At 32.7% G+C, this 118,301-nt stretch overlaps 3 protein-coding genes and 1 pseudogene across 4 annotated transcripts; 2 read left to right on the forward strand and 2 right to left on the reverse strand.

The window, feature by feature from the left end:
• Nucleotides 1-2,590: 2,590 nt before the first annotated feature.
• Nucleotides 2,591-11,855, forward strand: LOC132755482 (mannosyl-oligosaccharide glucosidase-like). The gene is given in 5 exon segments (XM_060746363.1): nt 2,591-2,873; nt 4,836-5,067; nt 6,302-6,469; nt 8,615-9,056; nt 9,059-11,855. Coding segments are annotated over 5 exon segments (2,562 nt in total). The 5' UTR covers nt 2,591-2,619; the 3' UTR covers nt 10,525-11,855.
• Nucleotides 11,856-24,640: 12,785 nt separating this feature from the next.
• Nucleotides 24,641-69,723, reverse strand: LOC132755483 (trichohyalin-like; annotated as a pseudogene).
• Nucleotides 69,724-73,872: 4,149 nt separating this feature from the next.
• On the reverse strand, nt 73,873-89,689 carry LOC132755486 (protein PBDC1-like). 2 transcript variants are annotated; one of them, XM_060746366.1, is made up of 6 exons: nt 89,600-89,689; nt 86,527-86,614; nt 85,601-85,660; nt 81,622-81,762; nt 76,680-76,791; nt 73,873-75,383 (listed from the first exon to the last, which is right to left on the reverse strand). In XM_060746366.1, the coding sequence occupies exons 2-6, from the start codon at nt 86,611-86,613 to the stop codon at nt 75,292-75,294; spliced, it is 492 nt and encodes a 163-aa protein (XP_060602349.1). In that variant the 5' UTR covers nt 86,614; nt 89,600-89,689; the 3' UTR covers nt 73,873-75,291. The 2 variants fall into 2 exon arrangements, with proteins under 2 accessions (XP_060602349.1, XP_060602348.1); XM_060746365.1 differs by having other exon boundaries at nt 89,542-89,662.
• Nucleotides 89,635-94,276, forward strand: LOC132755485 (succinate dehydrogenase [ubiquinone] cytochrome b small subunit A, mitochondrial-like). The gene is made up of 4 exons (XM_060746364.1): nt 89,635-89,773; nt 92,383-92,577; nt 92,763-92,922; nt 93,938-94,276. The coding sequence occupies exons 1-4, from the start codon at nt 89,737-89,739 to the stop codon at nt 94,095-94,097; spliced, it is 552 nt and encodes a 183-aa protein (XP_060602347.1). The 5' UTR covers nt 89,635-89,736; the 3' UTR covers nt 94,098-94,276.
• Nucleotides 94,277-118,301: the final 24,025 nt, after the last annotated feature.

The raw sequence follows: 118,301 nt of genomic DNA on the forward strand, positions 1-118,301 counted from the left end.
ATGTTGAATGTAAAATATTTCCAGTACACATGAACATCAAGAAGGTTTATACAAACTAATGAAATAGAGTATGAAAGACAAAATTTAGCAGCTAACTGGACAAACTATAATGATAAACATTTTTATTATTCACAGCAAGTCAAGTTTAAACAGTAACAAAAAAATCAACAATTTAAAAAAAAATATTAATAAAATCTTTTTGAATAAATTTTCAGAAAATACAACAAAACCACAAAGCATAAGTTAAAATAAGAGTTAGTTGGAGTTTAAGTTACTAGTAAACAGTAAAGCCATATTCAGGAGGGATGACGCTTGAAACATTTTGTTTTTATTTTACGACGTCATAAAATTGTGCTGTTAGCGTGCGCCGGGTCGCGTACCCCTTGTCATTTGAAATTTTCACAGGCTCGTTATTTTTAAAAATATTTTATTGACTTTTTCACTGTATATAGAGGATATGTTCCAATATTATTATCTTGTAAAATTGTTCACGTAAATTAAAAATGTGAACAGTAGAACTGCAGTCCTATTACTTTTTTAACAACCCTCGTAGCATTGCCTTTTAAGACCTCCACAAAGTTACATTAATCATGCACATGTGACCAAAAAGTGGTCCTGCCTTGGTGCTCACTTAGTATACATTTATATATTAACTAACAGAGTAAAGATATCGTAAAATCTCTTCAGAATTTATAAAGTCAGGAGCATTGATATTTGGCACAAAGCATCAAGTATTTCACAACTTAAAGTTAAATAAAATCACACCAGGTGCCAAAATATTTTCTGCCCAGGCTCACAAGCTATATACGAGAACATGTAAATTTATTTGTAAGAAAACACCTGAAACTTACAATGCACTGAGATTACCTATTTTGTATGTAGTATTGTCCAGTGAATCTTTATAGATGTTCTTAGTTATCCTATGGTGACAAAATTGGCCTGTCCTGGTATTACATTTCTTATATTGACTTAAAAAATTAAAACAGACTTAAAAAAAAATGGATATCAGATGAACAATCTTGGGCCATCCTAGGTCTCTTGTTGGAAAAGAAATCACAAAAGGCACATTCTATACTTCAGAAATAAATACAATTTTACTTCTTAAGAAAGGGCAACCATAAATTTTATATGTTTAAATAATGGTTTTAGAGAAATTTAGATGCTTGTTTAAACCGGAAAAGATTAGCAATACATGTTAAATACTTTGTTATAAATGTAGCAAAATGAAACAAACTAGTATTTTGACTTCCATACAAAATACTTATTCACTCATAATAACTGTACTTCAATTGTACAACTTCAACATCTTGAGAAATGGTGTAAAATCAATAATAATGGCCTTAAATCCAGAAAAATCAAAATGTATGGTGATAGAATTAAGACCAAAAGTAAAAATGATGAAAAAAATGTATTTTAAGATAAATGAAATAGTTCTTGAAAATGAAACTGATTAAAAAGAATTGGGTATTAATGGTATTTGCAAAGATAACACCTTAAAATGGCACTTGCAAATGGACCATGTTTGTAAAAAACTCAAAATATTTTTCACTATTTTTGCACTTTGATATGAAATTGCCCATTTACAGGAAAGAAATCTACATATAAGTCTTTGACTTCCTTTTCAATCCTGTTTTATATAATGTTGTTGTTTCATAATTGTATATGTTTGTATGATATGAAATAAATACTGTTAAAACCAAATTGCCCATTATGGACTACATGTATTGTTGTATTATATGGGGTAAAGAAAATACAAACTACATAAATAATGTTTGTAAATTACAAAAACAAATTGCTCTATAAAATCATTTTACAGCCCCAAAAGATCTCCGTCAGTGGAGCTATTTGAAGCTCTTAACTGGTTGCCATTCCTAATGACAGATGTAAATATCACGCGGCGGTACTTGTTTTTAAAATTTTAAAATTAACATCGCACTAAGTTATATGACAGAATTAATAACTTTATCAGACAACAAAATCTGACAATTTAAGATCTAGCTCACGAAAAGATATTGTATTAAAACAAATGATTTTAAAGACACATTTTCTTATCATAGCATGAACATTTTAAACAGTATACCTTGAAATATCCACGATGCTGATCAAAAATTTTACCTATATGCATGTTCTGTTGTTGCTTTTATATTTCAGAAGGCCATAATGTGTTACCTTCCCTAAATAAAGATAATAATTAATATAACTATTATTGAGCAACAGATGAAAAATATGGTTCGGGAATTTGACGAATGCGTAACCTTAGGATACTATGAAAGTACACCAAAATTTAAAGCCTTTTGAAAATAAAATATAAAAGCATGTCTAAGGTATAATGGGCCTTTAAGAAAATTCTCAGGAATTTCCAATTTGGATTTCTTGCACTCTCATTTTAGGCGGATGAGAATGCAGCTCTATTGATATCTTGATAAAATGATTGAATCTCAATATCTGACGTGAGAATGGATATTACAAGTAAGTATGATTTCAGCCAGATATTAATTTAGTACTTTACTTCCCAGCCTCCCAGGTACGGAAAATAAAATACGGTCGAAACGGAGTTTAGATTAAAAAAAGCCGGTAAAGGGAGATAACCAGGTTGTGTCAGGGTCATCCCCCTTTTTTATGAGATCCCCGTTTGACACGACACGCAAGTTTTGTAGAATTTCTTGGAAAATCAAACGGTTTTGTTGTTTATGCATAAGTAAATTAGCAATCATGACGAAGGAGGTTCGTCGCAGAAATGTCAAAGTCAATAAACATGCCCCAGTTATAGATGGATATAAAGCTGAGAAGAGAACCACGAAATCTGGTAACTCAAAATTCATCCTCACTGCTGCAATATGTGCTATCGTGTTAACAGCAGGAGTGTATTTCAGGTAATAATAGTTAAAACTTTTTGTAGGTTTTATATTGTAGGTATTCGAAAGATAAAATTTGGTAGCCAATCCCATTGTTTGTTATTTAATTATTGCATATTTGGTAGGAAGTGGCTAGCCGTACGGGCCCGTACGGCTAGCCAAAAGTTCTAGCCGTACGTGAGTCACGTACGACTAGCCAGGACACACTGTATTGGCTAGCCGTACAGCATTTTTCAAAATTATATGGAAGTCGAAAATGCATATGTCATTTTGTGTCTTTAAACGAGGATTTTAATCAAGTCTCCGCATTTATCCTAGTGTGTTCACTTTAATAAAGATGCTCCGCCATTTTTGTAAAAAAATGAATACGAACAAGCGTTGTATAATATATTTTGATAAAAGTGTCAAACTTGTATGTTATAATTTAAGTTAAAACGTCCTTGATTTTCATGCTTATGATTTGTTGTTTTATTTGTATGAAAGATGAATTGTTAAATCATTTTTGTTAATTAAGCACATGGATCGAATAAATAATGATCGGAGGGGAATAAATAATTAAATAAAAAATAAGTAAATAAAAAGAATATTGAAAAAAAACGGTGAAAAGCAAAAATAATTTAATAATTTTCATAAAACATAAAAGCACAATCAATTAATAAGCCTTAATTAAGGCAAACTTTCCTTAATGATGGACAAACTTCTATATCGTCAGTAATTGACGCAATTGTCAGAGCCCAACAACAATTATTTTCGGCGTTTTTTATTTTTATTTTTTTTTATTTATTTATTTATTTTTTTTATTTTTTTTTATTTGAACATTTAACTAAATGAAACAAAAAATATCAAAGTTTTGTTAACTATTTCAATTGATGTTATTTAACTGCAACCAAACACTTATTTTTCTCGACGTCTTGAGATTACAAAGTGTACGGCTAGCCACTTCCTATTTGGTATCATAAATGGCGTATAGTCTCAGTGTTTCAACTGCAACACAGACCGATTTTATAATCTGATATTTCATAGATGTCTGTCTTTACGTCTCAACCAGTTACGATCAAAACTGTGTCGGAAATTGAGCTGATCAAAATTTCAATTAATACACACATCCTGGGCGTTGATACTGTCATTTTGCAATGGCTATCTATATGTATATTATATTAAAACTGTCAAGAATGTATACATATTTCTTAGAAAATTTGTTAGTTATTTGTTAAATCTGCGTCACTTTGTAAAAAATACCAACATAATGAATGGGGCTAATCAATTCTGTATTACCAGAAAAAAAGACAAAAAGAACAACATTAACAACGAAACAAGCCTAAAAATATAAGATCTCTGGCAAAGATACACGTTTTCCTTTTATCATTTTTATTATCATCATTATTATTATTATTGATACGAAGATTTCAAACCACAGTGGAAACTTGATAAATAACTATATATCCATATTACAAGGATTTTTCGGTTGAATTTTTTTTTACCGGAGATATGACTCTTCAATAAAGTTTTTTTTTTGTGTGTTGCCAGCTGCACAGAATCTTGTCGAAACTTCTTCTTAGAAAAACTATCTGTGCAATTTCATCCAAACATTATAGGAATAATCAGTACAAGTCTAGTTGTGCATATCATCAGCTTTTTTTGGTTCAATGATTTTTGTCTGAGTTATGGCCCTTTAATTATTTTTTTTCAAAGTTTGTCTGGACTTCTCATACAATTGCATTGAAACTTTACTACAGGATTGATAAGTAGCTCAAGTACTTGCGCATATAACACAGGTTTCCAACTTGAATGAGTTATGGCCCTTCAATAAAATTTCTTTTTTTGTGTTGCCAGCTTCTTGTCTCCTGCTACACAGTAGCTGCAACATGCGATTGGCTATAATGAGGCAACACATATCATCACTGATGGCCCTTGTTTAATGTATGTTTTAGAAGTGACTAACAGAATTTTCTATTATTTAATTATTTTCTATATTTTAAGGTATCGGATGTATCTAATGGAGAAGGTTAAGACACCATTGTATTCACCAAGAATGCTGACAAAGGATAGTACATCTTCTAGCAAGGAGCCAAACAGGTTCTGGGGATCATACCGGCCAAACACATACTTTGGTATGAGGACAAGAAGCCCACAATCTCCGGTTATGGGTCTGATGTGGCTGAACCAGCTTACAGGGCAGATGCCACCTCCAATCAGACATTGGTGTGATCAGGTATCTATATTAGATCACTTATTTTATAGACTCAGTCCAATCTCTTTATTATATCTACGGTTTAATTGAATTTTCAGTTCAAATAGTATTATTATTACAATTCCTTTCAACTTTACACCACATGTAGAACATGTATATCTTCAAACTTGGAAGTTAGAGCCGAGAGGAAATCTAAACAAATCTTATTTATTAACCCTTTACCTTTATTTGTTACCTTGAATTTGGTAATTTATGTGAGTTTTAAGTATCATTTCGAAATGTGTAAACAAATTTCTTTACAATATTTAACTTTTGAAACTTTTTAAAAAATTTCCATGAAAATTAGCATGAATCTGAAGGCATGCTGCTTTAAGGTTTAAAACACCTTTAGGTTCATGTTTAAATGCTAGCAAATATGATGATGTTCCCCTATTCATGTACATATCATTTATGTAGGTAATATATAAGTTATTATAACATATAGTTGAAGCATATCATCATCTTAGTACAGTAATGGGTTAACATCAATTAAATTATATAACAAGTTAACCCATTACTGCACTAAGGTTTGATTTGTTGTGTATATTAAAGCATTTCATGTTTTATTTCTTGGAGGATGATTACGTTGAGTTTAAATTGATAATTGCATTTGATTATTTATCTTAATGACAGTAATAAAACAACTGCTCATAATAGTTATATATTTAAATCTATACTTGATTTGTTCACAATCAGTTCTCACTAGTGATGTTCCGATTGTCGCAAGTCGCTGATTATCAGTTACTGTTATGTACAGCGACAATAATCGATTCACAAAAATTTGTTCCGCGACGTCGTGAAAGGATCAAAGGGAATTAATTCTGACGGTAATTTTCTTTTAGGAACACCTCGCCGATCGCAAAAAATCATCTCAGAGACAATTTGGAGTTGAACAGGATCAATAAAAGATGTAAACAATACTAATATAATGTGATGTGAATGTTATTATTTGACATCCATTGAAAAATAAAATCTATTTCGTAAAATTATGACTATATAAGGTTAAAACTGTGTTGAAAAGTGCTAAATGAAGTTCGTGTTACTCAGAATATAATCAAGTGCCTTGGGAAGAATTGTTATTTCCCTATTTCTTTTTAACGCGACATTATTCGAAAAGTTATCGATTATGTCCCATCCGACTGAACCGATGATCGATTTGGACAAATTTCGTCCGATTTCAATCACTAGTTCTCACTAAGACTTTATTTTCTAACAGGGTGACAAGTTACCTAAGTATGGCTGGTTAAAGCATGATGGTGTTAATTTTGGAGTACAGGAGATTCATGATTCAGACTTTAGTTTAACTACGGAGTTTGTGAAGAGGCATGGTGGTGATCATGGTGGAGAATGGACAGCAAGAATCTCAGCTAAACCTAACAACATGGTAATAGTCTTAATATACATGTCAAGTCAAATAGTCACATTTTTTCAGCGTATGTAAACTATCACAGGTTTCAAAATAAGGATTCTCTTTATATAATATAAGTATTGGGTAAAGGAAAGTGGCTATGAACTTTTTTTTTTTTGGAGAGTTTGTGAAAATTTTTGGGCATATCTTTTTTGAACAATGTAATAAAATATGTTTGTAAGGCATTACAACATATAAGAGAAGTGATATTGTCAATGTTTTATTGAAAGTATGTACAAAGCAATTGTTTTATTTCTTTGATTTTCAACCATTTGTCTACATTACTATGGATATATTATTGTAGAGGCTATTGACTGATTCACTGTAAGACGTGTCTTTATGAATAATAATGTCCATTTTTAGCTCACCTGACCACGAAGTGGTCAAGGTGAGGTTTAGTGATGGGGCTATGTCCGGCGTCTGTCGTTGTGTGTCGTGCGTCGTCAACAATTGGGTTGTTAATAGTCTAGCAGTCACAGTTTTGATTGGATCATCATCAAACTTTGTCAGAATGTTTGTCTCAATGAAATACAGACCGAGTTCGAAGATGGGTTATCTCGGGTCAAAAACTAGGTCACAGGAGCTAAAAAATAGAAAAAGCTTGTTAACACTCTAGTGGCTGCAGTTTTCATCCAAATATTCTGGAAATTTGTCAGGAAGATTGTTTTGATGATTTTTAGGTCAAGTTTGAAGATGGGTCATCTCCGGTCAAAAACTAGGTCACAGGAGCTAAAAATAGAAAAAAGCTTGTTAACACTCTTAATGGTTGCAGTTTTCATCCAAACATTCTGGAAATTTGTCAGGAAGGTTGTTTTGATGATTTCTAGGTCCCGTTCGAAGATGGGTCATCTCAGGTCAAAAACTAGGTCACAGGAGCTAAAAATAGAAAAAGCTTGTTAACACTCTAGTGGCTGCAGTTTTCATCTAAATATTCTGGAAATTTGTCAAGAAGGTTGTTTTGATGATATCTAAATCAAGTTTGAAGATGGGTCATGTCCGGTCAAAAACTAGGTCACAGGAGCTAAAAATAGAAAAAGCTTGTTAACACTCTAGTGGCTGCAGTTTTGATTCAAATATTCTGGAAATTTGTCAGGAAGGTTGTTTTGATGATTTCTAGGTCAAGTTCGAAGATGGGTCATCTCCGGTCAAAAACTAGGTCACAGGAGCTAAAAATAGAAAAAGCTTGTTAACACTCTAGTGGCTGCAGTTTTCATCTAAATATTCTGGAAATTTGTCAAGAAGGTTGTTTTGATGATATCTAAGTCAAGTTTGAAGATGGGTCATGTCCGGTCAAAAACTAGGTCACAGGAGCTAAAAATAGAAAAAGCTTGTTAACACTCTAGTGGCTGCAGTTTTGATTCAAATATTCTGGAAATTTGTCAGGAAGGTTGTTTTGATGATTTCTAGGTCAAGTTCGAAGATGGGTCATCTCCGGTCAAAAACTAGGTCACAGGAGCTAAAAATAGAAAAAGCTTGTTAACACTCTAGTGGCTGCAGTTTTGATTCAAATATTCTGGAAATTTGTCAGGAAGGTTGTTTTGATGATTTCTAGGTCAAGTTCGAAGATGGGTCATCTCCGGTCAAAAACTAGGCCACAGGAGCTAAAAATAGAAAAAGCTTGTAAACACTCTAGTGGCTGCAGTTTTGAACCAAATATTCTGGAAATTTGTCAGGAAGGTTGTTTTGATGATTTCTGGGTCAAGTGCGAAGATTGGTCATCTCCGGTCAAAAACTAGGTCACAGGAGCTAAAAATAGAAAAGTCTTTTTTACACTCTTGTGGCTGCAGTTTTGATCCAAATTACCTGGAAATTTGTCAGGAAGGTTGTTTTGATGATTTCTTGGTCAAGTTTGAATATGGGTCGTGTCCGGTCAAAAATTAGGTCACATTGCCCAAATATGGAAAAACCATTTTAACAAACTAGAGGTCACATGTTTGACTCAGTTGTCATCAAACTTGGCCATGATGCTTGTCTAAGACATTGCTTGGATGCGGTTGTGTCAGGTGAGCAATCCAGGGCCATCATGGCCCTCTTGTTTCAATGAAAACATGCTTTAAACACTGTAGAGTCAGAATAATAATTAACTATTTGTTAGCTTGTGATTATTTATGTCTCTTACAGGACCCTGGACGACCAAGGCTTGTATCTCTGATGTTTTATACAGCACTAGATGGTCAAGGTCAAATTGAACCAGTTCTTTCAAAAAATGGTCAGAGACTTAATGCTATCAATGGGTATTCTGAAGAACTTGGATATTTTAAACTCAGCTTTCCAAAATCAAAATCTGAGACAACATATCGCCATAACTATCTCTTGACTTATGCTCCAGGTCTGGACAAGTTAAAAGAGTCTATAATGAATGGTATTGGAGTGGAGGCATGGGATAAAGCTAGAAAAGTGCCGTACTTTGTTCTAGGAGGAAGACAGGTTCCACGTGATACAGAGGGTGGGGCAAATTTCCTTGTTCATCAGGTGACAACAGAATTACCATTTGAAATGGAAGTTATTTTTGAATCCAATAGCTTTGTGAAAAGACCTGAAAAACTAAGTGGTAGTTTATTTAAACTTCCTTAGCCAAGCATGTCTCAGAATTTGATGAAAAATTTGAGCAAATATTCAATTTGAAATCCAAAGGTTTCTCAGGAAGTGAAATAATTTTTGCTAAAGCAGCATTAAGTAATATGGTAGGCAGTATAGGATATTTTTATGGAGCATCTCTTGTGCAGTCAGTTTATAATGATGAACCTGTCCGTTACTGGAATGCAGCGTTATATACAGGTGTTCCTTCTCGCTCCTTCTTCCCGAGGGGTTTTCTATGGGATGAAGGCTTCCACAATTTACTGATAAGCAAATGGGATCCAGAAATATCAAAAGACATTTTATCGCACTGGTTAGATTTGCTCAATTCTGAAGGTTGGATTCCCCGAGAACAAATTCTTGGAGTTGAGGCGAGGGCACGGGTACCAGACGAGTTTGTTGTTCAGCGAAACGTGAATGCAAATCCTCCTACTCTTATACTACCACTTCAAAGACTTATTAAAAGCATGTTGAATAGTGACAAAGAAAAAGATAAAGTTTTCTTAAAGGCTGTTTTTCCTAGGTTGAAGGCATGGTTTCAGTGGTATAATACCACACAAGTTGGTCCAAAACCGTTTACATATCGATGGCGGGGCAGAGATGCTAAAACAAATAAGGAGCTTAACCCCAAAACATTAACATCTGGTTTAGATGATTATCCAAGAGCTTCTCATCCAACTGATGAAGAATATCACGTAGATCTAAGGTGTTGGATGGCCCTTGCTTCTGGGTTGATAGCTGATATTGCCAACTCACTTGGTGAAGATGGTCAAGAATATATGGCCACACATAAAATGTTAACAAACAACGGAATTCTTGATCAGTTGCATTGGTCCGATACAAAACAGCAGTACAGTGACTATGGCCTGCATACAGATAAAGTTCGACTAGAGCGACCAAAGCCACCACAGAATCTCGAACCAGGACAGAGACCGCCACAAATGAATGTGGATAAGATCCGTGTCGTCCTTGCTGACCCAAAACTCGGTTTCGTCAATGCTTTTGGATATGTCAGTTTATTTCCCTTCTTGCTCAAAATAGTTGAACCTAGTTCACCAAAACTGATGAGAACTATGAGTGATATGAAGAGTGACCGTTTGTTGTGGACGAATTTTGGATTACGTTCACTCGGACAATCGACCACAATGTATAACAGATACAATAGTGAACATGACCCTCCCTACTGGAGAGGTGCTATTTGGATTAATTTGAATTACCTGGCTTTAAGTGCTCTAGATCATTATAGAACAGCAAGTGGTCCATATCAAAAACAGGCTGCTGAAATATACACAGAGTTACGTGATAACGTGATAAAGAATATATATAAACAATACGAGCAGACTGGTTATATTTGGGAGAATTATAACGATAAGACAGGTGAAGGGAAGGGTTGCCACCCATTCACAGGCTGGTCGGCACTGGTTACTCTTATAATGGCAGAAATCTATGACTGAGCAAATTTTTCATTGATATTTAACTTGTATGGTTTGTGTTTTATACTAAATTGGCATTGGTTTTTATAATCATTGTGGTGGATTTTAGTAATATGTTTTATTTTAATTTTCTAAACATATTTGAGAACTGTTTTATGATATAATTTAAGATATTTAAGAGGACTTCCATAAATTTTTAAACATACATGTATACTAAATGCTACATGTTGATAATTATTTTGAAATCAAAAGATTTTGAAATGTTTTGATACAAAATTAATCATTGTGAATTTAGAAACAGTAGGTTTATATCACAATTTATTGTTCTGCAAATAGTATAGTTACCAACAAAGAGTGTCAGCATACCTTGCAAGCTTACAAATGATCTATGGCTCTACCTAAATATATGTGCGCTTATTGCCATAAGGAAGCCCCTTTGTTTGGTGTATTATATTTTTAAGAGGTAATAGCAGAATTGTGAGATCAATACTTTATAATGAAATATAAAATGTTTTTGAGTTTAAATATTTTAAAAATCTGATCATGAAATCCATTGTTTTGTATTGATTCTAGTTTAATTTTAACAAGTGTCATTAAACTTTTGTGGTGATGGTAAATTTACTGGGGTTAGGAGCTAGAAATACATTTAAATTTTCGCATTTTTTATGTTTTAAATCAAAATATGTTTCATGCTAGTCTTGCTAGACCTTACCAACCATTATCTTACTAGAACCAAAAGAGATTAACCTTTGCTACCAGTATAAAGCATGACCAACCTGCTTAGATTGCATCGATATGCAGGTTCAATAGCCTAATATAGTTGGTAGCTGAATTTTAGTGTTTTGTTATTGAAATCCTTTAACTTAGAATGGACTGTTCCAAATTCAAACTGGGGCAAATCCATTACATAAATTCAGAATATTAAGGGTTAGATCATAATATATTTCATGCTTGACTATGCTAAGCATTGCGAAGAGCTTTTGGATTTTGCTTCCTGTCACATCAAAATCGTCTTTAATATTATTTATGGTAAAAGTTTATTTAGTGTAAGTACTAAAAATGCATAGACTTGATTTTCAAACTTAACACATTCATATGCATTGAAAACCATTGATAGAAATAAGTTTCACTACTTTAGCCAGCAGATACTTACGACATAAGTATCTTGTATGTAAGAATTTTATTGACATTTAAAGCACATTCAGAGTTTTATTTACAAAACTACTGGTGGCATTTACTTTAAACTTAACACATGTCTTTATAGTAATGACAATACCTCAATGATGCATGGAGTTTTTTTATGAATTAATATGAGCCGCGTCACGACAAAACCAACATAGTGGGTTTGCAACCAGCATGGATCCAGACCAGCCTGCGCATCCACGCAGGCTGATCAGGATCCATGCTGTTCGCTATCAGTTTCCTTATTTGTAATAGGGTCTGTAAGCGAACATCATGGATCCTGATCAGACTGCGTTGATGCGCAGTCTGGTCTGGATCCATGCTGGTCGCAAACCCATTATGTTGGTTTTGTCATGACGCGGCTCAATTATAATTTGAATCTTAAAAACTCTTGCATAGCTCGTTTACAATCAAGTTATATATGAGATATGATGATTGGGCTGACCGTTTTAAAAGTATTATGCCATATGTTAAGTTTGAAATTTGTGAAGGTATTAATTGTTTATAGACTATATATTTAAGATGCGGATCACATAATTATATAATCATTGCATCATCATTATTTATGTAATCATTTTATGACTAGAATTGAAAAAAAATATGATTTTATGTTTTTTTTTGTACACTTGCAAACTTTTGAAAGTTCCCAAAGGAAAATACAAATTGTTGATCATGTTAAGATATGTTTTTTGTACTGACTGCAAACTTTTCTGTTGAAAAGTTGCCATATTACAAATTACATGGAGTGACATATCATCCCTCTGTTGATAATTCATGATGTATGTTAATGTAGAACACCTCCAAGTAATATAAAATAAGTAATGCATGTATATTAATTGAAAGTTAATACACTTGTTACAATATATAGTAACAAAATTGCCTATGATTTCAACTGATTATGAGTGTCACGTGACCTATTATGAGTTTGCGGCCCGGGGCCGAGAACCAGTTATCAGCCCGCAGAACATGTGCACGTGCACAAAACTGAAACAATGACGTCATATTTTACGTCATCAAACAGTTAACTGTAAAAGTCAGCATGAATCGCTTTATTTTTATAATGAGAGCTTAAGCGTATTTAGTACAAACACATTTTTGTTACTATTGAAATTTGAAGAAATAATACGACAAATTCGTTCCGAAAAAAATGAAAATAAAACTTGCTTCTAGATTCTACTGCTTTGAACACACAAACAGTAAACATCTCTGTACAGATCAGTAGAAGAGTAGACAAGAATTTCAACGAAAGAACTTTTTAAAAAATGCCACTATTAGATCTACCAAGTGTATTAAAGACATTAATACACGTCAGAGTAGGGCCAGAAGGTGATAATCGGCCCTGAATGAATAATGGCCCTCGGGCTAAAGCCCTTGGGTCCATTATTCATTTTGCGGGCCGATTATCACCTTCCGGCCCTCTCCTGCCGTGTATTAACCTCTTAATAATGATTATTTTTATAGGGAATTCAGTAAGGACAGTGTCAGTCAGTAGGGATTATCTGCAATTATAGTTGTTGCTGACAGTTTGTATCACCTGAGGTTAGCCAAAATCATCGTTCCTGTTTTTGCACCATGTGACGTAAATTGTGTTGGTATGTCGTAAAACCAAAAAAAAAACAACAAACAATAACTTGTTGATGATATTAATTTCATTTGTCCTCCAATAATCTTTAAAATGATAATTTTAGTAATAGACTGTATGTACTGTTACAACATCTCAGATTGTAGTTTAGCTCTGGTATTTACATGTAAGTGAAATACTGACTGCTACCTAAATATAACATAAATTGGACCAAACATGTTTCATGATTTGCCTACTTAATTCATTAGGGAGAACATCAGATTTGTAATCTAGGAGTACTAGGTCTAATCCTCCGGTGAGACACAATTTCTTGACATTTTATCTCTGACCTCCAGTCTAATGCTTATTGATCTGACATCACTATTTCTGAAATTATGTGGGATTAAAAGTAGTTCTCTTGTTGCAAGTTAACCAAGAAAGCCAGGTAGGTGATATTACCAAAAATACTCTTAGGAACCATATCTATAAATAAACCTGTTGGTGTTAAATTGGCCCTGAAATCAAGAAAACGAGAGTGAATATTTTAGTACATTTTTCAGTTTTTACTAAATTACTGAATAATGCACTCCATTTATTATTTTTGACAGCATGACATATATATTATCTTATTGAGAAGGTTTTACATGTGTTTTATGGACTAAATTACAAATCGTATTAAGGTTTCATTGAAATATGTAAAAATAGTAAATTTTGAAGTATTTTCATAAACTGAGTGAATTTAAAAAAACGACAACCTGGAGGTGTACTGCTTTAAAACTTAATAATAGTTATAAACAATACTTTAGGCAGCTAAATTGGGAGTAATGGGACCAAAATGATTTTTATGTTTTTTTGTAAAATTATTTGCATTCTTTACATTTTTTTCAAAAAAATTTTTTTCCATTTTTTTCAATACCAGCCTTGTCTAAAATTAATTGCAAAGTATTACTTTTCTTTATTTTGAACTTTATTTATAATCCCTTTTATATATGATCTATCTATTTTATAGCATTATGGTTATTAGTGTAGAATGTAAAGCTTTTTTACAGCAAATTGTATAAGAATAATGATTTATTTTTAAATTCAAATACGTTGTATTTTTACTTCTAGTCATCATGAGAAATACACATGGATGACTCAATCTCTTATGTGTTTGATATATGAGCCGCGCCACGACAAAACCAACATAATGGGTTTGCGACCAGCATGGATTCTGATCAGACTGTGCGGATGCGCAGGCTGATCAGGATCCATGCTGTTCGCTTATAAACCCTATGACAAGTAGAGAAACTGATAGCGAACAGCATTGATCCTGATCAGACTGCGCGGATGCACAGGCAGGTCTGGATCCATGCTGGTCGCAAACGCACTATGTTGGTTTTGTCGTGACACGGCTCATTTATTGTTTTAGAAGAATAGTTAATGATATTTAGATTCTATATATTCTAGAAATTGTCTGTAAGTGCATTTGTGTGCAAAGGTGTGGTTACCCAATAAGCAAGGCATTCGGTTTCATCCAAAAAACTATTGTAAATGGATAAGTGGTTTTAGAGTAGAGAGTGATACTTCTATGGAATGCTTGATTTGCAGTTAAACATTGTAACCAATAAATGTTATCTGAATTTGGCAAATAAAGGTTTTTACAAGCTTAGCAATTCTTGGATCAAACTTTTACTGTTGTAGCTTCATTGTGCAATACTGTTCACAATAGATTAGTCAACTTGTTTTGCTTATTTTCCAAGTTGTAACTGGTTTGTTTGCTTGCTTGCATCCCCAATTAGCTTGGGATATTGAAAATATTTAAAATTCTGGGACCATACAAACATTAAAGAATGGGTCGGATTTTATAATTGACTTGTGTTACTTTATGATATGCCTGTATTACTATATATAGACTTTTCTGTTGGTGCATGCATACATGTTGAATATGTTCAGATATAATCATTATAATGGTTGTGTAAATTTGTCATGTAGAATTGATGGACATTGTCTTTTTTCATTAATGTTTGAAATGTACTTTGTATATTAAGAGGATATTTTTTCGTTTGAGTGAAATATGGAATATATTTTCACGAAACATAATAAAATGCCACATATTTTCACCAGCCGGGACGGCGAGTGAAAATATGTGGCACTTTATCATGTTTCGTGAAAATATATAGTTACCATATTTCACGAAAAACGAAAAAATAACCTATTTATTTAATTTCATTATCAAAGAAAAATGGTTACAAACCCTATTGCTTGCTACGCAACTGCATTTGTACAGCGCGCAGTAATATATCATTGCGTCTTGTTTTGCACGCGATATTTGGCGCTACATTGTGACGTCACGTAAACAACTGTTAAACGTCTGTACAGGGTTAATGACTGAATTAAAGATATTGGTGTTCGATTTATTTTCTTCGTTAGTCCATTTTCTATCATTCTAGATAGTTTTCAAAGCAAAATTCAACAAAAGTTGTTTTGTATTTGTCAGATTTTTCAAACAAAATGGCGAAAGAAGTCCCTTTAAATAAATATAAGTTTTAACTCCGCCCACTTTCATATTTATATTTCATATTTATTAAAAAAAAAATATAAAATATATTTGACTGATATAGAAAATTAAATAATATAATGTATAAAGCTACATCTAATGAAATATTTTTATAAAAAAGTAAAAATATTTTGTTTTTAAAAACTTATTGTCGGTTCTTGAAAGAATTGTAAAAAAAAAGAGTTTCTGTTATTTAACACACATAAAAACTGAGTGAATAAAATGTTTTGGAAAAAATATTGCTATTTTAAGTAAGTCTTCTTTTAAAAAAAACTATTTATCAATGATTTTGCCATGTGCATTAGCTCTAAAGGAAAAATACCAACATATTTCTTTCATACAATCTCTGGAATTATTCTTTTTCAAAATTCAAGCAAAAGATGTTATTTACTGCAGGCAGCAAAGATATAGCTTTATACACTTTAACCATACTTTTGATTGAAAGCTGGTATTTTCAGTGCTATTAAAATTTAATATTGAATGATTATAGATTTTTATTTTTTGTGTGTAAGCATTATCTATACAACGATGTACTCTAGTTTTGTTAAATTTTCTTGTAACAGGAATGATAATGATGTAAGATATAATTCTAGTCAGGAGCCCTGACCTCAGAAAAGATGTAAAGTTATGCAAAATAAAATGTTGAAATTAGGGTATTTCAGATATTTTTTTCCCACTTCTTCCTCATTTATACTGTATGTCATTGGTTTTGGAGGGATGTAATTTGGTCACAATTTCTTGAAGGGTCCCCTAAGGCTTGTCCAGAGCATAACTCAGTCACTATAAGTCTGATTGACTCCAAACTTGGTATGCATGCTCCTTTGAAAAACCTGAAGTGCAAAGCACAAGAATTGTTACTCTGCACTTCTTAATTTTTGAGTTATTGCCCTTTGTTAATTTTCATACTTTAATTTTGTCCAGGCCATTTCTCCTATAAACAATAAAAGCTTTTGACTTGAAACTTCATAAGATAATAGATCTCATTAAGAAGAAGTGCAGTCCACAAGAACGGGTCTCTGCACTTCTTATTTTTTGAGTAATTGCCCTTTGTGAATTTTTATACTTTATTTCTGTCTGGGCCATTTCTCATAAACTATAAAAGCTATGCACTTGAAACTTCATGGGATGATAGATCTCATTGAGATAAAGTGCATTGTTCAAAAACCGGTACTCTGTACTTGATGATTTTTGAGTTATTGCCCTTTGTTAATTTTCTTTCTTTAATTTTGTCTGGGCCATTTCTCCTAAACTGTAAAAACTATGGACTTGAAACTTCATAGGATGATAGATCTTATTGTAAAGAAGTGCAATGCACAAAAACTGGTACTCTGTACTTCTTTTTTTTAAGTTATTACCCTTTGTTAATTTTTCATATTTTTGTCTGGGCCATTTCTCCTAAAATATAAAAGCTTTGGACATGAAAACTTTATAGGATGGTAGATCTCATTGAGACAAAGTGCAGTGCACAAAAACTGGTATTTCATGATTTTTGAGTTATTGCCCTTTGTTTATTTTGTTACATTAATTTTATCTCGGCCATTTCACCTAAACTATAAAAGCTATTGACTTGAATCTTCATAGGATGATAGATCTCATTTAGAAGAAGTATAATAATAATAAAGGCTTTATTTAAGGAGGCTACATATTCGCCAAAATTATCTTCCATAATTATGTACCTCAACAGTTTTTACAACATATTTACATCAAATAATTGTACAAAAGACAATGTTATATTATTATCCCCCGCCGATGGAATCGGGAGGGGGATATAGTTTTGGCGTTGTCCGTCCGTCCGTCCATCCGTCCGTCCGAATTTCGTTTCCGGAGTAGTTCTCTGCAACTAATGGCTGGAATTCAACGAAACTTTATGGGAATGTTGATCAGCATGTGAAGTTGTGCACCTGGGTATTTTCGTCTGGATATTTTTAGTATTTTTAGAGTTATTGCCCTTGACTTAGTAAAACGTCCGAATTTCGTTTCCGGAGTAGTTCTCTGCAACTAATGGCTGGAATTCAACGAAACTTTATGGGAATGTTCATCAGCATGTGAAGTTGTGCACCTGGGTATTTTCTTCTGGATATTTTTAGTATTTTTAGAGTTATTGCCCTTGACTTAGTAAAATTTTGTAATTTTCAACTTGTGTCGCATGTAACTCAAAAAGTATTTGACCTAGAGTCATGAAACTTTACAGGAATGTTGATCAGTATGTGTAGTTGTGTACCTGGGTATTTTCATCTGGATATTTTTAGCATTTTTAGAGTTATTGCCCTTGACTTAGTAAAATTTTGTAATTTTCAACTTGTGTCGCATGTAACTCAAAAAGTGTTTGACCTAGAGTCATGAAACTTTACAGGAATGTTGATCAGTATGTGTAGTTGTGCACCTGGGTATTTTCGTCCGGATATTTTTACTATTTTTAGAGTTATTGCCCTTGACTTAGTAAAATTTTGCAATTTTCAACTTGTGTCACATGTAACTCAAAAAGTATTTGACCTAAAGTCATGATACTTTACAGGAATGTTGATCAGCATGTGTAGTTGTGCACCTGGGTATTTTCGTCTGGATTTATTTAGTATTTTTAGAGTTATTGCCCTTGACTTAGAAAATGTTTGCAATTTTCAACATGTGTCGCATGTAACTCAAAAAGGATTTGACATAGAGTCATTTAACCTTATTGGAAAGTTGCTCAGCATATTTAGTTTGTTCCTGGGGTTTCGCTTGTGGATTTATCCAGTATTTGTAGAGTTATTTCCCTTGACTTAGTAAAAACTGTTTCATTATGTTGTTATTTGATCCTTGAGTGCTTGAGTTAGAATCAACCAACTTTACAGGAATAATGATCAACATCACTAAATTACGAATAATGAAGTCTGGAGATTAAGACGTTTTTACATCTAGGTGAGCTATTGTGATCCCCCACCGTCCGTCGTCATGCGTCGTCAGCAATTTCTTTAAACAACATCTCCTCAGAAACAAATGACTGCACAGCAACCAAACTTTACAGGAATGATCCTAGGGTGGTCCCCTGCCAAAGTTGATCAAATGGTTCTGGTCTGTTGCATAGCCTTATGTCTTCAGTTGTTGTGTTAATAATAACCAGTACTCGGCGGGGGATATAAATTCAACGAATTTGCTTGTAAAACATAGTATTAACTAGTTATAAATGCAATGACAAACTAAACATAAATGTTAACAATGAAAACTTCAGTAAACATAATACTATGGTACTGGTTTAACCAGAGTACTTCCACTTTATGTGAGCTTTTTAGCTCACCTGAGCTTGCTCAGGGTGAGCTATTAGGATCGGTGAATGTCCGTCGTCCGTCGACAATTGCTTGTGAACACACTAGTGGTCACACTTATGACTCAATCATCATCAAACTTTGTCAGGATGCTTGTTTAGTCAATTGCTCGGATGAGTTCGAAACTGGGTCATTTCGGATGGAAAACTAGGTCAAAGGAGCTAAAAATAGGAAAACCTTGTGAACACTCTAGTGGTCACATTTTTGACCCAATCATCATCAACCTTTGTCAGAATGCTTGTTTAGATTATTGCTTGGATGAGTTCGTACATGGGTCATCTCCGATGAAAATCTAGGTCACAGGAGCTATAAATAGAAAAACCTTGTGAACACTCTAGTGGTCACATTTTTGAACCAATCATCATCAAACTTGGTCAGAATGCTTGTCTAGTCAATTGCTTGGATGAGTTCGAACATGGGTCATCTCTGATGAAAAACTAGGTCACAGGAGCTAAAAATAGAAAAACCTTGTGAACACTCTAGTGGTCACATTTTTGACCCAATCATCATCAAACTTAGTGTGGATGCTTGTCTAGTCAATTGCTCAGATGAGTTTGAATATGGGTCATCTCTGATGAAAAACTAGGTCACAGGAGCTAAAAATAGAAAAACCTTTTGAATACTCTAGTGGTCACATTTTTTACCTAATCATGATCAAACTTGTTTAGATAATTGCTTTGATGAGTTTGCACATGGTTTATCTCCGATGAAAAACTAGGTCACAGGAGCTATAAATAGAAAAACCTTGTGAACACTCTAGTGGTCACATTTTTGACCCAATTATTAAGAAACCTTGTCAGGATGCTTGTTTAGTCAATTGTTTGGATGAGTTCGAACATGGGTCATCTCGGGTGGAAAACTAGGTCACAGGAGCTGAAAATAGAAAAACCTTGCGAACAGTCTAGTGGTCACATTTTTGACCCAATCATCATCAAACTTTGTCAGAATGCTTGTCTAGTCGATGCTTGGATAAGTTTGAACATGATTTATCTCGGATGGAAAACTAGGTCACAGGAGCTAAAAATAGAAAAACCTTGTAAACACTCTAGTGTATCATTTTTGACTCAATTATCATCAAACTTGGTCAGGATGCTTGTCTAGGTAATTGCTCGAATGTCAAGCTCGAATATGGGTCACCTGGGGTCAAAAACTAGGTCACACTGCTCAAATATGGATAATCCTTGTTAACACTAGTGGTCACATTTTTGACACACCTGTCATGAAACTTGGTCAGAACGCTTGTCTAGGTAATTGTTCGGATGAGTTTGACGGGTCAGGTGAGCGATCTAGGGCCATCTTGGCCCTCTTGTTTGAATTTTTCAGTACTTTCATACTGCTGTACATAGAGTAGTATATTATTCCAGATTTTAGTTCCAGAATAATAAGTGATTTTTGGTAAAACTCAAGATAAGGTGACAGCTATACTGTTCACAAGGCGACACATCTGACTCGTGGTTAATCAGATGAATGTGTGAAATGTGTTTTATCGCTATCATAAAATGTGCATAACATATCTGTTCAAGTTTTTGTATAAATGATCAAATCTAGGTGGCACAGTCAAATCGGGAAATTTTAGTATAAAATAGGGTAAACTGAAAACATGTAAATGCAATATTACACAACAGTTACAGAATATGATAACTCCCTGGCAAGTGAGTTGGTAATTGATAATTAACTCCGTCCTCTTCATATTTTTGGTAAACTGTATACTTAATTTGAATAGAGCTCTTCTTTGTTCCACGAGTAGATAACTATGTCATATAAAGATAAGCCTTTGTAAACATAACAAGAGCTGTCGGTAGGACAGCAATGCTCGACTATTCTTAGTGCTTGATAGTAAAAGAGCCTTGATAATGTAAAATTTTCTCAGTTAACAAAAGGGCAAATTTTTTCTTTAAATCCATGTTGCAGTTATAGGCCTTGGAGAGAGTCCTATAATGCTCTCAAAGAAGTGTATAAAATTTCAATTTGTTTCAAAGCCAGATGTCAATACGACTCAATAGAATATGAACATATCTGAGGTGGTATGCAGACTTAAATATAAATTCTATGTTGAAAAAGGGGCATTATTCTGCCAAATGCTTCATAGAGTTAACTCCTCCTGTCTACAGGTTGGGGTCATGATGGTGAACAAGTGTAAACAGTTTCAAAGCCATAATTATGTCGAGGTATATTTAAGGTATTACAAAAACTTTAACATAAGTGGTTATGCCGATGCCGACGCTAGGGTGACAACAGTAGCTCTACTTATTCTTATCGACCATTTCAACTATTGGAGCTCCTAATCCTTTAGTTGCTGAACTTTTAAAGAATGACTAAATTTCCAGTTTGAAACAGTCCATCATCTATCTAAGGGATATCATATTAATATTTGGAAGTTGATTGGCCAACAGAATAGTGGCTAGTCAGAGGATTGTATTAATCCAGGGGCCACTTAGCAGCTTTGAAACTTGCAGGAAAAATTGGTAACTGTATTGGTAATTTATCCAAGAAAGCAAGTTTGGTGGATCAACCACCAAGATATGACCAAAACCTGTTAAAATGTGTGTTAAATCCAGAAAAACAAGCTCAGATTTGCAAGTTTAATTGACTTCTCACTGGTGGTAAATGGTTTGCAGTTTGGGTGCAGACATCATAATATAATATTTGAAAGACATAGAAAATGTTTCCACCCATCGTCGTAGTTTACCGTTTGCTAACTTAGTGAAGGTAATTCATAATGCTCGCATATTAAAGTTAGATGCTGAAAGTAAGACACTGTTACCAGTTTTTCAATGACTGTTGTGGCAAACATTGTAATCAAGCACACTTGTCAGAAGTTCTCTCCGTTCTAATTGGTAGACATAAAAATGCTTCATTCTAAAAACAACATTCATTTTTAGCTCGACTATACGAAGTATATGGAGAGCTGTCCTACTCGCCCCAGCGTCGGCGTCCGCGTCCAGATTTTAGATTAAAGTTTTGGTGCAGTAAAATATTTTTCACTATAACTTTGTCATTTCTTAAGGTATCAACTTCAAACTTCAAATATATGTTCCTTATCATCAACCACATCTTATGTGACAAGGTTCATAATTCTAGCACCAATATTTTCAGATTTATCTCCCCTTGAACTTAGAATTTTCCTTAAAAAAATACTATTTTTTACTGTTACTTCTTTATTTTTTAAGGGATCAACCTCATACTTCAAATATATGTACCTTATCATCATCCCCATCTTATGTGACAAGGTTCATAACTCTAGCACCAATATTTTCAGATTTATCTCCCCTTGAACTTAGAATTTTCCTCAAAAAATGCTATTTCTTACTGTTTCTTCTTTATTTCTTAAGGGATCAACCTCATACTTCAAATATATTTACGTTATCATCATCTCCATCTTATGTGACAAGGTTCATAACTCTAGCACCAATATTTTCAGATTTATCTCCTTTTGAACTTAGAATTTTCCATAAAAAATATTATTTTTTACTGTTACTTATTTATTTCTAAAGGGATCAACTTCATACTTCAAATATATTTACTTTATCATCATCCACATCTTATGTGACAAGGTTCATAACTCTAGCACCAATATTGCAAGAATTATCTCCCCATAAACTTAGATTATTTTACTAGAAAAATGTTATTTTTTATTTTAACTTTTTTATTTTTAAAGGTATCTACCTCAAACTTCAAATACTTATTCCTTATCATCAATTACATTTTATGTGACAATGTTCATAACTCTTGAAGCAATACTTACAGATTTTTCTCTCTTTGAACTTAGGATTTTCTTTAAGAAATATAATAACTTCTTTACTTTTTAAGGTATCTACTTCAAACTTCAAATATATATTTCTTATCATTACACAAATGTTGTGTGACAAGGTCCATAACTCTAGCATGACTATTTCAAGAATTATTCCCCTTGATCTTGGAATTTATGTTAACAAATGTTATTTTTTTACTATAACTTAATACATAATTATACATAATTGATTTTTCTTTCGTATTTTGTCCTCCTTACTGCGTCCAGTATTTTATTAGTCGAGCTTCGCTGTCTCCTGTGACAGCTCTTGTTTTATTACGACTGGATTCAAATCCAAAATGTTTCCACCCATCGTCGTAGTTTACCGTTTGCTAACTTAGTGAAGGTAATTCATAATGCTCGCATAAGTTAGATGCTGAAAGTAAGACACTGTTACCAGTTTTTCAATGACTGTTGTGGCAAACATTGTAATCAAGCACACTTGTCAGAAGTTCTCTCCGTTCTAATTGGTAGACATAACAAGAACTGTCGGAGGACAGTAACGCTCGACTATTCGAAAATTTGTCACAAGGGTGTTTCATTGAGTATAATAATGCTTACCTATATGAATACATAAAATTGTCCGAAAAGGTACAAACTCTTCAAGTTTCAATACATTCCCTTCAGTAGTTATGGAGATACAAGCTTACATGCAAAAACTTAACCAAGAATTCATGAGTCGAAAAAGGGGCATAATTATGCAAAGAAGGAAATCAGAGTTATGGGACTTGTACCAATCATCTTAGATAATCACAGAGACCAAGTGTGTGAAGTTTCAATCCATTCCCTTCAGTAGTTATGGAGATACCAGCTTACACGCAAAAAACTTAACCAAGAATTTCTAAGTCGAAAAAGGGGCATAATTATGTAAAAAAGCAAATCAGAGTTATGGGACTTGTGCTAGTTATCTTAGATAATCAAAGAGAACAAGTGTGTGCAGTTTCAATCCATTCCCTTCAGTAGTTATGGAGATACCAGCTTACATGCAAAAACTTAACCAAGAATTTCTAAGTCGAAAAAGGGGCATAATAATGTAAAAAAGCAAATCAGAGTTATGGGACTTGTGCCAATTATCTTAGATAATCACAGAGAACAAGTGTGTGAAGTTTCAATCCATTCCCTTCAGTAGTTATGGAGATACCAGCTTACACGCAAAAACTTAACCAAGAATTTCTAAGTCAAAAAAGGGGCATAAATATGTAAAAAAGCAAATCAGAGTTATGGGACTTGTGCCAATCATCTTAGATAATCACAGAGAACAAGTGTGTGAAGTTTCAATCCATTCCCTTCAGTAGTTATGGAGATACCAGCTTACATACAAAAACTTAACCACAGGGACGCCGACGCCGACAAATGGGTGACTGCATTAGCTCGATTATTCTGCGAATAGTCGAGCTAAAAATGCTTCATTCTAAAAACAACATTCATTTTTTTATTACGACTGGATTCAAATCTGGCTAGGAACTAAATTTGAAGTCTTTCATGTGAGGAAGCTATCCAGCTAGCTTATGGAATGTTGGTGGTTCAACACAGCTACATGCTCTTGTTTGAAATATTACAGAACTGGGGGCCTGAGGTCTTCTTTCTTCAGAAAAGCTGGAAAAAACCGATGATCCTGCTGATCTTGGCCTGCACTGGCTGCATGGGTATATTAAGTAATATTGCTGCGGGCAGACTAAGGGTTAATATTGCACCCCTTTCTTTAGGAAATCTCCATAATCATTGATGTTTGGTACATTTTGTACAATATAAAACAATCAATATTTGTTTTCTAGAAAATTTTATTACAGAAAAGACTTTATTGTGTAGAGATGATGAAAAAAATCAAAATGATAAACAAAAGTGAACTATCAATATAACATGTGTACAAAAAAAATCAACAAAGAAAATAAATAAATAAATCTACATAAAAAAGCCCATAACTTTCTTATTTTTTATACCTTTAGTGTAATGAGAAAAAAATCATATCAGTAATCTGTAGTGAATCTTTTATCATACTGTACTCTATTAAATAAAACATGTTTGCCTATACCTTTTCGTTGATCAAACTTTAGCTTTTTATCAAAAGAAATTTATTTGAATTAAATTGCAATCTGTTTAGTTTACCATAGCTATCTATAGAAAAGACTTGTGTGTAAAATACATGGAAAGTAACACAAATATATCTATTGTTTCTATTCCAACAAAAAAATACTTAAAAATAAAATAAGGAGTTTGTTGAAGTAGTTTTAACCAAAATTCTGCTGGTACATGTAAAAATCAGGAGATGGTCCCATTCTGATAATGTAAAATTTCTATATCAACATTCTAATACTTTCAATTTTACTAGTTTTATTATACCATAATTTACTGTAATTATTTTGTTTACTTTTATGTATGTGTATGAGTAATTAATAGCAGATTGTTTTAAAATTTAGTTAAGTTACACAAATCTAGTTATGTTGGAAAAGTTTTGCACCAAGTAGTGGGAATGGCCAGAAATTTTGCAATTTCTGGTTAATTATCCAAGAACGCTGGTTAGATAGACTACTCATTGAGATATGACCATATATGCATTAATATTGGTGTAAAGCCATAACAACAAACAAATGCACCAAACATTACTTACACTTGTATGTAACATAATATAAGTCAATTATGGGGTTCTCCTTTTGACACTAAAAATAGACTGCCATTTTACTATATCACATTATATCACTATCACAATATATCAATATGTACAACTAAAAATCAAAGATTCAAAATTTAAATAAATGTAACGAACAAGAGCTGTCACGCAAGTGACAAATGCCCCCCAAAAAGGTTTTTATAAGTATGCAGATATTATGAAAAGAAAAGAGAATGAAAGTAACTAATTGCTAAATATTGTTCTTATAAAATGAAGAACTATTTATAGCAAACTTAACACCTTAGGCCAAGGGTCTTGGATGCGACACATCATCTTGATGTGGTAGACATTTATGCCAAGTTATTTTAAAATCCTACAATGCATGACAATGTTACAGTTTGGAAATTAATTTGTACCTTCAAACTCTTCTTATGAGCATAAGTACCTTCAAACTATTAGAGTGACCTTGACCTTGGAGGTAGGAGCATGGGTCTTACAACAAACACATCATCTTGATGTGGTAGACATTTGTGCCAAGTTATTTTAAAACTCTTCAATGCATGACAAAGTTATAGTCCTGACACGGATGTGTGTACCTATAATCTCTAATTGTGATGGCGTAAACCTTCAAAATATAAGTGTGACTTGAACCTTTGAAGAAGGGATGTAGTTTCTGGACACGACACAACATTGTCATGTGATAGACAAAGTTAATTCAAAATCCCTCAATGCATGACAAAGTTACAGTCTCAACAAGATTGTTGTGGATACACATACGGACAGATGAATATGAGCCTTAGTCACAACACATTGTCTTGATGAGGTAGACATTTGTGCAAAGTTATTTTAGAATCCTTCCATGCATGACAAAGTAACAGTCTGGACACGAATGTTTATCTTTAAACTCTTCTCTTGATGTGGTAGACATTTGTGCCAAGCTATGTCAAAATCTCTCAATGTATGACAAAGTAACAGTCCAGACACAAATGAAAAGGGGATGCAAAGATGAATGGACAGACAGACAGATGGACGGTGCAATTTTAATATAGAAAGAACTGATACAAAATACCTGTTTATGGTTAATTTTGAATATTCACTTCACTTGATAAAAGATGCCATGATAACATAGAACACAATTAATGGAGCTGAACAATTATTGTTCACTTTTATGAATTCTTTTCACCTGCCCTTTTGGATATTTGCTTTATAATCTCAAAAAAATCGGGTAATACATTTGAAACCTGAAGCAGCCATGGTCCACAATTATGAGAAAAATCAACCAAACTACATTATACATAAACAGTGAATATTTCAGTATCATATATGTAAACCTTATCAAATATAGTTAAATATATATATCAAAGTTGGCTCATTATTTTCATTTGTAACATAAAATAATAAATATCATCTAAAATCACAATAAAAAAGAGATAAAATGTAATAAAATTACTATCACAGATCAGATTGGTACATAGAAAGAATAAATATTTTCAAAAAAGTTACATTTCATTTGTATCCTATTTCATAATAATCAGTAACATTAAGTCAACAAATTGAATTCAGTACAGACTGTTTAAATCAACATTAATGATTATATCTCACAAAAACATATTAAAACATAAGGCTAATTACATTTTTCACACAAACTTTAAGGTGTTTTTCTTCTTTTTTAGCGAGTGCTTGTTCTTCCAAGTACATGTAATGTTATAGCACATCTACGTCATAGATATACATAGACAGTGTTACATGTACAACACTTTAAAATAAATATATGAATCATATTGCAGGAGAATGAGAAGATTTGTGTCAAGAAAATGTTGAAATTTAATTACCATGAATGGTTTTGTATGTTTCATCAATATGTGTAATGGTCAGCAACATTCCATGCTTCAACATATTTTGTATACTTAACATATACTTCACAAATTATTCATGTAATATTATGATGGTTACAAGGATTCCACAGCTTTTTGTCTTAAAACACAGTTTCATAATTTCAGAGGTAAATTTTGTAAGGAATAGATTTTGGTTTGAAAATTACAGGAAAAATACTAAATAGTAAAATAACACAATATACAACAATAAATTCGTACCTGAATTATCACGTTTGAGCAATCAATCACAGTTCAGGTTACACTCACAGTAGACATCCTAGTATTTTTAGGCAACATATAAATGTTCAATTTAAATGAAAAGTACAGTTAAAAAAATATAGTTGAATTAAGAGAGTTTTTATAATTTCTTTCCTTTTTTTTATATTTCATAAGATTTGAAAAAAAATATTCCAAGACAAATACAATGTTTGAACTATTAAACTCTACAATGAGGAAAATGTCAGATTAAAGTAATAAAAGAAATAATTTAATTGACAATCTAAACTAAGGATATATTATTTTATATGAATGCCCAATACAACTAATTAACCTATAACTGTTCTCTATCTACAAGATGCCAGTTGTATTTTCTAAATGTCATAAATATTGTTAAAAGTCATCATCATTTTCAGGTCTAGGGGAATGAGCCATTTTTTTCAAAAACTTCTTTTTCTTCTTTTTCCCAGCTTTAATGGGAGGTAACTGTGCTGGTGGAGGTTGGCGATATTTTTGATCTTCTGTCAAATATTGAGCTTGTATAACGTCATCCTCTTCCATGATGGGGTTGGCGTAAGCCTGTCCATTTTGGCGTATACTTCCGTAACTAGGTTCCAAAGGATTGAGGCTGGTCTTCGAAGGATTGACGGCTGTTTGGACGGAATGGTTGAGTATCATCTAGAGAACGGCGACTGGAAGACGAACGGCGGGATTGCTGAAAATCATCATATTGCTGTCGACCTGATTGGCCAAAACGTGGAACATCTTCAAATTGGCGACTGGCGGGACGGAAACGTGAATTATCTTCGAAATGATCTTCATCATAGTATTCTTGTTGCTCCTGATGCGCGGAAAATGTGTCTTTTTTCTTTTTGCTTGATTGACGAAGGGAACTGTAAGATAAAGAGTAAAAATAATTGAAAAGCTTTTTTTTTATTATTTATCAGAATAAGGTATCTCACTACTATCTTTTGTTCTCGAATATTAAAGAAAAGCAAAAAAATTCCTCATTAGCAGGGAATATATTTCATTCATGTTTAGAAACAAAATCAGATTATTTAGCAACAAAGACCGCTGAACATGCCTTTGTTATAATTTATTTTCTTAATATTTTTTTCATTATCATAACACTGGAAACATTCCTTTTTTGACAATGATGAAAATCTTTTCAGTAAAATCATACTCTGCTTTATAGAGAACTTAAAATTGGAAAAGTACTTAAAATGCTAGTATGATATTTAAAGAAATTTATACTTTGTAAATGAAAATCTTTATAGATTTAAAGGTCTATAAGAAAGAGGAAAACTTGAGCTGAACAAAAAATGTTAAGTATGAAAGTCATATACTGGGAACAAAGTGCAAAATAAAATGTAAAGTGCCACAAAAAACATGTAATATTCCTTAGAGTATCACTTCTTAATAAAACAGTAAAAGAACTGACATGGAATTTTGATGTGAGTATTAAATAATAGTGACATAATTATATATGAAATACACCAGAAATATCACACATGTTTCTATATTATTGAATACTAAAAATTAAACAATTATGACTCTGGCCATCATTATAGCTCTAATTCCATTATAATAATATTAACTTAAACTTGAGTAATATAATGATTTATTTTATGCTGTTGAGTGGATTTCATCTTACACAAAAAGTAATAAATATCCTGTTTATAGGTAGTTACTATCATTTATTAACTATGTTTATGACAGGAGAACAATTTGTTTATATCATTCAAAACATTTTCTATTTGTTAAAATCTCCGAAATTTTGTTATTACATGCTCCAATTAATTTTAATGGAACCCTTAACAGAATTGACAGTGTTTGAGCGGAAGTTTGGAAAATAAGACCTTTACATTTGACAAGTATCTAACATCGCATGTTTGAAGAAAAATAATAAAAAATGTCTTTATTGAATTTGTATAATTTTTAATCAGCAAAATAATAAGGTAGATAACAATATACAGAAAGCAATACTATTATTAATGGCATGCTCCCTAGATTATTACACTTTTTTATTTGTTTCCAATTTACCATGCCTATTATAAATTATCAAACAATTAGAACCTTACTCTAATTGTTATAATCAATTTAAGTTCCATTATAATAAATATAAAATTAACTAGAACTATCACTAAATGTGATTAATACCCCCACAAGACTGCTTCGGAAATGAGGATGTTACTAGTAACAGAATACCTTGTAAAAGAATTGAAATATAGAGTTATGGTTGTGGGCTATTAAAGATAGTTGTGGTTCTTGTATGTTGCATTTCCTTTCAATGTGGTTGGCCATTGATGAAGTTTAATTGAATTACCCTGTAATAAGTCCAGAAAGACAAAGAAAATGAACAAAGGGCAATAACTCTATAAATACTGAAGATAGAGTTATAGTTCTTGTGCACTGCACTTCCTCTTATTGTGCTTGACCATTGTATGAAGTTGTTTTGAATTCCAACAAGTACATTTTAAGTTATGCTCCTGACAAGGAAAAGTATCAAAGGGCAGTAACTCTGTATTTTGTCAAAATGGAGTTATGGCTCTTGTGCACTGCACTTCCTTTAAATGTCCTTGACAACTGTATGAAGTTGTATTGAATTCCAAAAGTAGTTTTTAAGTTATGCTCTGGACAAGGAAAAGTAACAAAGGGCAATAACACTGTAATTAGTCAAGATGGAGTTATGGTTCTTGTGCACTGCACTTCCTCTCAATGTGCTTGACCATTGTATGAAGTTATATTGAATTCCAACCATTAGTCTTCAAGTTATGGTCCGGACAAAAAAAGCAATGGAAAAGTAACAAAGGGCAATAACTCTGTAATTACTTTAGATAGAGTTATGGTTCTTGTGCACTGCACTTCCCCTTATTGTGTTTGACAATTGTATGAAGTTGTTTTGAATTCCAACCAGTAGTTTTCAAGTTATGCCCTGGACAAGGAAAAGTAACAAAGGGCAATAACTCTGTAATTAGTCAAGATAGAGTTATGGTTCTTATGCACTGCACTTCCTCTCAATGTGCTTGACCATTGTATGTAGTTATATTGAATTCCAACCATTAGTCTTCAAGTTATGGTCCGGACAAAAAAAATCAATGGAAAAGTAACAAAGGGCAATAACTCTTTAATTACTTTAGATAGAGTTATGGTTCTTATGCACTGCACTTCCTCTTATTGTGTTTGACAATTGTATGAAGTTGTTTTGAATTCCAACCAGTTGTTTTCAAGTTCTGCCCCGGACAAGGAAAAGTTACAAAGGGCAATAACTCTGTAATTAGTCAAGATAGAGTTATGGTTCTTATGCACTGCACTTCCTCTCAATGTGCTTGACCATTGTATGTAGTTAAATTTAATTCCAACCATTAGTCTTCATGTTATGGTCCGGACAAAAAACAGCAATGGAAAAGCAACAAAGGGCAATAACTCTGTAATTACTTTAGATAGAGTTATGGTTCTTGTGCACTGCACTTCCCCTTATTGTGCCTGACAATTGTATGAAGTTGTTTTGATTTCTAACCAGTAGTCTTCAAGTTATGCCCCGGACAAGGAAAAGAAACAAAGGGCAATAACTCTGTAATTAGTCAAGATAGAGTTATGGTTCTAGTGCACTGCACTTCCTCTCAATGTGCTTGACCATTGTATGTAGTTATATTGAATTCCAACCATTAGTCTTCAAGTTATGCTCCGGACAAGGAAAATGCAACGGACGTCTGGACCGACCGACCGCCCGACCACCGGGTGACTCCTATATACCCCCCCAAACTTCGTTTTTGGGGGTATAAATATAACTTATTATATCATTGTTTCTAAAAGTTGTCTCCCTTTTGCAAAAGTTTTGTAAAATTGAGTAAAAGTTATTCCCCTTAGTTAATCAACACCATTTGTACCTGATGATTGCTCAAAGCATGAAACTGTACAGTAGTGTAATAAAAACATATAAACCTTGATTCCTTAATTGTTTATTTATTATTACTAATAGATTGTTTGGGGTTCATCACAACTAACACACCTCAGGTTCCAATGCTGCTAACAAAACAGACATGTAAGTCATAATGTTACTTTGTGAATAATGCTTATTAAGGACAATTTTTATTTACTAGACATCACTTACTCATCTAGAACAATATCTCTAGCAGTTCTAGCAGTTACACTGAAAACATACACATATAACTTACTTGTAACACAATTTTCTAGGCTTAGAACCTTCAGTATCATTCTCTAGGAATTAAATGCATCAAATAATTATGCTACCCGAGGCAACCTTTGCAATGTTAAAAACAGTGAATAATATTAACTACCTGTATATAGAACAAAAGAAGAGTCAATTTGTATATTCAGAAACCTTAACAGATGGCTTAAAACCCTTACAAATGTACTCCAAAGAATGTATGGATAAATTAATCAAGGCAAATCAAAAATCTATTTAAAGCCTCAATGACCTTGACTTCATTGACCTTTAACTCACAAATAAAGGTATTTTAAATGCAAAAAAAAATCATTTAATTTTGTGAAGTTGCCATGAGCAATTAATGCTGTGATACAAGAACATACAGAAAGACAAACCAAAAACTTAATTCATTTAAACATTGTAGTTTATAAACCAAAATCTTAATTCATTAAAACATTGTAGTTTAAACCAAAAACTTAATTCATTTAAACATTGTAGTTTAAACCAAAAACTTAATTCATTAAATCATTGTAGTTTAAACCAAAAACTTAATTCATTAAATCATTGTAGTTTAAACCAAAAACTTAATTCATTAAATCATTGTAGTTTAAACCAAAAACTTAATTCATTTAAAGATTATAGGTTAAACCAAAAACTTAATTCATTTAAACATTGTAGTTTAAACCAAAAACTTAATTCATTTAAAGATTGTAGTTTAAACCAAAAACTTAATTCATTTAAACATTGTAGTTTAAACCAAAAACTTAATTCATTAAATCATTGTAGTTATTTCTTTTCATTTTAACAAACACAGTTTCAGAAGTTAATGAAGAGGTTGACTGAATCTAAGTAACTTATTTAAAAGATGAAATTTTGTTTGTATACATAATGATTTAAATAATCAACATATATAATTTTGAAGTCTTTAAAGTGACATATTCAGAAATATCAATAAAGTAAAACATTTACTCTGTAACAGACAAATGTTTGAAATTGCATTGAGGCACTTTAATAGTTTTAAGTGGTGTACACTATTTGATCTTTGAATTTAACCAGCTTTCAGCACATAAATGTACATCACTGGTTCTATAACTTTGTCCAGCCGAGTGCACTTCAAATATTAAAAAAATCTACTGGCTCTTGAGCTATGATGATTCTAATTTTATTTGTAAAGTTCAAATATGAATGTTGGCAGAGACTTTATCAAGAACCTTGCAGTAGTTAAAGTGATTTACCTTTGCCATAAGTATAGAGCCAGGCTGAGACTACAATGTTGACTGACCGACTTCACAAAGTTATCAATATCCTTAACTTTGATTATATGGACAGTTCCAAAAACAGAACCTGGACAAGTCCATTTAGGAAATTTAGTAGGTTCAGGTTAAACTTAGAGCATTTCAGAATCAAAGTGAAGAATGTCATGCTAATTAAGTTGTGTTGCATCGTGCTGATACAAAATACAACATCCATGCACTAAAGACAACATCTGACAGGTATATAAGACAACAGTTTGTTAATTAAATTTTCAATCAATTATGTACATATTTTGCTCAGGAATCACGCCCAATACGTGTTTATTACTCTTGTTATAACACTTTTTATAAAAGTCAGGTGTGAATGGGTCAGCTTACTTTTATCATTTTCTTACCTTAGTCTTTTAAACTAATGTATTATTAATAAACAAAACAACAAGAATAAAACAAGACTGAAATTCCTTTCCTAATCTTTACCTACAAAATAACTCTCTGTTTACATCCCTATATAATTTCTATAACTATAGTTTTATATGCAATCATGGTATTTAATCTTATAATTTGCCTAAGATTAACTCAACCATGCATTACATTATATCTTTATATCTACATCTATTATACATGTACAATGTAAAGTCCCATTATCGAATCAATTGCTGCTTTCATAGACTAAGTTTAAAATACCAAGTAAATAATAGTGCTCCAGTAAATTCTAATGTAAAGAAACTGCAATAAAGTTAACAGATTCAATATTTTATTAAAAAATAATAATAATAATTATAATTAGATAAAGTTTCATGATAATGATTGGAAATAATAAGCTTAACGCACATTCGAGAAGAATAGGAAAAAAAATCTTAAAGTGACTTTTTTGTTCAATAATACTAAAAAGCTAAAATAAGATTTAAACTATCTATTATAAAACAGGGTTAGTTATTACATATATTAAAAATAGAATACAGCAGTTGCCTGACACAGTCACACTCACAGTTTTTTTTTCTTATTATAAAACTGTAAGTGTGACTGTGTCATTCAACTGCAAAAAGTAGCTAAAAATAAATCACCGCTATGGTAAGAAAAATGAAGACGTCACAATAAAGTTTAAAATGACTTAAATATATAAGGTCAATTAGCACGAAGAAAACACAATGGCTGGTGTGGTGAAGCAGTTAGCATACTGGACTGGCAATCCAGAGACACATGGTTCAAGTCCCGGCTGCAGTGTGCCGATTTTTCGTTTGGTTTTTCTGTGTATAATTTACACAATATTTAACATTTCAATTCTATTCCCTTCCTTAACCCTTTAATTATGTGTAAGCTAATTTAGAACACACATATATTTAGCTACACTAAAGGCTAAAGCAGTTAGACATAAAAAGAAAACATTCACTTATAAGCCAACATGACATATAGAAAAAGGCAACATAAAATCATATTTAAACTCAACTACATACTGTGGTACTTTTATATATACTAGCGAGATAAAAAAACAAAAGCAGTGTAATAAAAAAATATATGAATTAAGAAATAGGAAAGACTGTGCAAGAAATATTTCTACTCTACTAAAGGGAAGATTTGAAAACTTCTGAGCTATGATACAAAAAAGGTTTAAAAAAATACATAAATAAAAAAAAGAAGCTGGTAAAGTACCTTGCACGACTGGAAAATGAGCCACTTAGACTGATGTTAGAGGTACGTCTCATGAACGGTGGCGGGTGAGCCTGGGCACTCCGTACTCTACTCACCAAATGACTACTGCAGATAGGCAAAACAAGAAGAAAAAACAGACAATGTGTTAGCTGAATGCAGTACTTTGAGTAATGGCTTTCACATTTTAACCAAAACCTGATGGTTCATGTTTATTGAAATGAATATATATATTCGTATTTGGGATAATTGAAAAGTTCAAGAAATATTGCTGAATAGGCTTTTTGGAAAATTGAATATTCAATTATATACTATTATTTGATGGAATATTCTAAACTGTGAAAAAATAGTTTTCATGAAACAATCTTGAACATGTATTTATCTAAGACAGGCAGACATTTTTTTGTTAGAACTGAGTACCCTCAAATGCTACATGAAAAGAATATTCCCTGTAACAATGACTGAATTTATCTATTTTCTAAACAATATTATCAACAGAATTTTTAATGTAATTTTTTTTTTAACTATTTTTAAAGTGCAAAAAAGAAAATCTTGAACATTTCAGCCCTTTATACTGATTGGTTACACTGAAACAACAATTATAATCTTGAAACTTCAAAACAAATAATACAACTTAAAACCTGCCGACTTAACAAAAAGCATGTTATAAACACAGACAAACAAATGCAATACATTAAGCATTTAGTAATATTGGTAAGTATTTATGTATGATTGATATGATATTGGAATTTAAAAGTTATGCCAGTAACTAAAATACTACCCTCTTTATGAAACAGAAACAAAGATAAAGTTTTATATATAAAGAAAATTACAAACTTAGACTGGAGCACTATATGACGTGCTATCACTAGTTTGATATTAAAATTTCTACTAATGTTTCAAATTTAATAATAATAAGTTTTTGTTTTTTGTTGTTGTTTTTTTTGTTCTGTAGCCATTTCACTTATTCAGCTGTGGGTTGTTCAATTATCTTTAACTTGACTTTCTCAAAGTTTTCTTTCCCCATATTTGCCATATATTTTATTCCATTACAAAGCATTGATAATAATACTGCATTAAAAGACTAAAAATTACAAAATGAAATGCCTTGCAATGATTAAATCATGTTTACTACACCCATGTTTACTGCATTAAAAGAACACTCAGTAATGCCCTTATATGATTAAATCATGTCTACTAAGGCCATGTTTTATAACATTCCTGCAAAGGAGGAACACTAAGAAATGCCCTGCAATGATTAAATCATGTTTACTACGGCCATGTTTTATGCCATTACTGCATTAAAAGAACACTCATAAATGCCCTGCAATGATTAAATCATGTTTACTATGGCCATGTTTTATGCCATTACTGCATTAAAAGAACACTCAGAAATGCCCTTCAATTACTTAATCATGTTTACTACGGCCATGTTTTAAACTATTACTGCATTAAAAGAACACTAATAAATGCCCTGCAATGATTAAATCATGTTTACTATGGCCATGTTTTGCAACATTACTGTGTTTAAAGACCACTCATAAATGCCCTGCAATGATTAAATCATGTTTACTAAGGCAATGTTTTATACCATTACTGCATTAAAAGAATACTCAGAAATAACCCCTCAATGATTTAATCATGTTTCCTATGGCCATGTTTTGCAACATTACTGCGTTTAAAGAACACTCAAAAATGCCCTACAATGATTAAATCATGTTTTCTATGGCACTTATTTTAACATTACTGCATTAAAAGATCAGTAAAAATGCGCTGCAATTATTAAATCATGTTATTCATATTTTTCAAGTTTCTGTTTTAATATTAAATCATGTTATTCATATCTTCCAAGTTTCTGTTTCATATTTCAGGGCTAACAAAGGCAGTGATAGAAGTAAAGTCAAAGAAATCACTCAAATAAAACACACATCATGCCAAAAATAGAAGAAAAAAAAAGAACTAAAATAATCTTTAACTTTTATGTGCACCCAATTACCTTCACACCACATATAACTTTATACCAACAATATAGACAATATAGAAGAGAATAAGTAGAGAGATCTTTTGAAGAGAACACCTTAAATTTTCGAAAAACTTTATTTTAGCCATTCTACTCTATTCCTGAAAAAGTGTTGTTTTTTTTCCATTTTATATTCAAATTCCATTTTTTTTGTACTATTAAAAATTTGCTTATCACTGATATAAATATTTTAAAGTAGAAAATAGCATTAGCCTTGTTTTTTTTAGAAATATTTGTAAAAATATGCATGAACTGTTCTAATTCACTAATTTACTACATCATCTTCTGTTAGACTTTATACATGTACATACAATTTATAAAATAAGATATCTGGCTTGTACGTTATCTTAATTAAATAATGATTTCATTATTTTTCAGAGATTTTATTATTATTCCAGTAATCAAAATCATATTAAAATCATAAAATCTGGCTAGATGCCATTCAGAGAGATTTTCTTAACTTTTCTTGTACAAATCCCCATGATTCTGGAAAAAATAAAGGTTATCGAAAGATAAGTGTTCCATATGAAATATATTGTGTGTAAACTTACATGTCCTCTTTACTCATCGCCTGTCTCTGTGCAGGCTGGGTTTTAGGATCGTAAATCTTATCAAATATTTCCTTAAACTCCGCTTCTGATTTACCCGGGTACAACATACGGAGGACGGACTCAAGCTCTTCTGTTCAGGGATTGAATTCACCAACTTCTAACAACAATGGGCCAGCTCATGGAATGTCCACTTATTCCTGTGATTTGAGATTAAATATACTTCTCATCTTAATATTTCATGTCATTCTCTCATGTATTATGAAAACAGGATAATTATTGTTTGAAGCTTATTTGAAGCTGCATGCCTCCAGATGAGGTAAAATATTACGAGAAAATTCTTGAGAAAAGTAAAAGATTTAAATGTCAAGTAATAATTTACATGGTATGTGTGATTAAGGACTGATTTTGCGGTATTTATCACCATATTTACACTTTTTTCTATTTTAGTTTTAAATACATTTTTAAAATTTTCATGAAAATTAGCATGAATCTAGAGGCTTTGACATATGAAATAAAAAAGTGTTATTTTACTGAGTGACATTGTTATAAGTCTTTACACAATAATAAAGATTACTACTTTTTTGTTTAATGGTAACTTTACAGTCATTTGATAAAAAGATTTCATTGTAATTTGATATAAAATTATATCAATTGTCCATAAATTTATTTACTATCCAAAAATATTTGAGTAAGTTTCCCATATGCTCGCTCTTCACATTTTCTTGAAATTTAGTAAAGTTTTACATAACATGCATGTATGACAACTTATAGAAGATACTACAAATACATATAAACTGTAGTGAGATCTATCAACGGTAATAAATTTAATGACATTTCATTGAAGTCTGATTCCTAAATTAACCAGTAATGATATTGTACAATGAAATATGATTTTAACCCAAATAAGGCTTGTTCCCACTATCCCTGCATTGACACACCACTCCCTCTTGTAAAATTTCAACCTGTTGGACGTACCTGATCTTGTACAGCTTTTCTCTTACATACTTCATACTCATAACGAACTTGCTCCAATGTCTGACTTATTTCCCGTTCAAGCTGGTTTCTAGGTAAAAAATATCTTTGTATTTCAACCACATGTGTTTTTTTATTTACTAACAAAAAAAATGAAAGTTTGCAGAAATTAATACACAAGTACTAATAACCAAACACATGTCTTATCAAGATCAGTTAAAAAAGAAGCAAAATAACAGCCAAAAAATCTAGCTTTTTACAATTTCAATTATTTTGAAATACTTCACCAATGAAGTTTTATATTACATTTTTTTGTCATTGCATTATGAAATAATTTGCTTTGTAAAAAATTAAATAAAATATTGCGGAAACTTAATTCCAGCAACAGAACTTTGCACATATGTGGGTTGTCCCAATATTCTGTGACAAGACTGTTATAAAGCTATATAAAATAGGTACAAATTTGATATTTTAAGATGTTAAAAACCCATACAATTGAAACATCTTCACAAATTTAGATAAAAAGATATCAACAAACAACAAAAATATGCCGTTAATACCATGGCAACTATCTGAATCACAGCGCACATCAAATCTCAAAGATGGTGTTTGATCTATATAAGGCACCCTTTTCAAATACTTTCAATAACTATTCAACGCAAAAATGGTGCAGCTTTACCCATAAATCATCAATTACAGACTTAAATCATGTGGTTGTTAATGTCTGTTGAACGTTTGGATGGCATAAATTAATCTTTGCTATACGCAAACTTCCGGTCTCGTTGCACCTGCTTTTAGCTGTAGGAAATAGGTCCCGGATATCCGTCTTCCTATTAGTGTTTCCCTTATTTTTTTTTTTTTTGTAGTGCAGAACTCTGGTTCCATTCATGCCTTTAGTAAACAAATGCTCAGGATATCTTGAAATAGTCAAGAGACCTGAGTGACCAGTTCACTGCGCCGCAAATTTTTCGAACGTTGCCATTCTAACTTTCCCATTTTCCATGAGATATTTTCATTTAGCCGTAGCTTGTTTCTTTCTTAAGTTATTTAACTAAAATTTTCTGAGATGATGTAATCATAGCAGCAGAGGAAGTCAACGTGACATTGTGCAGACACATCATCAGATATTAGAAATATACGTAATATACATAATTAATTTTAGCCTATTCATAACAAAATGCCAATTTTTTGATGTGCGCCGCCAACTCAAGCCAATGTTGTTCATACTGGAAATTTCTAAGTAACTAGAGTTAATTATTAATATTTAGTAAATGATTTGTTTTTATGTTAAATAATAAACTTTAACAGTTATATGTGAGAATAATTATCTATTGGCATTAAAAACTGTCTATAAAATTTGTCACAAACTTTTGGGACAACCCTCGTATTCTTCACAGGGTGTATTAACATTTGAATATTGTCAAACAAACCTTGTTTTGTTGAACTTTAATGCTTTGTAAATGAGTAGTTTTAAACTAAATCCTAATAATTTATGACAAATAAAAAGTTTACCTCATTTTTTCCATGGCAACCATATGATTATGTATAAGCAACATTTTCTTTATTTTGGCTGCAGTTTTGTTAGGTGCCATAAGATTTTTAAGTTCCTCGTCTTGTTGTTGAACCATTGACTTCTCCCTCTGTTCTAATCTCAATTGTAACTTCTGCTTTAACATCTACAGTGAAATAATAACAGGTGTAATGGTTTAATGAAAATTAAAATTGATCAGTGGAAACATTCTTTGTTCTACTTACTAATCATATAAATCAAATGTATTTTATAAGTAAAGAAGGTACTTAGCTTTTAACTAGAGATGTCATGGATAAAAAAAAATGATGTATTGTTAATATTTTTCTGTTGATCATGTCAAAATACTGATAATTTTGACTTAATTATTAAATGTCTAGAAAATTATAAATAATGAGAATTCACCTAAAATATATATCAATGTACCATTGATATTTGTCATCAGATATCTATATATCGTTGATATGCTTTGCATTAAATCAATAACAGCTCTACTTTAGATTGATATTATAAACACTTTAATCTGCTAAACTTGTATTATATATCTATCTGTCTACCACCAAATTTGGGACTGTTAGAATATCAAAACAATTGAGCAGCCAACATAGTTTGGTGACATAGCAGAGAAGAATACAGGCTAGTTTAGATATATCCTTGTAGATTAGTCATCACTGCCAGAACTTCATAAATGCAATACTTCATTTACAGCATTAAAAACCAACCAATGGAAGCACATAATCAAAACAAAAATTAAATCATTTTGAGATGCAGTTTTCTGGGGGAGAGGACAGCGGATACACTTCCTTTGTTAGATAACTAGCATTAAAATTAAAACACTAAAGTCATACCTTTTCTTGTTGCTGTCTTTGTAAATCCAGTCTCTCATTTAGCTGCTCTTGTTCCTTCAAACAGAAAAACAGAATGAGTACCATATATCAATTAAAGGATTTTATCCTACCATGTAATATTGGTCACAAAGCAACTACTACAGATAATTCAGTATAAACCTATATAAAAATTTCCAGAAAAAGTAAAACTTCCTCATGTCAAAAGTCAAAACAAGCTAGACAAATACTACATGACTGAACATTGTCCTGTTGTATAATGAACCTACATTTGTTTTAATTTAGATCTTTAACATTATCACACATGTGCGATAGATAAAAATGATATAATCAAAAAAGCTAACACGCTTGTCAAGACTGTACAGATGTACAGGCTGGCCTGGCATTATGCACAGGTGACATGGACAAATCATTATTGTAATTGACACCCAGATTGTCACACACAATCAATACTTATTTTAATTATATAAAAACTTATATAAAATCTGTAACATACTTCTTGATGTCTCTTGATGACAGCTTGTGTTTCAGGATCAGACAACACACCTCTAGCATTCAGGTCATCTATCAGGTTTGTCTTCAGGTTATGTATAGCCCTCTGCTGCTCCTCTATTTTAGCCAGCTGTAAACAACAACAACATTAGCCAACGGTAAACAACAACAACAACAACAACACATGGTTATTTTTTAAGTAGGCAAGCATATTAATACAATTTTTTTTATTTCAATTTTATTTTTATGTTACATATTTATCATTATGCAAAGTTTTAAATATTTCTACTCATCAGACAATGTTCTTTACTTTAATGACTACACATACTGCAATTTTCTTTAAAATAGGGGCAAGACTGAAAAAAAAATTTAAGAAACTGTAAAACAAAATCTGACAAAGAATTTCAGTAAACTTTGCACAATGACAGAGGGTGAAGTAATACATGCAAATTTGAAATCAACAGGGGTGTTGCTCGCTGTGATTATGAGTTATCTGCTCCTGAAAGTGATCTAAACAAGTGAAACACTTTCAGGGGCAGATAACTCAAATAACAAAAATGTGACCCTTATTATTTTATTTCATAAATTTGTTTCAATTACAAATCTCTTTAATTATGCAAAATTTCAATAAAGTTCTCTGCTTTAGTTTAAATACTCCTTAGCCTTTGTGAAATATGTTGCATCTTTACGTTTTAGATTAAGCACCAAACAGAAGTACATGTGTTTTAAGTTTCTTTCCAGCCACACATTATTAAATTTTTAATGGCAATCATTTGTTATATAGTCCAGTTGTGTACCTCACATGACAATTAACATTGGTTCAAATCAATCTGTCATATCAGGCAATTAATTGCCTGAGTCAGATAATCATGACATACCTCTTTAGCTTTAGACAGCTGAAGTTCTGCTACCAGGGCACCAAGTCTCTCTTCCTGCTCCTTTAATGCTATTGATCTCTCTTTTAACATCTCAACACGAATCTATAACATTAAAAATCTTGATGATTAAACAAAATTGTGTAGATCAATTCAAAATTTACCCTGCTTAATAAGTATCCTCTAAAAATAAATGCCAGCTACTAGTACTTTAATGTCCTCCAAAACAGTTCTGTAGTAAGAATTAATTGCATCCTTTACTTTGAAAATATTTTCATAAAGCAATGAAAAAAACAGTGATTTGTAATTGTCAAATAATCTTCAAGCATTTCATACAAGCTTTTGAAATCATCTTACATACAACTTTACTAATTAATTCTATTGATCTAATTTTTATTCTAGTACATGTGACTGGTAAACTTAATAATTTAAGGTCCAAATAAAAACCAGTCTAAATTTTTTACTTTACTTACAGACTCTAGTTCAGTATCCCAGTCCATCTTTTTACCCTGTAGTACGGCCATTTTCTGTTCTACGTGTTCTTTCATCAACTCCAGTCTCTTTCTCTGACTACCTTCATCATCGGAATCTTCAGCGTTGTTCTCCATCTGTCGCTTCTGATTCTAAAACAAGAGGGCCATGATGGCCCTGAGGTCGCTCACCTGTATATAGCCCCCCCCCCCCCAACGTTGCAGGGCCAATTTAACCCAAGGGCTTTTATTTGCACAAACTTGGTAGACACCCATAAGATGTTTCATGCTAAACATCTAGGCTCTAGCTCATTGGCCTTTTTAAAAGAAGATTTTTTTCAAGTTTTTACTATACACATATAGTTAAAAACAATGACACCCCTGGGGCCGGGCCAGTTTTGATCCCCGGGGCTTTTATTTGAACAAACTTTGTAGACACTTACAAGAAGATGTTTCATGCTTAATATCTAAACTCTAGCTATTTGGGTTTTTTCAAAGAAGATTTTAAGATTTTGCTATACACATATAAAGAAAATCAATGACCCCCAGGGCGGGGCCAATTTTGACCCCAGGGCTTTTATTTGAACAAACTTTGTAGACACTCACTAAAAGATGTTTCATGCTTAATATCTTAACTCTAGCTATTTGGGTTTTTTCAAAGAAGATTTTTTAAGTTTTTGCTATACACATATAAGGAAAATCAATGACCCCCGGGGCGGTGCCAATTTTGACCACAGGGCTTTTATTTGAACAAACTTGGTAGACACCTATTAGAACATGTTTGATGCTAAATATCTTAGCCATAGCTCTTTGAGTTCTTTAATAGAAGATTTTTTAAGTTTTTACTATATGCATATTGGGAAAATCAATGACCCCCTGGGGCGGGGCCAATTTTGACCCCAGGGCTTTTATTTGAACAAACTTAGTAGACACCTATTAGAACATGTTTGATGCTCAATATCTTAGCCATAGCTCTTTGAGTTCTTTAAAAGAAGATTTTTTAAGTTTTTACTATATGCATATAGGGAAAATCAATGACCCCCCGGGGCGGGGCCAATTTTGACCCCAGGGCTTTTATTTGAACAAACTTGGTAGACACCCATTAGAAAATGTTTCATGCTAAATATCTTAGCTCTAGCTCTTTGGGTTCTTTAAAAGAAGATTTTTTAAGTTTTACTATATGCATATAGGGAAAATCAATGACCCCCCCCCCCCGGGGCGGGGCCAATTTTGACCCCAGGGCTTTTATTTGAACAAACTTGGTAGACACCCATAAGAACATGTTTCATGCTTAATATCTTAGCTATAGCTCTTTGGGTTATTTAAAAGAAGCTTTTTTAAGTTTTTACTATATGCATATAGGGAAAATCAATGACCCCCTGGGGCGGGGCCAATTTTGACCCCAGGGCTTTTATTTGAACAAATTTGGTAGACACTCACTAGAAGATGTTTCATGCCAAATATCTAAGCTCTAGCTCTTATGGTTTTTTAAAAGAAGATATTTAAAGTTTTTTCTTTCGGTTGCCATGGCAACCAGAGTTCTGCATGGAATTAAATTCTTTGAACAAATTTTAAAGGTGACCACCAAAGGATCATTCCTGTGAAGTTTGGATGAAATTGGCTCAGTGGTTTATGAGGAGATGTCATTTAAAGTAAAAGTTTACGGACGGACGACGGACGACGGACGGACGGACGGACGCCGGACGAAAAGCGATCACAAAAGCTCACCCTGTCACTTTGTGACAGGTGAGCTAAAAAGTAACAAATTCTTATTATATTGTATATTTATTATCTTTAATTCTAACACAACCCACATTTTCCCCTAATAAACATGAAGAACCGAAAGTGTGTTATTATGCAATATAATCACTATTTGACATTCAATATTTAGACATGTGACATAATCATTATTCACTTGACGTAACCACTAAAAATGCAGTGTGCTGAAAATAAGTACGGAAACAAATCAGGTGCAATTTAGCTTACTATCAAGTATGTCAGCATTTATTTGTTGATGTTGTGTTAGAATTGAAATAATATATCCAAACGGTGATTTTATCGCTTGATAAAATCACTGTTTGTCGTTTGGATGCGCATCATTATATCACTCGGGCTACACCCTCATGATATAATTCCTCACATCCAAACTCCAAACAGTGATGTTATTGAGCAATAAAATCACTGTTTGGGATATATTATTTCTTAAACAGGGATGGGGCCAATAACTTGATAAAATAAATCATCAAAGGGACTTCACTGTGGTTATGTGATGTAATGGTACTGGAAATAATTTGATTCTCTAAGCAAATAACTTGTATGCAAAATATTAGAACATTCCCTTACTACATTTTTTAAGAATAAATATTTAGTTAAACTGAAGGCAGAGGAGGACTTAAACTAGAAATGTGTCCATAGGACACGGATGCCCCCACACGCCACTGTTCTGTCAATCTTATGACTCTATGTCAAATATTTTTTGGACTACATGTGCCACAAGTTGAAAACTTAAAATCAACAAAGGGCCATAATTCTGTTAAATTTGGTCACAGCAAAAGTTTGTTCATCCCTGGAAGTTTAAGCAAATTCTGCCATCCGGTTTTAGAGGTTGTTCAACCCTGGAAGTTTAAGCAAAATCTGCCATCCAGTTTAAGAGGAGCTGCGTTCACAAAATTTCTACATAGTATATAGTGAAAAAATAAACAAAGGGCCATAATTCTGTTAAATTTGGTCCCAGCAAAAATTCCTTCCTTTACTACCATCTACACATTAAGGTTGTTCATCCCTGGAAGTTTAAGCAAAATCTGCCATCCGGTTTAAGAGGAGTTGCCTTCACAAGATTTCGGGACATACTGACAGACGGAAGGACGGACGGATTGACATACAGACACTCGGACTGACAAGTGCAACGCTTTATGCTTCCACTCTGTGGGGGCATAAAAAACAAAACACACATCACCACGTAATAGGTTGAAATTATTTATTAAAGTTTACTAGTTTCCATCATTACATTAATCTTAATCAGGAATAAATTATTTTAGTTGTGAAAAATGACCCAAAATCAAAAAGAGTTTCAATACTTCTCTAAATTTCAGTAAAATTGAGCTAAGAATAGCAAAAAAATATGACTTTCTGAGTATATTGCTCTTAATTATCTTTGCAATTGAAAATATTTCAAATTAAAAAAAGCTTTTATTTTCCTTTTAATTATTGTGACTATTGTTTAACATATATAAATAAGTTTACCTCTTTTTCTTTATGTTGTTTGAGCTGAAGTTTTTCCATCTGTTGAGCACGTCTCAATGCAATCTTTTCTTCAACCATACGTTTTTGGCGCAGTTTGTTTAATGTCAAACTAAGAATTATCAAAAATAATAAAAATAATTAATTTTAGTGAGCTGTCCATTATTATATATTTTGTATGTATTTGTATAAGGCAAAACTGTTGTTTTGTTATTAGATACATGTATATATTATTTTCTTTTGGGGGGGAGGGGGGTGGTGGGTGCAGGGAGGGAGTAGGTGGAATGGTTGGGTCGTAATGATTCTGTAAATGAGAAAAAATGTCATTTGACAACTTTTGGACTTAACTGGTACAGGAGGACTCCCATGTGTTACTTCAGGCATGTGTGGGTACCTTACAACAAACACTGACCTTCCTCACAAGACAGACTCAAAATTTTATGGATTCATTCTGTAATTTTTATTTAAATATTACAGGCTGTAATAATATTTATTTAATCAGAACAAATTTAAAACAAATATTTCATTAAAGTTTTTACACAGTAAAATAAGTTTTCAAAAATACAATATAGACTGACCTGTTCTCTAACTTGACCATTTGTTTCTCGTGCTCTTTCAGGATTCGTGCCCTCTCATCATCAGACATAGATACCTGACTGTTCACCAGCTTACTGTAATATAAGGTGATACAGTAAACTTACATTATGCAGGGAAAATCTAAACAGAACAGAATAATAAGGTATGTATTCATTTTAGAAGATATTTAAAATCTGCTGAGAGAACATAGGATTCTCTTTAATGAAAGCTAATAACATCATATACAACACATTTTAGATACATTTACTATTTACTATAAAATGCCTTTCATGTGTTTTTAGGTTCATTTATTAATAATTCAAAGAAATATCTTTATAAATTCATGTTTATGAAACCGTTAAGAAGTATTTTTTTATGGTTTTCAGGAATAATTTAGTTCTTTTAAGGCCAAAGTATCATATCATTCTATTTTTTAATATAAACATCAGTTAAAATACACCAAAACAACACATATTTTTAATACAAACATAAAATACAAAATAAATAATTATCTTATGACAAAAGTCTTATGTACAACATAGGTCTACAAATCAATTCTGTACTTAATAGTTTTAGTTTCTCAGAACCTTACGGCACATGTATAAAACAGAACGTACTTGACAACATCATCTTCGTACTGTCGTAACTGTTCTTGCTCCATCTTCTCTGCTTCTTTACGTTGACTCCATTGTTCACGATTCTCTTCTAGACGATCTTGTAATTTACGCATCTGTTTATCACGATTACGCTGTTGCGTGGCACGGAGAGCCTCAGTCTCTTTCTGGTGTTCACGCATCAACCTCTCTAACATTGCCTCGGCGTCACCTTCAAGGAAAACAAAATATTTTAATTATCAAAAATTCATTTGAATAAATTATGTTTTTCAACTGTAATTTAAATGAATTATTCATTTGACAATAAGCAAGGTTTTCAAATGCAATAAATCGTTATTGAAAACAAGAGCGATCAGTAATCACATGTGTCGCCTCATGATGGCCAATTTCATGTTGGGACAAATTTTGTGACAGACGGACAGACAGACGGACAGTGCACTACTAGACTTGGTACTGATCATTCCTGTAAAGTTTGGATAAAATTGCACCAGGAATTTATGAGGAGTAGTCCGGACAAGCTTTTGCGTATCTGGCAACACACAGAAAAAACACCTTTTTATCAAAGGGCCATAACTCGGCCAAAAATCATTCACCCGGAAAACCCGTGCAATATGCGCAAGGACTTGAGCTACAGATCAATCCTGTAAAGTTTCATTGAAATTGCATTAGTGGTATAAGAGAAGTAGTCCGGACAAACTTTAAAAATAAAAATTATTAAAGGGCCATTTACTCTGACAAAAATCATTGAACCAGAAAATGCTGACAATATGCACAACTAGACTTGGTACTGATCATTCCTGTAAAGTTTGGATGAAATTGCACAAGTAGTTTATGAGGAGTAGTCCGGACAAGCTTTTGTGTATCTGGCAACACACAGAAAAAAACACCTTTTTATCAAAGGGCCATAACTCGGCCAAAAATCATTCAACTGAAAAACCCGTGCAATATGCGCAAGGACTTGAGCTACAGATCAATCCTGTAAAGTTTTCATTGAAATTGCATTAGTGGTATAAGAGAAGTAGTCCGGACAAACTTTAAAATTAAAAATTATTAAAGGGCCATAACTCTGACAAAAATCATTGAACCGGAAAATGCTGACAATATGCACAACTAGACTTGGTACTGATCATTCCTGTAAAGTTTGGATGAAATTGCACCAGTAGTTTATGAGGAGTAGTTCGGACAAGTTTTGTGACGGACAAACGGACAGACAGACAGACAGACGGACAGACAGACGGACAGACAGACGACGGAGAAGTGATCCCTATATGTCGCCACTACTCCGTAGAGGCGACACAAAAATATTAATAAATTTTCACAGATTTATTCTGAAGGGTTGTGATTGCCACATTCTCAGTAAATCAAAGACATAAGATTATCATCTATGAGAAAGACTTCAATATGCATTAGGTTGCTTCCAATCTAATCCTTTTTGATGTTGTGTGTACATATATAAATATGTCGTTGTACATGACAAACAGATCATACTCAAACCAAAAGCAAACCATTGTTATCTTTTTACAATCACAGTCTGTATCACATAGTTGAAAATTCTCTTCCAACACAAATTTTCTTAATAAAAATCAGGACTATTTAAAAATATTTTAATGTTTTTTTTACCATCTTGATTGATTCTTGTCTTCAAGTTTTCAGCAACACCTCGTAACTCTCCCTCAGTCTGGATCGCAATCTCTGATCTCAGTTTCGTTAATTCCCCAGTATTCTCTGTATCAATCTCATTCTCGAGATTAGCTCTCTCTACACGTTGCTGTGACAACAACTTTAACCTTCCATCTGCATACGTTATCGGGTCTGGAAATATTTTTAATCAAAATGTTTAAGTATGAATTAAGTGGTAACTCCAATTTTACTTTGGTCCCTCCCTGAATCAAAATTATCAAAAGGAATTAATTCTGACGGTAATTTGCTTAAATTAGGAACACCTTGCCAATTGCAAAAAATCATCTCAGAGACAATTTGAATTTGAACAGGATCAATAAGTGATGTAAACAATAGTAATATAATGTGATGTAAATGTTATTATTTGACATCCATTGCAAAATAAATCTATTTCGTAAAATTATGACTAGATCTATGTAAAGTTAAAACTGTGTTGAAAAGTGCTAAATGAAGTTCATGTTACTGAATATAATAAAGTGCATCGGGAAAAATTGTAACTTCCCTATTTCTTTTTAATTAATGCGACTTTGTTCGAAAAGTTATCGATTATGTCCCATCTAACTGAACCGATGATCGATTGGGACAAATTCCACCCGATTTCCATCACTTATTATCGTATTCTGCTGAAGTGTTGTTTTTTTTATTATATATGCATAAACATGTCGAGTTTCAGTTCAGTCAGTAATCAACAATCAGGCTTAAATACCATAAGAAATTCTTGCCTGTAGTTCTATAAATATGTGTTATATTCTTACCGATTGGTCCATCTGTTTGCATCTCCTTACATCTTCTATCATATTCCTTTTGTTCCAGCTCGTGTTCCTTGGCAAGGTCATTGAGTCGTTTCTTCTTCAGGTTGCTCAGCTTTTTATGAAGTTCGTTCTCCTGTAGACTCCTCTGTTTTTCCATCTTATCTTTGATAGCAAGCATGTCCCTTTTGGCTTCTTCAACCAGTATGTTGGCATCTGCTGCAGATATATGCTTACCCCTGTTGCAATAGATGGCAGAAATCATTTAAATGCTGATAATTAAATCAGATTTTGGCCATTTTTTATGAATAGTGTAGAAAAGAGACCAATAGATATAAATAAATAAACTTATTCTTTGAGCCCATGTCTATACTATTGTGTTACAATAAACATATCTAAACCTTCATATATATAACTCGACTAAATATTCAGTTATAAAATTTAACTAAACAGCCAGTTACATGTATATTCTTTGTTTGTTTGTTTCATTTTATGCCTTTTCCCAACAGTATTTCAGTCATATAGGGGGATTATATTCTTTAACCAGCTTCTAAAATGTTCAAAATACACACTTCTTTTAAAACACTATGTTGTTGATCATGTAATCAAACATTCTAGTATTAACTAAAACATAGCAATTATTACTAATCTTACAATAAATGCCATGAAAAGTTTCCAGTAAGTATATCCTGTATGTTTACTTTACCTATAGTGAAAAATACCCATTATCTGAGCCTTAAGAACAAAATTCTCTGTCTTGAAACATATAATAATTTACTTACTTTTTCATTTTCTCTATAGCAATAACTTGTTGTCCGGCAATTGTGTTGAGTAAATCATCATTATCATCCTCTTCTGTTTCCTGCATATGATATAACCATTATATATCAAATTTATTTTTCAAACAAAAATTGATTCTTGATTATTTCAAGAAAAGTTTTTTTGTTCTTTCATTTAAAGTTTAATTGACATATTATAGGTCATTGATACATCATAGGTCATAGAGCCAGCATTCTAGCATTTTGTTGTGTACTCCAGCTATCATGTTGTAGAAAGACGTTTGGGCTTTTCAATCATTTTTTTAAATAATCTATGAATCGTTGAGCTAATAAAAATGGAAAATTAAACAACAAACAATGCAGGTGAACTCACAGCAGCCTGAGCCAATGCTTTCCTTTTGGCCAACTTCTCCTCCAGGTTCATTCTCTGACGTGATATCTCCTCATCATACATACTCTCCAACGCTTTCTGGTTCTTCTGATGTTCAGCAAGTAACCATTTCATCTGAGGGTCGGTCAGTTTACCTTGATCCTTCACGTCATTAAGAGCTTGAAGTTGTAACTCTTTGATTCCCATACGACTTCTGATCGCAAATTCCTATATTGACAAATATGACAATACATTAACATTACTTATAAGTGTCGCTAAAGTTATAAAGCACTTTAACTTTCATTTCATTTCAACCCCCCTCCCCTACCCACATTCATGTGACACCTCTTTTCAGGAATCCCTACATACGCTTTTATTCACACAAGATCACTGCCCCCTGGGTGTCATAACCAGCACTTGAACAAGTTTGGAATGTGGAGTTCAAGGAAAAATATCACTACTGATGGGATTCAAACCAACAACCTGATGGTTCACCCAAACACCACCACCTCTTTCTCCATATAATAGGTAAAATAATATCTTCTGATTTGAAATTGTTTTGAAAAGAATTTGTGTGAATTATTTTTCCACATAACTGTTAAAATAAGAATCCACTAATATGAAGAAAAAAATTGTCTAATGCAATAATGTATTTTTTTTTCAATCAATAGACTGCAGTATTTAGACTGCAAATCTCATTTCTCTAAGGGTTTTCATAGTGACATGGTATCTGCGTAAATTCCTCCTTAACATGTTATTACATACCCTGTACCTTTAGGTAATGTTCTTTAACCTTTTACCCCATGAGCGTATTGCGAAAACTGGCCGTTTTCATTGAAAAGCCTCCTGCAACAAGTTCAAACTGCTATGAAACTATGAAAAATGCTTCAAGACCATAGCCTCTGTAACAGCATGCTCAATCATAAATTTCCTGTAACCATGGCAATGGGGGACGTCTCAATATTGCCAAAATTCACTATTTTGCATGTTTTTTCCATCAAAACTGATTTCAAAGTGCTGCAACTTCTCGAGTAAAAGGCTTTTCAGTGACGGTTACTAGTTAGTACCCTTACTTTTGCAGTAATTATTATCATTCTTGCAGGACTTATTTCCGTGTTCTTTCGTGGATAGGTCAATCCACAAATTTAAGGCTCAATGAAATTTCATTTCTGTAAGATTTTTTGGCATCACATTATTTACATTTTACCTTTTGGAAAAATAAACAGTCCACAAATTTAAGTACACATGAACATATTCTTTGTGACAAAGCCACGAAAATTTCATGCCCACAAAGTTAAGTAAATTCAGTGTATTAGCTAATACATTATAGCAAACAAAAAATGATATGTTACCTTCCTGAGTTTTTCAGTTTCCTCATCTTGTTCTAGTTTCAGTTTGTATGTTTCAGCATTTTGTTCTGACAGGTGTTGCTCATTCATCAAGTTAATCAACTCATTTCTTTCCTGTAAATGTTATTATACAAGTGTCATGTGGTTTCAAAACACTTCTTAAAAGTTCAATAATGTATTTAAAGCAAACAACTGTTGAAAAAATAAAACAATAAGTGATTACTCTGTGCAATCTCTTTGTACCTCTGCAGAACAGACCTATATGTCTCTGTGTTATTTAACACAATTGAATATTGTATGTAAAAAAATGTTCAGGTATAAAATATTATACATTTACTGTTGTTTTAGGTAGGGTTTCAAGCATGTGCCATTTTCTCTAAAGAAAATATATTTCTTTCAAACAGTATTTTGGAATTTGTTTGTTTGTTTGTTTGTTTCATTTTACGCCTTTTGCAACAGTATTTCAGTCATATAGGCGGGTAGTTTCCTAACCATTGTTCCTGGAGAGTTTCACCAGTACTAGACTACCTTCCTCCGCTCTAAACTACCAAAGCATCTCCCGGGGATCGAACCCATGCCAGAGAGGTAACTGGATTAGAAGTCATCGACTCTAACCCCTCGACCACGGAGGCGGTTTCAGTATTTTGGAAGTATTTTGGAAGTATTGTTTAAGGAAGCAGATATAAAACTACAGTTTGCAAATCGAAACTTCAATGTTTGCTGTCCAACTTTAAAAAAAAAACAACACTTAAACTAACAGTATATGATTATTTTCATTTTCAAAAACTTGGCATAATAAAGTATATAAAATGTAACTTTACCTTTGCAGGGAGGTCCTGGGTATTACTCACTAGTTCTTTCTTCTCATTTCTTTGTTTCTGCATCATGGTGTTCATCATGGCCTGAAAAAAAATACACAAGAAATATATTAAATACTCAACATTCTGATTCATCTAATAGAAATATTCAGTTTTTCAACATTTAAAAATTAATCCATTCCGTCATAAAGGTCCCTTAACATTCTTAATTCTGTGTGTATGCAACCAGTGAAGACCACATTCATACCATCTAATCATGGTCTGCATCATTTATTTTTCAATCAGTACATATTTTTAAATGATCCCTATTATTGATGAATGGTTTTGTCTAGATAGAAAGATGGACAAGTTTATTTAAGATATATATCATGGTAAAGATTTTTCTCAGATCTGTTTCTCCTTTTACCGATTAATCTTTCAATACATCTTGATTATTAAAGTCTTGAGTGTTTCACAAATTCTTACCCTATTTTTTGCACTGATTTTCTTATAAAGTTTCTTCATTTCCCGCTTGTATTCCTCGTCTTGCTGTCTATCCATGTGTACACGACGAGTACGTAGGTTTCCTAGAGCTGTATCGAGGGTTCCTTTATCAATATCATTATTACTGTGAAGTCCTGAAAATATAAAATATAAATTTATTAAGGTTATCGTAGATCTCATGCAAAACTATTGAATTACATTAATATCATTTGTGAAATAATATAAGGTCACTAATTTAACTAATCAAAAATTTTAATAATAACTTATAAATCAATTAACATTAAGACAACATTTCCAAGCTTATATATTTATTAACTGTCAGCTCCACATGACTGCCTGTAGTACTGTTGAAATATGTGGAAAAAAGATCATTATGGTAGGGGGGACTATAACATAAAAAAATTAAAATGTTCAAAAATGTATATTAAAGAAATATATAACAAATGACAAGAAAATGATAAATTGATCAATCAGAATAAATTTGAGCAGCGTCACGAAAAAACCAACATAGTGCTTTTGCGACCAGCATGGATCCAGACCAGCCTGTGCATTCTGATCAGGATCCATGCTGTTCGCTATCAGTTTCTCTACTTGTAATAGGGTTGGTAAGCAAACAGCATGGATCCTGATCAGACTGCCCCGATGCCCAGGCTGGTCTGGATCCATGCTGGTCGCAAACACACTATTTTGGTTTGGTCTTGACGAGGCTCATTTATGTATACCTGTGAGAAGAAGTTCTGTGGTTGCCATGGAAGCATCGTTCCTTTCTTTCTCAAGGTTAGTGTCGACATTAACAGTGTTTACAATATCTAGACTGTCAAGCTCCCGATGCATCTGCATTTTATCCTTCATTCCAAACACTCCAACGATCGAGTCACCCTCACCAACCACACTACAACAAGTTCATTACAATAACATGAAACAAATAAATTAAAATTACACGCAATGATTTGTTATGTTCTTGTTACCAGTTTAACTCTTTACCAACAAGCAGCAATCAGGTTCTTACCATACAACCAGTGCCAAATAAGAACTAGAACTGCCACTGTCATGGCGTGAATACCCCCGCATACCTCTTTGTCAGAACCAACAGTGGCCATTTAGTGCTAAATAAGAATAAGTCATCATGGCATGTACAGTTTCTATTTTGTCCATATTGAAAGATAGACAAGTCTATTTAAGATATTTAGAATGGTAAGAGTTAATATAGAATTTAACATTTTTTCATGTTAGCATACCAACTAGCTATACATTAATTACATATTTCTTTAGTTTATGATGATAATTACCTATAATCATTTATAGTGTGTCCCCCTTTCCTTACAGCCTCATTCTCATCCATCATAATTGTCTTCCCTCTTTCCATCATCATCTTTTCCCTCTACAACAATCAACATTATAACTGTAGCAATCATAATTCCAAACATTTAAAATGATTAGTACATTATGCGGTCAAAAATCGTTACTAAATGAAATCAGAAATGTGCATCAAAAAAGCTTTATAAGTTTTATGAACACAAGATGCTGTTGTGTTTCTAGGTTTGACAATACTATAACATCTGTATTCTCTTAATTTTGACTATACTGGTAACACAATGAGTGGTAAACATTAAAATTGCAAGTTACATAGGTTCACATTATTGTGTCATATGTATTTCTAGTATAAAGGGGTTGACATATAAATGCATTTTAATACACTTGTTTCTATATATAGTAACAACACTACCCATGATTTCAACTGATTATGAGTGTTACATGACCGATTGGGAGTTTTTGGCCAAAGATAACAGAAACTCAAACCAAACTTTAGGTGGAAAATATAAACATACATTGGCTTTAGTTGGTGAAACTGTTTTCTTCCTTCTGATCATGAAATAGATAAAGAATCCAAGGCAGACTAGCAGCATTCCTAGGATGAAAGCCATGAAGAATGACAAAGCTGTAAAACCATGTTGATACAAGACCTGCAAATACAGAAATCTACATATAGTACCATTATATCAATAAAAGAGCTTAGCATGTGCTGCCATCACTCGTTTGTTAAAGGCAATTACTCAAAAAATAATACAAGTTTGTTATAGTATTATGGCTGCCATGCACTTCACTTCCCGAAATGACAAATAATTCTGCGAGTGTGAATTTGCAAGATATAGAGAATATTTGTTTAGTTCAGTGTAAGATTGGAATATATTTCACCGAGTGAGCACCAAAAGGTATATTTCACAAGTGGCGCAGCCACCACGAGTGTAATATAAACTTAGGTGTTCACAAGATGAAATATATTTCGATCTTACACTGAACTAACCAAATTTTTTTTTATTATATGCAAAGAAACGTTTAAAAAGCCGTTTTAACCTAATGCTAAATGTAAAGGGCGCCAAATAATAATACAATGTTACGTCATTAACAACGTCATGTCAGTATGCTGGTTTCCAGTACTGTGCACACTGGCATTTCACTGAAATAACGTAACAGGCTTAAATTCAAAACAGTGAAAATTATCAAATTGATAATTTCACTGTTTCAAACAATGAATTATCAGTTCTTTATTTCACTGATATTTTCTATATACTACCAAAAAGCATGTAATAAATCAGTTTTAATTTATACAATTAAAAGTTTTATTATTTCCCATGTCAAAAAGGGGCATAACTATAGTCTAAATATTGGATCACTTAATTAAATGCCTTGTCCTAAATCTGTTCCTTCTCCCAATAATCATGTACAGGTATGCCTAAAATGAGTACAATCTCTTTGATATTTTCAGTAACCAACTGTAACCATTATTCAAAGATAAACCAAAAAGTGCTGCTTGCAGGATAATGTTGTTGTTTATTTACATCATTTACATGCTATATAAAATTTTAAAAAACTACAAAAAAAAAGTAATTTGGGAATTAAAAAAAAAAGTGTAAAATAATGTTCCAATAAAAATAAGAAATTACACTTACACTCTGTTCTTCTATGGCCACTTTTTCTATACAGACTTCAGCAACCATTGGACCAAACTCTTGACTAGTCTATAATATAAAGTTATCAGAATTCAGGAAATATTGACTGGCAAACCATTAACGGTACATTATGGCTCAGAAACATAAAAATAAATAAATTTTCACTTCTTTAAAAAGGCAAAAATTGATCTTATAACATTTTAATTATGGTTTTAGATCATTTTTAGATGTTCGTTACCTGAAGAATGCAGACACTAGCGCTAAATGTGAAATAACTTGTTATAAAAGTAACAAAATGTAAATAAAATGATTTTTTGACTTCCATGCAAATTACTATAACTGTACTAATTTCCAAATTATAAAGCGTCAGTAGAAAAGATGGTTCAGGTTACATTAGCTAATGAGTAACATATTGAAAACTATTTATATACTCAAAAAAAAAAAAAAGCTTTTGAGAAATAAAAATAAAAGCATTTCTGGGGCAATACTTATACAAATGTAAAACAGTACTATTCAATTTTCTATTCTTTCCATATACTTTTTCATTCTTTGAAAAAACATTACCCTTACTAAAGACAGCTGAGAAATTTATCTATAATGTAGTAGTGATTTTAGAAAATTTTCAGCAGTGCCAGATTTTAGAAAATTTTCAGCAGTGCCAACTACAATCAAGTTTTATTCATTGCTTTTAAGTATAAAGATGCCAAAAGCTAAACTTATTTAAAAAGGTATGAAAATGAATTACAGATAGTTATTTGTAATTATCAATGTATTGTAAATTGTCATGCAATATGGAAATATCGCAAATATACTTTGCACTGAATCAATGACACCTCTACAAAATGAAAAATAATAGTCCTTTTGAGTTTATGTATAAATTCTGCAAGTCTAAAATACTCTTATATTTTCACAAATCCCTTGAATGATAAATGTTTTCTCAACATGATGGATGAAAGGTCTATTAATGGAATTGCTGATGTGTCATTTATACAAACATTAAAAATATCTTATGCTCAAATTTGATATTTGAAAATACTGTAATTTAATCGCTATATTGTCTCTTTGTAAATATAAAATCCACATGTTTCCACTTCACTAGAACTCCGTGAGTCGGATGTGTCCCCTTGTGAACAATATAGTTTAGGAGAAACAGCCAGGACAAAAATGAAAAATGAAAACTAACAAAGGGCAATAACTCAAAAAATAATAAGTGCAGAGCAGCAGTTTCTGTACACTGCACTTCTCATTAATAAGATTTATCATTCTATGAAGTTTCAAGTTCATATCTTTTATAATTTATGAGAAATAGGCTGGACAAAAATAAAGTATGAAAATTAATAAAGGGTAATAACTCACATATAAGAAGTGCAGAGTACTGGTTCTTGTACACTGGTTTTTTTCTTAATGCGATCTATCATCCTATGAAGTTTCATGTCCATAGCTTTTATACTTGAGGAGAAATGACCGGGACAAAAATAAAGTATGAAAATAAACAAAGGGCAATAACTCAAAAATAAAGAAGTGCAGAGTACCAGTCCTTGTGCACTGCACTTTCGATTATTGAAAGAAGCATGCATACCAAGTTTGAAGTCAATCAGACATATAGTGACTGAGTTAAGCTCCGGACAAGCTTTAGGGGATGCAGACACCGACGCTGATAACGCCGCCGTTGACAAAAGTAACCCTGATATGTCGCCTTTTTAAGGTGACACAATAAAAAGTAGTGAAAGGACCAACTTTACTTGACCTTTTATAGGGAATGCAGCTTCCCATACATAGTTTGTATATTCTGTTATTCAAATAAGACATATTCAGAAAAATTACCATATATTTCAATAAATTTCTGCAATAAAATTAGTTTGCTAACAGATGAACATAGCATATCTTTAAATTTTCAAATCATTTATAAGCAATAACATCTTTAAAACAATACCCAGAGTAGAACATAGATACATATATAAAAGATATATAAAAGAAATTTTAATAAGAGGCATTCTACTTACTGGATTTGTGGTCTCAGTATATGTCACAGAAAAGGCGAAAAAGTTGTATTTCAATTTTAAATTGTTGCTGTCAATTTTTGCTTCAAACAGCTCTGAGTCCTTGGCATTGGCTGAAAAACATAACAATTAAAAATAACTTTGGATCTAAAACAAACAAAACTAGAACTATCACTAAATGTGATTAATACCCCCACAAGTCTGCTTAGGAAATGAGGATGTTACTAGTAACAGAATACCTTGTAATAGAATTGAAACATAGAGTAATGGTTGTGGGCAATTAAAGGTAATTGTGGTTCATGTATGTTGCATTTCCTTTCAATGTGGTTGGCCATTGATGAAGTTTAATTGAATTACTCTGTAATAAGTCCAGAAAGACAAAGAAAAAGAACAAAGGGCAATAACTCTATAAATACTGAAGATAGAGTTATAGTTCTTGTGCACTGCACTTCCTCTTATTGTGCTTGACCATTGTATGAAGTTGTTTTGAATTCCAACCAGTACGTTTTAAGTTATGCTCTGGACAAGGAAAAGTATCAAAGGGCAGTAACTCTGTATTTTGTCAAAATGGAGTTATGGCTCTTGTGCACTGCACTTCCTTTTAATGTCCTTGACAACTGTATGAAGTTGTACTGAATTCCAAACAGTAGTTTTCAAGTTATGCTCTGGACAAGGAAAAGTAACAAAGGGCAATAACTCTGTAATTAGTCAAGATGGAGTTATGGTTCTTGTGCACTGCACTTCCCCTTCTTGTGCTTGACCATTGTATGAAGTTATTTTGAATTCCAACCAGTAGTTTTCAAGTCATGCTCTAGACAAGGAAAAGTAACAAAGGGCAGTAACTCTGTAATTAGTCAAGATGGAGTTATGGTTCTTATGCACTGCACTTCCTCTCAATGTGCTGGACCATTGTATAAAGTTATAATGAATTCCAACAATAAGTCTTCAAGTTATGGTCCGGACAAAAGAAAGCAATGGAAAAGTAACAAAGGGCAATAACTCTGTAATTAGTCAAGATGGAGTTATGGTTCTTGTGCACTGCACTTCCCCTTATTGTGCTTGGCCATTGTATGAAGTTGTTTTGAATTCCAACCAGTAGTTTTAAAGTCATGCTCTGGACAAGGAAAAGAAACAAAGGGCAGTAACTCTGTAATAAGTCAAAATGGAGTTATGGTTGTTGTGCACTGCACTTCCTCTCAATGTGCTGGACCATTGTATGAAGTTATAATGAATTGCAACAATTAGTCTTCAAGTTGTGGTCCGGACAAAAGAAAGTAATGGAAAAGTAATAAAGGGCAATAACTCTGTAATTACTTTAGATAGAGTTATGGTTCTTATGCACTGCACTTCCTCTCAATGTGCTTGACCATTGTATGTAGTTATATTGAATTCCAACCATTAGTCTTCAAGTTATGGTCCGGACAAAAAAAAGAAGGCAATGGAAAAGCAACAAAGGGCAATAACTCTGTAATTACTTTAGACAGAGTTATGGTTCTTGTGCACTGCACTTCCCCTTATTGTGTTTGACAATTGTATGAAATTGTTTTGAATTCCAACCAGTAGTTTTCAAGTTATGCCCCGGACAAGGAAAAGTAACAAAGGGCAATAACTCTGTAATTAGTCAAGATAGAGTTATGTTTCTTACGCACTGCACTTCCTCTCAATGTGCTTGACCATTGTATGTAGTTATATTGAATTCCAACCATTAGTCTTCAAGTTATGCTCCGGACAAGGAAAATGCAACGGACAAAAAAAAAGCAATGGAAAAGCAACAAAGGGCAATAACTCTGTAATTACTTTAGATAGAGTTATGGTTCTTGTGCACTGCACTTCCCCTTATTGTGTTTGACAATTGTATGAAGTTGTTTTGAATTCCAACCAGTAGTTTTCAAGTTATGCCCCGGACAAGGAAAAGTAACAAAGGGCAATAACTCTGTTATTAGTCAAGATAGAGTTATGGTTCTTGTGCACTGCACTTCCTCTCAATGTGCTTGACCATTGTATGTAGTTATATTGAATTCCAACCATTAGTTTTCAAGTTATGCTCCGGACAAGGAAAATGCAACGGACGTCTGGACCGACCGACCGCCCGACCGCCCAACCGACCGACCGACCGACTGACCAACCACCGGGTGACTCCTATATACCCCCCCAAACTTCGTTTTTGGGGGTATAAAAACCCAGAGTTGTCACAGGAGACAGATAAACTCGACTATTAAAATACTGGATGCAGTAAGGACAAATTTACTATGAAAGAAAAATCAATTATGTATTAATATATAGTAAAAAATATAACATTTGTTATTATTATTTGTTACCATGTTATTTTTTACATATTAAAATCTGTGTTAGCATTAAAAAAACATCAAGACTTGAGGAGTAAAATTATGTTTGTTTGTTTGTTTCATTTAAAGCCTTTTCCCAACAGTATTTCAGTCATATAGGCGGGTAGTTTCCTAACCATCGTTTCTGGAGAGTTACACCAGTACTAGACTACCTTCCTCCGCGCTAAACTACCAAAGCATCTCCTGGGAAGAACCCACACCAGAGAGGTAACTGATAAGAACTCATTGACTCTAACCCCTCGACCATGGGGGCGGTAATGATCCTGTCTACAAGCAATACCTTGTAGGTAATGATACCTGACTTATATCCAACATAATAAATCAAATATAAATATCTAAGTTTTTGGAAGCCACAATGTGAATGAAGATTGCCTCAGTTCTTGTCAAACTTTATCATGATTTTCTAAATGTACTTTAAGAATAAAATAAAAACTAGACTATATACCTGACATATTTCCTAAAGTCCAGCTAAACTTTCTGCGGCCATTCACCATTTTGATTTCTACATTAAAAGTATGGTTTGTCAGAGTACCATAGTCTATCTTCAGACCAGCCTCTAGGTCAACCTCTGCTTTTACATTACCAGCCCCATTACTATCATTTTCAACATAAAGGTATATCTCAAATTCATCATCTGAATCAGCCTGTAAAAAAAATTTGAAAAATAATTAAGAACAAAGTTAAGTCAATTCAATACACTAACTACATCATTACATCAGCTGTTAAGTACATTTTTAATGGATAAAAATCAGGTTTTTATAAATATGAAGTTGGCATAGTCTCAGGTCACTCAGAATTTATTTCAGATTGATTGTGTGGGAAGCTATAATCTTTATATATAGACACACTCTTAAATCTGTTCAAGGAACCAACCAGAACTGAGTAAAGTTTCTTGCTTAAGGAAACAGGAAACAATGGCTTGCCCTTGACATGGTTTGAACCCACACAGCTAAACATCCTTAGATTGCCAGTCTGATGCATTAACCACTTGACCAGACCATGCCACAGTTTTATGTTAAAGGCCCATTATGCCTCAGAAATGCTTTTATTTTTATATATCAAAAGCTTTTTAATGTTGATTAAAAAAGTTACTTATTGTCCAATTACCTGAACCATCTTTTTCATCTGTTGCAATATGGTTATGAGTACAGTTATAGTGAATAAGTACATTTATGTATTTTGTATTACTTAATTTTCATTTTGCTTTACAAATTATTTTACATTTATTGCCATTTTCTTCAGGTACATGTAACAAGCATCTAACATTCTTTGAAACCATTATTTAAACATAATAAAATTCATTTTTGCCAATAGGAAGTAAAATTGTATTTATTTCTGAGGCATAATGTGCCTTTAATGCAAATGAGTTTCATACAGCTTAATCTTAACCATACTGAATCATAAATGCAATATGGATTATTCTTGTTCCGATATAAGAATTCTCGTCTATTTTTTTTTTCTAAACCTTTTGGGAAGAAAAAATTGGTTCCTTTTAAAGTAAAACGAAAGAAAAAAAGTAATAACTCACAGTAATCGTCATGGCAATGGTAGGTAAAGGTGCACCTGTGATCGAACCATTGCTGGGTATGGTTTGAGCATCAAATGGAACAATCTCCTGTCCTGCATACACTGGACCACTGACAAGACTATAGTTGTCAGAACCATAGTGTATTGTTGAAGAGTTGTCAACAACAAACAGCACCTAAAACATACAAGCACATTTTTTTCTTAACAGGAGTACTTTGCTTTTTAAAACTACTCAAATCTTTATAATTTTTCAAGAATAATAATACATTGTATCTGTCATATAATGCGGTTTGGATATGAATATTTCTCCTAAGGGGACCTGTCCAGTGAGCTGTAATGAGACTTCGTTTTGCCGCCTTTAGGGCCAGTACCCAAGGAATGGACATTCCAATCTTTACCACAAACACAAGACAGATATATTATTTTCATGCATATTCTACCACATTTTGTCATATTTTAAATTCTATACCTCAATAAAACAATTTTCCATGGAAATTTATGTCATTTCATCCTTAATTTTCTTCTTACAATAGTGTAGGAATTCAGAACGGCAAAATGACATCATCCTAGGTGTGTTAAAAACACCAAAATGATGTCATTTTAAGCAGTTTATTAATAAAACATACTACAATGATACAGTTGTATACCATGCAACTCATCTGACACCCCCATGCCAGATAAAATTTCCAACATGGGTAAAACTAACGGAAACACCAGTCTGATATGCAAGAAAGTACATTATGTAATACTAGAAGTAGTTATTTTAACCATAAAATATTGCTTAGATAATTTATGTGTATTCAGATAAGAAAACAAGAGCACTGCATTTTTTACTTAAAAGGGGCATAACTCCAAAGATCTTGGTTTCAGAATTACGTTCCTTGTCAAACAACTGCACCTTGTCATGATATGCAAATATTACAAGTTTAATGTTGATAACTTTTAAAATGTAATAAATTGGCTACATTTAAGTTTTTGCAAGACAACAAGACGACACTGCCACGGTGATCATAACAGCTCAACTTTTATCTTCTAAGCAGACTCGCTACAGAATATTTAAAACCAGTTAAGTAAACTACTTGTACAAAAAACAATATCTATCTTTCTTCTTTGCAGTATTTACAGAAAAATTATAAAATATATTGATGAAAGTCTTACAGTTGTATTAAGGAAGGCATTGTTATCTAGAGAAGTTATGATTTCACCATCATACGAGTCCTGTAAGTCCACATAATTAGCTGCTAATCCAGTCAGTGACGTTCTTAGTGCTTCGCTACCTGGTATCATCAATGTAAGACAAGCTAACATCAACAACCATCCTCCTTGATTGCTCATTTTCAATATTCTGAAAGAAGATGAAAAGTTATTATTTGATTTACTCTATTTCTGAAGAAAGTATAAGTTAACCCATTACTTCATGAGCATTTTGTGAAAAATGGCTGTTTTCATTGAAAAGTCTCCCGTTACAAGTTCAAATTGCTATTATACTATAAAAACTGCTTCAACACTAATCAAACTTGGCACAAATGTTGACTGGACCATTGCCCTTGCAAAAGCATGCTCAGGCTTAAATTTTCTGTTACCATGGCAACGAGGGGACATCTCAAAATTGCCAAAAATCACTATTTTGCATTGATTTTTTCCATCAAAATTGATTTTAAAGTGCTGCAACTTCTCAATGGATTGAGATAGAGTCAAATGCTTTTCAGCGTTGGTTACACGTTACCTTATGATTAATCTGGGGTCATTTACAGCCTCTCACAAGTCCAAAATTTTCTTGGCGATGAGGGGGACTCCGCCCCCTTCTGGCAACCCCTAATGTATCTTTTGGTTGGGGGGGGGGGGCCGAGCCGAAAAAGAGGTCACTTTTTTTAACAACATTTCTCAAACAAAAACAAGTGTTGGGGGCCTAAATAAGGCATTTTTTCATCATTTGAGACAACAAAAAAAGGGGGGGTGAAAAAGGCGTTAAAAGGCGTGTATATGAAGTAATGGGTTAACAGAAAATGATGAAAATACCTGAAATTACCCAAAATTGCGTTTTTTCATGTTAAAACATGGCCTTACATATAATTTTGAAGAAAATTTGTTATTTTGTAGATTTTTTTTATTTTTGTCATTAACAGAAAATGATGAAAATACCTGAAATTACCCAAAATCGCGTTTTTCCATGTTAAAACATGGCCTAACATATAATTTTGAAGAAAAATTGTTGTTTTGTAGAATTTTTAATTTTTTTTTCATTAACCCATTACTTCATGAGCATTTTGTGAAAAATGGCTGTTTTCATTGAAAAGTCTCCCGTTACAAGTTCAAATTGCTATAATACAATAAAAACTGCTTCAACACTAATCAAACTTGGCACAAATGTTGACTGGACCATTGCCCTTGCAAAAGCATGCTCAGGCTTAAATTTTCTGTTACCATGGCAACGAGGGGACATCTCAAAATTGCCAAAAATCACTATTTTGCTTTGATTTTTTCCATCAAAATTGATTTCAAAGTGCTGCAACTTCTCAATGGATTGAGATAGAGTCAAATGCTTTTCAGCGTTGGTTACACGTTACCTTATGATCAATCTGGGGTCATTTACAGCCTCTCACAAGTCCAAAATTTTCTTGGCGATGAGGGGGACTCTGCCCCCCTTCAAACCCCCCCAAACAGAAGGGGGCACACCCCCCTTCTGGCAACCCCCTAATGTATCTTTTGGTTGGGGGGCCGCGTCGAAAAAGAGGTCACTTTTTTTAACAACATTTCTCAAACAAAAACAAGTGTTGGGGGCCTAAATAAGGCATTTTTTCATCATTTGAGACAACGAAAAAAGGGGGGGGGGTGAAAAAGGCGTTTAAAGGTGTGTATATGAAGTAATGGGTTAAAAGGTTTAAAGTGGGGTACCAACACATCAAAACATCAGGTCGGTTTATATATTTATTTATTAACAACCCAGTTTTGAAAACTAGCAGTTTTGGGTAAGATATACCCTTTAACAGGTCATGGTTTTCAACTTGTAAAACTTGAGCTTCTGAAAAAGAAATATAACAAAAGATCCAAGGTCCATATTGTTTGAAAGCCATTTTTGTATGATTATACACAATGTCATGCATATTATGATGCACAAAACCAGAAAGTTATAGGCAAAAATAACTAACTATCAAGAAAGATTTCTGTTGTCCAAATCTATAGGTCTGAAAACATCTTGAGTTCCATACTAAAAACGTACTGCTGACAGTCATTAACAAGTGGTCAAAATTATAATGGGTACATATGGCACACAGTATCAATTTTCAAAAGGAACACACTTTTGTTATAATTTGTTTGTTTGTTTCATTTTACGCCTTTTCCCTACAGTATTTCAGTCATATAGGAGGGTAGTTTCCTGGAGAGTTACCTATACTAGACTACCTTCCTCCGCGCTAAACTGAAATCCATGACAAAGTTATGTTCTTTTGCATGAAGCAGGTTTCAAGGCATTAAGTCAAAAGTTGGGTGGTACAAAACAAATTAATATGAATTTAAATCTAACCACACATGACCTGCTGCATGAGATATGTATGAAATATATATATAATATAACACTTTAAGATTTACTCCATCTTGAATTAATGTCCTGCTATAATAGACAAAAACTTGTATGATATAACACTATAAAAAAATATGATAGCATTTGGTAGTTATATTACCTGTATAGGAAAGTCATAAGATTGAAAGAGAAAATTTTGTAAAATTTTTTTATAAAAATAACCAAAATCTTAAAAAAATGCCAACTTTATAAACCAGAAATTCACTTGCAAATTATCAATCATATACTGAGAAACAATCAGATCACTCTCTTTACTACCGTTTAGTCATGTAGTGACACACAGAACACGCTGATTACTTAGTTAATGAAATTGGTACACATATATACATGTAGTGATTTTTTGTGTAAACATTTACACAAGTGTTAAAGCGGTTGGACCCTTACCTGCTATACTGCACTACATGTATATTGTAAATCAAAACAAGAAATAACTTCTTCACCTTTGAATATTAAAGTGAAAATGGCTTTACCATGGTTTTCTTTGACCTACATCATGTATTAGATTCCTCTTAAAAACTGCACCTGTCAATGACTCAATAAATTTTAACCATGATCTCCGGTACATCCGGGTGTTACAATGTTAACTTGATTTGAATTTTGATACTGCTGATACGAAACATGTAAACATATGACAGCAGAAAAAAACTGTACCGCTAATCGATTGCAATTAACCAATCATCATGACATAATGATAATAATCAATTACATAGACTATGCTGTTCGCCAATCTCAATCTACACGCTAGGTCATAGCAACCGTGTTTATTTACGTGCATTAAATATTGGCAGCATCTTCGATGTTCTTTGAGTTGCACTGATAAATATTCAAAGACAGCAACAGGGATGCAGAATAACTATGCCCGACTTGCCGGACTCGGGACTTTTTGCCGGCGGACTAAAAGATTTTCATGTAGCGGTTGTCAGGGGACATGTTAATTTCTGAGTCGGGTAAATTTAAGTAAAATGCCTAAATTCTAACTGTACTTGACTGTGGCCGTAAAATATTTTCTCACTGTTGTTTAGTCTGTGTTTACAATGTGTAAATTTTATTTTAAAACCATCTTAAACAGCACAAATAAATTGGTACTTTACAATACTATTTCACCCAGTATGAGGCCTCCCGCTTATATTGGAAAACATTAGCTCGGCCATTGGTCATATCCAGGCAACCGAACGGTGCTTTAGTAAATAAGGCTCAGCATCATATATTCCTTGATGTGTTGCATTCGCTTGTTTCAACTTCATAAACTTGATGATAACAATACATTTTCAGATGTGACAAAAGCATGTCCAATTCATCTTTTTAGCAGGGTTGGGCATATTTATTGTTTCATTTAGGAATTTCACATACTTTCCACTGCATGGGCCAAACATCAGTGAGTATTGCCTCAGGAACTTGAAATTCTATTAAATAACCAATGTAAATGTGAATATCCAAAAATACCCCCTACTGTATATACTATATGGGGGTATATTTTGCATATTACACGTATAGTTAATATTAATAGAATTTCAAGTTCCTGTCGTATTGCAATTCATACTTCTACAGGAAATCGAAAAAGAAACAAGCTACTATCCAAGTTCAAATCAACCGGTTCCCTCAAGGATAGGCACGATACCATCAGGCCAAAAGAGAAACTCAAAAGAAAGAATGACAAGAATATTGGCGATACTTAGAAGACCTAATCGATGCCAAAGATCAAGCTTCAGAACAACCATCAAAGCAAAAAGAGTTCTGAAATTACATTAAATTGTTGAGAAGGGACAACTGCAGGGTTTCACCTCTGAAAGACATTAATTTAGGGCAAGTTATACGCAGAATCAATCAACAAAGCTAATATCCTAAACAACCAATACCAATCCATTTTCACTAGGGAGGACAAATCCAGCATCCAAAATCCTGAGGGCAAACCATCCCCCACCATGCCTGACATAGAGATAACCATCAAGGGAGTGCTTACACTAATCAGGAAGCTCAACCCAAAGAAGGCAGCAGGCCCAGACATGATCTCTGCGCGCATCCTGAAAGAGATGACTGAACAGTGCCTCTCATCTGGTAGCATACCTGAGATGTGGATAACAGCCAACAAATCAGCCATATTTAAGAAAGGGTAATGCTTCAAAGCCAGCAACTATAGACTGGTATCCTTCACCTGCATAGCCTGCAAGATGCTGAGCACATCATCGTCAGCTACATAATGAATCATCTGGACAGTCACAAGATACTAACCGACAGCCAGCATGGATTTAGAAGAAGGCGGAGCTGCGAAACCCAGCTACTAACGCTGACAGATGAGCTCACCAAGTCCATGGACTGGCGTAAACAACATGACCTCGCAGCACTGGACTTCAGCGTCCCACACAGCCGCCTGCTAGCCAAGCTTCATCATTGTGGCATCAGAAACCATACCCTGAAGTGGATTGAGGTGTTTCTTACAGGCCGCACTCAGTGCATAGTTGTTGATGGAGCAACGTCCGACCCAGCACGCGTTATCAGCGGAGTCCCCCAGGGAAGCGTGCTCGGACCCATACTCTTCCTGGTCTTCATCAACGACCTGCTGCCAATTCATGTCAAGTCCAAGGCCAGGCTCTCTGCGGACGACTGTGTGGTATACCGGGAAATCTCCACTGAAGAGGACTGCCACATTTTACAGGATGATCTGAAGAAGCTGACATTGTTGGAAAAAAGCTGGGGCATGAGTTTCCACCCAGAGAAGTGCAGCATAATCAGGGTCCACAGGGAGAGGAACCCCATCATATACTCGTACTCCTTGAAGGACCATACACTCGAAATAGATTCGACAACCAAGTACTTCGGAGTCCATATGTCTGGAAACCTCTCCTGGAACCAACACATTGACAAGATTGTGAACAACTTAGAAGGCCAACAGTACACTTGGCTTCCTTCGACGCAACCTGCGCATCAACAACGAACAGGTCAAGAGCACAGCCTACATGTCACTTGTGCAACCAGGCCTTGAATATTGCTCGAGATGGTCAAGATGGAGTGCTACAAGATATGTGACGAACCGTTACCACAACACCAGCAGCGTATCCTCCATGATCCAACACTTGGGGTGGGAGACATTAGAGTCACTACGAACCAAAGCCCAGCTGACCATGATGTTCAAGATCACCAATGACTTTGTGGACATACCAGTCAGCGATTACATCACCCCTGCCCCGAGCCACACTAAAGGTAACCACTCCAAGAAGTTCCATCTACCATCCACATCTACATCGTACTACAAGAACTCCTTCTTCCCTCGTACATTACAGAGCCTGGAACAGCCTACCTGCCCCTGTTGCAGAGGCCCCTGACTTGGTATCCTTCAAGCAAGGGTTATCATCCCTCACATTCTAATCCGCCATTAGGGGCCCAGCTACAAGAACCCACTAGTGATATCCAAGGCTGTGCCGGTCACGGCCACCGTAACTGGAGAGGTTTGAGTTGAAGAGGCGAAATGTAGCTGGCCAGACTTTTTGTCTATATCTCTTCTTTGACCTATCCAACCTCTTCTTACTTTCTATCATTGATGTACGATGTATAGAAATACTTATTTTTTTGCGTTTACTTCAACTCAAGTATGTTTTTCGGTGTTTTATTCAATCTTAGGAATATATTTACAATTGTTATTGTTTCTTTTTTGAAAGATTAGGAATATATTTACAATTGTTATTGTTTCTTTTCTCAAAGATTAAAATAATCATAAACATTTATGGAATGCGTTTAAACATGTAAACGTGGGGGCCTAATTTATATAGTTTAGTTAGGCTAGCACGACCAAATCGAGCTATGTGCTTTTATTTACTATGATTCTTGCAGACTTTTTATGTAATCTGATGTAAAGAGAAAAACAAAACTTATAAAAAAAAACACAAAAATAAATGAATAGTTGCATGTTTTTCGGTTGCTACCTGGATTTTGAGAAGTATCGTTGTTTCTGGTAACAGGAGCTCTGAATCCTCAAGAAGAACTTTGTTAACAAGGCGAGATGCAATTTGAAAAGAAAGATTCAATTTCTTCTCAACGAAAAATAAACATAACTTCACATGATTCCGAAATGTCGTATTTTAATTAGAATTAAATTGTTTATATTTAACCGGAAGTTTCTTAATTGGAATACCTCTGACATGTGTGTAACACCACGTTTGTGTTTAAATTTGGTTGTTGTATGAACTAAACATCACACTTCAAAGCCAAAAAACGGTTTGTCTACATAAATGTTCATACAATGAAGATAATATATTCGAGGACAGAATTGTTATATTTTAAACATCAATGCATGTATTTTTAACGATATTACGCGAAGTATCCGAATACTGTAAACGGAAGTAAATAGTTTTGGTTACCATGGAAAAACGTGACATTTAGGTCTAGCATGACTAATTTTTGTCCATACGAGGTCGTCTTACTTGTGATATTTAGTACAAAGGGATAGTTTTAGTACATGCTCAAAATAAAATAAATAATGAAAAGAAACTTTTTACATAAACTTCATTGGGGTTTGGATCTAAAAACGCATAATTCCAAATTGTCGATTAAATACAGTTTTAAAACAAACAAAAAAAAGAACAACATATTTCAACGTCTAGATAATCTAGCCTACTGTACACATTTGACGTTAAAAATGATATTTGAATAATTATAGCCTAATATGATATTTGCTCAGATTGACAAATATACACGATATATTTATATATTTGGAACCCCAGAACCCAAGTGTCTGCATGGTGCCTTGCTCTGGTCTATTGAATGTTCTTATATAAAAAGACTACAGTAATGCTATGAGAAAAACTGGCTTAAGATAATTATAGGTCACTAAAACACTTGTTAATTAGAGTCTGGATCCCTGCTAAGCTTCCTCTTATAAACACTGCCACTCTAAATACTACAATTATTGTCTCTCTTAATACATTGTACTCGGTCTTGGTCAATATGTAGAGGCATATATATACATGATACTGAGAAAATTAGTCTAGTAAAAATAGCCCCATCAGTAGATCTATCAGTAAACTAGAAATAGTGATGTAGCATAGGTACCCGTTGTAGTATGCTGCTGTCAGTTATGATAAGCCCCGCCTACTGTGTATAATCTCTTGTACTTGTAGAACTTTAATTAGTTCTTATAATACACTTGTACAGTAAAAATTAAAAGCTAGGAACTATATCCTTCGGGTCTGTGTTATCAAACAATCCCTTTAAGGGTCTGGTTCCATTTAGAACATTACACCCGTAACTGCAGCTATAAGTGCCTTACTTTTGAAAACTTTTATTCACGTACACTATGGAAGCATAAGCCCTCGAAAGAACGTCCCAAAATATTCCGTTTGATACCCAACTTGACTATGCTACGACCGTTCGTAAGGAAGATATTGACTATGCTCTACATGACTGACTTTTTTTTCTCATGTAAACACGTTAAGTGTATATATTGTTGGTATCAGAATCTCAATTTTACGCGATTTTTCTTCTACTCAATAAATTCGTGCATGACTATATATGAAAATACTACAAATGTATGTTTGTATGGAAAGTCATTTAGTGTTAAAGGGGTACGTCTTTTGTCGTTCTGGAAGTCAATGGCTACAATGTGAGTCAATGGTTGCTAGGGGAAGTCACTTGTTGCTTTGGGAAGTCACTGGTTGCTATTGAAAGTCAATGTTTGCTAAGGAAATGACTGGTTGCAAGTTATTTAATGTTAACTGCGTCTCTGGTCGCTATGTACAGTCAATGGTTACTATGTGAGTCAATGTTTGGTACGGGAAGTCACTATAGTTGCTATGGAAAGACAATGTTTGCTGAGGAAGTCACTGGTTGCTATGGGAAATCAATGATTTTTATGGCAAGTCACTCGCCCGACACTCAGGGGCAATTTACTCCATCATGTCAAGCGAAACTGATTAACAGAAGATCTTTTGGATATTCATTTCATAGTTTGGCAGCGATATACTAAAAGACATCATCATACCTGTCAGTTTTTGGAATATAATGTGTCTAAAATTTAAATGATTTTTCCGTTTATGTCAGCATAGGTTTCTAGTTTTTGTGCAATAAAATTGCTCTTACTTTTTCGATTCTTGGGGGATTCACCCATTTCATGATATTGTAAGGTTTATAACCCTAGATAATTACTTCCCATCTAAACTTTAAAAAATTGGCCCCTTATAGTTAAGTTGTTGCCCTTAAGGGTTGGGGCATTGGAATTGCTGCCACCGTTCATCACTGTGTGATTGTAAGAAACGGCTGATTGGGTTCGCATTACTTGGCTCTATACATCTCCTAGTTCATCATGTGAGATGGTTTCAACTTACTTTGAAAATTTTAACACCCCAGATTAGCCAAAATAAGCTTTCCTGTTTGGGTATGACCTCAACTGAACTGGTGCATCGTAAAACCAAACAACTAAGACAACCTTAAAAACTATTACATTATACTATAACTTATTTATTTATATAGTAATTTACCTCAAACGTCAAATACATGCTCCTTATAATATACATCAATTTTACAAAAAAATGTTTTATCTCTTCACTATGGAGCTGTAATAAAAGTCTGTCTCCACTACTAAAGAGATATACTTATGATTCCTCGTCATCACAAACATGTATTACAAGCCTGTAGACCTTTTTCTTGCCATGGCAACTAAAATTCTGCATGTAATGGACTTTGGGATCAAATATGTTGTATAAAAAGATATCCAAACAAATCCAAATAGGTAAATCTAGCACTTTTACAGTCATCAAGCGATTTTTGTTAGATTTACCCTTGTCCGTCCGTCCATACATATAGATACTTGCGTGCTTTGGGAACAATAGGTAACAGTAAATTTCCTTCAGTAACCTCTTATGAAGCTACTGGCTAAAAGAACAATAGAGAACAAAAGAAAGGCATGTAGCTCAAAAAGTATTGGACCTAGGGTCATGAAACTTTACAGGAATGTTGATCAGCATGTTCGCTTGTGGATTTATTCTGTTTTGTCAGATATTGCCATTAACCATGTTGACTTTAATAGTAAAAATTTGCAATTTTCAAATTTTGTCGTACATAGCTCAAAAAGTATTAGACCTACTAGTCATGAAACTTTACAGGAATGTTACTCGGCATGTGAAGTTGTGCAACTGGGGTTTCGCTTGAAGGTTTATTCTATTTTGTAAGAGTTATTGCCCTTGTCTTAGTAAAAATTTGCAATTTTCAACTATTATCGTACATAGCTCAAAAAAAGTTTGACCAAGAGTATTGAACCTTTACAGGAATGTCGGTCTGCATGAGAAGTTGTGCACCTTGGGTTTTGATTGTGGATTTATTATGTTTTGTCAAAGTTATTGCCCTTGACTTACTAAAAATTTGCAATTTTCAATCTTGTGTGACACATAGCTCAAAATATGTTTTACATAGGGTCATGAAACTTTAAATGAATGTTCATCAGCATATGAAGTTGTGCCCCTAGGGTTTCCGCTTGTCGAGTTATAGCCCTTGACTTAGTGAAAATTTGCAATTTTTAATTTGTGTCGTGCTTAGCTCAAGACTTAGTATAAATTTGCACATTTCTACTTGTTCATGCATAGCTCAAAAAGTATTTGACCTGTAGTCCTGAAAGTTTACAAGAATGTTGGTCAACACGTGTACTTATGCACTTTGGGGTTTGCTTGCAGATTTATTCAGTATTTGTAAAGTTCTTGCCCTTTACTTAGTAAAAGATTTCTAGTTTTCAACTTGTGGCACATGTAGCCCAAAACATGTTTGACCTAGAGCCATAAGATTGACAAAACAGTGGAATGTAGGGGCACCTGTGTCCTATGGACACATTTCTAGTTTTCCTTTACAACCAGAACAAAAAACGTCACCCAAGAATAAATTGTAAATTTTACTTACTCATAAATGCGGCATAAGAGTTGTTTTCTCTTTTCGTCCAATTAAGCCCATAATAGGATTCTTTAACAATCTTAAGGCTGGCTAATCAATGCCTTGTTTTGGTTAAGAGTCACAAGAATTGGTTTAAGAGAAAATCTTAATAATATGATCGCTCTTTAAAAATTAATGTTATTAACTATCAATTACAGCATTAACCAGTTCTGCCACATACATTTCGCAAGGTAATACAGAAACATGGTCATGTCTCTACACCTTCAAGATCACATGATGACCTTTTGGCTTCACAGTTTGGGGATGATCTCAAATGTCCTCCTGAGTATTACAAGGAGTTTGAAAGAACCGATGACCAAATAGATCTACATGACAACTTCCTCACTTAAAAATATCCAAAGTCCTTGAAATTTAAAGAACCTGCAGGTATGCAACCTAAAATCAAAAACCAATAGCAACTTTGACACTGAGGTCCCAAACATTTAAACATTAATCACTTTATAAAATTATTTCTAAAAATCTAGGATAAACAACAAAATACACCAATTTCTATTTAATATATACATTTAATAGCAATTTTTTGTAAAATCATCAGATTACAAAGAGAAAAAAAACTTATATTAAAGTAGGCACTGCCATTACTTTTGTCCACTTTTAAAGAACACAATGTGTTCACTTAGTTTTTGTAAAATTCTAACATTGCATGTTACATAATTATGATAATCTTAATTGGCATACTGAGTTATTATAGGATAATGGTTCTACAGATTTCCCTGTAGTCAGATAGATCCAATAAGAAGTTTCTCTTACTCCAATAAGGTTTGTAGGCAAACAGCATGGATCCTGATCAGACTTCGCCGATGCCAAGCCTGGTCTGGATCCATGCTGGTCGCAAACGTGTTTGTTTTGTCATGGCTCAGCTTAGATATTTTTGACATAAACATTAATCACTCCAAAAAATAAATGCATACTTATTCCAAAAAGAATAACCTCTAAAGTGGCTGTCATAAATATTGTGTTCTAATTAAATCTGAACAGACTGTGAATGGCTTTCTTAACAATACTAGTGGTCTCTTATCCATGTCACAAAGTGCATACTTTGATTAGTTTAAAGTGCATATTTTACTAAATTGCATTGCCTACTTTTTAAGTCCACATACATTGTAACACTAAGTCTTACTACATGGGTCATCATCTTGGTCAACATACATATATAGTCTAGTATTAGCAGAGACATAGATAAAAGTTTTAACTTTCAAGTGTTGTATACTATACAAGAATCACATCATTCTACAGCCTTTAAGTTTTAATTGCTACAACATGCCTAATTTTTTCACTTTTGATAGGCATGTGGGATATTTAAATAGAGTACATAGGAGTTGCTTATCTGTTATCTACATCTCTGGTATAAATGTAGTTATTTCACTTAATGTACTTTCATATTTAAAAGGATGGGAAAGTTCAGGTTATATATCCAGATATAACAGTAAAATAGTGTCTACATAAAACTGACTCAATGAAAGAGGTGGAAAGTTTTGTGTAAAAAAAAATAATTCATTTTCTGTTTGAAGTCTGTTTTGAGAGGATGATAAAAACATGTGTTGTAGATCTGACCACATGTTTATGAGAATAACATACATGTAGTGCCTGTAGAATCAGACAACTGATAGTAACAAAGTTATACATACACATTTTAAGCACTTTTCTCAAATGCGTGTCAAATGCAAAAAAAACCCATTAAAATGTGTTCTTGGCTTCAGAACATCAGTCCATCATAAAAACTTTATACATTTGAACTTTTTTATCAATAATCAGTAAAAATATCACTTGTTTAAAGAAAAGACAGAATCTCAGTAACTTAGTGTTGATGCAACAGCAATTTTCTAGTTCTGGTTGAGAAATTCAGAATTCTTCTCTTCAGTTAACAAAAATGTTTTTATAACTTCCTAATTATCTCAACCTATGTCATGAAGTTTCTTTCTTCTTTTTGTTGAGTCCATCATTAAACCCCTCTCTGTTGCGAGCAATTTCAATCGCAAGAAACTGTATTCTGACCACTGCAACAGAAAAAATTAATTTTTAATGCAAGCATTTAACAGTTCCCTATACTGAAAGAAAGTTCAAACATGTACATGTGTATATTGTATTCTGTTTTGAAATTTCATTATTTAATACCATTAACAGGAGTCCTTGAATCTGTTACTTTACTTTGTAAAAAAAGATACTCTTTAAAGGTGATTGGAATTTTCAACTGGCCAATTTTCTTTGCTGTTTTAATGTCACCTTTCATATTACATACATGTTTTCAAAATATGACTGAAATTTGTCACAACAGAATTTTACTTTAACAGATTTATATTTGAATTCTGATGAATAGAAAATCTGCAAGGTAAACACAATAGTTAGTGAAATGAATATGAATACTTTACATTTTTTTTTATTTCACAATTCATATTAGAATTATCAAAAATTCTAGAAATTTTACTCTTTTCTTTTGTTTAATTTATGTGTTTTGGAAAAAGGGGGCATATGTTTATTTTTCTTCAAGGGTGACCCTTTGGGTTTGGAAAGATTCGTCCCTCACCTTGATAAGTAGACATTAAACCCAAATTTGAGGAAAATTTAAAAGGGGCAAAAAATTTTTGACATTTTACCCTTTAAATGTGACCTTACCCTTAAGGCAACAGGTCAACTTGTTGAAATGAACATTTGAGCTAAGTAGAAAATTCACAAAACTGCATTGGATTAATAAAGCAGACATGGTTAAAATGATCTTTTTTCTTCTTTTTTTGGGGGTGAGGCTGTGTGAATTTACATCGCACCAACCTGTTATAAATCATATGGCGACTTTCCAGCTTTACTGATGGAGGTATACCTTAGGTGTGCTTTCCTGCATTATTCCAAGCACGAATGGGCACCTGAGTTGAACCACTGACCAGTCTGTAAGCCAACTGAATAAATTCCTTGCATGAAAGAATCTTAAGTCCCAATCGGGGTTAAAACCCACAGCAATCAGGCGCAACAACCTTAACCACTTGACCATAGATGCCCCTCAAAACAGATTGATCAACAGACCAATAGGACAATATCATTCAAATATACTTAAATCACTATGTTTAGTAAGTGGTTATTCACTCATGAAAATGCTTTAAAAAAATTATATTCACTTGGTGAAATACATTTTTATCTTATAACCAAACAAGCAAATTACCTTTGTTTATTTGAAATTAAAATGCATACACCATTAAGTTTATATGGGCACTTTTCAGTTTGACTGGTGACAAGAAACAAAAAGCAGAGCCATAAATTTTCTGTGATTCAACAATGTGCGAAACAGTACAAATGGAACTTACCTAAAGTAGAATTACTCTCTGAAAATTCTTCTCTGCTGTTGATTCGTATCAATGTTCCCATGTTGAAGTCTTCTACACGATTTTCAAATTTATTGCAAAATCCTCGCCATTTCTGAAGTATGCCAAAAGAAAAGTTCCAAGTTTTAAAGCAAAGTGATTGGCATAAAAAAGAGAAGTGACCAGTATCTAAATTTATCTATATTTAACAGCATCATTCTATAGACTTAGATGAGAACAAAATTTCATATATAATACTTGTCTAAAGCATTAGTACTATTCAATAGAACATTACAATGAAACTGTACAGGAAGTTTATAACTTCAACCATAAACTTGATACAGAATAAGACTGTATGGCTATTCTCCTATATAGAACACAGCCTGTCTAACAGGATTAAAGGTTCAATATAAATAAGTACAGTTTAAACTTGATATTTTAATATCGCTGAGTCACAATACAGTTTTGCAAATAGGCCTGCAACATTAACAATTCTGACTTGCCAACAAGCCAGAAACACAGACAATACTAACTTGCCAATAAGTCTTTCACTGACAAATCTGACTTGCCAATAAACTCGTAACACTGACAATACTGACTTGCTAATAAGTCTGTACCACTGACCATACTGACTTGCTAATAAGTCTGTACCACTGACCATACTGACTTGCTAATAAGTCTGTACCACTGACCATACTGACTTGCTTATAAGTCTGTACCACTGACCATACTGACTTGCTTATAAGTCTGTACCACTGACCATACTGACTTGCTTATAAGTCTGTACCACTGACCATATTGACTTGCTTATAAGTCTGTACCACTGACCATACTGACTTGGGCTTATAAGTCTGTACCACTGACCATACTGACTTGCTTATAAGTCTGTACCACTGACCATACTGACTTGCTTATAAGTCTGTACCACTGACCATACTGAGTCACTGACTTGCTTATAAGTCTGTACCACTGACCATACTGACTTGCTTATAAGTCTGTACCACTGACCATACTGACTTGCTTATAAGTCTGTACCACTGACCATACTGACTTGCTTATAAGTCTGTACCACTGACCATACTGACTTGTCGATAGAGATACTCTGGAACTTGGTAGATAAGGGTTTTTCCCATCCTATCCAGGTGTGTAAACAAACATTGACCCTAACATTGCATTGACCATTCTATTGTGAATGGCAGTACACCATCAAGCTGTAATGGTTAATTTTGTACCCAAGGAATAGATGGGAAAAACCCACATTTGCCTAGTTCTTAATAACATCTATAACATGGAAAATACTAACTTGCCAATAAGCATGTAATATTTACAAAACTGACTAATCATTAAACCTTTCACATTGACAATACCTATGTGCCAGTAAACCTATTACATTGACAATACTGTCAAGTACAGGTGCACTGCCAGGTGCAAGAATGCCCTATTTGTGCAGTCTGACAATACAAGTATTAGCTATAATTACTTTTTTTTACTGAATTTTAAAAATTAAACAATGAAGAAAAAATTTAAAGAAAAGAGGGAAAAGGAAAAAAAAGAGAAAAAAAAGGGAAAAAAAAGGAAGGAAAAAATTTTAAGGAAAAGGGGGAAGGAAAGAAAAAAAGAAAAAAAGGGAGGAGGAAAAAAAAAAAAGAAAAAGAAAAAATATGCAACCCGGATGTGTGACCTTGGGCCCTTTGGGCCCCGGGGGGTTTAAATTTTAAAAGACGGCAACTCAGCTCACATGATAAAATTTGTGCCAAATTTAAAATTGAAATCCCTCTATGCATTTTAGAAGTTTTTGCTCCCGCAAAGGTTTTTTTTATGAGCTCTAAAATTTGACCCTTTACCTTTTTACCTAAGAACCCTTTGGTTTCCCTGTGCAGGGACATTAGGGGGTGAAAAAATTTTTAAAAAAAGTAACATTAAAATTCCTCCATGCATGTAGAAAATATGCTCTGGACAACATCTGGATATTTAATCATCTCCAGTGACTTGACCTTGCAAATATTAACCTAAATTAAATGTGTCACATCTGTAGTCATGATAGTTACCATTTGTGCTACAATCCATCAATAAATGATGACTAAATGGTGCCTATACACATGTTCAAATTTTTATCTGAACTTTGACCTCTATGTGTAACCTTGAGTTTGGTCGCAGGGATCTGAATTTTGCGTGCGACACTCAGCCCCACAATGGTGAACATTTGTGCCAAGTTATATTGAAATCCCCCTATGAATGTAGAAGTTTTGCTCCGGACAAGTGTTTTTCAATGAGCTCTAAGTGTGACCTTGACCTTTGACCTAGAGACCTAGTTCTTGGCGTGACATGGATTCTCATAATGGTGAACATTTCTATGAAATTTCATTAAAATCCCTCCATGCGTGTAGGAGATATGCTCCGGACAAAATCTGGATATTTCATCATCTTAAGTGACCTTGACCTTGTATATATTGACCTAAATTATATGTATCACAGCCATAGTCTTGATAATGACCATTTGTGTTACAATCCCTCAACAAGAGCCGGTTGAACCGGGTGATGCTCCCCGATTAGGTTTTGGACACAGGAAGGTATACCTCTTGTTGTGTCAGAGTTATGCCACAGACAAAGTTCAAAGTGTAAAAACAACCCAAATATTGTGCACAACACATTGTCTCAATATTGTGATCATTTTTGTGAAATAGTTGTAAAATCCGACTTCAAATAACGAAGAAATGCGCCGGACATGATTTTGCTGCAAGGTCATGACATGACCATGACCTTCAAGGTAGGGACCCAACTGTTGCATGCGGCATGTTGATTCAATATGGTGATCATCTCTGTGAAATAGTTGCTAAATCCGACTTCCAGTAACAAAGTTATGGGCAGGACCTTGTGTCTCAATATGGTGATCACTTCTGTGAAATATTTTTAAAATCCACTTCAAATAAAAAAGTTATGGACCAGACACGATTTTGCTGCAAGGTCATGCTGTGACCTTGACCTTCAAGATAGCGACCAAAATGTTGCGTGCGACACGTCGTCTCAATATGGTGATCATTTCTGTGAAATATTTTTAAAATCCGACTTCAAATAATAAAGTTATGGACCGGACACGATTTTGCTGCAAGGTCGTGCTGTGACCTTGACCTTCAAGGTAGTAACCCAAATGTTGCGCGCGACACATCGTCTCAATATGGTGATCATTTCTGTGAAATATTTTTAAAATCCGACTTCAAATAATGAAGTTATGGACCGGACACGATTTTGCTGCAAGGTCATGCTGTGACCTTGACCTTCAAGGTAGCAACACAAATGTTGCGCGCGACACATCGTCTCAATATGGTGATCATTTCTGTGAAATATTTTTAAAATCCGACTTAAAATAATGAAGTTATGGACCGGACAAAACTTTGCTTCAAGGTCATGCTGTGACCTTGACCTTCAAGGTAGCAACCCAAATGTTGCGCGCGACACATCGTCTCAATATGGTGATCATTTCTGTGAAATATTTTTAAAATCCGACTTCAAATAATGAAGTTATGGACCGGACACAACTTTGCTGCAAGGTCATGCTGTGACCTTGACCTTCAAGGTAGCAACCCAAATGTTGCGCGCGACACATTGTCTCAATATGGTGATCATTTCTGTGAAATATTTTTAAAATCCGACTTCAAATAATGAAGTTATGGACTGGACACGATTTTGCTGCAAGGTCATGCTGTGACCTTGACCTTCAAGGTAGCGACCCAAATGTTGCGCGCGACACGTCGTCTCAATATGGTGATCATTTCTGTGAAATATTTTTAAAATCCGACTTCAAATAATGAAGTTATGGACCCGACACGATTTTGCTGCAAGGTCATGCTGTGACCTTGACCTTCAAGGTAGCGACCCAAATGTTGCGCGCGACACGTCGTCTCAATATGGTGATCATTTCTGTGATATAGTTTTAAATTCTGACTTCAAATAACAAAGTTATGGACCGGACACGAATTCAAGACGTACGTACGTACGGACGGACGGACGGACAACCCGACGACTATATGCTCCCCCGAAATTTTTCGGGGAGCATAATAAATGATGACTAAATGGTCCATATACACATCTTCATATTTTTATCTGAACTTTGACCTCTATGTGTGACCTTGACCTTGGCCTTGACCTGAATCTTGCGCGCGCGACACTCCGCCTCACAATGGTGAACATTTGTGCCAAGTAATATTGAAATCCCTCTATACATGTGGAAGTTTTGCTCCGGACAAGTATTTTTCAATGAGCTCTAAGTGTGACCTTGACCTTTGACCTAGAGACCTGGTTCATGTGCGCGACACTGCTCCTCATAGTGGTGAACATTTCTATGAAGTTTCATTAAAATCCCTCCATACATTTAGGAGATATGCTCCGGACAAAATCTGGATATTTCATCATCTTTAGTGACCTTGACCTTGTATATATTGACCTAAATTATATGTATCACAGTCATAATCTTGATAATGACCATTTGTGTTACAATCCCTCAATAAATGATGACTAAATGGTCCATATACACATCTTCATATTTTTATCTGAACATTTTGACCTCTATGTGTGACCTTGACCTTGGCCGCAAGGACCTGAATCTTGCGCGCGGACACTCCGCCTCACAATGGTGAACATTTGTGCCAAGTAATATTGAAAATCCCTCTATACATGTTGGAAGTTTGCTCTGGAAAAGCATTTTTCAATGAGCTCTAAGTGTGACCTTGACCTTTGACCTAGAGACCTGGTTCATGTGCGCGACACTGCTCCTCATAGTGGTGAACATTTCTATGAAGTGTCATTAAAATCCCTCCATACATGTAGGAGATATGCTCCGGACAAAATTGGACGCCGCCCGCCCGACCGCCAGGGGCGTTCCCATTATACGTCCTGTTTTTCAAACAGGCGTATAATAATGATATAATATTCAATTTAAATGACTCACTTCTTTTGAAGCTGGTGTTTTCATACCATCAACATCCAGATTTTCTACATTAAAGTCTGGAAACTCTTGTCTAAATAAAGTGTAGATCTCATCATCAAGCTGTGTCAGCTTTAAATATCTCGTCTCTACCGATGATATTAACTGTAAATAAAACAAAAATTCTATACCTCAGCTCTAAAGTTGATTTTAACTGAAAACAAAACAAAAATTCTATACCTCGTCTCTACGACGATATTAACTGAAAATAAAACAAAAATTCTATAACTCAGCTCTAAAGTTGATTTTAACTGAAAACAAAACAAAAATTCTATACCACGTCTCTACTGACGATATTAACTGAAAATAAAACAAAAATTTTATAACTCAGCTCTACTGACGATATTAACTGAAAATAAAACAAAAATTCTATACCTCAGCTCTAAAGTTGATTTTAACTGAAAACAAAACAAAAATTCTATACCTCGTCTCTACCGACGATATTAACTGAAAATAAAACAAAAATTCTATACCTCGTCTCTACCGACGATATTAACTGAAAATAAAACAAAAATTCTATACCTCTTCTCTACCGACGATATTAACTGAAAATAAAACAAAAATTCTATACCTCGTCTCTACCGACGATATTAACTGAAAATAAAACAAAAATTCTAAACCTCGTCTCTCCCGACGATATTATCTGGAAATAAAACAAAAATTCTATACCTTGTCTCTACTGACGATATTAACTGAAAATAAAACAAAAATTATATACCTTGTACCGATGATATTAACTGAAAATAAAACAAAAATTCTATACCTCGTCTCTACCGACGATATTAACTGAAAATAAAACAAAAATTATATACCTTGTACCGATGATATTAACTGAAAATAAAACAAAAATTCTATACCTCGTCTCTACCGACGATATTAACTGAAAATAAAACAAAAATTAATATTATACGCTTGTACGTCTCTACGACGATATTAACTGAAATAAAACAAAAATTCTATATCTCGTCTCTACCGACGATATTAACTGAAAATAAAACAAAAATTAATACCTTGTACCGAAAATTCTATACCTACGACGTAACTGAAAATAAACAAAAATTTCTACCTACGACGACGATATTAACTGAAAATAAAACAAAAATTCTATACCTCGTCTCTACCGACGATATTAACTGAAAATAAAACAAAAATTCTATACCTCGTCTGTACCGACGATATTAACTGAAAATAAAACAAAAAAATTATATACCTTGTACCGATACGATGATATTAACTGAAAATAAAACAAAATATTCTATACCTCGTCTCTACTGACGATATTAACTGAAAATAAAACAAAAATTATATACCTCGTCTCTACGACGATATTAACTGAAAAAAAACAAAATTATAAAAACAAAAATTCTATACCCTCGTCTCTACTGACGATATTAACTGAAAAAAATAAAACAAAATTATATACCTCGTCTCTACCGACGATATTAACTGAAAATAAAACAAAAATTATATACTTGTACCGATGATATTAACTGAAAATAAAACAAAAATTATATACCTCGTCTCTACACGACGATATTAACTGAAAATAAAACAAAATTATATACCTTGTACCGATGATATTAACTGAAAAATAAAACAAAAATTATATACCTATGTACCGATGATATTAACTGAAAATAAAACAAAAATTCTATACCTCTGTACCGATGATATTTAACTGAAAATAAAACAAAAAAATTATATACCTCGTCTCTACCGACGATATTAACTGAAAATAAAAACAAAAATTAATATACCTTGTACCGATGATATTAACTGAAAATAAAACAAAAATTCTATACCTCGTCTCTACCGACGATATTAACTGAAAATATAAAACAAAAATTATATACCTCGTCTCTACCGACGATATTAACTGAAAATAAAACAAAAATTATATACCTTGTACCGATGATATTAACTGAAAATAAAACAAAAATTCTTTATCTCGTCTACTCGTCTCTACCGACGATATTAACTGAAAATAAAACAAAAATTCTATACCTCGTCTCTACCGACGATATTAACTGAAATAAAACAAAAATTCTATACCTCGTCTCTATTGACGATATAAACTGAAAATAAAACAAAAATTCTATACCTCGTCTGTACCGACGATATTAACTGAAAATAAAACAAAAATTATATACCTTGTACCGATGATATTAACTGAAAATAAAACAAAAAATTCTATACCTCGTCTCTACTGACGATATTAACTGAAAATAAAACAAAAATTATATACCTCGTCTCTACCCGACGATATTAACTGAAAATAAAACAAAAATTCTATACCTCGTCTCTACCGACGATATTAACTGAAAATAAAACAAAAATTATATACCTCGTCTCTACCGACGATATTAACTGAAAATAAAACAAAAATTCTATACCTTTGTACCGACGATATTAACTGAAAATAAAACAAAAATTATATACCTCGTCTCTACCGACGATATTAACTGAAAATAAAACAAAAAATATATATACCTCGTCTCTACCGATGATATTAACTGAAAATAAAACAAAATTCTATACCTTGTACCGATGATATTTAAAACTGAAAATTAAACAAAAATTCTATACCTTGTACCGATGATATTAACTGAAAATAAAACAAAAATTATATACCTCGTCTCTACCGATGATATTAACTGAAAATAAAACAAAAATTCTATACCTCGTCTCTACCGACGATATTAAACTGAAAATAAAACAAAAATTCTATACCTTGTACCGATGATATTAACTGAAAATAAAACAAAAATTCTATACCTCGTCTCTACCGACGATATTAACTGAAAATAAAAACAAAAATTATATACCTCGTCTCTACCGACGATATTAACTGAAAATAAAACAAAAATTCTATACCTTGTACCGATGATATTAACTGAAAATAAAACAAAAATTCTATACCTTGTCTCTACCGACGATATTAACTGAAAATAAAACAAAAATTATATACCTCGTCTCTACCGACGATATTAACTGAAAATAAAACAAAAATTCTATACCTTGTACCGATGATATTAACTGAAAATAAAACAAAAATTCTATACCTCGTCTCTACCGACGATATTAACTGAAAATAAAACAAAAATTATATACCTCGTCTCTACCGACGATATTAACTGAAAATAAAACAAAAATTCTATACCTTGTACCGACGATATTAACTGAAAATAAAACAAAAATTCTATACCTCGTCTCTACCGACAATTAAACAATTAACAAAACAAAAATTCTGTCAATTTATTTCTAAAATGAAGCTAAATAAAGTCTTTGTTCCAAATAAAATGCATCATTATATTTCAAAATGACCAACAGACAAGCTAACTCTAGTATTCCCCATTCAAACTTTGTTTGTGGGAAAAACCAGGGATACAAATATCTCAGCTCTATAATTAAGCCTTGCAGTTACAGACCTTTTTAAAAACAAAAATTCTTATACTACATGTAAAATCAATGACTCTTGGTGTGGGGCCAAATTTGACACAAGGGTCATGATTTGAACAAATATGATAGAGGTCTACTTAATTTTTTCTTTGCCTCTTTAGATTCTATCATTTTGATAGATCTATAGTGTAGATTCAAGCCCACTTTATCATTATAAAATTATGTAAAAAGAAAACTGGGCATCGCCATTTTTCTTTTGCCTCTAATATGTTGAAATCATGAAAATCACACTCAAATATATCGTTTCCCACTGTTGAACTATCTACTCAGCTTAAATTGATTATTAATTAAGCAACAACCATACAATCTTCTTCAAGTCAAGTTATATACCACTGTGGCAGGCAAACTTCAAATTTGTATCAATGACATCCTTCTTTCACAACAGCAGTGCATAATGGTGTATAAAATGACATAATTTTACTTATTTTTATATGTATAAAGCATGTTTTTCCTAAAAGTAATTCTTCCCATATTTTGTACTTACATTAAAATATGTTTCAGCGTGATGATATGCTTTGATTGCCCACTGAAATTCTACATCTTGCTAAAATGAAAGCAAAACAGTATACTTGTTAAATCATACAAATATTTTCACTCAATTACCATTATCAATAACATTTTTATAATTTTCTTTTGCATAAAAAAGTTCTCTAAAAAGCTCTAAAAAGTTCTCTAATCCTGCAGTTAACAATACAATGTGTTAACAAAAGCTGTGCACATGGTGAATGACAAGGCTACTTAATAGTAAAACAAACTCTGATCAGGATTTTTAAAGTAAAGAATGGTCAGAAAGTCAGTGAAAAGGTCTTGGTCAATGACCAATTATTGTGGTTATTCTCAAGTAGTTTTGAAGTTCAGAAAAATAAATAATTCAGTGATACTCCATGTTACAGTGAAGGGCCTTATCAAGTTACATACAATTATGATTTCAATGACATCTGTGTTGTAACAGTATAGTTGGTTTAAGTGACGCAAGTAACCGTAATGCCCAGAAAAGTACTGAGCTGTCCATGCAAACTTTAAAACAACAAGAAGTATTATCTAAAGTATATAGCTAAATATATACATCTACTGTAAAAATTATTGTCTGAAATAAAAAAACAAAACAAATAAACCTTCCAATGTATGAAAGAAATATCTTTTTGAATTTCCATAAAATGCACAGTATAATTGCTAAATGGTTTCATGTAAAATAGCAGCATAATAATTATCTTGTTCCGGAATATTTTATTGTACTTATGTTTAATTTTCATGCGTAATATTTTCCCTAAAATGGTTTTCCCTAGATTGTAAGATAACAATAGAAAATATTCAAACAGGGGAACAGAAGTAAAATGTTCTTTCTTTTTAATTATTAAAATCATATATTCAATATTGGAACATCCCACACAAAAAGTGCCCCTGATTTACCTTGTTTTCATAATTTTTGGCATCAGACTGAAGAGCTCCACCTACTGCTGACACTTCTGAAGCATTGAATGATTCCAGGGATGACATTCTGTAACAAAAAATACAAATTATAATATTTCATCATTATGTTCAATAGATAATATAAAGATTTAACCCACTAATTATTTGCCCCTTAATGGATCTGACCTAAATTAAGATACCTTTCACCCAACATTAGTAACTATTCACCCCACTTAAATGCCCATTAAGCCTCAAGATGCTGTTAGTATTAAATAATTATCTTTACAAAAGCTTATTTTTATTTTGTGTCAAGTTACAGTAATTGACCATATACCTGAGCCATCTTTTGCTATTCTTGAGTTTTAAACTACAGCTCAGGGAGTCAGATGTGTCGCCTTGTGAACAATAAAGTTTAGGCGAAATGGCCAGGACAAAAATGAAATATGAAAATTAACAAAGGGCAATAACTCAAAAAATAAGAAATGCAGAGCAGCAGTTTCTGTGCACTGCACTTCTTATGAATAAGATCTATAATCCTATGAAGTTTCAAGTCCATAGCTTTTATAATTTATGAGAAATGGCCTGGACAAAAATAAAGTATGAAAATTAACAAAGGGCAATAACTAAAAAAATAAGAAATGCAGAGTACCGGTTCTTGTGCACTGCACTCTTCTTAATGAGATCTATCATCCTATGAAGTTTCATGTCCATAGCTTTTAATTTATACTTTAGGAGAAATGGCCTGGACAAAAATAAAGTATGAAAATGAACAAAGGGCAATACATGTAACTCAAAAAATAAGAAATGCAGAGTACCAGTTCTTGTGCACTGCACTTCTTCTTAATGAGATCTATCATCCTATGAAGTTTAATGTCCATAGCTTTTATACTTTAGGAGAAATGGCCTTGACAAAAATAAAGTATGAAAGTTAACAATGGGCAATAACTCAAAAATTAAGAAATGCAGAGTACCGGTTCTTGTGCACTGCATTTCGGGTCATTATAAGAAGCATGCATATCAAGTTTGAAGTCAATCCGACTTATAATGACTGACTTATGCTCCGGACAAGCTTAAGGGGACGCCGACAACAAGCTGACAAAAGTAATTCCTATATGTCGCCTTTTTAAGGCAACACAAAAATTAGTAGAGAAACAGTGATTTAGTTTTTTGAATGAAAGTCATAATTTACCATTTTGTTTACAATTTGCTAACTTTGTCACAAATATTTCATATTCAGCACCATTTCCTTCTGGTGATAACCATTCTTAATCCATTATCACAACATTTTAAATCACATGTATGCCAAAAAACATGCCTTTTATTGACAGTTCACACCACATACTATACATGGATATATGGCATATAAAAAGAAATTTTAAGAAACTTAAATCCTTAATTAATAATTCATAATCTATTGATCTCTTAATTTTACTATTTAGATATACACATTTTGTGACACGAAGGTATAACAAACAATTAAGATTCTTTAATTAATTAGACGATCGACACAAACTGCAAAAACTTTTTGGTTAACACAGTTAAACCTCTTTTTTGCACTTATACCTGTAGGATACCTGTAGGATACCTGTAGGATGATTCTGGGCTCTGATGGAAGGGCCAAGCCCTTTTTAAGCCCCTCTTCTTTTGACAATCTTTCACTACTTCTTCTTATTGCTCTCACCACTTCTATGTTTAATTATATATACTTTTATCTATTTCTGTTCACTCTGCTGTATAATTTTAACAGCATAATTTTTCAATAAACATTTTAAACTTTATATGGAGTGTCTCCGGTCCAGTGTTGGTCTAGTTTTATTTTAAATTCATGAACACTTTTTGAGTCTACTACATTTTTTGGCAAATTATTCCATGTTTTAATCACACGTCTTGAAAACTGATGTAGGCAATGAGTTGTTCTACTACGAGGCATTTCTAGTTTTAAATTATGTCCCCTTGTTGATGCCGAATAACTAAAAAAATTTCAAAAACACAGTCATCTAAGCCCTTTACTATTTTGAAAGTCTGAATCATGTCCCCTCTTAATCTGCGATGTATTACACTTGGTAGTTTAAACTTTTTTAAGACGGTCAATATATGTCAGATCTTTTAATGATGAAACTAGTTTTGTTGCTCTTTGTTGAAGTTTTTCTAGACTTGATATATCTTTTATTAAATATGGATTCCACACAACATTTGCAAATTCAACATGAGGACGAATCAAAGCTGTATACAATTTCACAAAGGTGTATTCATCTAAAAATTCAAAAGACCGGTTCAATAAGGCCTAAAATACTATTTGCCTTATTAATCTTAGTAGAAATATGTTTGCTAAATTTAAGATCTTTTTCAAAAATAACTCCTAGATCACATTCTTCTTGAGTATCTGATAAAGTTTTGTTATTCATAACATACTGTTTTTGAGGATTTGCATGACCATAATGCATCACCTTACATTTATCAACATTAAAGTTCATTTCCCATTTTACTGCCCAGTTCATAATTGAGTCAATATCATTTTGGAGGACATCTGACTTGCTAGTTGGTGTATACAATTTTGTATCATCAGCAAATATTTTAATGCTTGATTTGACATTATCTGTGATATCGTTCACATACATAATAAAAAGTACCGGCCCCAACACACTACCTTGCGGCACTCCACTATCCACTGCTTTCCACAATGATGTACTACCTTTAATTGATACACACTGTCTTCTATTACAAAGAAAACTTTTTATCCACATCAATACATTTCCCTTGATTCCAAAAGATGACACTTTATTTAATAAACGTACATGTGGGACTTTATCGAAAGCCTTTGCTAGATCAAGATATATGGTGTCCCAACTTTGATAATTTTCCATATAAATATTCCATTCTTCTAATACATTTAGAAGTTGTTATGCTCAACATTTGTATATACTGTTACAGTTTGGGATGTTAATGGAATCTTGAAGAAAAAAATTAAACTACCTGTATTTTAAGAAATTGACTGACACAACGATTGATACCTACCTATATATCTTTAAGAAATGTGATAGTTGTTTTAAAACGTGTTCATTTATTTATTTACCTGAACAGAAATAACAAATGGCATCCGAACTATGTGCCGTCTCATTAAACGCTTGAGCCGCAACTTTATTTAAAGGAAATTTCGTAAACCAAGCGCCTTGTTAACTGACAGACGTCCTTGACATTATTATAGCTAAGATGGCCTCAACTGCTCTTCTTCGATGCTGTACAAGAGGTTATTTATCTTTTTGATAAATTTGTGACCGTTTTGAAAATTATTTTTTGTATATTTGAATAGATAATATCTAACAATGATTTTTGTATATAATGCCATGATAAAATCACTCCAATTTACAACAATAATTTAAATATTTGTTAAAAGAAAGTGTTTTTTTTAAAGGTGAAGGTCAAAAAATACTGTTTTAAGCTTTTTGAAATTTAAATTATTTTGTGAATACAGATAACACTACATTTTTTTCATTTTCAATGATTTTCAAGTAATAATATGAAATTAGGCAAAGCCTATGAACGGGGAAGTCGTTAAAAATTCCTTTCATTCTTTCCGTTTTAAATTAGGTGGGTCCTCCTTAGAAGACATACTGTAGGCAAAGCCTATGTCGGCTATGAACAGATCTGTAAAGCCTATGAACAGACCTGTGTCATTCGGAATTTCAGTCAAGCACCGTTTCTGTTTTCGCTCGGAACACTTGATGATTATATTAATACGAAAAGTTGCAATGAATTGTTTCGTTATCAGAATACCCTGCCAATTATCATTGAGTAAAAACATTGAAAATCTCTTTGTTGCGTCTTAGAGGTTACACCAGCCCTATGAATATGATGTCGCTTTGAGATATTTTTTGCTGATGGGCAAAGTAATGGGCTTGATTGACATAAACTATAACAGGCCTGTAATGTCGGTTATATTGGACTAGGTTACACCTGGCAGTCATCGAATTTAGCACTGGCCCGGTGGCCCATGGCCAGTGAAAATTAGTTTGGGCCAGTGTAAATTATAAGAAAATTTAGTGACATATATAGTAGAATATATTCAAAACTGGAATTCGGGCCAGAAAATTCAAAATCTTAATTTCAATGACTGACCTGGTGAGGTATAGTGATGAATCTGGCCTGCAATATCCACCCGCTGCCGGTAGTCTGTCTTTTATCCCCTGGGCCCAATTGGGACACACATTATAGTCCACAAAGTCAAAAGTAAACTGCAGATTACCCACTGCCCCAGAATACAGTCTAACCTGCATTTATCTAGCATCCCATCGATGACCAGCTGATGTACCTCTATTTAGTACAAGGTCAGTCTGTATGCAAGTTGATGCCTCTCCACATGATATTGACCCACTCCTGTAGCAACAGTGCTCCCTCTTGAATCTTAAACCTGAGGTCTTTTCCAGAATCTCTCACAACTGTTAGTAATGTCTTGGTAAAACCTACTCTCATCAATAAATAGAACACATCTCCAGTTTTGTCAGGTCCATCTAACATGCCCTCTCAACCGTTCCATATTGGCCTGGTGGATGATGATGAGTCAATGGAATTCTTATACTGGGTCTTTTTGATAGCAACCTTGCAAGCATTGACCCTAGAACCATTAAGAAGGTCATTACAATCTTATATAAACCTCATGATAAGATTTGTTGTTGTAATTAACCGTCCTTGACAAGCCTGAATATTCTTGTCACCCTTTATCTGCCTCTGCCATGCCTCCTGACTGGTGAATCATACTGCCGGCACCTTACCCAGGCTCTGGTGATAATGGTATGACTAAGCTTCACATCAACCACTTGGTAATAATTATGGTGAGAAACTGTTGGTGCTTGGCAAAAGTTAAAGTAAATGTTCTTGTTTGTAAAATAAAATACACTGGAAAAGATGGTTTGAATAATTAGAGCCATAAAAAGGTGATGGTGTTAAACTGTTAACCACAGAATAAGTGTTGAACAAGACTGCTGCACCTAATGGTGTATTTTACGTCTAGAGTTTGTGCTGTACCGTCAGATGTTCAATCTTAAAATGTGAAGTACTCGATTGAAAAATAAAAGAAATCTACAGAACAAATTATTGATTAGTAAAAGGACTTTACATAAGTATCACTTTGACATTTAATTAGATTTAATAGAATAGAATTCTTTATTTTTTCCAATCATTGGCTATCCCTGGGATTAATCCCAATTAAATTATATATATATGTACATTATATGCATGGAAACCAAAGAATAAAATCACTAAGCTTTAGTTCTGGTTGTTTAACAAAAATAGCTAAAGTAACATTATAAACGAAGTTCAAGTAAAACTATATGATATATCATCATGCTATTTTAAAGATTATAAAGCTTTAAATCTGCTGCAAAAATTATTGTTTGTCAGAATTTTAAAAAATAATACACACAAAATGCTTGTATTAAAATTGTTTTTATGTAGAATAGTATTTTGGTCCAGATCATTGTTATAAGTACAATATTCATGTGTGTTAAATATAAATACGGATGTAAGAGACATTTTATGTTACATGTACATCTCTTTTGAGAATAAACCATTAGATTATAATATAATATCATTTTACAGTTTGATAAATTTTATAAAACATTTTATATAGCTTTTACCCTCGTAAGATATTCCAGTTTCTTCATAAACAAAGTATATAGATGTGAAAAGTATCTTATGAAAGTATTTATTTTAATGAATCTGAAGATACTTTTGGCAGACTCTGTGTACAACTTAAAAATTAGCCTCTTTATATTATTTATCAATGTATGAATTGGTTTAAAAAAGAAAAGAAAAATAAAACTAGAAGATATAACAATTCTCTCTTTACTTCTTTTGTAGGTGGACAGTTCCTCTTCAGGTCAAAGATTACCAGCAGTGGTTCTCTATCATGCCTCTTGCGACCTGAATTAACAAGCACAGGCATTCAATCGAGTCTACTGAGACCTGATGTTACAACAAAACATTTCACTCTTACACCCACACCTTCTGGGGCTCTAGACTATTTCAGGGCCAGAAGAGGACCTTTTACACCAGGTATGTAAGGTTTTATATCTGGAATGTTGAGTGTTCAGTAATTATAAATGTTTACCTCTTGCACCTGAATCAAACAAGGTAGAATTTAGTGACATTCATGATTGCTTTCTTAATTATAATATGTATATTTGTAAATCAGAGGAAAGACAAAGATGATATCATGCAATTGTTGTTTGTATTTTCAGCTGAAAAACAAGGAAATCACATAATGTTTTCTTCAACTCATTGGAAAATAGAAAGAATTTTGGCAGTCAGCATGCTTGGCATTATGCCAGCAGCACTTGTGTATCAAGGGCCATTGATGGATATGTTTTTAACAATTCCTGTATTCATGCATGCTTTCTGGTGAGAACCTTTTATAGTATTTATACTTTAAATGATAAGTTTAAATGTTACACTATCTACTGTTGCACATCCTTAAAATAATATTTATGACAAAATGTACTCATGGAATTTATAAGTATATCAGTAGAGCAACAGTATTTACATAAAGGTTTCAATTAAATCTGTTTGAATTTGTATTTGTTCTACACAAAAGAAAAAACAACAGCATACAAATGTGTCACTGTGTAAATTAACTTAAATGAATTTGCAAAGTTTCATGATTCTGTATAAGTGGATATTTATGCATCACAAAAATTTTGCCAATGTCAAAAAGTTAATTTTTGCGTTCCGAAATATTTGCAAAAATATGATTTCTTGAATTTAATACTGTTTTCGTGATATCATTTATAAAGCAGGTACATGTTAAGAATATGCCGTTATTGTAATTGTACTATTCAGTTGTTTAATACCTTTTTTAGTTATATAATTGTTTGAAATACATTGTATACAATGTAAGTTTGAAAAAGGACCTGAAGTTTGCCTAGAAAGAAATAATTTTTGTGTGATCAAAGATTTGCGAATAATTTCAATTCGCAAAAATCACAAATATTTCCATGTCACAAAATTATTCACTTACACCGTATGATTGAAAACATGTATCTGCATCACAGATTTTATTTGAAACTTAAACATTTAACTTAATAAATTAAACATGACCAATTATTATGTTTAACTGTTCCATTTTATATGAATTCCTTTTAACACAATCATTTCATTTTTTATCTAATGAATTCTTTTTATTATGTGTATTATTGACAAATTTATTTATTTTCTCTTGTTATTTTATAACTAATTTTTCAGTAATTATTGTCACAGATATTGTGACAGAAAATTAGGCATTTAGTTAATGAAAAGATTTCCAGTTTCAAACTATCTTAACTCATATCATACAAGGCCTCTATTGCTACATTTGCTGTTGAGAGTACAATTAAAAAACAAAACAACATGAAATATTAATGATATCTTTCTTTTTCAGGGCTTTTGACCATGTGTTGTCCGACTATTTGCAAAAGTTTATACCATTCATCCATTACATTTGGTGGGCAGTGTCAATTCTTGCTTTTGCTGGACTCATGCACTTTAACTACAATGATGTTGGAATTACTAAAGCCATCGCTATGCTGTGGAAATTGTAGACGTGCTTAAATTATATGTATTGTTTCGTGTCATACCAGTGAAAAAGTGCTCCGCAAACAAGACAATGAACATAAAATATTTAAATAACAGCAAGGGAAGTAACTGTAACTTCTTGTCTCTAAGATTATGTAAACAAATGTTTTGATGTTAGATTATGTAATAATTGTTTTGTTGCATTGAATGAAAAAAAGAAAAGTGATGTTTTTGACAAAATACAAAAGTTGAGTTATTATAATGAAGAAAAAAGGTTTTCTACATGTTTTTCAATTTTTACAAAAAATTTTAATGTTTGATTTAAAAAAAAAGGATGTACCTTTAAAATAAAGAGAAATGTATATTTGCTAGTGGTTTCTATGTATAGCCATGGTATATTTCGCACATTTTGTGATAATAAAAGAAACCTGCATGCTATAACTTGTAATATTTGTTATGATTATTCTGCAGCTATATCTTGCTTGTTAACATTTCTCACATCAGCATAATTATATAAAATATGAAGGCAAAGTATTTGTTTTAAAGTCTGTATAAATCTTTATTACAAATATATGTAGACTTTTTCCAGGTGTTTACTTAAAATTTTTAGTCTAGCTTTAAAATAGTAAGAGTTACAATAGAAAAGAAGAAATAAATGTTCTGTGTTGTTAAATTGGTACACATTTAAAATGTAAAAATGTCAAGAATTTGATTTTATGTTTACTAGTATACTAGAAGCTTAAATTATTTTAGGTTGGTTTTTTTGCTAAACTTTTATCTCATCTAATTTTTATTTTTGTGAACAAGAAGAAGAAAAATAAAATATTGAAGTAAAAAAGAAATGAAAAATTACTTTCTAAATTTAATGTAGAAATTTACATGTTCTACGTTTAATTCTTTGTATTTAGGTGGAATTTTCTATATTGACTATTTCGATTTTTATGATAAACATGTATTAATGAGGTATTAACATTTAATAAATGATAAAAGTTTTTTAGCGTTTTTCCCCCTTCTTTTTTGACTTTATATCTAAAGCTATAGTCAAAGTGTATTAAGTTATATATTCGATTTTAGTGTAAAATTATTGTGAAGAAATTTGTCAGTATGTTTCATTTAGTGGGACATGAATCAATTGTCCCCAAATGAACTTAAGCAACAGTAAAGAATTTGTTCCGGAAATTTCATTCTACATACAATATTCATGTGTATAAGATGACATAAACATTCTTTCAAGAAGTAATCAAAAGGTAATAAAAAATAACAAGTTCTGTATTTTGACCAAGTATGAAATGAAAAACAAAAACTTTCAGTTAAATTAAGTTAACTGCCTTTAATAAGATCAAATATATAAAAAAACAAATTCAAGGACTGGGTAACTTAAAGACAAGGTTGTTGACTCCCAATTTTTAGCTCGACTATACGAAGTATATGGAGAGCTGTCCTACTCGCCCCGGCGTCGGCGTCCGCGTCCGCGTCCAGATTTTAGATTAAAGTTTTGGTGCAGTAAAATATTTTTCACTATAACTTTGTCATTTCTTAAGGTATCAACTTCAAACTTCAAATATATGTTCCTTATCATCAACCACATCTTATGTGACAAGGTTCATAACTCTAGCACCAATATTTTCAGATTTATCTCCCCTTGAACTTAGAATTTTCCTTAAAAATACTATTTTTTACTGTTATTTCTTTATTTCTTAAGGGATCAACCTCATACTTCAAATATATGTACCTTATCATCATCCCCATCTTGTGTGACAAGGTTCATAACTCTAGCACCAATATTTTCAGATTTATCTCCCCTTGAACTTAGAATTTTCCTTAAAAAATACTATTTTTTACTGTTACTTCTTTATATCTTAAGGGATCAACCTCATACTTCAAATATATGTACCTTATCATCATCCCCATCTTATGTGACAAGGTTCATAACTTTAGCACCAATATTTTCAGATTTATCTCCCCTTGAACTTAGAATTTTCTTTAAAAAATATTATTTTTTACTGTAACTGATTTTTTTCTAAAGGGATCACTTTCATACTTCAAATAAATGTACCTTATCATCATCCATATCTTTTGTGACAAGGTTCATAACTCTAGCACCAATATTGCAAGAATTATCTCCCCATCAACTTAGATTTTTTTACTAGAAAAATGTTATTTTTTACTATAACTTTTTTAGTTTTAAAGGTATCTACCTCAAACTTCAAATACTTATTCCATATAATCAATTATGTTTTATGTGACAATGTTCATAACTCTTGAAGTAATTTTTACAGATTTATCTCTCTTTGAACTTAAGATTTTCTTTATGAACTATTATAACTTTGTTACTTTTTAAGGTATCTACTTCAAACTTCAAATATATACTTCTTATCATTACATACATGTTGTGTGACAAGTTTCATAACTCTAGCGTGACTATTTCTAGAATTATTCCCCTTGATCTTGGAATTTATTTTAACAAATGTTATTTTTTTACTATAACTTAATACATAATTATATATAATTGATTTTTCTTTCATAGTTTTGTCCTCCTTACTGCGTCCAGTATTTTATTAGTCGAGCTTGGCTGTTTCCTGTGACAGCTCTTGTTTGTCACGAAAGATCACTAGTCTTCTCCGACGTCTGTCTGTCTGTTACAAAACTTGTCCAGAACTACTGGTGCAATTGCATCCAAACTCTACAGGATCAATTGAACCAAACTGGTTGTGCATATCATCGGCATTTTCTGGTTCAATGAATTTATCAAAGTTCTGGCCCTTTTATAATAACTACTCCTCTCATCCACTAGTTCAATGAAATGTTACAGGATTCTCAAAAACTACTACTGCAATTTCATCCAAATTTTGGCCTGTAAATGATTTGTGTGTCTCCTGCTATATAATAGCTGCAGCATGCAGTTGGCTATCATCAGGCGATACATGAATACTGAACACCCTTGTTTTACTAATATTAAAGCAATTTTCAATCTGATTTGTTGTATGTCTATATTGTGGGAGTGCTTTTGAGCCTGGCACTTGATGATTCAAGGTGTTAACACTGTTGTGACTGGAATCTTATACCTATCATGTACACAGAAAGGCAAAGTGAAAAAAAAATATGAGTACATTTGTACATGTACTTCAATACTGCTTTCCACATATTAATTTTTGTCAAGGACTAGCATTAATTATTTTGATAAACATCTGAATACTTTATAAGATATATACAAACAAGACAACTTGTGAATTTATAATTGAAATTATCATTAAAGTTTCCTCCTAAAGTAGTAACCTGTCATCATAAGATCAAATATCTCGACATCTTTTTTTTTCTTTTTCAATGGAAAAACATACCTAGGAGTGAACATGTACATGGGAGTGACAATAGAATTCACTGTCATTGATGTAAAATCGTATCTAATTCTAGATGTTTGTTTGTTGCATTTAACGCCTTTACCCAACAGTATTTCAGTCATATAGGCGGGTAGTTTCCTAACCATCGTCCTGGAGAGTTACACCAGTACTATACTACCTTCCTCCGCGCTAAACTAATCTAATTCTAGATAACATAATATTAATTAAGGCCATCCTACAACTTTCGATGAGTCAAAGGCTAATTCAGTATCTAATTTTTCACAACTTTAAATTGCTTTTTATAAGCCCGGTAGAATTTCTTAAAGTTCGCCCCCCCCCACCCCCTGTCAGGCTAGCAGCTTCGCAAGCCACGTCTAATTATTGTCCGGAGGTTATATCCTACACAAATTGAGGAATTTTAATGAAACTTCATAGAAATGTTCACCATTATGAGAAGCTGTGTTGCGCACATGAACTAGGTCAAAGGTCAAGGTCACACTGGAAGGTCATTGAAAAATCCTTTTCCAGAGAAAAACTTCTACATGCATAGAAGGATTTCAATATAACTTGGCACAAATGTTCACCATTCTGAGGTGGTGTGTTGCGTGCAAAATTTAGGTCTAAATATATGCAATGTCAAGGTCACTAATAAAAGATGATAAAATAGAGATTTTGTCCAGAGCATATCTCTACTCATATGGAGGGATTCTAATGAAACTTGATAGAAATATTCACCACTATGAAAAGCAGTGTAATGAGCATGAACCAAGCAACTTCTACATGCATAGAGGGTTTTGCTCAAATGTTCACCATTATGAGGCGGAGTGTCACGTGCAAAAGTTAGGTTCCTGCGGTCAAGGTCACACAAAGGAGTCAAAGTTCAGATAATGAAATAGTATTCGGACCATTTAGTCATTATATATTGAGGGATTGAAACACAAATGGTATTTATCATGACTTCCATTGTGAAGCTAAGTATTGCAATGTATATATAGTGGAATTTTTTTAAATCGTTATTTTTCTGTTTTGGATTGAATTTCAGGGTCCTGTGACGTATGTCATCTTAAAATAACAGTACATAATAAATTTGTAGGATACATGATAATATAACAAGAATCAAGTATCAAGGTTAAAGATCAAAATGACACTTGTACAAAGTAATCTTATATATATGTGCATGTTAACATTTGGTATGGTTAAGCCGCCAATTTTTAGCTCACCTGAGCACATGCTCAGGGTGAGCTATTAGGATCACGTTTCGTCCATCGTCTGTCGTACGTTGTCCGTTCACACTTCAAACGGCATCTCCTCTGAAACCATAAGGCAGATCATAATGAAACTTCACAGGGATGTTCCTTGTGTGAAGCCTTAACAAAGTTGTTCAAAGAATTCTATTCCATGCAGAACTCTGGTTGCCATGGCAACCAAAAGAAAAAATTTTAAACATCTTGTTCTAGAAAACCCAAAGAGCTAGAGCTTAGATATTTGGCATGAAACATCTTCTAGTGAGTGTCTACCAAGTTTGTTCAAATAAAATCATTGGGGTCAAAATTGGCCCCGCCCCAGGGGGTCATTGATTTTCCCTATATGCATATAGTAAAACCTTAAAAAAATATTCTGTTAAAGAACCTAAAGAGCTAGAGCTAAGATATTAAGCATGAAACATCTTCTAATGAGTGTCTACCAAGATTGTTCAAATAAAAGCCCTGGGGTCAAAATTGGCCCCGCCCCAGGGGGTTATTGATTTTCCCTATATGCATATAGTAAAAACTTAAAAAAATTTCTTTTTAAGAACCCAAAGAGCTAGAGCTAAGATATTTGGCATGAAACATCTTCTAATAAGTGTCTACCAAGATTGTTCAAATAAAAACTTGGGTCAAAATTGGCCCCGCCCCAGGGGGTCATTGATTTTCCCTGTATGCATATAGTTAAAACTTAAAAAATCTTCTAAAAAAACCCAAAGAGCTAGAGCTTAGATTTTTGGCATGTAACATGTTCTAATAAGTGTCTACCAAGATTGTTCAAATAAAAACTTGGGTCAAAATTGGCCCCGCCCCAGGGGCTCATTGATTTTCCCTATATGCATATAGTAAAAACTTAAAAAAATTCTTTTAAAGAACCCAAAGAGCTAGAGCTAAGATATTTAGCATGAAACATCTTCTAAGGGGTGACTACCAAGTTTGTTCAAATAAAAGCCCTGGGGTCAAAATTGGTCCCCACAGAGGTGTCATTGTATTTAACTATATGTGTATGGTAAAAACTTAAAAACATGTTCTTTTAAAAAACCCAATGAACTAGAGCTTAGATGTTCAGCATGAAACATATTATGGGTGTCTACCAAGTTTGTTCAAATAAAAGCCTTTGGATTAAAATTGGCCCTGCCAGGGGGTGGGGGGTGGGAAGGTCATTGTTTTTCATTATATGTGTGTAGTAAAAATTTAACATCATGAAAAATCTTCTAATGGGTGTCTTCCAAGTTTGTTCAAATAAAAGCCCTGGGGTTTAAACTGGCCCCGCTCCAGGGGCCTATATACAGGTGAGCGACCTCAGGGCCATCATGGCCCTCTTGTTTTAGTTCACCTCAGCTAGCTCAGGGTGAGCTTTTAGGATCGTTGTTTGTCCACATTTGTTCGTTAGCACTCTAGCGGTCACATTTTTGCCTCAATCATCATAAAACTTGGTCAGGATGCTTGTCTAGCTCGGATGAGTTTGAACATGGGTCATCTCGGATGAAAAACTAGGTCACAGGAGTTAAAAATAGAAAAATCTTGTTAACACTAGTGGCTACTGTTATGACCGAAATATCCTGGAAATTGGTCTTGATGATTTCTAAGTTAAGTTCGAATATGGGTCACCAGGGGCCAAAAAACTAGGTCACACTACCAAAATATGGAAAAACCTTGTTAACACTCTGGTGGTCACATTTTTGACTCAATCATCATCAAACTTGGTCAGGATTATTTGTCTATGTAATTGCTTAGATGTGTTCGAACATGGGTCATCTCGGATAAAAAAAAACTAGGTCACAAGAGCTAAAGATAGAAAAAATATTGTAAACACTCTAGTGGCTACTGTTTTGATCGAAATATCCTGGAAGTTGGTCTGACACTTGTTTTGATGATTCCAAGGTCAAGTTCGAATATGGGTCACCTGGGGTCAAAAACTAGGTCACACCGCCCAGATATGGAAAAACCTTGCTAATACTCTAGTGGTCACATTTTGACTCAATTGTTATCAAACTTGGTCAGGATGCTTGTCTATAGGTAATTGCTCGAATGAGTTTGATGGGTCAGGTGAGCGATCTAGTGCCATCTTGGCCCTCTTGTTATGTGCATCGACAGTATCAAAAACACGAACGAATTGCTATTTTTCAATGGTTGAAAACACAAAAGGTTGACATAAGCCTTCTCCAAGAAGTGCATTTAAAACAGGCTGATAAAGAAAAGTGGGAAAAAGAATGGGATGGAACAATTATCAATAGTGGCAATTCAAGCAATCAGTTAGGCGTATCAATTCTTTTCAGAAATGGTTTAAACATTCAAATTCTAAATACTTTTGAAATTGAGATCGGACGTGTATTAGTAGTTCATGTAAGGATTGAAAACAAAGAGGTATTTATCATAAATGTATACGGCCGAAATAAAGATGATATTGATATTTTCTGTAAATAAGAAGCCCTCGTTAAAGACAGAAGTGATCACCTTTTTATTATAGGAGGAGATTTTAATGTAGTGCTAGAACCTAATATTGACAAACAAGGTGGTAACCCTCATACACATTTGAAATGTCGCAAAAAAATAAAAAGTATACTTGAAACTTTTCAACTTAATGATATATTTCGGGTACAAAGTCCGTTCACTAAAAGATTTACCTTGGCGCTCAAAAGTACGGTTAAATATAGCGTGTAGATTAGATTATTTTGTTGTTTCAAATGATTTGGTAATTATTGTTGAAAAATCCGGTATAAAGCCTAGTTTTAAATCTGATCACTCAATAGCATATGTAACTTTAAATTTTGAACCTATAGTGAGAGGACCTGGTGTTTTTAAACTAAACAATAGTTTACTTTTAAATATGGAATTTAAAGACAGAATTAAAACTGCCATAACTGAAATACGTTCTCTTAATACAGACACAAACCCTTTAGTCAGATGGGAAGTTATTAAAAGTACAATACGAAATGAAACTATAAGATTTTCAAAATATAAAAAGAAAACAGAAACAGAACAAATTCAAAAACTTACGACAGAAATCGAAAAAATTGAAACTGAGATAGCCTGCAATTTTGACGAAAATTTAAATAGAAATTTAGAATTGAAAAAATCAGAATTAAAACAGTTTCATAATGAAAATATCAATGGAATTATAACAAGAATAAAAAGTTCTAAATTAGACAACAGTGAAAAAAACATTAAATTGCTAAAAAACTTAGAGATTAGAAATGCTGAAAGAAAACTTATTAATAATCTAAATGTCAATGGTAATGTTACGTCAAACCAAAATGAAATTCTAAATGAGCAAAAAAAATATTATGAAAGTCTGTACAGTGAAAAGATGCTAAGAGACTCAACATATGACTTTTATGATGAAAATAAAATCCCTAAACTAAACGACAACGAGCAAGAATTATGTGAAGGAATTATTTCAGAAGAAGAGTGTATCTAAGCAATTAAAACCATGAAAAATGGGAAAAGTCCTGGATCAGATGGTATAAACGTTGAATTTTATAAAATGTTTTGGAATGAAATTAAAAATGATCTAATAAATTCACTTAATTATTCATTCGAAACTGAATCTTTAAGTCAGTTGCAGGCACAGAGTTTAATTACCTTAATCCCAAAACCAAAAAAAAGATTTATCACTTCTTTCAAACTGGCGGCCAATAAGTTTATTAAACGTTGACTATAAAATACTGAGTAAAGTAATTGCTAATAGAATTAAACGTGTACTAAATAACTTGATCGACAATAGCCAAACTGGATTTATTAAAGGCAGATACATTGGTGAAAATATAAGATTGATATATGATGTAATCGAGTACGCAGAACAAAACGAAAAACCTGGAATATTATTTTTTGCTGATTTTGAAAAAGCTTTCGATAATTTGAATCATTATTTTATTTTAAAAACCCTCGACCTATTTAACTTTGGACCAAATTTAAAAATGTGGGTAAAACTGTTATACAAAAATCCAACATGTTGTATTCTTTACAATGGTTTCTTGTCGGACTCATTTAATATCAGACAAGGAGTCCGACAAGGCTGTCCTTTATCTCCTTACATTTTTATTTTAGCAATTGAACTCCTCTCCATAGCAATAAGAGAGAATACAAATATTAAAGGATTTAAAATATTTGATATAGAAGTAAAAAACAGCATGTTTGCTGATGATGCAACAATATTATTAGATGGTACAAATAACAGTTTCAAAGAAATGTTAAATATATTTGAACAATTTTCATTCATCTCAGGTCTAAATCTTAATTATAGTAAATGTACAGCTCTAAGAATAGGCCCACTGCGAAACCAGCACGACCTTATATATTGTAGAAAAAAATATAGTAATTATTCGTGGACATCAGAAAGTGTAAAAACACTAGGAATAACATTTCATTCAAAAACTGACCATTTCCTCAAATTGAATTATGATAACAGATTATCTCAATTCCAAATAGACATAAACAGATGGAAAGCTAGACATCTCACAACAATTGGTAATATCTCAGTATTGAAATCATTAATAATTCCAAAATTAAATTTCCTGTTTTCGGTTCTACCTAATCCTCCAAATAATACTGTAAATACAATTAAACGACAATGTTATGAATTTATATGGAGCTCATAAAGTCAAACGGGATGTGATAATACAGGAGTACAAAAACGGAGGTCTAAATATGATTGACATTCCTATATTTTTGAACTCTATAAAATCGAACTGGATAAAAAGAATAATAAATGATTCAAATAATGGGTTGTGGAAAGAAATAATAAAGAAAAATATTAATCATTTAAGTGGAATATCTCTATTTAAATGCAATATAAACACAAAAGATATATTGAAATTTAAAATCAAAAATAAATTTATACACGAAGTATTAGTAGCTTGGAGTGAAATCAATTTTAATGAAAATCCGAAAAATATTTCAGAACAAATTATTTGGCAAAATTCAAACATAAAAAATAACAATAGCCTTCTCTATTTCAGACAGTGGCGAAACACAAATATATACCATGTAAAAGATATCTATGATACAAACGCAAAAAATTTTAAAACTTTTAGTCAATTAAAAACTGAATATAACATTCCTAATTCTGAGTTTTTAAATTACCATAGACTTATCTCTTCAATTCCAACAAGTTGGAAAAGAAAATTAGATAATATCATTCTTTCTGTAACAACTGAGGAAATAAATATTTATGAGCTTTTAGAAAAAACAGAACAACATCTCTTGAATGAAAAATTAACACAGGTTCAAAAAGAAAGAAGGCTAAAATACCAGAATGAAAAACTAAAATCCCAGTTAAAATGGGAGGCAGAATTTCCAGATAAAAATTTCAATTGGCAACAAATATATTTAAATGCGTTTGATATTTGTAAGGATAATATTTTGCAAAATTTTTATTTTGATTTCCTACATAGAAATATTGCAACTAACAAATTTCTCTTTAGATGTAAATTAGTGGAGTCTAGCCTTTGTGATTTTTGTAATATGGAAATAGATAGCATTGAACATATATTTTGGACCTGTCAGCAAACACAAATTTTCTGGAATGAATTGTTTAAATGGTTGGTTGAAATTGGTATACATGCAACCCAAGACAAATTTTTGTCCTTTTTTTCATTCACGAAATAAAATTTTATCATATATCCTCTTATTTGCCAAATAGTATATATATAGTTGTAAAACAAAAAAGAAAATACCAAATAATCTTGTGTTCAAAAGAAAATTGATTGATAGAATATCTTTAGAAAAATACATAGCATTTCAAAATGATTCTCTTGATGATTTCAACAGGAAGTGGAATAGCTTTCTAATAATGTTATAAGAACTGATTGATGATATGTCAGAAGTATATTACCAAAGCAGCCTTTCTTTCTTCTTACCGTAGTTTACTACAGTTTTTATATTTTAGCACCTCCCCAAATTTTTCAGCATTTTTCAAACTGACTCAAGGAAATCTTTAAAATTGATTTAACAAAACTTTATATTGTTTAAAATATATTATCCTTTTTCTTAATTTTTCTTAAAGAGATTCACGTTTATAAGCTCTTTGAATTTTTTTTAAAATGTCTAAAACAACATATATATCAGTTAGTAACGTATGTTATGTAAAATAATTAATTGAAAAATGTATAATGAATGTAAAATGAATGTATTATGTAAATTGTAAATAAACGGGCCTTAAACGTGGTTCCAAATAAAAAAAAAAAACAAAAAAAAACACGAACGAGCACGGAATAGCGCATCTGTTATGAATAAGCAAAAAATATCAATGCCTGAATCCCAGGCTTTGTATGGTAAACAGTTCTGTCATTCCTGGATGTCATTTAAAACTAATTTTGGTTTAGAAATAACATAGTGTGTAATCCACTGCCACAGAAAGAGAGTTTTTTTAATCATCTCTTATTACTGTAATAGTCATACAAAAAGAGACAGAAAGTATTTGTTAATTTTAGTCCACCACAGGGCCATCCAGTTGATAAGGTATAAACAAAGTTCTACAAGAGTAAGACCTAAAGTTACTGGAAGTTTTTGTTCATTAAAGTACATCCCAGAGTGTCAAACAAGGGATACACACTACTACATACAACAGGGGATACACGTCAAACTAAATTTACAGGAAGATTTTTGTTCATCTTAGTCCAATGAGTTATGTCCCATTAAACGAAGAAATCTTGACAAAATTGCCTTTAAGTAGAATAATTTTAAAACTATAAAAGATATCAACATGAAACTTGGAATACTTATATAATCTCGACAGAGCACGGTGAACTTGTTTGACAGTGGGCATTATCTGAAAGTTTTGTATTTGGAGTTATGCCGCTTTTAACTTAAGACTGTTAAAATTGCTATAATAAATATTAATTTGAAAGATTTCAAAGCTATGAAAGATATCTATTTTAAACTGGGAGCATTCGATAATGTTAAACAAGGGGCATTATCCTGAAAGCAATACAATAAGAGTTATGTCCCTTTTCAACTGATAATTTCCTATTTGATAGAACGATTTCCAAAAAATACGAAAGGCATGAGAGGTGTCAAAAAAAAAACATGCAAAGGGGAATCATTGTGAAAGCTATATTTTTAGTATTTTTTTTATAGTTTTGTCCCTTTTATTTGTATTTGTTAAAATTACTGTTTTTAGTAGGATGATTCCAAAACTATCAAAGCTATCAACTTGAAACTTGTCATTTTTGATAATCAAATAAGACTAGGGATATTTTCAAAAGCAATACTGTAGAAGTCATGTCCCCTTTAAAGTTGTAATATGCATAATTTAAATGGTTATTGATAGTGGATGCCCTTTACAGACGAACGTTTATGCAATGCTCTTGTTACTAAAAAGAAAGTTGTCTTTCAGTAAATTCTGGCATAATTTACTAATTTATCTCTATGTAAGCAACTATTTCTTCATTAAATGAAAATCGATTTGCTGGCGATTCTAAGCCGAATATCAGTGTGTTGAAAAGACTTTTCTTTTTTGGTCATTTTGCACAATATCAATGACTATCCTTGAAAAACGGGTTATCCAGTGATGTCATGTCAAAACGCATCGGTGGAGTCCCTGTAATCATAATAGTTATTCTAGATTATTTGAGTGCGTTTGCGACCAGCATGCATCCAGACCAGCCTGCGCATCCGCGCAGTCTGATCAGGATCCATGCTGTTCGCTATCAGTTTCTTTACTTGTAATAGGGTTGGTAAGCGAACAGCATGGATCCTGATCAGACTGCGCGGATGCGCAGGCTGGTCTGGATCCATGCTGTTTGCAAACGCACTAGGTTGGTTTTGTTGTGACGCGGCTCATTTAAGTTGTAAATGTCACCATTAACCCGCTAAACGTAAGATGTATAATACATGTAGATAGAATCTTGCTCACATCATCGATTACAGTACCAGACTTGAACCCGTGACTAATGCATGAATCCATGAGTAAAGTTTGAAGACTCTTACCAGGGCGGGTACAGGAATTCCGGTTTGGTTTGGTTTGTGTGTAATATTTAGAAACGTAGGTAAAGTATCAATCCGATCAGGGACGTAGACAGAACGAAATACGGTGTACGACTAAATGCACAGTAGATCAGGACGGCCACCATGATGAACTGTTCAAAATCTCCGCAGATTTATTCATTTAACCTTTTACTACATATGCATTTTGTGAAAAATGGCTTTTTTCATTTAAAAGCCTCCTGTTATAAGTTCAAATTGCTATAAAACTGTAAAAAAAAATGCTTCAATACTGATGAAACTTGGCACAAATGTTGACTGAACCATAACCTCTGTAACAGCATGCTCAAGTCTCAAAATTGCAAAAAAATCAATATTTTGCATTGTTTTTTTTTCACATCAAAACTGATTTCAAAGTACTGCAATTTTAATTGCATAAGGCTTTTCAACGTTGGTTACACGTTACCTTAAGATCGACCTGAGGCCATTTTCAGCGTATCACTTGTCCAAAATTTTCTTAAAGAAACCCCCACTTATGGCAACCACCTGATGTATCATTTTGATGAGGGGGGGGGGGGGTGAAAAAGTGATCATTTTTTTAACAACATTCCTCAAATGGGGCATAAATAGGACATGTTTTCACTGTTTGAGGCCTCAAAAAGGGGAAGGGTGACAAAAAGCCCTCAAAACACGTCTATATGAGGGAAAATGTTAAGGATGTTTGGATTTGTAATCTCAGGGGTACAATAAAATGTCACTACAATAAAATGTCACTACAAGGGAGGTTTTAAACCTATGCCCGGGCACCTTAATGGGGGGGGGGGGTGTCACGTGTGGGGTGCCCTCAATTAGTGCCAGAAATATTGATCTAAATTTTCTATATTATACTGAGCCAGAATCTATTTCAACACTTATGAGCATTTAATTGCTTAAAGTTTAACTTCTATTTCTTCCTGTGTTTGTTTTTTCGCAAATTGCGGGAACATTGAATGCAGTAACCGGACATGCCACTACTCGAGTATTATCACAGCTGGCATGGCGGGGACATACTTTTCTATGAATTTCTGTCTTCAGAGATATGAAAGAATAAGGGAACACGAAAGTCGGTACATTTAATTGCGCAAAGCTATTTGACGGAAATGGTCAAGATATGCGGCGGTTAGAGGGGCTCGAACTTCTTACTTTTCGCTTTTGAAGCGAGTGTCTTACCATTGAATCAGAAACTGTCCGTATCGCTTGAAACATTTTTGAATTCGTTTCATGAAATAGATATCAAATGGCGACATACAGGTACATTTACGTCTTTCTCTATGATATATTGCTAATTGTATATGAAATAAATGATTAAATAGTTTGTTTGAATGTCTAAATAAAGTCCCAAGACACTCATTAGTAATTTTTCCACATACATTTTTAAAGATCCTGTAACTCAAATTTTAATGGTTTTATATCATAAATATGATGCTCAAATGAAGATTTATCAATATTGTAAGTTCTACTGTGCGCTGAATTATAGTCCTCTTGAATGTGGGAACATTGAACACAATGTTACGTTTAATAATTTAATGTTACTTTTTAAGTGGAATACCACAAACAGTTATGATATATCAAATATACACAGGTTATCCTGACGTTAACAAATAGGTATTAAAAACAGAAATAATTATTTCTAGTGGAAAGTCACACTGCTATCACTTGGAAATCAAAAATCTAACTGTCTAAATTTTCAACCTTTACAATATTTCTAAAAATGGTTTTGTTTTACACTGACCAATAGAATTTTAACATCTTTATTTCTTAAATAATCAGGTTTCAATACAAAATAATGTAACATAGGAACACAGAATGTATTACAACAATCATCACCTGAACATTTTATCAGTTATAAGGTTTAACAAGACAGCTTAATTGACTTTATCACCTACATATCACAAAACTCTTAGCACAATTGATTGGACAAATAGGAAAAGCCACATTTTAATCTTCCGGTTACATATTTATTAATTTGACATCTGTTATTAAAACATATAATATCTGTAACTTGACATACTTGAAATTTCACACATTGTTTTGAAAATATGACCTTTTTAGAAAATGACTGCATTAGATTTGTAAATATTTGTGTTTAAAAGAAAATCATCATGCATATTTATTCTCTTTTTTTAAAGAATTTTATCATTTTTCGGCTGTACAACAGTTCCAAAAAGCATATGAAATTACATTTCATGTGAATAAAGGAAGGCACTTAGAAATTTATTTTCGATAAAGTCTAAGCCATTTTATTCAATAAGAAATGAATGCATACATTTTAATGATTACTTATAATGTGAATAAACATTTGCAGTACATATTTAATATATTCTTGTATATTTGGAAATTGTTTAAGGACAATAATTATATACATACATTTATATAAAATTTCACTTAAGTGTGTTACATCCTTAATTACAATATACTGGATCTTTATGAATTTTTCATTTAACTCCTGCTTTATTTTGAGCGAACAAAACATTGACTTCGAAATAATTGGAACTATGATCAGTCAATATTTTAATATCTCTTTAAATAACTTGACATTTAAAAATATTCTTTAATGAGAAATATATTATATCGTTAAAACACATATTGATTTATAAAGGGAATTTTAAACTGCTATAAAAGGATGCTTGTTGATAAACCCATTAAGTGACGTTTACTTTTTCAGTTGACTTTTGTGGAATATTAAAGGGCCAAAACTTGTTGAAATATTTGCATACAATTCTCGGTGCTTGCCGCAACCAGAACCTCCAGTACAGAATAATTCAGTTTTAGCACACGTGACCTATATGTTACCCTGCCATATGTTGCAAGTACAGGCGTATGTCAAGTCCAAATTACTTTAAAACCATGATATGTCTAGTCATCCTAAGTACGAGAGGCGCCTACGTGACGTCACCTGTTGCGATTAACTCAGGGTGTGTAAACCTACAAGATGATGACTTTAATTGCCAACAAACGTAAATAAAGAGAAAGTATCGATATGTTTTAATGTTATAGGTATCAAAATTTTTCCATTAATGTTTTGGTGTCATATTTAAACAAAAAGTCCAATAAAAATGCATTTAAATAAATACTGTATTGTATTACCGGCTATTACATAAAGCTTTTCATATCATCCACCTCAGGCAACCTTAAACCTCGACCCACGCAATCCTAGTCCCCACCCCATGTCCACATCCCCATGCAATCGAAACTGAACCTTGTACCCGAAATTAGATTTTGTGCATATGCAGTCCGCTCTCTTTCAGAACATTCGAAAATCAAAGTACTTGATAGAAAGCGATTTTCAAATTATGAAAATATAATCAATAGTTTTAGATCACAATCGAGCAACCATTTTCAGCGGGGTTAAGGGGATAGGGGAGGGGTAGGTGCGGATAAACTAATTTGATAATCTATCATCACGACATTTTCAACGTTGGTTACACGTTACCTTAAGAACGACATGAGGCCATTTTCAGCCTATCACATGTCCAAAATTTTCTTAAAGAACCCCCCACTTATGGCAACCACCTGATGTATCATTTTGATGAGGGGGGGGGGGTGAAAAAGTGATCTTTTTTTTAACAACATTCCTCAAATGGGGCATAAATAGGACATGTTTTCACTGTTTGAGGCCTCAAAAAGGGGAAGGGTGACAAAAATCCCTCAAAACACGTCTATATGAGGGAAAATGTTAAGGATGTTTGGATTTGTAATCTCAGGGTAATAAAATGTCACTACAATAAAATGTCACTACAAGGGAGGTTTTAAACCTATGCCCGGGCACCTTAATGGGGGGGGGGTGTCACGTGTGGGGTGCCCTCAATTAGTGCCAGAAATATTGATCTAAATTTTCTATATTATACTTGGCCAGAATCTATTTCAACACTTATGAGCATTTAATTGCTTAAAGTTTAACTTCTATTTCTTCCTGTGTTTGTTTTTTCGCAAATTGCGGGAACATTGAATGCAGTAACCGGACATGCCACTACTCGAGTGTTATCACAGCTGGCATGGCGGGGACATACTTTTCTATGAATTTCTTTCTTCAGAGATATGAACGAATAAGGGAACACGAAAGTCGGTACATTTAATTGCGCAAAGCTATTTGACGGAAATGGTCAAGATATGCAGCGGTTAGAGGGGCTCGAACTTCTTACTTTTCGCTTTCGAAGCGAGTGTCTTACCATTGAATCAGAAACTGTCCGTATCGCTTGAAACATTTTTGAATTCGTTTCATGAAATAGATATCAAATGGCGACATACAGGTACATTTACGTCTTTCTCTATGATATATTACTAATTGTATATGAAATAAATGATTAAATAGTTTGTTTGAATGTCTAAATAAAGTCCCAAGACACTCATTAGTAATTTTCCACATACATTTTTAAAGATCCTGTAACTCAAATTTTAATGGTTTTATATCATAAATATGATGCTCAAATGAAGATTTATCAATATTGTAAGTTCTACTGTGCGCTGAATTATAGTCCTCTTGAATGTGGGAACATTGAACACAATGTTACGTTTAATAATTTAATGTTACTTAGTGGAATACCACAAACAGTTATGATATATCAAATATACACAGGTTATCCTGACGTTAACAAATAGGTATTAAAAACGGAAATAATTATTTCTAGTGGAAAGTCACACTGCTATCACTTGGAAATCAAAAATCTAACTGTCTAAATTTTCAACCTTTACAATATTTCTAAAAATGGTTTTGTTTTACACTGACCAATAGAATTTTAACATCTTTATTTCTTAAATAATCAGGTTTCAATACAAAATAATGTAACATAGGAACACAGAATGTATTACAACAATCATCACCTGAACATTTTATCAGTTATAAGGTTTAACAAGACAGCTTAATTGACTTTATCACCTATATATCACAAAACTTTTAGCACAATTGATTGGACAAATAGGAAAAGCCACATTTTAATCTTCCGGTTACATATTTATTAATTTGACATCTGTTATTAAAACATATAATATCTGTAACTTGACATACTTGAAATTTCACACATTGTTTTGAAAATATGACCTTTTTAGAAAATGACTGCATTAGATTTATAAATATTTGTGTTTAAAAGAAAATCATCATGCATATTTATTCTCTTTTTTTAAAGAATTTTATCATTTTTCGGCTGTACAACAGTTCCAAAAAGCATATGAAATTACATTTCATGTGAATAAAGGAAGGCACTTAGAAATTTATTTTCGATAAAGTCTAAGCCATTTTATTCAATAAGAAATGAATGCATACATTTTAATGATTACTTATAATGTGAATAAACATTTGCAGTACATATTTAATATATTCTTGTATATTTGGAAATTGTTTAAGGACAATAATTATATACATACATTTATATAAAATTTCACTTAAGTGTTGTTACATCCTTAATTACAATATACTGGATCTTTATGAATTTTCATTTAACTCCTGCTTTATTTTGAGCGAACAAAACATTGACTTCGAAATAATTGGAACTATGATCAGTCAATATTTTAATATCTCTTTAAATAACTTGACATTTAAAAATATTCTTTAATGAGAAATATATTATATCGTTAAAACACATATTGATTTATAAACGAAATTTTAAACTGCTATAAAAGGATGCTTGTTGATAAACCCATAAAGACGTTTACTTTTTCAGTTGACTTTTGGAATATTAAAGGGCCAAAACTTGTGAAATATTTGCATACAATTCTCGGTGCTTGCCGCAACCAGAACCTCCAGTACAGAATAATTCAGTTTTAGCACACGTGACCTATATGTTACCCTGCCATATGTTGCAAGTACAGGCGTATGTCAAGTCCAAATTACTTTAAAACCATGATATGTCTAGTCATCCTAAGTACGAGAGGCGCCTACGTGACGTCACCTGTTGCGATTAACTCAGGGTGTGTAAACCTACAAGATGATGACTTTAATTGTCAAAGAGAAAGAATCGATATGTTTTAATGATATAGGTATCAAAAATTTTCCATTAATGTTTTGGTGTCATATTTAAACAAAAAGTCCAACGAAAAATGCATTTAAATAAATTCTGTATTGTATTACCGGCTATTACATCAAGCGTTTCATTTCACCCAGCTCAGGCAACCTACGTCTTCGACCCACGCAATCCTTGTCCCCACCCCATGTCCACATCCCCATGCAATCGAAACTGAACTTTGTACCCGAAATTAGATTTTATGCATATGCAGTCCGCTCTCTTTCAGAAATTCGAAAATCAAAGTACTTGATAGAAAGCGATTTTCAAATTATGAAAATATAATCTATAGTTTTAGATCACAATCGAGCAACAATTGTCAGCGGGGTGAAGGGGATAGGGGAGGGGTAGATGCGGATAGACTAATTTGATAATCTATCATCACGATAATTATGTAATACTACGATACTGTACTTATCAGGGAGTAGTCGGCTGTATAGGATAACGCACTTGAACAAATTATATAACGAGTGTTGTAGTTTTTTCCCTATAAAACTCCCACAAATTTATTTTTAAGTAAATAATGAAACTGCATTTAAGAAATTGATATCATTATATGTTAAATCGAAAGCTTTTTCTCTGATTGTTTTAAATAACATCGAACTATATTCTGACATGTATGCGTAAATATTATATTTATTGGGAATATACAATTGGACCCGGCACCATATTCATCGCCAACCAAAAACCTAAATTGAAAAACGGGAAAACAACGACTTCTATGTTCTAATATGATTATATGCGTCGGGAGCGAATAAAAAACTGGTTCAAGTCCTATATTTGCATTTTTGAAAACTAATTTTTTATGTGCTTTCATTCTTATGTTATGTGCCTACTTTATTATATTTTGTGCCATTTTATTATATAACATGCATTTTCTGTTTTATCAAATGCTTATTTATTATATTATGTGCTTTCTTTATTGCATTATGTACCTTTTTATCATATTATATTATTATATAATGTGCCTTATTTATTATATTATGTGCCTAATTCATTATATTATGCGCTTGATATATTATGATATAGGCCTACTTTATTATATAACAACCCATCATAACAGCGGGAAGTTAATATGAACATTTTTTCTATTTGTACGAAGCCAAAGAGCTTTTATATCTTATAACGTATTCACAATGCTGCACCATTCTTTCCTTAAGTTAAATATAAAATTTAATATTTAGTTCGTTAAAGCCATACAGTAAAGATATATTATATTTAAATAAAAAAAAATCATTTTAAAAAACGTACATTTTTATTAATTTAGCAAAAGCACGTTTTTATAAATTGCCAAGGTTGTTCCTATCTTCATTTTTATAATATACACTTTATATCATTATAAATTATCATAGAAAGACTTTAAATTTATGCTGTAATTTATTTCATTTCTTGTATTATAGTATAACAATGCACGGTTTAACGTTCATATGCTTTGTAATTAAACACACAGTCCTTTCGGCCTTCGTGATTATATTCCTACGCATTTGAACTTGAACTATTTTAATGAAATGTGGGTTTGTTATTTTTTAACCTTATTTCTATAATAACATCTACAGACTTACAAAGATTATATGTTTTTCTGCAAAATTTTATTTACGAACAAAATTGGAAGAACGGGCCAAAATGTTAACTTCTTTTAGGAGAAAAAGTGTGATTTTGTAAAATTGTACTTAGATGGCTTATATGATTCTGAAGGCACATTTTTATGGGGTTTTTTACTCTGTAATTTGCACGAAGTTAAAATTCATTTATCAAAAGTAGCAATCAATACTACTAAAAACCTGTCTCCTTGAAAAGATTCCCCCAAAATATTATATATTGTATAAATTAATACATTAAAGGTCGAAGTGGTGGATGGTTCCCCGACCCCACTCTCCTCATTGACGGGGATAATAAATGAGCAACTATGTTGCTGAATAACATGTCAAAGACTTATAAAATACAACTTCGAAAATTTTAAAGACTAATAAAGTGTTAGCATTGACGTTGTTACATTGCATCAGTAATCTAAACGCTATCTGGCCATGAAACTCAGCATGTATTTTTGATTATTAGGCGCATCTAATCAATTAATACCAAAAACACTAGTAAGGTCTCCCCTTTGCTTACATTCACCTGGTCAGACCTACATGGAAGCCATTAATTATTTTGTATTACAAGTTTGTTGTTTTTTTATGTATCCACTGATTCACACCTGTTGTTTTAACGCTGGTTCCGCTACAAGTTAATATAGGTGTTTGATATCAAATGATGATGGTCTTCTGATTACAATCGTTTACCGGTATTGCTGTTAGGAGTATCATCAAAACAAATGTAATGGGTAATTTGTAACGGAATCAGACAAATGGTGTTTTAATGTTAGGCTCAAAAAGAATATACGAAAAGTAATACACTTAATTTAAAAGAATAAGCAAAAACAAAAACTAATAAAAAAATGCAGAGCTAAGATCTTGCCATGCGGGTCTCTCGAGGTCATTATCCTTGGGTTAGATTTCTGAGCCTTATATAGTCATAAAAAGAACCTTCTTATACGCCAAAATATATACACTTTATATACTTTTAGAACAAACTTTATATTTAAAGAACAAATCCCAATTAAAACCAACGACCACGCCCAGCGGCTTACTCGAGGCCATTTTACTTGGGTTAATGCTTTTAGCCTTATGTTGCTGTAAACAAGAAACTCTTAACATATGCAACGGAATGAGACAAATAATGTTTTAACGGTAAGGGATTTTTTTTCAAAGAACAATCACGACTTTGTAAACTTAAAGAACAAACCACCTTAAAAGCAACCATTCCACGCATGTATAACGTTATCATTTTAGAGCTTTTAGCCTTTATTACTGCAATGAAGAACCTCCAAGCTAATTCAATCTACTAGATCACTATTTCATATATATTGTAAGTACGAGGCGTTCAATTTATAATGACTCAGTAAATTACTAATGTGCTTTTATTAAAATGCGCATTTATGTCACACATCATTTAATTATGTTTTAATTGAGTTGTAAGACAAATGTTTCGTACCATTTCGAAATAGTAATGACTACAGTTTCACAAGGGTTTTGTCTCTATGAAAATGGTTGCAAAAAAAATGTTTAAATCGATGTATTAATATGCAGAAAGAACAAATCGTCGATCAAAAAACGACCATGCCATTTGGGCCTCTTGCAGTCATTTTCCTTTGGTTAGAGCTTTGCGCCTTATTTTGCCGAAAAGAAAGACCTCCAAACAAATACAATGGCTAATTCGCCATGGTATCAGATAAATAGTGTTTTACTGTCGGCTATAAAAATTGTGTTTTGTTACAAAACATCATACATTTTATATACAGAAAAAAAAACATAGCGCCATTCCAAAAAGCGACCATGTCACGCGGGTCTATTCGACTTTAGCTTTGTGTCTGATAAGAACCTATTAACTAATGCAAGGGCAATTGCACAACGGAATCAGACAAGTGGCGTTTTAATGGTTGGCATGAGGAAATGGTGGTTTTTCATTTTTACAAGATTTCTTACACTTTACCTTCAGAACACTCAAATGGCAGATCCAAACTTTTTAGGTAGAGCTTAGTGGATTTTTTTTGTCCGTGTAAATGATCTCGTAATTATAATAAAGTTAGCCGACATAATACATAAACCGAACTAAACAGAACAGAACATTTATTTCACTTGTACAACATATACATCGTGCACATAAATAACATATTTACACAACACAATTATAGTCACACAATCTATATAAAACAAAACAAATGTTATATTAACCAATGAGTTATTAAGAGGATGATTATGGTTATATATTTTGACTCATTTGTTTATTTCTACGATTAAAAGCAATCTTACTAAATTAACAAAGTTTAACAAGAGTATCTTTTTCCCAGCAATTTAATAATTCGATAAGTTTATGCATGTTTGGTCTGATATAATAATATCGATCAATATATAACCGTCGTATATCATTAAAACATGGACATTTAAATATAAAGTGGAATTCGTCATCGATGTCTCTTGTATCACAGAAAAGACATACTCGTTCATTTCTGGGTAATCTATTAATTCCATACCTATTTATTTACGCACGTAATGAATGAGATGACACTCTTAGTTAATATATCAAAAGGGGTTTCTACATAACGAAAACAGTCTTGGAGATAATATTATAAAAATGAGTAGGTTATAATAAAATAAAGAATGCAAATGATATTTTTAAGTAGCACGAAACATAATAAAGTATGCACATAATATAATTAAGAATATACATAATATAATATAGTATGCACATAATATGATAACAAATTCACATTATACAAAGAAAATAATGTATATAATACGATAAAGAGTTGGTATAACACAGGAAAGAATGCACAAAACATAATAAAATTGGCACATAATAAAAAAATACTATAATACGTTTAGTAATATGGGCACATCCTGTTATAAAGTAGGGCATTATAGATGGATCGATGCGATTGTAATGGACATCAATGATTTCATTTTAATATGTGAAATATAAAAAAAATATCATGATACATATTTACTTATAGTTTACTTAAAGTAAACTATAAGTAAATATGTATAAGGATATTTTTCAATGTTAAATGATTGGACAGCACGTAATCATTAAAACGAATGGTTGTTAGAGCACCTATTGTACTACGTTCTGTTGAAATATGATCGCTTGCACAGGAATTAAAGTAAGTTTCTTCGCGATCCTGTGTTTCATGAGTATAATTTGCATAGACTTTCATTCGAGAAAATTTCAAAATGCTCCTATATTAATTACTTTTATACCGATATATTAGGCAAAGTTCTGTAATATGTTCAAATGATTTTGTCATTTTTTTCTTTTGATTTCAATGTATCTTTCCTAGAACTTAAACTGAAGTTATAGTAAATGTGTTTCTGATAATAGAAAAACACCGAGTGATGACTGACTACAAATAGGCATTCATATAGTATTGCAAAACAAGTAGTGTAAAGTTTCTTTACAAAACGGTACAAAAGGAAAACTCGAAACGTACTTATTGCCCTCTTCATTCACGTAACAAAAAACGATAAGTCATTCCAGTTTGAGATAATTGATATTGTATTAAATAACTGATAGTGTTTGACCACTGGTTACAGTATCTTTCTGACCATTGCTTAGATCATCTTTCAATTAAAAAAATGAAGAGAATGTATCTGTTATTGAAAGAAATAGAGAGAAATGATTATGAAGCTATGGATTATTGTTGTACACTAATTATTTGTTATACATGTACCTCATAAACTTATTTAGAATAACAATATGTAGGTCTCTGTGCATTGTACTATGTTTCAATGCATACTAAAAATACAAAATGACAAGGTCAACAGTATACTATCACATATGAACACATGCGCTGGGCTCTTTATGTAAATAACATAAATCCGAATGGACCATATAAATTACCGATGAGAACAATATGAAAATACCTAAAATTGTGCTTACCAGCATAACTTAGTATAATGGTCTTGGAACATTTAGAAAATATATTGTGACAAATCAGTGAAATAAGAAGATTGAACGATAGGACATGGCGCAAAGTATGCAATAGCTTATGTTTATTTGAATTTGTCACGATAGACAGAGTTTGTTTTTGTTGATGTTACTTTGCGTTATATCTTCTCTGCGCCCCCTACCCAATCCATGTTCAGGCTCAA

The sequence above is a fragment of the Ruditapes philippinarum genome, unplaced genomic scaffold (genome assembly GCF_026571515.1).
Source record: "Ruditapes philippinarum isolate M1 unplaced genomic scaffold, ASM2657151v2 ctg219_1_1_1_1, whole genome shotgun sequence".
Classification (NCBI taxonomy): domain Eukaryota; kingdom Metazoa; phylum Mollusca; class Bivalvia; order Venerida; family Veneridae; genus Ruditapes; species Ruditapes philippinarum.

Coding starts and splice junctions, on each gene's coding strand:
- LOC132755485 (XM_060746364.1), top strand. CDS start 89,737: ATGGCCTCAACTGCTCTTCTTCGATGCTGTACAAGAG. Junction 92,578..92,762: donor AAGAGGACCTTTTACACCAG/GTATGTAAGGTT, acceptor TTGTATTTTCAG/CTGAAAAACAAGGAAATCAC. Junction 92,923..93,937: donor GTATTCATGCATGCTTTCTG/GTGAGAACCTTT, acceptor TTTCTTTTTCAG/GGCTTTTGACCATGTGTTGT.
- LOC132755486 (XM_060746366.1), bottom strand. CDS start 86,613: ATGTCATCCCTGGAATCATTCAATGCTTCAGAAGTGTCAGCAGTAGGT. Junction 85,661..86,526: donor CCAAAAATTATGAAAACAAG/GTAAATCAGGGG, acceptor CTTTCATTTTAG/CAAGATGTAGAATTTCAGTG. Junction 75,384..76,679: donor AGAGAGTAATTCTACTTTAG/GTAAGTTCCATT, acceptor TTTCTGTTGCAG/TGGTCAGAATACAGTTTCTT.